Here is a 105,570-nt window from a genome sequence, read left to right as displayed (position 1 = left end):
TCTTAACAAACAAAAGAAAAAGCTCAATAAAACAGCTGATCTAATTTTCTTGTAAAATCCATGGAGACTTTAGGAAAATGTTGTGGGTCAGAATGTGTTTTCTTGCTGATGGTTGTGTGATGGAATCAGCACAGTCCACTCTGAGAGAAATACAGAGAAGTTGCTTGTAGGTGTGAGGAAGAAAACGTAGAGAGAAATTATTATTATTGCCAGGTACAGAAGGAAGGTGCACAAATGTAACTTTGCCACAGAGTGCTCTGGGGAGAGCAATTGATACAGGAAGCTCTAAACAAAAACAGAGCCCATAAAGTTAGTGGATTTTTTTTTTTATTTCAAGTTGTTCTATGAGGATAAGAATTTTTTTGGTTCACAGAATGCTTGAGCCCTTCTGTGAGGGAAGAAGTGACAATGGTAGGGAGGACTCAGATCCTTGTTTTCCTGGCAGGCTTGAAATGTTAGAAAATAAGAGTAAGCTGACTACTTCTGCCAGGAAGAAAAATATAAATATCAAAACTGAGTCAGAAAGAATTCTATATGCCACATCCAAAGCCATGTTGCAGAGTCTAAACTGGAGGAAACCCAAGAGCCAACTGCACATTTGGAACTTCACCAGGATTTGCTCACAGTGTGCTAGAACTCAGCTCTTTGCTTTCTGATGTCTGCAAGCCCATTTTCTCACTAAGAGCTGCAGACATAATTTCATAACTTGGAGGATGAGGCTTTTAGGTTCCCAAGACACGTAAAGTGAAGTCAGGCTCAGAATTAAGAGTTTTCCTCCACAGATCCCTTTGTGCTGTGCCGTGGCACTGGCTGATACAGTCACAGCTCTGTGTGTGTGTTTGTGTTTGTGTGCAATCCCACCTGCCCTCCCTGCTCATTAGAGTCAATACTCAATAGGAGACAAGTGAAAAAGCATGAAATTCCTTTTCTGTGTGTGCTGGTTTGCTCACATTGCAGAAATGGGCTGGAGTCCTCAAGGCTGAGACAGGATCACAGGTTGAGGAGAGTGTACCTCATTCCAGTGGCAGCACAGACCTGCTCACAAATGGTTTTCCTTTCTAGGAGATTTGGTTCCTTGGACTCAGCTGCATGAGGTTCATATTTCAGTTTCACTGTAGTGAAGCTGAGGTACAGAAAATTTCACAGCTGAAGGTTAAGCAGCCTGGGAAGAATAAGATTCAGGCTGCTAAACCCACAGTTGCTGCTCTTCTTTCTAAGCCAAACTGAATCTGACTCTGTCCTACATATATATAAAGATATTACAGCATTAGGTTTATCTAAAGACTTCAGCAAATGCAGCCATGAACCCTGAAAAGCTGAAAACATGGAAAGGCTGCAGCTGAAAGTCATACAGCCTTGGAGAAAAGTTGCATTTAGAATAAAGAAAAGTGTAGCATGCTTATTCAAGAATTGTGGTAGTTTAAGGACTGTTTTGTAGAGGTAGTGGGGCATTTGAGTTGGTTCTGCTGTGTGGGATCAAAACTGACCTTGTGTTCTCTCACACAAGACATGTATTTTTTGCCTCAGTCTGAAAGGTCACTCTTTTTGAAAGCATTTACTGTCTCCCAGCAAACAGTGACAGTGCTGGGCAGGTTTTGTCCAGAGAGCAGAAAAGTAGCTGAAATGTCAGTTTTCTTTAATTCATTTTGCTCCATCCAATTCATTGTGGACAAGAAGTTATATATGTAATAAAGCCATCCACATAAGAGATATCATGTCATATTCGTGATGAGCTACCCACAAGCAGATCAAAGTGTATGTGTGGGATTGTTACTGATGAAAAACTCAATGTTAATGACAATAAATGATGCTCTGTACTAAGCACTGACCCTAGAAAATAGAATCCACTGGAATGGATACATGAATATTTGTGTGAGTCGTGCTAAACCAAGGCTCTGCTTCTCAGGGATGAAGTTCATTCTTAGAAAGGAGGAAAGAAATGTCTTTCAGTTCACAAAGCTGACTCAGAAAATGACTGTGCATGCCATAAAGCATGTTCATACAACTCTAGACATGGTTTACAGGCCTCAGCTCCTTTGTTCCCACTGCCTCCAAACCACCTCCTTAGCCTAAGAGCAGTGAACTGCCAGAAAGTGCCCCTGGCAACAGGAACCACAGTGCCCTGACCCAGAGAAAGGTGCAGGCTTTGCTCAATGTGATCCCTCAAGGCAAGGAGCTGCAGGAGCAGCTCCAGCTGAGGTTTGCTGGTTCATGTCTCTGCCCCCAGTGATGAATCCCCCTCTGTCCCTGTGTGCTGTGTGTGAGCTGTGCTTGCTTCACACCTTTGCCACAGGCAGGGAGGGGATTACAGCTCTGAGCCTGCCAGCTTGGGTAGAGTGCACAGCCAGCCTTCTGTCACCTCACCTCTGCTCCCCTTCTCCCTCTGCACACTGTCTGCATGTGAGTGGCATCTGCTGATGCCTTGGGTTTTAGCTTTTATATTTTTCAGAATCTCTCTTTCTTAGTGTGTAACTCTGAAACTTCATGGTAGGTGTTGGTGAGTTCTCTTCACAGGGTAGTTTGACAAAACAATTCCTTCCTAGCTGGAGAATCAAGGACAACTGGGACCCAAAAATCATAAACAATGGAGAGGGAAAGGGGGCAAGCCAGGGGGGCTGAGACTCCATAGCCTGGGGCTGTGGGTGGACAATTGACCCCAATGTGTGGATGAACCAAAACTTATCAAAGTGTAAAAACTCATGACCAGGATCCACCTTGGATTTGATTTGGGTGTGGCCCCAGCCAGGCTCTTGCACTGCCCAAGGTGAATCCTTTCAATAAATACTGATTTTATCCCTTTTGCTCTGCCTAGTCTCTGTTCCAGGTCAGCCTTTCCAGGCAACATGCCACCTCAGTTTTACATGCAGAGACAGCTATTGAGCCATTTCTGAAAGATTAATAACTTTTCTGTTATGGAGGATACTGCAATACTTTGCATGCTAAAGACATTCCTGTTAAAAAAATCGAATCTGTACCCCTTATTCCTAGTGAAGTTTTATAAAATATACTTTGTAGTGAATTATATCTGTAATTCTACAGATAAGACTACATGAGGAGTGGAAATGTTTCAATAGACTTGTACCTTCCATTTGATCTTTCTTTTCAAACAAAGAATTCAGGGTAGTAGCTGCTCCAGCATCAAAGTCATTACTAAATGTTAATATTGGAGCATGGATTCTCACAAATCAGTGTGCACTGATTTCCTGACACATTTGAGTTCTGAAAGATGAAAGAGATTTGGTGTGTTGACTTAAGGGGATGGCTTTTATGTTTGTAAGAAGCATACAATTTTTCTTGCACCAGAACTTTGTCTGGGGCTTTGCTGGGAATGCTTTTACAATTCCACTATGTTGAGGTGATTCAGTCTTTTTAATTACTGCAGGCAAAAGTCCAGAGGTTGAACTTGATGATCTTGATCCAGCTCAGAAAATCCTGCAGTGATTCCACGATTTTCTGTAAAGGGATTGGTTTGAAAAGTGAGTAGTGGAGCAGATCCTAGAGAACAGAAATTAAATTATTCCTAATGTCAAGTCATGCAGGAGAAAAAATTCAATCCTAGAGCCATAGGGAACAAATATTCTTGAGCATTCTCTCTGTACAGCTTTATTCACCAGCAGTGTCATGCTGAGTAAGAAGAGCAGCTCCTGAGCCTGGGTTTCTGTCGGGAAACAACACTAACACTTCATCCAGTGTTTTCTAGAATCTCTCACATTGCAATCTCCAAGTTTCAGCTTTCTTCTCTTTGTTAGCCAGGGTTAGCACAGACTGGAGTCTCTGTTGCTTTTGTTCAATGCATTTGTGTGTTAAAGGTAAAGGGCACAGTAAATGCCAGCTTTGTATAATTTGCAACTCTGATCTTGTGCTGAGAACAAATAGACTCTTTATGTGTGGGAACAGTGACAGTCACATCCTGGTCTTCATCATGAGCAATTGGGTGTTCCATTTTACCTGGAACTGGAACAGCTGGTATGAACAGAAGCTTAAACTCAAGGAAAGGAAGCAAAGGAATAAAGAATGTTGTGTCTCAATAGGGCTTAGGCTAAGGTGAGCCTAGAAGGAAAGGAACCAGATGAAACCTGCAAGGAGAGGAACCAGATGAGAACCCGGGCATAATTGTCTCTACAGGGCTGGGAGGGCAAAAAAAAAAGTTTAGGATGGGTGTTAAATAACTACAAAAACTAGGGAAAACTACTCACACCCTAAGAGTCAATTTAAATTTCAGACTTACCAGCATACAGTGCTGCCCTCCAAAATCTTCCTCTGTTTCATTGTTAACCAGAATGCTCCTCTGTGTGTCACAGCTACACGTGGCAGAGGAATTAGGAAGAAAATGGTGGGACAGAGAGAGTCTCTTACTGGTGGAGGACACCTGAAGGGAATGTTCAACAGCTGGGTGACTTGCTTGTTGAAAATAGAAAAGGGTCCAGAAGAATTCACGTCATTTATAAATGATGAAAACGCCTCCTGCTCAAAGAGAATGGACAGGGTTTTCCAGTTTGTAATGCTGGATGATCACCCATTTGGAATGGGTGGGCATTATTTGACAGATGCTTTAAAATTTCCTAGAATTTTTTACCTTTTTATGAAGTATGGTGTGGCTCTAGTGCTGATTTTCCTAGAATTAAAATCCCTTCATTAAGCCATCTGGGGGACATCAGTTATCCGAAACTACCATATGGCACACTCATATCCATTCCAGCAAGGTTTTTTCCTTGCTCTTTTGAAAATGTTGACAAATTTGACTTGGAGAGAAATGTTTAGCTATTATTCATTAATTTTGAGAGTTGTAATAAAAAGCTGATGGGATTGTTTCATCTCAACGTGAGAGCCCCATCTAGGGGCAAGTACCATAAACTGTACTTAATTACTTAAGTAATTATGCTTTCTTTCAGAATTATGTTCAATATACTTTTAATAAATATTCCCAAATTAGCAAACACTCTCAAAAAATTCCAATGCTGTTTGAGATTTGCCATTAGTCAATCACCTACACCCATCCAGCCCGGAGAAAGGGTCATTTCAGCTTCTTCTATTAAGTAACTGGATTATTTAATTAAGCTTTAACTGCTTTTGCAGCTTCACCTAGCTGTGCAGAGATGCCTTAGATATACATTTTATAGCATTACAGTCTGCTTTATAAATTCAATGTATTCCCATTGATCCTGATGCAGCAATACTCAGTGGTCATGAAGGTTCCTCTAAACCAGGGGGATGAATTATTGAGCCTTTTGTTTCCATTCTCTGGGATGTCAGTATCTCCCTTTCTGCCATCACAAAATGATGTAGTAATCCTAAGGTAGGAAAGGTCTTAATATGATTATTAGAATACTTCTTATGCTTTGTACTTCAAGTGCTTCCTAAGTGTTTGCTAAGGAGGATAAGATCGAAGTGGTCACAGATTTCTTTTTCTTTTAGGTTTTATGCCTGGAAATCGTGTGACCTGCACACAGCACCTGCAGAGGACTGAAGATGTAGCTCAATGTGTGGCTCAACTGGGTTTAACTTCCTGTGCTAGGAACAAATGTCACCTGACAAAATGTGACAAAATGCTCTTGTGCTCACTCCTTGCAATTCTAGCAGAGAACACAATTACCTTGGAATGTTGAAGGAGATTTAAGCCTTTTCTGGGATGGAAGTTGAAATTTATTGGAAGGATAACTCCATGTTTGGGGGATAATTTCAGGTCTAATCAGAAGATCTCTGAAACCAAGGACTTCCAGTACCTGAGGGGAGCCTACAAGACAGATTGGAAGGGACTATTTCAAGAGCTTGTAGTGACAGAACAAGGGGGAATGGCTTCAGACTGAAGGAGAGCAAGTTTAGATTAGGTATTAGGAAGAAATTCCTTCCTGTGAGGGTGGTGAGGCCCTGGCACAAGTTGCCCAGAGAAGTTGGTGCTGTTCAAGGCCAGGCTGGATGGAGCTCTGAGCAACCTGGTCCAGTGGAAAGTGGCCCTGCCCTTGGCAGACAGGATGGAACTAGATGATCCTTAAGGTCCCTTCCAACCCAGGACATTCTATGATTTTCTAAGGATCAAGTTATATCCTGGAGCACATATGTGGCTCTCCACAGGGAAATCAGCATAAAAGTTTGTCATGGTTTAACCCCAGCCCCACACAGCTCCTTGCTCACTCCCACACCAGGAGGATCTGGGGGGAAAAAATCAGAAGGGTAAAAGCTACAGAACTCATGGGCTGAGCTAAGAGAGTTTGATGGGGAGAGCAGAAGCCGTGCACACAAGCAAAGCAAAACAAGGAATGAATTCCCTGCTTCCCAAGGGCAGGCAGGAGTTCAGGCATCTCCAGGAGAGCAGGATCCCATCCCAGGTCATGGTCACTTGGGGAGACAAACACCATCACCCCAAACATTCCCCTTTTCCTTCTTCTTCCCCCCAGTTTCTGTGACACCCCATGGTCTGGAATGTCCCTTTGGTCAGGTGGGGTCACCTGTCCTGGCTGTGTCCCCTCCCACCCTCCCAGGCAGCCCCAGCTCCTCCCCAGCGTGGCTTTACAAAAAGCAGAGAAGGCCTTGGCTCTGTGCAAGCCCTGCTCAGCAACAACAAAAACATCTCTGTGTTCTCAGCCCTGTGCTCAGCACAAATCCAAGCACAGCCCTGCAGCAGCTATTGCAAAGGAATTATCTCTGCCCCAGCCCAAACCAGCACAACGATATGCAAATAAAATTTTATTCTCATTGGGAAACAAAAAACTGTCAGAGTATTTATTTTCTGTATGCCTCGGTTTTTAGGGGATGGTTTTTATACTGGAACTAAGGAGGAGCTAAGAAGAAACTGGGAAAATTAACATAAATCAGTGGCTCTCAAGTCTTCTACATTGTATCAAATTATATAGTTCAAGTCCCAAGAAAGTGGAGGAAAAACATTTTCAAAAGCTTGTTAACTGCATGTACTAAAAGTACTAAAAGTGGTATTTTCACGAAGGCCATGTGACAGTTCTGAATTAGGAATAGTTTGGCACATTCTGTTTTCAGACTGAGCAGATCTTTGGAGATAGCTGATTTCTGAGGTTAAGACTGCCTTACTCCATCAGAATACTGATGTAAGTGCTATTGTGTAAGTAAGATACTGTGTGAATCACTACCTCTGCATCTTGCTTCTTACCTCTGATTTGTCTCAAATACAAATTTTTACATACAGGCCAAATTTCTGCTGTTTTTTTCTGTCCAGAAATCTGTCAGCCCTTGCTCTGCAGCCGATTAGAAACACTCACATGCCTGATTCATGCAGCTCAATATTTGTGGTAGCGACCTAGCTGGGAGGAGAAGTCAACAGGAAGGTGGGAAGGTAACATCCTAAAGTATTCTTTCTAAATCCGGAGGAGTTCACTGACAACCCTTCAATTGAACAAGAAATCAGCTATATCACAGTCCAGATCGAGCCTTTGTGCAACCACAGTTCATTGACTTCAGCAGGATGACTGCAGGGTGAACTTGGCCCAGTTTCTCTTCATCCTCACAGTGACTGTGGGAAGGTTCTGTCACACCTGGTTCTGTCACACCAAGAGCAGCGTGGGCAGCAGGTGAGTGAGGTGATCCTGCTCTGGTGACCCCACCTGCAGAGCTGCATCCAGCTTGGGGTCCCAGCCCTGCAGGGACACGGACCTGCTGGAGCCAGTCCAGGGACAGGCACCGAGGGCATCAGAGAGATGGATCATCTCTCCTGAGAGGATTGGGATTGCTCAGTCTGGAGAAGAGAAGGCTTTGGAGTGATCTCCTTGCTGTACTGAAGGGAGCCTGCAAGAAAGATGGAGAAAGATTATGTACAGGATACTGGGGAAAAGCTTCAAACTGGAAAAGGGCAGGTTAGATTGGATATTAGGAAGAAATTCCTTCCTGTGAGGGTGGTGAGGCCCTGGCACAGGCTGCCCAGAGAAGCTGTGGCTGCCCCAGCCCTGGAAGTGCTCAGGGCCAGGTTGGACAGGACTTGGAGCAACCTGGTCTAGTGGAAAATGTCACTGTCCTTGGCTGGGCTCTTGGATTGGAGACTCTTCAAGGTGCCCTCCAAACCAATCCATACTATGACTCTATAACTTATATTCTGTATTATTCGAATAGCAAATTGTTCCGATTTTTTTTTTTTTCTTAGGAATAGGGGGTTTGGCTATCTTCTTTCTTCTCACAAATGTGAGAGATTTGTTTCCCAATGCCATAAATAAGGAAACCAATATCACTAGTTTCAGTAGCAGAAGCAAACCCAGTCATTGTGCACCTGCTGGTCCCCCGTGTCCAGGAGAGGGCAGCAGTAGTAGAAAAATATTTTTCTAATATATTCAAGAATTGAAAAATATCCATACGAAGCTGAGAAGCAATTTCCCATCAAGATTCTTACCATTCTTTCTCATTTCCCCAGCATGTAAACCCCTATCCTTGCTGGTAGCACATGGGACTCTTGTATCTTTTATTGTGGATGTCATCAAAAGAAACAATCATAGAAAAGAAGGTCCCCAGGCCAAACATCAATTAATGCCTAAGTTCCAGAACTTATCCTTGTTAGAGTTAGAGGAAGTCTCTTGGAAACCCATGGCCTGCCTCCCTAAAATGTCACACGATTTACAGATCTTTATTAATTTAAACAGATCTTATTAAATTTAAACTTGTGTGGTTTTGAACAAAACACGAGTCCGTTGATGACGTCAATACACTCCCATCAGATATCAAGATTTAATAAAAAACTTCTTTTGCCAAGGCTGAGCTTCCCGCTGTGCATCTCTGCCTCTACAGCATTGAAAGAACTGTCTCTACTAGGGAATGCCTGCCTGGCTCTCCAAACAGAAAGCTGGGAGCTGGGGAATTGGATCTGTAGATTCTCCATTGGAGATCCCTGGCACAGAGAACATTTCCCAGCAGGAGCATTTGGCTCGTGGGAGCAGTGCTCTCAGAGGAACCTCACACAAGAGTCTGTGCTTTCGAAACTGTGCCAGTAAAAAACCCCAACACCCTGGCAGTCTGCTCTCAGGAACCACCCAGGAAAATCTGGTCTCTTGAATTTACACTGAAGGCAACCACTGCCACTGAACTCTTGGAAGTGTTGTCACAGCTGTTTTGGGTCAGCAAATTTAATTATTCAACATTTCATGCACTGTGTGCATGCACTGAGCAAAGAGAGCAGCATTATAAAGGGCTGCTTCTCCTTGTTATGTGTGTGATTTGGTCTGATAAATCCAAATGACACCTGCTCCCACATAAACTTTTGTACTTTTGCTTTGTTTTTCTGGTTCTGAGACACATATATCTGGAGAAATCAATTGGCTGTACAGATGTAATGATAAGATGAGGCAAGAAAAGTGCATATTAAGCAAAAAATGACCTTTGTGACACCTCCATCTCAGCAGATCCACCCTTGATTGCAAATATTCATGACTAATGGCATCATTTTAATTATAATGGAACACTTGTTGTTGGAATGCTGAAAGTGCATCAGATTTTCAAAACATTTTGTATTCAAATGTTTTGCCAGTGCTTGCTGAAACTCCTTGAGCTGCAATAATTTTCTATGAAACTTGCCAAAGCCAACTTACAGCCAAAGCAATGTATGGTAAAAATTCTAAATTAGGTAAAACACATTGATGGAAAAGCTATGGAAAAAACATTTATGTGAAAGTATTTATGTGAAGAACACTTGTACATTTATACTTTCACATAAATGTTTTTTCCATGTCTGGATTTCTTTTCTGATGAAAACAGAAAGTGAGGGGACAAAATCCTTGTGGGAAACTCACCTGCCGATGGATGATATCTCTTGACATGTGATTTTCTTGGGAATACAGAAATTTCTAAATCAGGTCATACTCAAGATCCATCTTCTCTATCTACCACTTTTGAGCATGTTCAAATAATTCTGAGACAATGAGTGAGGCAGGAACTTCTTTGTTTATGTTGGTTATTCTTGCAGTGGTTTCCATTTTAATTATTCAGGCAAGCAATGTACCTAAATGAATCTTAGTGTTGTAGAATACACCAGATCACCTGAAAAACCGTTTTCAAAGGCTGCCACAACCTGCTCACTGTCCCCTGGAACAGAGGCTATTTCCATACAATGCTTTGCTTAGTGTAAACAAAACTAAATACTGAAGACCCTCTACCTACCTCAGAGAACTTGTTTCTTTCCTTAGTTACTGCATCACTTGGCTTACAATTAAGTGACATTTGAAATGCCTAGTTCAGTTTCCTTTGTACAGCTAAAACTTTATTCTTTTCAATCAACCTCACTCTATATTTCTTTAAACATGTTATTTGCTTTATTTTCCCCCTTGCTTTTTATTTTTAGTTGGAAGCTGCTATGTAACTACCTCAGCCTAGAATTTTGCATATCTTTCATATGTTTTTTCCCTTTGTTTCAAGAAGGATGAGCCCAGAAACTGCAAGTCAAATATTTTCAGTGTTCCTGTACCATCACAGCTTGGGCTGGACTGGTGCAAGATGTTAACCTTGCAATAGTAATGGCTGGGCAAGGGCTGGAAAGAAAGAACACTGCTGCTTGAAGTATGGGAGATTCTGACTAAGGGGAAAAATGTTTCCCTCCTAGGTAATTAGACAGGTTGCTCAGAGAGCTTCCAGGATTTTTTTTCTTTGCAGATTTTCAAGAGCCAGCTGAATAAAGTATGCTGGGTCTGAATTAATCGTTGACCCTGCTTTGAGCAGGCATTTGTGCTACAGGACATTTGAGCATTTAAGTGTTTCTGTGAAACATGAGATAGCTGAAAGCTTCCTCTTTTAAAGATGTTACATGGACTGTGGTCTCTTCTGAACACCGATACATTTGAAATGCCCTTTGCAATTTTTCATGCTCTGTACTCAAAAAAAAAAGTGAGCTATTTCTGTGGAAATGCAAAATGTTGATGTGATATCATCACCTAGTTAGTCTAATGCTATTTACAATGCAGGCACAGAAGCTAACACCTGTGTCTCACCATCACAGGAGGACTAGGATGTAAGTAAATGCCTGTGACAAAGTATTTATCATACTTGTGCAGTGAGATAGTACAGAGAAGTGTTTTATTACATGGAGGTGGGATTGGCACTAGAAATAACAGCTGTCAGTGTGACACTCTCCAGAAATCCAAAAAATGACAATCATTCCAATCAGTGCTCATAGTTTTGCAAAGAGCTTTTACATCATGCTTCAAAAGAACAGAGTTAAAAACTAAGCAGAACATTATCTGTTCATATTTCTTCAGCAATATGGTGTGTAGTGTGCCATAGGGCTGATTACAAGCTAGGAATAAAAATCCCAGAGAGAACCTCAACAGACATGGGTAAAATAGTGAAGGCTGATGGAAAGAAAGTGTGTCTGGAGAGCACAAAACGTAGACACACATCAAGGGAAAATCTAGTAACACACAAGAAGCTTAAAAATCCAGTCTGCAAACTTTTTTTTGCAGGGGAAAACAAGATGAGGTTGCAGCCCTGGCAGAATGGGAAGTCTGTGGCAGGTGTCAGATCCCTTGTGCCAAAAGCTGGAACATGTTACATAACACAGCAGCAATAGGCTGGCAGCCCCTTCTCACACCAAACCACGTCAGCTTTTGGTCTCCACAACCATAATGCCATGGAAAGGTGTCTCCACTCACAGGAGTGATGCAGGGACCCTTGGGTGATATTTCCTATTATTGCAGGTAGATTTCACCTTTGAGATTTGTGCTCATAGCTTTTCCTGGTTTTGTTTGATGAGAATTACCACAAGCAAGAGAGCTGTTGTGGCATTAGTATAACACAGCTGTAGGGCACCCTTTCCAGAAGGATGCTGTTCTCTAAGTATGTGAGCAGGTCCAAAGGTCTGTCCGTTGCAATGCACTGCCCTCTTTACATTAATCAGGGTGCTGGGCCACAGTGGTTGCTCAGCCTGAGGAGGTAGAAACTGGCAGAAATACATTTGTAAGCATTAAGGACTCCTGGGGTATTCTCTTTGCAAGTACTTCCAACACACAGCTCCACTGTAGAAGGCCCTAAGAGTTTTAGAGAGTTAAAATTTGATCCAAGAACAGCTTTTTCACTCAGCATACTCCAGGTCCAGTGACTCCTTTAAGGACAGATTTTAGAGCTCCAGAATGAAATCTTCCTTCTAAGTATATGAGGCTTGCTAAATGCTGATGGTTTCCAGAGGAAACAACACTTCTCTGGCTTCTCATGCAACCTTAAGTTCAAGGCCAGCCTTGCAAATGTGCACCATTCTGTTTGAATATTTGCTCCTCCTCATATAACTCAACCATGTGCATCCAACTAGTGCACCAAAAATATACCTTTTTGACCCTACCCAGTTGCAATTTAGAGTCAGTGTTATAGCCTGATATCTCAGACCTGCTGCTCTTTTTACATGTTCTTTCATAAATATCTTCAGTCAAGGTCCAAATCCTCAGATGCTGAAAATTAGCATTTGCTCCTTTGAGTTGGTGTCAACCCAACAGCTGCTCCAGCAAGTGGTGAGTGTAAACCAGAGGGATGCACTAATTTTAAAGTGGTGTGCAAAGAACCCAATTTGCAGAGTGAATGAGGATGTTTAGAGAACAGAGTTATGTAATTTTTCTATTTTGAGGATTAGCCATCCCTGAAGTTCTGAAAAAGGTAACTGGGTTGGGCTATTTATAGAGTCTGCTCCTGCAGTTACAGCACAGAGGCCAGCACAGAACAGCATTCATCTCAAGCCACCTTCCCCGTGCCCCAGGTGAATTTATACATCACAAATGTCTATAGATCCCTCAGATGCAAAGAGATTCAGGGGTCCAGGATGCACTCCCACCTCAGCATCTGTTGGCATGTTAGTATGCCCCATTTCCTATCAGCTCCTGGCCATGCCTTGGGTTTTTGGGTCATTTGTCTTGCACAAAGATTCTTTGTGGGTTTCCTGATGTCGGAAAGAGGAGAAGGGGCACTAATCTCGGGAAAACTAATGCAGCAATTGCCTAAATTAATCTGCTCTGTAATTTCACAAGGCAGCTAGGGAAGATGGCTCAGGATCCTTCCTTGACACGATTCTCTGTTTCTAAGATGCATTTGTAGGATCGTTGTAAAAGTATGAAACCCCTTGTTACTGCCACAGGATGAAAATGGTGCAGAATTAATGAAACACTGCAATCTGTGCTCAGAGTTGTCAATCTTGAAGTCATACAAAATTGTACAACTTACAGGAAGAGAATTCTATAGAAGGATTGTGTAGGCTTGGACTGCTTCTTATGGATTCTGCCTTTTAGATATAAATATATGTGTGTATATAGTATAGTAGCTTTTCTTAAATGTTGAGAACCAGCCATTCGTTTAGGTAGTGGCAGTGAGTAGAGGGCAGAGGAGACAATAGGAGGAAAATAATCTGGTAATGGTGAAAAGCCTGCTCCTTAGAGAGGTTTAGCCACAAAAAAATAATTTAAGGACTAGATTCTATAGGGTTGAACATTTTAATAATGACCAGGAAGCATGGAAAATTAAATTACTGCTTGGGCAGGATTGGTTCATTCTTACCCTCATTAGTCTATCTCATTAGACAGGGAGATCACAGTGTAAAAAAAAGAAGAACAGAAAATGAGGGCAGAAATACAGGTTAGGTCCTCAATTACTCATCATTCTAGTTTCTTATTCATGTCCAGTACAAGCTAAGCAAATTTTGCTGTTTTACTTTATCCAAACTGCAGAGATTAAAGTGACAATGTGCAGTGCATGCAAGTGGAGATCTAGGCCTTTTATAAAAAGCAGAGAAAATTAAGATGAAGAGCCTGGATGTCATATGGAAGGAGACACAACTTATGAATAGATTTCAGTGGAAGATAAGCAAAGGGAAAACAGTTAAAGATGAAAAATTTTAAATTGAGATAATGTGCATAGCATTCATATAAAGTGCTATACTTCTTGGTGGACTAGTCTGTGAGATTTACTATTAGATTTTCATGTTAAAACTGATATTTCAGGAGATGTTAGGAAAAAAAACTAGTTTTGAGAAGATTTCTGATCAACACAGGAAGATTTAAAATATATATATATATATATATATATACCTAATTAAAATAATATGCATGGATTTAAAATGAAAAAAATTATTAGTTCCAGAATTCGATCTTGACAAATATTAATAGTCCAGCCAATAACTTAGTGAAAAGATTGTATTAAATAAAGCAGAGAAAATACAGAAAAAGTGTTATCCCTCTAGAAAATAACATAAATGTATGTAAAGATACATTAAGAGATTATTGTGAAGAAACTTCAGTTCAAAATATGTATCTATGGAGTTAATCTTTGATAAGTATTTACCTAGAAGTCTTCATTTAGAGGGGTTTATTTCTGGGACAAGGTTCCATAATATGTAACAAAAAGTATTTTATTAGCTGTAATTTATGGCTGAAATAATGAAAAGCTGTGTAGTAAATACAACATATTTTTTGTTCTTAGCATCACCACTATTAGAGGGTCTGCATCTCCTTGCATGTTTACATAGCACATAGCAAAGTATTTTCTTTCAAAACCCAAACGATGATTTATGCCCATTCTGTACATTTCTGAGTCTTTCAGCAGACTGTGGACTAAGATTTTTTCAGGATAGTCACTGGATTGAGGAAAGTCTGAAATGTCATTGTGCTTTTGTGAATTGCACTCATCATTCCCATGAGATTTCATCAGGCTCCAGATTGCTTGCTTGGCTGCTATCTGCTCATCTGCAGTGGCTGCAAAAAATATGGGAATATGAACCTGAGCTATGTTTTCAGGAGAAAGGATAGAAAAATACGTGGCTACCTGCATAAAACCTGCAGTCCTTCCCTGCTTTATCCTCTATCATCCCGAGTCTTCATGGTTTTTTATGCAGAGCTGGCACAATCATTCTTACAATGGTTTTGGTAGGTCAACCTGATAATTGTAGGTATTTGCTGTTCCTAATATTTAACTATTCAAACCTTTTTTAGTAGATGTCCTAAATGTTTTTAAAATGTTGGGTTTATCGAATGTGCATGTGTGTGATTGTATGTGCAGATTTTTACTGAAGAGAAGTTCCTGAATCCTGAAGTCTTGAGTGCAGTGCTTGAGGCTGGCCATGGAAGGGAGTGGATTTTAGACTCATCCCTGTTTCAATATTAGATGCATTTCCCTCTGGGATTACTTGTGCTCCAGGAACTGTCCTTGTGTGGCTTGTCAGGGATGCCATGGTGGTTTCAGGGATGACACAAAAGAACCTGAGCCCTCAGCAGAGCTCCAAGTGCCCTGCATGGCACTGGAAAGGAGCTCAGGCCTGCACTAAGCACTCAGAGCCAGCAAGGGCCTGGAAATATTCTGGCCTACATGTGACTACAGATGTGTGTGAGTATGCACATGCATAATCCAGTTTGGTATTATCCCTAAAATCCAATGATCCAACAGCAGTTTTGAGTATTGGACCAGCTCCCTGTCTACTAGAAAAGATCATAAAGTACTGTATTGTTCATTATAGCATTGAATTCAGCAGAGCATTGACAGCATGGTGTTTCAGTGTCATGAGGGCTAATATTTATTGATTACTGACTGCAAAATAACTTACCAGAATTTTAAAATCCAAATCAAAACCTAGACTTTCACTCACAATTCTATAAATATTTACATACTTAGTTACAATTCATTAACAGAACTTTAAAAATGTGCCAATGTGTACTTGTTGGAACTAACCATGGCTTTTCTTATTGTTCAGGATGCACAAGAGCATTTTTGTTAGTGACCAGTGAAATATGTAGAGACTCAGAGGTAGCTCTCCTTCATACCTTCCCTTGACAGCCATTTTAACATTCCTCCAGGCTGCTCTGGGCTGTTTCACCAAGCTTCAGATTCTTCTCATGAGAGAGAGATGAGGTAAGCAGGAGGCTCCACCACCATGTAATGCTCTGTGACATTCTAGGCAGCCACCATACAGGGTGGCATGCAGGGAGCGAGCACTCCTGCATTCCTGATCCCATCAGCAGAGCCTGCCATGCCCATGAGAGGTCAACAGGGCCAGGAATTCTCTGATAAACTGGACATGGCTGAGTTACACTGAGGGCAAAAGGAAGTGTCCATCCATTCCATTTAATTATTTAACTCCAGAAATAATCTGGATCACAATTCTCATGACAGTGTTCAGTCCATCTCCCCAGGTAAGCAAGTGAACTTAAAGCCAGGTGAGTGGGACTAGAATCTACCAGCTTCTGTTCTCTCTCTGATCTTTCTCTCAGTGATGTTTGTATTCAATCCATCTTTATCTAAATGTCCATACCCTAGAAAAAAGCATCATCAGTATATACTTCCCTCAGGAAAGAAACAGGGAGATTTGGGAATAATGTGATTCTCAAGTGAAAGATTGTATGTAACTGGAGGAAAGATATGCTGGTAAAGAATTGTGTCCAAATACACAATTGCCAGTGGCTGCTAAAACCAAACTGTATGAAGCAGACTGGACACAAACTAGAACTGTGATAGGTGACCTTTTGAGAAATCCTTGTGCTGTTTTTTATCCAATTGGATAAAAAAACATGGGGTTGAAGCTTCATCTGAACCCAAAACCCAACTGAAGATACCCAACTGCTTACATAAAATTACTTCTGTGGAATTTGAAAAGCCACAAATCTTGTCAATCAAATGAAGCTCTAAAGAGTTTACTGACTGTCACCTTGGCTCTTCATTGTGTCAAGAGAGAAACATTCCTTGGACACATTTAGAAAGTTGCCTCACCAATCATCCAGTGTGTCATCAATTACTTTGTTCCCTTGCTCAATGACCTACTAATATTCTTTAAGCCACAGCAGCAGTTAGAAAGCATTTTATCTGGAACTACCCTCTGGAAGAAGCAATGTGGGAAAAGCCTGCTGTTGGAAATAGCACTGCAGGAATCTGGCTGCAGCACTGAAGCCTTAAATCTGGAGAATGAAGAATTCTCCAGGAATATTAATACACCAGATGACATTATTAATTTTTTAAAATGTGCTTTAGTCACGAAACAGTACAATTCTAGAAAGTTTTGTGTGCTCTAACCATATTCCAGTGATGTACCTCAGGATGGGTTTAATTTCAAGATGTGGTATAATACTTTCCCTTGACAAAATGAATAGAGAATATGCAAAAAAAGTTTAAAAATAATTCAGGATTTTTGCAATATGGTCATTATTCACCTACCTGTCTCATTGTTTTCCCCTTGTTTTCAGCTCTGGAGTCTGATTACATCCAATGGCACAAACTCAACGTCAGTGGCACAGCAGCTGCAAACAAAGCAGCGCTGATTCCTTCATGCCCAATTGGTTCAGGTATCTGTACAATCTATAAGGGAAGGTCAGGGAAGGGCAGGTTGCTGGCTGATGGAGAAAAGCTCTTGTCAAGGAAAAGGCTGTGGTCAGCTCTTCCCTCCCACACTGTGGTTCCAGCACCTTTGGTTTTTCAGGCTTCCCCCTCATCCTCAGAAATGCCATGCCCTGCCTGGTGTCTGCAATGCCTCCTGGCATGGAGAAGCCTTTCCTGTATTAAACTTTGGAGAAAATATTATTATATTGCCTCATTCCCATATAGCATTCTGTGAGTTTAGGTGAAGGTAGAAGAGGACACCCTACTCAAACTTAGACTGGCCTCAGAAAGTTTGCTGCTGTGCATGAAGAAATAGTCACACAATTGAACTAAAATCTTCTAAATATTATTGTGTTTCAGCCTAAAAGGGTGCCTGTGCTCCTTTTCTCATCTTCTCCAAAGGAGAAGAAATGTCAGTATTGCAACATCTACACCAAGAGCTTGCAACCAGTTTCTGAATCAGTTGCCTTTGTCTGGCAGGTACCTGGAACATTTAATGGTTTATATTCTCCTGACTGGTCTGTTCACTGATTCCTGCACTGGATCATTCTTAACCTGCTGTGTTCAGAATATGGAAACTCAGAATCCACAGTGTTTTCATTCTTCTTATTCCAAGAGGAGCAAGAATTGTCTTCTGTAAGTCAGGTCCCCTTTGTAGGCACAAAGAATTTCGAAAAACCTGAAGATTTTTTCATCCATACTTTGCCTTTGTATTTATGTGCACAGTCTTATATCTACAAAATATCATGAGATGACTTTCAATTGAAGAGATAATATTTAATTTTTCTATCTTTATGGTAGTGTCTATAAATTTGGGTAGTCTGAAGCCTCTTACTGAACAGCAGTTCAGCAGATGTTAGCCCTGGTTTCCTGGGAACTGTTCAGTATTGCCCAAAAGAGATCTGAATTTTTAAAAGGATGCTTAAAACAGGGAAAAATTTGAATCTGAATCTGAATCATCCTCTGACTGGAACATTAAAAGAGCTCAATATCATTTTCAGCTCTTCATTAAACACTGGATGCACTGTATCCAAAAAAAAGTGTAAACAATTACAGTACGTGGTAAAAAACCTACATTCACTTAGTCCATTATCTGTCATTCCAACATTTGATGTTTAGCAAACTGGGATGACATTGGATAACTTATTAGCAGCTGTATTTTCAAATAACATAATTTCTGGATGTGAGAGAGAATAATCCAAGTCAAGTAAATTATTTTTTCTGCATATAAAGTGATACCAATTTTGAGCTGCCATGCAAAATTTCTTTAATTACCACTGCACGCTCTATTTGTTTATGGGCAGATATTGGATATTTTTATTTTTGTGTCTTCACTCTCCTGAATTAAAGTGCATCTTTTTCAAGTATCAGGTTAAGCCATCTTTGTTTGAAATTTTAGATACGACTCATCACTACTTTGAATAAAAAATGACACTAGATTTTTCTAACACTTGTTCTTTACTTCAGGCTTTGCTGTCACATGCAAGGTGACATGCAAAGGTTCTGTATGAATGTCAGGCCTTTGAAAAAAAATTACCTTGAGAGTTTCATTAGAAGTTTTGCATATGATACAGTAAAATCTCAAAAAATTGAGTTTTCTATTACCAGCTGTGTGGAGACTTTAAAATCCTCTCTTGTTATGCCATTGCACTGTACATTTTTAGTCACATTATACCTAGGAATATCCTTTAATAATAGTTTAATCATGTTATAGCCTTCAGCTTAATATCCTGGTTTTTCCAGGAGATCTGAATCTCCTAATAAAACATTCCCACAAACCCCAGTATGCTGCCTTTAGGGGGAAGGATGTTGCCAGCTGACAATATAATGCTGGAAGCTATCTTTACTCTGTTTTCCTGGCATTGTTCAAGTGAATTGCTTCATTACTTCTCACTTTACTCACTATAGACTGAGGGAACCACGAGATCTCTAGAGCTTCTAGAGGAGTTTCTGGTTCTTCCTTCCCTTTCCCCATGTAATTTTACAACTCTTTATGAAATGCAACACAAATATAACACAAGCAGAAAGGATTCATGGTAAAAGCAATAATATCTTACAAATTCTGCATTACAATGTGCAGATGCAAACTGGTTTTTTGTTTGTGGATGTTTTCTTGGGGTTTTTTGGGGGAGAAATACACTGGAAGTCAGAAGAAGCATCTAACACAGGAAACATATCTTGCAGCAAAAATAATCTTTCTTCATGCATATTGGAAAGTACTGCTGATTTACACATTTCACTTCTTAGAAAGCAGGCAGAATTCTATATTTCTTTCCCAAAATTTATAAAGTACTAATTTTTATCTCAATTGCTTCCAATGCCTTCATTCTATTGAACACATTTATGATATTTAGGGCTATTCACAGATATAGGTAGGACAGAGCAGTGAGGGTCTAACACCATTTCAGCAGATTTACAATGGCACCAGCCTGTCATTAAAAACATGATCCTCTATCATGCTTGGGGCTTCTGCTCCTTTCCAGTATATTCTTTCACAAAGAAACCTTGTATGTGACCTCAAGTGACTATTCTTATTTCCCACAAGTATTATAAGTATTATCTTGTCAGTATTCTGTAAGAATATTTGGTTGTAATCTTTCACTTGTAGATAGATCACTAACCTTAATTAGTGTCTCATCTAAGTTTTCCTGCCTGCATTTAACAACTCAAAGCTTTCTTTGCAAACCCTTCCAACAGCTTCAGAGCTCACGTTATCTTGGGCACAATTCTGAATTTAAAAATCAAACTTTCTCCCAGCTTCCCAGGACTTTGTTTCTGTTGAGACCTCTTCACCCTGTAAATGAAATGTCAAATCAACGAAAGCATCTGAGGGTGGGTACATGAGGGTCAGGAGGGTGTGTGTGACAGTGACATCAACTGAGACAATAAAAGGGCTTCCAAGTTACTTAGAAGCTCTATTTCAAAGTTACATTTAAGGGGTCCACTAAACCAATTCAGTGGTCTTTAAATACACTTGACATCAAGAGACAGTCATCTGCTGACATACCCAAGCCAGAAATCTCTGTAACATTCTATCTGGTAAGTATACTCTACTTTTTTCCAAGTTCTCTGGAATGCTTATTAGAATATTTTATCATTGATCCTTTACCCATTTTTGTGTTAGTTTCTTTTCAGATTATCTTAAAAAATAAGTGAATCTTAGTAAGATCAAACTGTTCTGTTATCTGAACTAAATTTGTGAAATGAAAAAGAGACAGTGAATGAGAAATATCTTGAAGCAAATTCAAGTTCTGAATTTATAATCCTGGGTTAGATGGACTGCCAGGACCTCACTGATACTGTCATGTCAGAGACTGAGTTCTAAATGCTTTTCTGACCTAGAGCAAAGCTGCAGAAACTATTGCAAAAAATGGCATTGTGGAGTTTTATGTACCTTAGGTTTCAGTTACCCTGTATCAAATTTCTTAAGTGGTAACAAAAAGGTGCCTTTTCTGCCTGCCAGTACTGAAAATCCAGACTAGAAACTGATATTGGAACTGTGTCATTTCTGCCTGTTGTAGCATCACCAGTGGTAAATATTTTCTAAATATATTCCAAATGGCATTTCTGATGATGATGTAAAAATCAGAGGGGAATTCATACAGGGAATGCAGGATTATCCCTGAAAAATGAGGCTCTTAATTCTGATTTCTCTTCTGTAACTCAGTAGGGACTGTGCAAAATTGTCAGGGAAAGTGTCAGCTTCTTCATTCTAAAGAATATGCAAAAGAAATAGAGAAATAAAGAAAGTTTTATTCTATAAAATTTTTCATTTGAATAGCCATATACAAGTATTTCACTGGACCTGCCTGAAGGCTACAAAGTCATAATGATGATGCTGATGACAATAATAATAATATTGGAAGAACATGGTGCTTTTTACCCAATTATGCAAGAAGTACCTAGATGACAACGATGATGATGATGATGATGATTGATGATGATGATGATGATGATTGATGATGACGATGATGCAGGGCAGATAAAGCTGACCAAAATTCATGGAGTTGCCCAGGAAGTAACAATGAGTTACTCACAAAATTAGTATTAGAAGTAAATCCTTCATTTGCATTCCTCGCTCTAACCCATTTCACAAAAGAATAATTTTTCAAAAACTCTTGTCTGATGTTTTTCAACGGTTTTTTTTCTAATTTAAATTTGTTTGGAATGAACAGAAATAACTTGAATTACAGACTTTACATGCATTCATTTCTACCTTTGTAGACAAAATGACTTCTATAAGAAACCTGTCCCGGGCTGCAATCATTTTATGTGCCATGTGCCTTCTTACAACCTCTGATGGAAGACCAATGGTGTAAGTGCAAAATCTCACACTGGGTGACTTTTACTGCTCCTGAGAACATGGTAGTTTGTCTGTGCATGTGTGAGAGTTCTGTCCCTGCTTTTGAACCCTTTGGTCAAGCTGGCCACACTCTGTCCTCTAGAAACAGCTATAGAGAGTCTGAGCTATACTCAGACACTCTGAATGTGTATATGTTTTTTGAAAGTAGGTGGCTGAGTAGAGGGATAAAAATTATGTAAGTCTTCTCTTATTATTCAAATGGGATAAGCTCCATGTCTTAGGGGTCTACACAGGTGCCCATCTTTTGTACTGTGAGAATACAGCTGTAACTCACACTTGGACTCTAACATCCAGCTGGGACACAAATCCACAGGGAATCATGCTTCCTTAGCTCTGGTGATCACAGAAAACTACCACTGAATAAATGCCATGGTTTCACTGATCACTCACCTAATATTGTATAAGCCCTAAGCTCCTCGACAATAGCTAAATTATGGGTTTACAAAACTGAACTACTTCCCACTTTTGATGCCTTCTCACTGATACATCCATTACTAATAACAAATCACCACCCACCCTCCCTGTCTTCTCCAGATGTCATTACAAATCAGCCAGGTAGCTTCTCCAGCTCAGTACTGTGATTCCCTACAGAAGTTCCCAAACCTGGGCCTTTGGGCCAAATTCTGGAATGACAGAAGGGCCCCCATGGGGCTGTTTCTTTGCTTTGCTGCAGGAAAAGGTCGGTGAGTGAGATGCAGCTGATGCACAACCTGGGCGAGCACCGGCACACGGTGGAGAGGCAGGACTGGCTGCAGATGAAGCTGCAGGACGTGCACAGTGCCCTGGAGGACGCTCGCACCCAGAGGCCCCGGAGCAAGGACGACGTGGTGCTGGGCCGCAGGCTGCTCCCGGAGCACCTGAAGAAATCCATGGATCTGGACAAGGCTTACATGGATGTCCTCTTTAAAACAAAGCCCTAGAGAAGCAGCCAGAGCGCTGTCTGTCCACGTGAGCACGTGTCTGTGTAGCATTGATCAAGTAGGGCATTTCATTCCTATTTATTCCAGCTGCAGTAAGGATTAAAGGCTCTGTTCAAGGTTGTAGCCCCACCGAGTGAGACATTTCACAACCAAATAATAAAATGTATTTCCAGTCTACCCAGGACCACTGCTGGGTTCCTTTTGGCTGATGTATCTTATAAATTGCCAGCATAACAGGAAAAAGAAACCCAAACCAGTAAGAATGCTGGAAAACCATTTAAGGCCAGTTCTACAACTCTTACACGGGCAGTATTTGTGTGTAATCACTAGGCCTGCTTGTACTGCAAACCAGACAGGAATAAATGCAAGGGAGCTGTCTCCAGAATAGGGCCTACGGTTAAATTTTGTTTAACTTTGTGCTAATGGAAATACATAAATTAAACCCACATCTATTTTCAAAAGAAGGCCTGAAATCAGATGAACATTAATTACACAGCAAAAGTTGCACAATAATAATTTAGGATTAAAGAGTGCAAACAAAAAAGAAATAGGAGAGGAAGGCAAAGCTTAAGATTAAAATACAAAGGGCTAAAATTAAAACAAATTCTGAAGAATTTTGCAAAATACAGAAATGAAGGGAGGGTTTGATTTCCTTTCCCACCTCCAAAAGATGAAACCCTACAATTAACTGCAGAAACAGTGGGAGCAGAGATGGTAGCACATATGTAAGCATGGCCCTAACTATAGAACTGGGAAATGATTCCATACCAGACAATTACAACTGAAACAAAAATCTTGTGATATATGCTTTTTGTCCCTCATTTTCTGTCTCTGAATTTCTGTATGTTGTGCTAGGCCTCATAGGTAATTTTTTTGTGAGATCAGTGGCTCTCATGAATAAAATTACTCATTTCCATATGCAATTTATGGTAGAATTGGGATCTCAGTTTTCCAGACCTCCAGAATGAGAACCATTAACATGCAGAAATCAGTCTGGGAGAGGAACCATTAGCTGGAATACATTTAAACTCCAAGCAAGACTCAGAGAGAATTGTACAGGGAAAAATCAACTATGGCAATGATTTTAAAAAGCAGCAAACACAAAATTACTTTGCATGGTCTGTGCACGTATGTGCTCAGGAGCCTCAGTCATTTCTGATGAATAAGGTGGTTTTCCAGCAGGAATACTGGTGGGTGCCTCCAAATTTGCCACTGCCAGAGCTCAAACCCAGATAAATTGCTGGTGTAAGTCCAAGTGGCTGCATGGATGTTCCCACACTGGCTCTTATTTGTTTGTTTGATGTCTGGCACACCTTATAAACCCCTCCTGACTCCCTAGAAATAAATACACAAATATTACAATTATAAATGCAACCTGCTGAGGGCTAGAGATGTGTTTGTGAGTAGAGAGCTGCAGCCCACCCTCTGGGCCATCCTTGTAGCAATGCAAAGGCCCTGATGCTGGGAGCAGATGGCACAAGGGTTCTGTGCCACCTGTCTGGTTGTAGGATCGAGGCCTTAAGGTGCACTTTCTATTTATTCTTTAATCAGACATCTGTGCTAACTTCAATAAATAAAATTGCATTTTTGTACCTATGTCTCACTTATATATTACCAAATAAAGTGGACCAAAAGCTCTTGGACATTATTTTAAAGCATAAGAACTGACTGGCCTGTGACTGTTTGGGTATAATTTAGTATTTGGAGTATGACTATTAAGCCATTTAATTTTATGACAGCAAAGTAAGCACAAAAGTAATTTTTATTTTTTCTTTCATTCTTCCTGCATAACGGTGGTTAAACAAAAGGTGTTTACCTAGAACAAACCTATTTATGTCTCCTTACAATAATGACACACACAAAAACTGTATAATCTTCAAGTGTCAAAACCCTAACCTGTTTCATTTTGATCTATCAAAAAATTCTATTCTCCAAACAACAATCTCTCCTAATCTTTAGCTATAATAGATGAATGATGGTTACACAAATATTTAAACTTCCTATATACTGAAAGTATGTCTTTTCAGGACTAAAGACAGCACAGTGGCAGATTAATTAGTGCTATCCTGTGCAGATGCATCTTGACTGTACATATCTGTTTTTATAGAATTCTCAGTGAAAATCAACCGTGTCTCTCACTGGTGACTCATTGAAACAAAAAGCACCAATATCAATATCAATCCTCAGGGGAAGCTAAACAGTAGCACATGAAAAAAAAAGACTCAATGAGGTCGTGAAAATGTAGTGAAGCCAAAATCACAAGAAGCCAAACAGAAACAGGACAGATTGTGAGACCTGTAGATAAAACTTCCTGCTGGCTGTTTGACTGATTTGGCTTTCTAAGATGCTCCTGACCTCGCCTGCTGTGAATGCTGGTGTTTGGTGTTGCTGGACATTCGGCATCTGACTCGTCGCCTTGTTTGCACATTCTGACAGGTTTGTGCCAGCTGCTCGCCCCTCATTGTTCTGCTGCTGGCTTTCTAGAACTGTGTGGTTTGTCTCTCTGGCCATTGTTAAATGATGGCAAAGAGAATTCATTGAACAGCTTCACGGTTTGCTGTCTGTTGGAGCAAAGCTGCCATCCTTTATGGGCCATTTGGATACAGCAAAGGCACAAGTCCTTGCTCTCTCTCCCCCTCTTCCTCTCGTGTCCCCAGTATGCATAAGGAGTTCTAAAATCCTTTCACATGGTGTAGAAGTCAAACCCTGCTTGCATTTAATAATGATGCATTAGATAATATTTTAGAAAAAAGAGAAATGTTTTCTTTAGATCTGAATCTGTCTGAGGCTCAGTATTGAGTTATTCTTCCTCCTCTGTCCCATGAGGAGCGGGAAGGGTTTAGTGCCACCTGTGACACTTCAGTGTCCCCTAAACTGCGGGACACAATAGTTCTGCCGGGGTATTATGGAATGACAGCCACGTCTACTAATTCTATTCCTAAACCCACTGCAGATTACACTGACTGTATTTCCTACAGGACTGTACAAACACAGAGTTGCAATTTAAAGCAGGAATAAGTTTCAGGATGAAGGTTGAGATACCAGAGACGCCAGCTCAGCTAGATACAAACTGCATTATATGGCAGCTACCATCCCCTCACTGCTGCTCTCCAGGAGAGGTGCCGGCTCCACAGAGGAGATCCCGGCTTTTCAGGGAGAGCCTGGCTCCACAGGGGGACCCCGGCTCTAAAAGGGAGATCCCAGCTCCTGAGGGGAGATCCCGGCTCCACAATGGAGATCCCGGCTCCTGAGGGGAGATGCCGGCTCCACAGAGGAGATCGCGGCTTTTTAGAGAGCTCCACGGGGCGAGCCTGGCTCTACAAGGGAGATCCCAGTTCCTCAGGGAGATGCCGACTCCTGAGGGGAGATGCCGGCTCCACAGAGGAGATCCCAGCTCCCCCGCCCCGCCGTTCCCCATGGCCGTCAGGCGGCGCTCGCTCTCCAGCACCGCTGCGGCCCCTCAGACCGGCCGCCCCACTCTCGGCGGAGGATTTATCTCGTTTCTTCGTGACTTGTAGCGGTATCGGATTTGCTAACTCATTTCATTCCCCGCGGCATTTTTCCGCTGGATTTTTATTCACGGGGCTGCAGGTTTTCCACACCCCCCCTCCACCTCAGGGAGCCCTCGGCCGCACCCTGGCAACGGCGTCCCGCGCTCGCCCCGCCCCGCGAGTCTCGCGAGATGCGGGCGCTGCCGCCGCCTCCTCCGCTGCGCGGGGGCGGCTCTCCGGCTCTCGCGAGAGGTGGCGGCGGTGCCGGGCCTGGCGGAGCGGCGGCGGGAGGCGGCCGCGCCGGAGCCGGTGAGTGCGGGCGGCCGGGGGTGGCCGGCGGGCCTTTGGCACCCTTCAGCACCCTTCAGCCCGGCGTCCTGGGGCTACCGCCGGCCCTGCTGCAGAGCCTTTGAGATCGTGAAGGGATCCCCGGAGATCCCCCCAGTCCGAGCCCCGTCACGCGGAGCAGGTGGCAGCGGAGCGTGTCCAGGTGGGTTGGGAATGTCTCCTGAGGGGGAGGCTCCGGGAGCTCCCCGTCCGCACCGGCGGCCGCGTGCTGCCGTTCCCTCACCGCCAGAGCCCCGCAGACTGAGCTGCGCCTGCCGCCGTGCCCCGGCAGCTCTGTGTCATGAGCGGGCTGGGCACGGTTTGAATTCCTGGTTTTCGTCTTGCATTGTTTGCTGGTAGCACCTGCAGGCGCTGGGAGGCCTGTACAGAGCCAGTGGTGGTGTTCGGGTCTGCCTGACAGCCGTCGTGTCATTCCTGAGCAGTCATTTACCTACTCAAACGCTTTCAGAATGAGTTCAGTATCTTTATAATATTTTTTCTACGTAACCGTATTTTATTTGCAGAAAACATCAGCTGTTTATATCATAAACATATCATAGATCTGTCATAGTACAATTGCTTGTTGCAGTTGCCTGTCATTAGTTGTTTTCTTTACGTTCACTTTCGTTTATAGCTACTGTGTCTGCATCTTTTTCCTCTTTATCTCTGGTCACACCCAGTGTGTCACTTTAGAACCGTTTTCTTTCAGAATTTGGATCGAGCTCCATCATAGACCTCTCCCAGGTTTGTTGCTGTCTCTTGTCTGGCTTCTTTGTCCAAAGGAGTGCTTAAGCCTTGTGTCTTTTTGTTCTTTATTGTTGGCTGCCTCTTATGAATTCGAATACATGCTTAAAATCTGGCTTCTCTGTAGCCTTTTGACTGTTGACACTGTTCTCCTTACTTCTGTTTGCCTGTATTCTTCACGAATCACCTTCAGTGATTCATTTAAAGAGGACTCAGCTCGGTTGTTGCTTCAGCTTTGTTGATCCTTTCCCTCCTAGATTTGCCAGAGAAACCCAGTGTCCCAGAGAAAGAATTCAAATTATCAACCTCATGCTGTTCAGAGTCCATAACCTGGTGGTGCACACTTGTTATCTTTTCTCTGAGCTAGCTAAAACACGTGTCTCTATGTCATCTGGTGTTGGATACCTGGAATTCCTATAGCTTGAACACGAGTGCAGTCAAAAGGAAATGGATGGGGGTTTTTTTCCCTTTTTTTTTTTATCCATTGCCGTGTAGTTAAGGAAGACTGTTGCACTATGTTTGGCAGGTCTGTCAGTGTGTCTTGGACTGAGTCTCTTGCAAAACATCACAGAGATTTTGCTTTCTTTTCCTATGAAGACCCAGATTGCCAAAAGCTTTTGAGTGTTGCCCCTGGATTTGTACCATTTCTGTCTCCAAACCTCATCATGCATCCTTGCCTGTGCTCGTCATTGCCCTCTGTGCAGATGGTGCTGTTTGGGGCTGCTCTGGGAAGTGTTTTCAGCACGTTTGTGTTTGTGTCTTAATGCCAGGGAACCCGGGGGGGTTAAGAAAGACAACAAGCTAAAGCAGCTTTTGTATCCCACACTAAATTCCTTCTTGAAGCCCACTTTTCCTTTTAGGCACAATTGCATTTGAAAGTGGTGAACAGCTGATGTGTGGATGACATTGTGTGTTAAATTAGTAACAGATGTCATCACTGTTGGGTTTTCTGTCACTTTGTTATAAACTGTGTGTTTTTGCAGCTTGTGTGCTTCAGGCTGGGGCTGCTTTGTCCTGTATTCATACCCAAAAATCAGAGCTTCATTCTGTGCCAGTTCCTTTCAGCACAACTTTCCTTTAGCAATGTTGCTTAAATCTTGGCCTGGTGCACTTGCTTAGTGAAAGTAAAATATGTATAAAAGCTAATTTAGACTTCATTTCAGGTGTGAAAACCTGTGTGTGTGAATTCTCTTGCTCGCTGAGATGTGTTGTCACTGCTGGGTACAGCCATGGGTTCAGACCTTGCTTGTTCCTTCAGGAGCTGTGGTTGTTGCTCTGGTTCCCTTTCTCTCATCCCTGGTGCCAAGTGGGATGGAGCCCCGTGCCTGCCTGCTCTCTTGTGTTGGAGGGCCACCATTGGTGGGGCAGTGGTAAGGAGTTGGATTCTGCTCCCTTTTCCTGCTCTCAGAGCCACGATTCTGCTTTTGGAGGGAGAGCTTGCTCCATTCACGGGCCTTTTTTGCAGGTGGAGCTGGGCAGGTTTCCCACAATGAGCCCTAATACAGAGGGGGAGCTGGGAGTCACCTGCCTCTTGCTTTTTAGGCTTCCAGTGTCAGATAGCTGTTTAATCACTGTGTTCCCTTTAGGAATTACAAAGTTAAAGTTTACAGGCTAGTTACTGGATATCTCTTGTTTATGTTGCTATAGATAGGAATACCATCAGCTTCCTGTGACTGCTTAGGTTTTTTTTTTCCTTTTTATTTTTTTCTTCCTCCTTGCTCATTAAGAGGAGCTTCAATCCTGACCTTCTATGTTAATGTTGAGCCTGTATTGCAAAGGACATCTCTGAGCTGTGCTTTAATCAGTGTCAGTTTGATAATATTTCCGTGATAATAATTTATAAAGCTGTTTTATGTGCCAGAATTGTGACTGATGTCTGCACTAGTTTGCAAGAAACTCACTTGACAGGTATGGATTTCCATGGTATGTGGTGTTTGCATTATAAGCATGTGTGCTTTGAACTGTATTTCTTAATTAGGATGTAATGTCACCGTGCTTGCATTCCCAGTGAATCTGACTTGGAAGTTCCTTTTTGTTGTTGCTGCTTTTGTGCTTTGATGACTAGAGGCAGTGAACAGCAGACTGTCACCCCTTACAGAAAGTCTAAATATTTAATCTGAGACTTGGAGTTTTTGTCACAACTGATGCCAGGTTTTGTCCTTGCTGGGGACTTGTATGTTGGAGCTTCCTGATTATCCTGCTTCACCTTTCCGGTGATGAGGGAGCAGGTTAGAGCAGAGGAACTTCTGAAACCTGTCCTGCTTTAGAAATGCTTCTGACCAAAGCTCAGAGCTGAGTAGATGCCTGAAGTATTACGTGTTAGTTATTTGAATGTTGTCCTCAGTACTGACAGCAGGAGCCATCAGATCTTTGTTCTACCTGATGAACTGGTGGCCAAAGACATCCTGGCTTTCTGCCTCAAAGTTGCAGGGTACTGTGATCATCTTTTTTAGTAAGACTCTAGATTTTTGCAGCCTACAGGTATTCTCAGCAATTACAGTGTGACTGGCTGGCTGGAAATGCATTGATGTTGGTTTTGATTAGCTTTCCCTCTTTCCTGAAAGATTTCCAGAGAGCATTTTCTACCCCCTGCTGGCCTGCAGTGCCTTGAAAAATGCAAATCCTGCATTTCACAAAAGTGCATCTCCACTCCTGTCCAGCACCTCATGTTGTCTGAGTCTTACTTGGTCTGCTCAGCAACCTTTGTGCCTTCTATTTTGCCATGGCCCGGGACTGAATATGCTTCAAGTATTATTTAAAATAATCTGCTCAACATCTATCACAAATTAGTGTATGATACATCCTTTCATGAGCTCTTTAAGTGGTGCTGTAAGCACATTAGTGACTGTATTTTGCAATGTCTGGGGTGGCTCTACCACATCGACTTTTAACTTCTCAAACCCACTGGGTCTTTACAATTCCCTTGTATTTCAGTAGCCTACAACTTTCATAAATTAGTGATGATTCTGGCTTCAAGTTGATGTTAGCAAATCTGAAGTGTTCTAGCTGTCTGTGCTGAAAGCTTTGAAAATTAAAGTCTGCTTCCTGATTTCCTTTTATTCCCGGTGATGACTCTCTGGAGTATTTGCTTTCTGCAGAAGGGTATGAAGTCATTCTTTACACCTGGAGAATTGCTAATTAGCTAATTAGAATGTCAACCACTTTGGCCAATACTCCAATATTGTGTGATCTGCTAAGGGTATTTGGATTTGATTCTTTATTTTATGTGCTCCCAGTGTCTTTTCACCTTCACCAGCATTTCAGATGTGGTTCCTTGTTTTCATGGAAGGCCTAGAATGGTATTTGGGGCCAGGTACACTTGCAAGGATGTTTTTGTTTTTTTTCTTGTACACAAGGTCAGAATGTTCCGCAGAACATGCTTTGTTTATTGCCTGCAGTGTGAATCCATGGAAAAAAAACCAAAAAAACAAGCCACAGCTGAAATGTTCTTTTCTGCTATGGGAAAAAACTGGCTTTGCAGAAGTGTTTAAAAATTAATCAGGATGACTGGTTAGTTACTTCACAGAGTTTATACAGCATTTTCTAATTGAAAAAAGAAACTATTTTCAACAGGGCAAAACAAAAGAGTTCCTTATTTATGGTCTTAAAAGTTTGTTAAAACTTAAAACAAAATTGGGAAGTACATTTGTTTATAATCTGCACAAAAGCACTATCAGCAGTGGTCAAGGAGAAAAAATTGGCTGCCTTACAGCAAATTGTTTTTTAGAGGAGTGTTAATTGTTGAGATGCTGTGGAGTGGAGGATGGAGGGAAGACTGTCCACAGTGTGACATGCTTGGAACTAAACAAGAAGTTTCACAAGGTGTAGCTTTAGACATTTGGGATTGTTTCACTTCTTTGCATAGCTTTGCCCTGGTTGTGAGTTGGGTGCCAGCCTGCCACTTCATCAGTGCCACTGCTGGGGTTTCCTGTGAGCTGGGAGAAGGGAATGCTGTTCTTCATGGGAAGCAGTTCTATTTGTTTCTGTCCTTCTGTGGCATCTACTGTTTGTAAAGATTTGACCGTGGAGCTGCAGAGCAAAGCACATGGAGGAGCTGATCCTGCTCTGAACAGGCGTTTTCCTTGAAGTGTGTGTGGACCTGCATCTTCCTGCTGAATTTTCATTATAAGAAAGATGGGGAGAAAGCAGAGTGTGTGAGACAATATAAGGAAGTGGCTTTAAATTGGCCTTTCAGCTGCAGTTCTCATAAAAACAGCTGCTTTTGCACATCTTTAGAGTAAAAAAGCTAAATCCAAATATTGGCCTCTGTGCAAAGAATCAGAACTGGGTGCTGGGTGCCTCTTTGTCCTAAGGCACTCTGAGAGGGTGAGATCTATAGAACTCTTAGATAGCTTTAAAGGGAAGAGAGGGTTTGTGGAAAGAAGCAGAAGCTTGTCAAGAATCATGTGGTGGCCGGAGGTGCTGTGGTGCTTTGGCAAAGGCCGGAGTGGGAGCTGGGTGATGTGTCAGTGGGAGGGAGCTGTGGTGTCCCTGGGACATTGCTGCTCTTGGCTCTGTGTTCCACACGCTGCTGTTGCCACGAGGAGTGAGGCTCTCACTGTGTACCTGCCTGGAGACTCTCCATCTCATAACACAGTTTGGTGCCACTCAGGACACAAAGTGTCTTTATTCTTGTAGTGCTTGTGTATTGCACCTCAGTTGGGAACCACTGCTCCTGGATTTAGAAACCAGCCTTCCTTCCCCTTGTCTCCTTAATAATACTTTTTCTGTTCTGACACAGGTTGTAGGTTTCTCCTGATAAATGTGTGTAGATCCCACAACCTTCTCTGTGTAATATCCTCACACACTGACTGTGCTTTGCTAACCTGACTTTCCAGGTAATACACAATGAAATGCTTATCAGGACTTTCAATTTTTTTTTTTTCCATGAGAAAGTTGAGTATTTCCTGTCATTTTTCCTTTTCCTGACTCTGTATGGACACCCGACGATAGGAGTCTTCCAATCAAAGTGCATTTAATTGTAGAAACTGTAGCAGGAAAAAGACCCAACCCTGTGGTGGAGTCTGCATACTTTGTATTAAACCTGTTTGCTTGGGTAAAACTGAACACGAAGGCAAAACTTGGATGCAACCAACATTTTTAAGAAGCTTGTTCTCTTCTTCCCCTGTAATAAAAACTTTTGGGTCTAAATTTAGCTAGGAGAATCTAAATTTGCCAGGAGAGCTATTCCATTTTCCATGACTTAAAGGACAGTTTATTTGAGAAGTAACTTTGTTTTAAAGATGTCTCAATTGCTTTGGGACTCACTTCCACATATTATAAGTTTCATTGAATGTAATTCCAGTCTGTTAAGGGTGAGATGAGGCAGAAACAATGTTTCTACAATATGTAGCTTAAAATTGTAAAGGAACTTCATAGACTTCCCATTACTTGGAAGGTTTATCTGTCTGTAATTCAATTTTTTTTCCAGATGTTGTGCTGTGATCAGCTGCTCACTTGTGGCTGCTTTATCGTTTTTGTAACCAGGTCATTCTGAATTATCCAACTCTGTTACCACGAGTGTCACTTTAGAGGAATGGTTGTGAGCAGCCTTTGGAGATTGGCTGTCTCTGCTGACAGTCACAGGGTGGTTTGATCTGTGAGAATTCTAAAGGGAGCTGAACATAACATCACACCCCACTTAAGGAGGGGTAGTTATTGTATCTATTTTTATTTCGTTTTTGTGACTTCTCTGCAAAAGTCAGTGGAACAGGAGCACATTGAGTGTTTCTAGGGATTGCTGTTGATTCCATTTTGGAGTGAGCACTCAGATATAAATGTTAATTCTGTTTTCTTTTTGATCAGCCATTCAAATTGTAAAACTGTTGGTCTCTGTTCTCCACGTGGGATCCTCCTTTGAATTAACTTTATACATTTGAAAGAAAATCATGATGTGTTTGTCTTGTGTTTTATAACCAGTGACTTTTCTGTTTGGACACAGTGATTTTAATTGTTGCAAAATTGAAGTTGCCTGCCAGCATTTATAGAACTATATTTCTTGTAACAAAATACTCTTTTAAGTGCAGGTATCAGCAAAATGTGTAAAATATTATTGTCTTGCAATTTCTGCTTCAGTGTATCCTAATTTTCTGTAATCTGCATTTAAAAAAATCAAAACCTAACAACACTAAATTCTGCATGTCTGACTTTTTTTTTTTCCTGTGTGGCATTACCTAAAGGTAAACACTGCTCTCTTAATGTAGGTTGTGAGTGCTGCATGTGTGCTTTTCAGAGCAGTAGTGTGAGGAAGCTGGCAGTGGAATGGCAGGACGGCCTCATCCTTATGACAGTAACTCCAGTGATCCAGAGAATTGGGATCGGAAATTGCATAATAGACCTCGTAAACTTTGTAAACATTCAAGGTAGGTGCTGTGTCCCATCTATTGCATCTCAAAAACTACACTGAAAGTCCATCCTAAAGCTACTGTATCTGGTTGTGGCAAGTCCTGTCATAAACGTTGTAATTCTTCTTACCAGGAATGCTTCTTAATTATTTTGAAAGGTGTTTTCTGACCTGATTTGTCAGCTTCCCTAATCTGTGCTTAGATTTGTTTTGCCATGGGTTGCATTTTAGTCCTTTTTCTAAAATAAAACAACAAAAAAAACCCCAAACAAACAAAAAAACCCTAAATGCCTTGTGTGCATATCAAAACACCTGTTGAGTGATTAAATATATGAATTTTTGGGGGTGCTTGCTAGGAGTTAGATCCCTAAAATACGTGCAGCTTGTCCATGGTGAGAACTAATAGTTGCTTGCATGCCAGCATCACTCTTTGTAGCACTTTCTTTGTTAAGCTGTGTGTCATATCTTGCTTTGCTTGCATCCCTCACAGTAACAATGTTTTTTTAAAATGCTTCTTGATTTGACAAAATGATGACATAAATTAGTGTTTTTCCAGCGTACAGTGTTCAAAAATGAACTAAGCAAAGCACTTAGTCACCTTGCAAATGTATAAGAAGAAACATATTGCTGGAAAGATATTTAAGTATCCAAATAAGTGTGTATCTTTCAAGTACTTTGCCCTTTTAGAAGTGCTAAATATAACTGAAATGTCTCTGTTAACAAGCTAAAATTTTTAGTTATTCAAGCTTTCCTACTGGCAAGATGATGGGAAAAGAGCTAAGGAGCACATTCAATACCAGCAACTCTTTTCACATTTTAGTTGTGTAGCTGCAGATAAACTGGATTCAAGTGTTGTCCAAAGTACTCTGTAGGCAATTAATGCTGCGGGTTATTTTCCTGCCATTAATTCTTGAACGATTGTGAGAAATCCAAGAGGGCAGGACAAAAGAATGCAGCAAGTAATTAAAAGGCTCACGGGGAGCCCCGTGTAATTAGAGGGCTGTGCTGTGAATAATGGGGTGGTTAAGGGAGACCCGAGGAGGGTGGCTGGTGCTGCTGGTCAGGGTAGGTTTTTGGGGTGTGGCTTTGTACAGCTGGGGAGTGTTACTGGGGTGCTGGGGGGTGTTACTGGGGTGCTGGGGGTGTTATTTGGGTGCTGGTGTCTGGGGGGCGGCTGCTGCTGCTCCGTTTTTAGGATTTCAGTGTGGCACAGCCCGGGCAGTGACCAGTGTGGGTAGGACGTGGCTTTATGAGGCTGGGGTGCTTTAACCCCCTGATGGTTCCCTGCTGAGCCCAGTCCAGCTCTGAACCTCCCCCCTCCTGGGGATCTGGAATGAAATCTAAAACTGTCCGGGACAGATGAGCCCTGCTGGGCTGTTAGGAGCTGAAAGGGGCTCGTTAGCACCTGCGGGCACCGCAGATACCCGGGGGCTCTCTGTGTGACCAATTGAGGTTTCACAGCACAGAGACAAGGACACGGGCCTGATTTGTCACCTGTCAGGGACATGGCACTGCCACAGCAAGGAGAGAGGGGAACACGAGTCTCCAGCAACATCATGTGGTCAAAAAGGCTCTTGGGTGGTACTGCAAGCCTGGTGTCAGCCGTTCAGAATTGTCTCTAAACTAAAACTTCCCTGAAGGTACAGAAGATACTGAGTATCTTCTGAGACAGGGAAAACCCAAAGATTAAAGAATGGCTTCTTGGTCAGTTACAGAAATTATGGTGACGAGCTGTTTGAAATAAAGTGTGGTAGCTGGGAGAAGCTGCAGCCGGGTCAGTCCAGCCCAGAGGAGGAGGACACATGTCTGACCATGTGTGGTCTGGGGTGGATTATCTATTTTGGGGAAATGTTTCAATAAAAAGCTGTGCAGCTTTCTGCAAAGATTATTTGAGGCAGATAGGAGTTATCTCAAGGACGTCTGTGGCCTGTTGTTTTCAGAAAAGCTGCTGTTGATCATTTCATGCAATCTGGACTCAAGGGTCACACATCACAAGGTAGAAACCTATGCCTCAAAGATAATTGCAGCTATTGGAAATGTTTCTGGCAAAACACCATTTGTTTCCAATGCTGAACAGCATTTTTGTGGAAACTTAACGTGTATGCTAGGGATATAGTACTCAAGCTAACATCTGATCATTTTAATGTTTTTCCCCAAATAAAGTGTTTCTGGAAATTTTTGGGAATGAGAATCTAAATAATACTTTGACGTTGTAATGGAATAAGGGATAAGTAAGGATAAATATTTTGTTACCTTATTCCTTTGAGATACTTGATTACTTCAGAGAATCTAATTATTGGAAAATGGCATACTTTATTCAGAAGCCTGAACAAAATAATTGTATTTTGTGTGGCTGAATACAGACATATTACTGTAGTTTCTGACTTCTCCAGACAAGTGAAAGTCTATGTGAAAAATACAGCATGAGGGGGGGGAAATGCATTTGGAAGCTGAAATTGTAATAATTTAACTAGAACTGTTATGTTAAAAGGTTTGAGTACTCTAGTCTTGTTTGTCATACTTAAAATACGAGTATATTATCTTGATGATACCTTGTTATCATCAGGAAGAGAATACTTCTGGTTTGGAAAACATAATGGTGAAATTTTCGTCTTCCCCAAGAGTGAAATAAGAGCTTTGTAATAAATCTCAACAAGGGAGTAATATAGGAGATAGATGCTTAGCTTGTCACTTCTTGGTGCTTTGGAGTGCTTAATCCTCCAGCCTTAACATTCTTAAAATAGCTTAGATAATTTTCTTGACTCATAGAAACCATAATCTAGGGCTGTGAGCTGCCCTGTGTGTAGGGCTTGTGTGGCAGCAAGAAAAGCCACGGGTCTGTTTGGGGCTGAGGACATGGGGCAGGACTGTCCAAAGGGGAATGGATTGAATCTTTGTATAGGTCAGCATTATACCCTGTTCATTCTAGTTTGGTGAGTGTCCAGTTTTATAAACCTGCCAAGTTATACTGTTGTTTTCTCTCCTCCTGCTTCTTACTTGTTCTGAGATGGGCAATGGAATGGAAAACTCAGAAGGGAGAGATGTGGAAAATAAGGACTAAAAATATAATGCATATGATCCTTGGTATGAATCTGCAGAGCCTGTCAGGATGAATTTATATGGTGTTGAAGATGACTAAATAATCATACAAAGAGTCTTGTTTGTCTAAGCTATTACAGAAAATTCTTCCAGATGCTTTTTATTCAAGTACCTGAATAAGATGGAAGAAAATGTTCAGGAACCATAAGTTGAATTAGCAGTGGTGAAGGTTTAAACAAATGGTCTCTGAATTCATATTTTCATTATTAGGCGTTGCTGTCCTGTACTTTTTATTCGATTTTTCATCAGTTATTAGTTTCCCACATGTAATTTCTCTGTAGTGTTGGAGTTTTTGTTGTTGGAAGATGTTAATTCTAATTCTCTTGCACTGAGTTCTTTTTCTAGAGTTGTGGTGAAAAACCTTTGGCTTAAATTTGCCTCTTCCTTAAGATTTGTCCTGGATTTAATTTTCTAAATCTGCTTCTGTTTTAGTCCCTTTTGATAGTTTCTTATTTGTTTATTCTATTTAGATATTAATACATCCAAAGTCTTGCCTGCACTACTGCATTTATGAACAAAATGTGACTGTTTTGATTCTGTTGCCATGAGTCTTGGATCTTTGAAAATCTTCAATTGCTTTTTAAATCTTGTCCATAGATGAGAAGTTATTGTTAAGCTATTATTTAGCAGATGCTAAATGCTGGGATTTTTTTCCCCCCCAATATTATTTTTGCCTGCCGTCAGGATGCATTCATGGGTTGTGAATGGAAGTGCCACGTGTCTCAGCATTTTGTAAAGTACATGAAGCATCCCCAGAAGAGCCCCTTTCTCATCTGTGGAAGGATATGAGAATGTGTAATGTGTTTTCCACTGTGAGACAGGTTTTATTTCTCTTCCTGTGATTTCTGCAGTTGAACATTTTGCAGCATGAGGCAGGCCTGCACAAGGTATGGCATGAAAATAATGAGGCCTGATTTGCCATGGGCTCGGGTCATACTGTGCATCACCTGCTTAGTTCACTGCAAACATGCCTGCTCCTAATTGCACCCTGGCACCGGCAGATCAAAATCTCCTCATCTGGGTTTTGTAGGCTCCAGGATGGAAAGCCATCAGGAAAAACAGAGGTGGAATCCAGAAAAATGGGTTGCACTCAGTGAGAGCTTTCAAAAACACCAGTCTGTTAATCTTTTCTAAGGTACTCAACATATAGTGAGTGATCTTAGAGTTATGGGGACTGGGGTTTTTATTTCCTTTTTGACATCCTTCATGTCTGCAATGGCAGCACACACTAAATCCTCCTGAACTTCTTCAGCATCCAGATTGCCTTTCCCAATGTTATCAGATGATATTTGTGGTGGACTTTGGCACCTTTAATTAGGACACAAAGCACTTCAGAGGTGATTATGCTCAGAACTAGAATTTTTTATGGACAACTTTTCTCTTCATTGTTTGTACCTTTAATCTCTGAGAATAGATGTAATGGCTACATAGAGTTTGTATTTAGTCTCAGCTCTTTTGAATTTGAACTTCTGAAGCTGTTTTTTAATAAATGGAGATCCTTTCCAGTTCTAAGGAGGATAATATTACTCTGAGTTTCTTAGTTTGATTTTTATTTAACATCCATATTGAAAATGGAGCAGAAATTGGTATATAAATAAAGGCAGCCAGTGCTCTTTTATGAAGGTCTTGTGTTTAGGTAGCTTGGTAGAAGTCATAAGGTGTGAATGTGTTTTCTCTTAAAGGTTAAGTCCTTGCTGCTTTAAGAAATCCCTTTGGCAACTGAACACTCCACTCATGAGATCCTTTCCTGAAATGGAATTGCATTACTAAGAAGTACATTACTCATGGTTGAGAGAACCCACTGAAGACTGGAATTATGTGAATATTAACGAATTTTGAGGGTGGAAAGTGTTGACAGAGCTTCTGCTTTGAGCTGAAGGAAGATCCTGTGGCAGCCCCCAAATTAAGCAGTGAGAATTCTTTCTGAGGGCTCCCTTACATGGAGTCCCAAGTCAAGTGTAGCTTCTGGTCTGTCTCTGTAAGGTTTTGATGGGTCCGTGTCCTGTCCTATGGGGTTGTTTTGTGGGATTTGGGAGCCAATCCATCCATGGCATGCTCTTTCTACCTGATGTAGGAGTGAAGAAAACTCGTCCTAATTCTGCTGTGGAGAAGAGACATACAGAGAACCAGGGTACTTTCTCTTGCTGCTGGGGAACTGCTCTATTAGAGGCAAAAAATGCCTGAAAGTAGTTTTTCCAGCATGCTTTCCATGCAGCTTATTATAGCAGCGTCTTCCTTGGCTTATATTGAAGGGAAGAAAAGACTTTCAAGTCTGATGGGTATTCTTCCCCTGGGGCATGGGGAGGGTGCTGCTGTGAACCATCACAAGACCCTAAAACCAGGAGAAAATTCACTGCTTTGGGTAATTGAAATTGTATGAGGACATATGTTCCTTCCATGTGTAAAGAGCTGACTCTTGTGCCTGGAATGCCGATGTTCTCCTGCTTTTCTAATCACAAGTCTCTTATTTTTCGTACTGATTTCCCTCCTTTATCACAGCAGTCATTTGCTGAACGATCCTCCTCGTTTCTTCGGCTTGCATCATGTTTTAATTTCCATCCTATGACATCTTGATTGTTATTTATTGTACTACTTACTTTTAAGCTATTCCTCCAGTTTATTGTGAGTCCTTAGAACAGCCTGCAGACATTCTAAAAAGAATGACTTAAAGAAAGCTGTCTCATAGTGCCTAGTTATCCTCCCACCTAAAAGCCTTCAGAAAATTTTACTGTCTTGTAAATTAATTTAATTTGCTTTGTTGCTTTTTGTGCTTGGTGGGCTCGCCTCGATGACCTCTGTGAAAATGCACAATGATTTCTGACCGGTAAATGTATAGACTAATATAATCATCTGCTACTTTATGTTTAAGTTATGACAAAGAATAGTGCGTTTTCCCCAGCTTAAACTTGCTGGAAAAGGGGTGCTTGTAGTTAAAAAATGGAGGTTGTGCTGCCTCGTTCTCAAAAGGCTCTTCCTGTACCTGCTTATGAACTCAGTGTCAGGTGAATTCATTTTAAATATTAATCCGGGCAGACTGTACGGGAACAAACGGCCGTCCCCTGGAAGTGCCGTGGCTTTGCGTGCCGGGGCTGATCGCTGCTCGGGAGAGCCGTGCGGGGGGAAACAGCTGCGGGAACATTTCCCGGTGCTGTGCGGGACCGGAATGGCTGCGGGAACATTTCCCGGTACTGTGCGGGACCGGAATGGCTGCGGGAACATTTCCCGGTGCTGTGCGGGACCGGAATGGCTGCGGGAACATTTCCCGGTACTGTGCGGGACCGGAATGGCTGCGGGAACATTTCCCGGTGCTGTGCGGGACCGGAATGGCTGCGGGAACATTTCCCGGTACTGTGCGGGACCGGAATGGCTGCGGGAACATTTCCCGGCGCTGTGCGGGACCGGAATGGCTGCGGGAACATTTCCCGGCGCTGTGCGGGACCGGAATGGCTGCGGGAACATTTCCCGGTGCTGTGCGGGACCGGAATGGCTGCGGGAACATTTCCCGGCGCTGTGCGGGACCGGAATGGCTGCGGGAACATTTCCCGGTGCTGTGCGGGACCGGAATGGCTGCGGGAACATTTCCCGGTGCTGTGCGTGTGTCAGGGGAAGAAGCTGCGGGAACATTTCCCGGCGCTGTGCGGGACCGGAATATCTGCGGCAGCCGGCGCTGGCCGTGCCGTGCCGTGCCGTGCCGTGCCCAATGGCTGCGGGCCCGCGGCAGTGCGGGGTCACACGTCATGGCTGAGGCGCAGAAGCCCCAGACGCTCCGGATCCAGCGGGCTCTGCGAGCGGCTCTCCGCGCATCCTGCCGGGGAAGGTGATGGAGGGAAAAGTGAGGCTCGCTGATGGTGCCGTGAGCTACTGAGGAAGCGATGGAAATATCAAATATGCTGAACTTAACAAGTGATGCCAAAGGATGCTGATCTGGCTTTCAAAGCTGCCTTTTTGGAAGGAACGGAATTCCTTTGTGCTCTGATTCCGAAATTGTTCCCGTGTTTCTGTGTTTCCTCCCTGATAGACACGAGAGGAAGGTGAGTATTTGTTAACTGGAATAATGTGTGGGCATTATTCAGGGGAAGAATGAGGAAAAGGCAGAGTACTGTCCTTTGTGTGCACAGGTCAATTGAAATGCCTGCTGACAAAGAACAGGCTTGAGGGGGAGGAAGAGGGGCATAAGCGCTGTCGTTGTGTAAGTCCTGGCAGGATGAGCAGAAGGGATTTCTCCTAAAGCCTCAGAGCATGGCAGCTGTAACTTAGGGCACAGATAAAGCTCTGTAGCCTGACTCTACAAGTGCTGATTATGGGAATCGCCCTAGCAAAGGGTGCGTCTCAGTTTATATGTTAAGGAGAGTTAATATAAGTTTTAGATGATGGGGGAGAAAAAAGGGCTTAAAAATCATGGTTAATTTTCCACTGCTGTGTCCTTTTCATTTATTGAATGTTTCAGGGTGGGTTTAGGAGTAATAAGTATATTGGTTAAGCACCATAATTCTGTGTAGAGAAGAATTGGTTTTATAAAACAAGTATATTTATTGGCAGTATTCAGTAGGATGCACATGGAGTTTTTATGTTGGAATACATGCTAATTGTTTTGGCAGTAGGATTAATTCGGTCTAATGACTTCTTGTAATAATTAGTAATATATTCAAAGCAATCTGTTGTTATGTATAAAGACAAACTGAAGCTCTCCTTCCACAGATGACGCCAAAGCATCATTAAATTGAAGAGCATTTACATTTTTTAAAAACAGCTCTTCCCTTAACTACAAAAATAGGAAGCATTACCAGTATGACAAGTTGCCATTTCGATGGTACTTTTTTTTCTCTCCTTCACATCATATTAAATAGATTTGCTTAAATAAAACCTTGAGCTTATTTGGTTTTCTTCATGAGGCAACTGCTTTTAAAGAAAATGCCTCATTCCTTTACAAAATCAGAGCGTCCTTGATCCCTGTCTGAGGGGGGAAAATAATTTCTGTGGCTGACTTAAAGTTCTTGAATGGGTGTAGTGCACATGTTCCAATGTTCCTTTAGAGCCAGGGAAAAATGAGTATTGAATTTGTGAGTATTGCCAAAATACATGAATATTCATGATGTTGTTTGGTTTGTTTTGGTTTGAGTTTGTTTATCTGATGGCGTTTGTTTCTTTTTTCCCTGTAGGAAAGTAATTGATAAAGCAAGATGTTCTTCCCTTTCATAAACTTTTGGGTACTAAGTGGCCTTACATATATAGGACTTTTTCCAGCTTTAGTGAATGAAGGGGTGAAGGCTTAAAATGATATTTTCTTTGTTATTTTTCCTCTTATGCTTTTATATTCAATGCACTGTGTCATTCAGCACGCAGGAGAAAGTTCTGCTTATGGGTTGGTGCTGGTGGTCATGAGCTGAGGAATCCATTGGAAGCTGACTTTGCAAACACTTCAGGGTGAGATGGCCATTGTAGCTTCGGCTCTCTCCTTGGAGGCTTGAAGCCAGCTCTGTGCTGGCTCCACGGGGTGCTGTGGCTGAGATTTTGGGTGAATGCAGCCATGGCTTCCTGGCACCTGCAGCTTGCAGTGTTTGGCTGCTGTTGGAGGAGTCGTGGTGCTGTGTCTGGTCTGTGTGGTGCTCCTGTGCACCACAGGAGTTCCTGTTTGCCTGTTCCTCGAATGGGGTGGCTCTGCTTTGGTCAGTCCTGTACCCGCTGGTGTGGGTTGGTAGGGAGCTGCACCAACACGGCTGTGGAACTCCCCTGGGAATGCCAATTTGTCTTGCCTTCCTCCCTGGGGTCAGGTTTGTACATAGTCCCTCACATTGGTGGTGTGCAGTGGAGGCTTCGTGCATTCCCTGCAGAAACAAACTGCTGGTCCCACTGGCTTTGTTAGAGGGGGAAAACAGGATGTGACCAAGTCCTTCTATCAAATAAATCGAAATTACTTGGTAGTTCTGATGTCTTCCCTTTTCTTTGAATACTTGCAACTTCTTCTAAAGCCTCTTTACAGGAAAATAAAAGTCACAGATCTTCTTTCATATGTACTGGCCACAGATGAGCTCCTTTTTCAGAGTACCAGTAGAGCAGCTCAGGGACACAACTTCCCTAGTGAGGTATCACAGGGAAAAGCCGGTGCCTCTCTTCTGACAGGCTAAGCTCCACCTCTGTATTTGCTCTTTGTTCACATTTAAAGTCATGTTAATGTTCTTGTTCATTGTAGAGCAAAGTTTATTGAAGGGATAGCATTTATCTGAGTGCTCATGCTGTTGAACACATGGAACTTCAAGTTTGTCAGGTACATATCCAGCAGCTCAAAGAACTAGTTTTTGTGAACTGTGACTCAACAGTGATGAGATTTAAGATTGACATTTTAGATGGCTGTTACTAAGATGAATGAAGATTCGTGATTCAGTCAGTGCTTTCTCAAGCCAAACTGCTTGAATTCTCAAAAATCTTGCAATTTTGGCTTGCATCTTGTGGCTCATAGATGATGCATCATCGGTCTCACAGTTAGCATTAATCTGTACTTTAAAGGAGGAAAGTGCAACATAGGAGCAAGCAAATGAGTGCTGTGGCCAGCTGCAATTTGAACAGCCCTTTGAAATTATTTACTAATCTATCTGTTTCAGAAGTTGATTTACTATTCAAGGGTGGTGGCCTCATCCAGCTGGCAGCCTCTGCCTGTCCCCGTGTGGTGTGCTGAGCTGAACTGATGGCCCAGGCTCTGCAGGGATGGCCGTGGCTGGCAGCAGGAGTAGGATAGATCATCTCTGAGCACTGCCCCTCTCCTCCAGGCTTGCTGGCTGCTGGCACCAAAGCAGAAGTAGCCCCAGTTGCCATTTGGGGAGGTAGAGCTGTGCCTGACATGCCCTTCCTTGGGGCACGGCTCAGGAGGACGCGTGGTGCCAGCTGAGTCAGTGGCTTCCTGTAGCACCTGTTCTTATCAGCTCCTGCAAAGACATCATTCACCAGGGTTTGCCCTTCTTCACTGGGAACTCTGAATCACTGCTTGGAGGCTAATGTGGCTTTAGATGCTTTGCTGGATTAAGAATCACATTTTAATTGCCTTCTCTGTTAAAGGGGAATTCGTGTTTGCTCTGCCAAAACGTGTGATAAGCCTGCATCCCATTACAGTGGTTCAGTTTCATTTTCTAGCGTGCTTCCCTTATTTAAAGCAAATAGAACTCTTTAGTGCCTGAGAAACAGTGAGTCATGCATTTTGATACTATAAAATGTGACACCTGCAAAACTCTGTTTTCTCACAGCATGGTTGGAAATGTTATCAGGTCTAGGATCAAAGCTGTGCTTCAACAGAGGCCTGATCACATGAGGCTTTATTGGGATTTACAGAGATGTTTTGTCACCAGACTGCTATGTAGGTGTTTGAGTACTCCACACATACATACCCCCTTTTGAGGCACCCTTGATTATACCACAGCATGCAAATATAAATGCACAGATGAGATACAGACCTTCTTTAAAAAAAAAAGAAATTACCATTTTTTGGAAGTTTAGCTGTAGTAGTAATGAATATTGTCATGTTTAAACTGGGGCTAGACTTTAGTCTTGAATTCGGGACTATAATCCATGTATCTAATAATTTATGGGGGTATTTTGTATCTCTTAAAATGGTTATATTATGTATGTATGTATCTATCTCAAAGGAAAGGTGCAAAATTTTTTTCCTAAATTGTTGATTTTGTTTTGTTTTCTTGGAGGTTTGTAGATCTCACTCTGGCAAGCTTTTGCACATTTCATTTTAAAAACAAAGAATTTACCTTTCTCTAATTGAGAGGTAAAACAAGTAAGGAGACATGTTAGCCATGCTGAAATGTTATAAATCTTAATACCTTCAGAACTGCATTGGAAGTCCTCAGGAAATTTCCTTTTAATGGAAGTGCTTGGATCATTATTCTTGTACTGTAAATCTGAGTGTTTTCAGCCAGAAGCAAGGCTTGCAGTTCTTCTCCCTTGTTCAATAGACCTTTGGCTGACTCCACATCCCAAAGATGCATTTCTTACTGCAGCACATTTTAAGCTTGGCAGGAAACAGGATTGCAGTAGATTCCCTCTGCACCAAACTTGTGCTTTGTGGACAGGAGATCCTGCCCTCCTTGAGGCAGGGCGGGGAGAAGCTCTGTGCTGAGAACTCATCTGTCACGGCCTTTTTGTTCTCAGTTAAGCTCCTCTTCCTATCAATCACTGAAACTTGAAACTGCAACATCTCATGCTAATGGAAAGCCTTGATTTATTTTTGGTCACTACTTCTTCTAAGCAACCTAAAAAGAGGACGCTGCTCAACCTGCTTGTCCAGTGAATGCTTTTATATTTGTTGTGCTTGTCTTAGCCAGGCCGTCGTTGTTACCTCTCTGTGTTCTCCTATAGCATCCCTGCAGTCGTGGTTTCAGGGCTCTTGGTAGCACTTACGGGATCTGCAGGCTACCAGCAAGTGGGGCATTGAGGTTCCTCTGGGAAATCATGACTCTGCTTTGTCTGTCACACCTTGTAGCTCTGCAGGTGTCTGTCTGGGTTATCCACTACCCGAGACTTTGAGAATTTCTTCAGTTAAATCCATAAATAAGGACTGATGTCTCACACTTGGAAGGTAAACAGCAAATGAACTGCTTTAGGAATTCCAGTGGGGTGCAAGAACAGAGACGTGTCTGTGCTGTCCAGACATAAATTTGTCTCTTTTAAAGGGTATAAATAGAAGATATAAGGATTTTTGGTAAATTCAACAACAGCTGTTGCAAGTTGATTTTTAATTTTTAGATAGTTTCTGAGAGCTGTGGATCTCAAAAGTTACTAGTTTTGTTGGTTGGTTTAATAATTGCAAAATGTAATTGATATCTTAAATTGAGTAAGGTAATTTAATCACAGTCTAAAACATCCTAAGCTATTACATTAAATTTGCTGGTTTGGGACAAATATCCTACTTGTTACTGAGAGTCTGGTTGGTCATGGCTTTGAGGGTATAGTTCATACTTGCTGCCTGGGTTGTGGTGGCTTACTATTGTTCTTTTTAAGAATAAGTGAAAATTCCAAACAGAATGTGCAGAGGCAAACTTTTGGCTGGCGTGTCTTGATGGATCCCCTCCTTTAAGACTGACTACCTTTGCAATGAGCAAGTTGCAGGAAAAGTGGAAAGTCAGCCTGTGGTCTGAGAAGGTTTTGCCAAAAACAGGTTAGAAAAAAATGACCCCTAACTTCTAATTCCATTCTTTGATTAGAACATTTAACAGTAAGAATCATAATAAAATGCTCATTTGTATTTGACCTACCCGTTCTGGAAGAGATTTGTGTGAGTGCATCTTCACAGTCAGGCTCAGCTGATCAGGTGCTGTCTCTGTAAATCACACAGCAGCTAACAGGTAATTCCTGCTGTCTACTTAATTTACAAACAAGTAATTATTTGTAAATAAAAACATTAGTACAACAAAGCAAATGGAGCTGGAAAATCCTAATCTTGGAAACATGTCCGTGGAGTGTGTGAATGCCTTGAAAATTTAAATGTATAATGTCTGTGAAGTTTTGAAATGCTGACCATGTCACTTATTTCTGTTTTCAGCACCTCATCCCGTGTTGCTAAAGGCATAGACTACACCAAAATGAGCCTCCATGGTGCCAGTGGTGGACACGAGAGGTCAAGGGACAGGCGCAGATCCAGTGACAGATCTCGTGACTCGTCCCACGAAAGAGCAGAATCTCAGCTCACTCCATGCATCAGGAATGTCACTTCACCAACAAGACAGTATCACTCTGGTGTGTGCAGATCTCTGCATTTCAGGATTAAAATTCTCTAAATTGGAGTACTGTTTGGTTAAAGGAATACAATAAAAAGTGTTAGTCATTGATGGCACAACATACAGATTCCTTACGTGTGCTCTGGGCTGGGAATACCCTTCCTGGATAGGCTGTAACTTCTTTTTCAGTGCAGTGTCTATTCCTACATGATGCTCTTATTTACTTCAAATCACAAGAACAATCTAATTTTTTGAAGATAATTGACTGAATACTTCCCCCTTACTGTGTAGGGTCTAGATATCTGGAAATAGAGGAAATAGGGATTTTTTAAAGTGACAAAACATGGTTTGTTTCTTTGACCTGTAGCACCAACTGTGATGCAATAGCTTCTGTTTTATGTTGAATTCCTTTCTCAGTAGTAGAGTAGTAAATTTTCTTTGTAAAGGCTTTTGGGGAAGGTGAGGTGGATTTGATGTCTAGGTGATGCAGACTTCAGAATCTCATAAATGGGCAGTTGTTTTTGAAGGCTTCTTTAACCAGAATAGATTTAACCAAAATAATTTGTACTTCTCAAATGGTTGTGTTTTGTGCCTGGAAAGACACAAACTGTATAGAACTCAGGTAAATCTCTAATTTCATGTCCTGTTTTTTCTCCTCCTGCATCGTTGCCACTGAAGATCGCGAGAAGGATCACAGCTCATCCCGGCCCAGCAGCCCCCGGCCCCAGAAGACATCCCCCAATGGTTCTGTTGTCAGCATGGGCACCAGCAGCAGGAACAGCAGCCAGTCCAGCTCAGATGGCAGCTGCAAGGCTGGTGGGGAAATGGTGTTTGTGTATGAAAATGGCAAAGAGGGGGCTCGGAACGTCAGAACTTCCGAGCGAGTAACGCTCATCGTGGACAACACCAGATTTGTTGTAGATCCCTCCATCTTCACTGCACAGCCTAACACAATGCTGGGCAGGTTTGTTTCTTTTTTCCTTAGTCCCCAACTGTTATAGAAAGCCATAAATCCATTGTGGGTACTTAAACTGTTTAAATAGCTGTTGGACTCATTGCTGCAGCTGATCTTGCTGATGTTTAATATTACCAGTTGGCAAATGTCTTTAAGTAAAAATCAAATGCAAGTTCTCTGGTTTTGGCAGGGAAGCCAAGAGATGTCTATTACCTAGAGATGACAGCTGATAAATAAATTACCATTTCATGAAGTTCCCATTTCTTTCTATCTTCCTGGGCATTGCTTCTGTGTTCAGTCTGCCTCATTCTTCCTCGTTTTTAAAGCTAGGTGCTTCATAAAACACAGTGGCATAGTGAGTGTAGACAGTTTCTTTCAAACAGCAAGGAGGAAAATCTTGAAGGAATTTATTTTGCTTCGTGGGCCTACCCTGACAATGTTCATGCTCAGCCCACTTATCTTCTGAAATGTCAAATAATCAGTATAACAGCCCTGAGCCACTCATCAGAGAGGCTGAATGCTCTAAATGATCAACACTTGAATGCAAGCCTGCAATATGTGTGTAATGTTTTCTGTAGAAACTATAATGGGCAACATATTTAACATGTTTTCTTGGCGGGAAAAGATTCAGTACTTGACTTGCTCAAATTCTGGTTGGTTTTGCCTTGTCCAAATGCAGAGGGAACCACTTAAAATCTTGCATCAAGAAAGAAAAGAAAGGCTTGTCTGTATCACTTTTGATTTGGCTTTTTTCATTAAAAAAGAGATAATTCTCAGCACACAAGGATATAATCATATTTAAAATACACCTATATAAACCTCTTTGCCACAGCACAGGTAATAAATATGATTAAACAATTTCTGCTATGTTTAAATCACTGCAGCGTGGGATAAATAGTACCTAGGATTCCTGTTTTGTGAAAAGTTGGGTGAGTCACAGAGAAGGCAAGAATTTCTTCTGTCTAAACTGTCGAAGGGAAATAAATGGAAGTAAGAATCAATAGAATTAAATAATTGATTCAAAGCACTTGTATATTACACAATGCATGCATACATGTAAATATCCAGACAAACTGGAAGCGTATCAGCTGAAAAAAAGCAATGAAATAGTTTTTTTTCCCATGCCCAGCCTCAGAGTAAGTGGTGCTGCCTAATGCAATGGATTTTTTGAGCATATGTGATGCTGAGTTATTCTCCCTTTGGGGTTGGTTCAAGGAACAAGCTTATTTTATCTTCTGCTAATTGAAAAGTCGGTTAATAGAGATACGGAAATACCGCTCTAACACGCAGGTTATTTATAAACCCACTTTCCCTCAATGTCAGTCTGCAGGACACTGAGCACAAACAGTTTGGGACGTAAAAGTAACTATAATAAGAATGTATCATTTGCCTTAAGCCTGTATCCTGTGAGACTGCATTTTTCTAAATGTTATTTCTTGAAGAGTGGTCAGAAAAGACACGTCTGATCATGAAGTGAAAAACATAATCCCAGCTGAACAGAACGCACTGCTTTTCCCCTGCAGTTTCTGTACAATTTCTTGCATTTTATTTTTCCTATTTGCAAACAAGAAAACCGTAGTAGGGAATTCTAACCCAAATTCCTTTCATTCTTGAGCAGGATGTTTGGATCAGGCAGAGAACACAACTTTACACGACCCAATGAGAAAGGAGAATATGAAGTTGCTGAAGGAATTGGCTCCACTGTATTTCGTGCTATTCTGGTGAGTTCTTAGGGGCAAATACTGTGAGGACAAGCACTGTTAGGAAGTAAAACTGCTTGGTTTAACCCAGATTGCATATCTAGATTCTGTGGGTGGCATAGATATTGCTCTTTATATTTCTTAGTAGAGGGAGGAAATGCTTGATATGAACCCCCTTTTCCTTGACATGAACATGTGATAGTCAGGGAGAGATAAAGTACACATGAAAGAAACAAAAAATTACTGCTGCCAGCAATCAGTTCACTTTTTCATGTGCATTTAGTTCACCAAATTCAGGTATATTCCACCCTTCTGGAGCTGAAATTAGATGAAGCAGAATACTGAAAGTTAATTTCTCCCAGCCAGCAGGAGTAAAGCAAGCTTCTTATTTAATATCCACAGAAGAAAGCAGAGCTGCTGGACGGCTTTGTCAGCAGCCTTGGAATGAGAAGAGCTTACTGAAACATAGATAAAAGACAGCAAAATTATCAGTGTTAGTAGTTATCACTTAAATAACAATTTTAACCAGAACTCACTGCTCTGAATGCAGCTGTGAAAACTGATAAATTTGAGGACGGGAAGATTGACAAAGTTTAACATTTGTTACATTTTGGGGGCTTTCTTTGTGGAGAAGGTATCATGAATAAAATTATGAAATGTTTCTGTTGGTGGATGTTGTGCATTGTGTTTTTTCTTGGTGCATCCTGCAGGATTACTACAAGACTGGGGTGATACGCTGTCCTGATGGGATATCTATTCCTGAGCTCAGAGAAGCATGTGACTATCTCTGTATCTCCTTTGAGTATAGTACTATAAAATGCAGAGATCTGAGTAAGTACAGAGTTTATTAAAATAACTTGAATTATACAAATTGACTTAAGTGCGTGTGTGTTAATTCTAAACCATGCCCTTTATTGAGATGAAGAAGATGGCTGGCACTACATGAATAAAATCTATCTCTTTTTATCTCTTATGTAATAAAGCCCTAAAACCAATGGCTTTATGTTCTTTGAAAAATAATGTCTGATACTTCAGCGTCTGATTCTGTGCTCTGGTCACCCTGTGGAATACTTAACTCTATGATTGCATTTGCAGTACAGATATAATAACATTCAGTGGTCCCTTTTCTTGCAGAGGACAGGGAGGATAATTCTTTCAGCTCCTTGCCTAGGAGAACAGGCTGTCTCCCTGCTGCCAGTAGCACAGCTTTACTGTTGGAGTGAGCTGCTCCAGGGTTCCCAGCCTGTGCTGTTCTCTCCAGCTCCTTCACCCCTGAGCCTTGGCCTGTGCCTCTGGCTGCTGTGCTCTCCCTGTGTGTGCAGGGCAGGGCCAGCCTGTGGCATTCCTGCTGGGAATGCTGTGCAGGACACCAGTGCCTTCCTCAGCAGGGCCACCCACCCTGCCACATGCCCCAGCTCTCTGTCCTTACAGGGATTTAGCAGCTCCTGCCATGAGGGCTTTGAGAAGCTTTGGGTTTAAGCTGCTGCTTATGAAACGTGGGTTGTGCACTCTGCTCTCCCAGCAACTGGCTTAAATGATGTTCTTTTAGGAAAACCAAGAACATCCTTCCACAATTACCAAATGTTTAGCAGTAGTAAAATGTAAAGGAGGTCTCAAAGTCACTCCTGTCTGCTCAATACCATGTTAATATCTGCAGGACAGGCTGATAAATACTCAAACAAGGTCTGAACTTATGTAAGCTCATAGACTGAATGTCTCTACGCCTGTCTGCAGTAATACTACAAGACAGACAGATCTGCTCTTTCTTATTGCTGCCTTCATCTCTTTACCAAGCTCTCAAATGTGCCTATGCTTAAAATTTTCTTCTAGGTGCTCTCATGCACGAATTGTCAAATGATGGTGCTCGCAAGCAATTTGAGTTTTACCTGGAAGAAATGATTCTGCCATTAATGGTAGCCAGTGCCCAAAGTGGGGAGAGGGAATGCCACATCGTTGTGCTGACAGATGATGACGTTGTTGACTGGGATGAAGAGTATCCCCCCCAAATGGGAGAGGAGTATTCACAAAGTAAGTTTATCCTCATTGTTCCCATCAAGCCACACCGTGGTAGAGGTAGCAGTGAATGTGCTGATTTAAAGTTGTTGTACGGAAATAATTTGGGTAGTTCTGCTTAATATTTTGTTTAATAGATGCACATGTTGCTTGTTATGTTCAAATGTAATTAAAAAGAGAAACTAATTTTTATTATTGAAGTATTGTCAGCCAGTGAGGGGGAAGAAACACTTCTTCAGAAAGAGCTTGACGAGAGAAATGGGTAGGAGTCATGATGCTGTGGGAGAACAACTAGAGGTTTTTTTTGAGGAAAAAAATAATGTTACTATTTTTGGAGTATTACAGTTGTGTGGATGATAAGTTTAAGCACCTGTAAATGGACTATACTTCCTTGCAAGATGTACACCCAACCATTCCCCAGTATCTTCAGCTGGTTTTCTCTAGAGTTCTTGAGTTTCTCCCCCTCTTCTGAAATAAAAATATTGGAGTAAAGCAAAACAGTGGAAAAGATGAGTTTTTGTGTTTTAAGGCTAGAAGGTTACTATTTGACTTTTTTCTCATTAAAATGTATTTTTAGTTATTTACAGCACGAAGTTGTATAGATTCTTCAAATACATTGAAAACAGAGATGTGGCCAAATCGGTTCTGAAGGAAAGGGGGCTCAAGAAAATCCGACTGGGCATTGAAGGTAAGGGAAGCAGTGCTTGTACTCTCCCTCTTTGGCCTTCAGGCTCTGCTGCACTTCCCTGCTTTATGGTTCTGTCTGTGGCTGGAAAAACAAGGGGTTGAGTTGTCTTTCCTGCTGAGGCTGGGTGACAGAATGGCCACAGGGGGAATGGTTGGTATCCAGCAAGCAACAGGCCCAGCTAGAAAACCTGATTGTGGGCTCTACAATGGTGTCTGAGCTGTGTCTGGCTGCTGGACTCTGTGCACACAGTTTAGGTGCTTCCTACTGCCTTCATGACTTGCATCTCATGCCCTTTGCCTTTTAGTTTCCACACAACATCTCTGTGCTTTGTTGGAAGTAACAGTGCATTTGTACAGCTTTGGATATTGTGTTCTTGGCCTAGTATCCAGTCCAGGGGTAAAATGAAAAATGTCATGTTTAGTGGCAGGCAAATATTTTCTTTCAGGAAGTACAAAACTATTCAGTGGATCAGTGAGGTGCAAGAAATACTGATCTGAAATAAACATCATCTAAGTTAGGAGGCTGCTCTGTAAAATCGCACTGAGTAATCCGATTTTTATCGTGAATGTAAGAACTGGGTGTCTTTGCATTACATTTTTCTTCTGATTGTTGACCCAGATATTTTAGAATCCAGCCTTTATAATTAGCAGGATTTCTATCATTCACTTGCCAAGTTGTCATAGTTACATTTGTAATTTGCCAAGAAAAAAGCAACTGCTTGTAACTGGTAAGCTCTAAAATAACTGATTTCAGCTGAACAAGGTGGGACCTGTTAGCTAAACAAGAACTAGTCCTGCCTGTAATGCTGGCTAGTAGCAGGTTATTTTTGATGGCACTTCTTGGTTTGACAAGGAGCAGCTGTGGCACCAAACTGTGATGGTGATGCCCTGTAGTAATATGTAAAATGGACATTATTGTTGGGGCACAGGGGAGAGGTTACTGAACACAGCAAACCATTTGCACTGGCAGAGCCAGTGGATGCTGTGCTGTGTACAGGCAGTGCTTGTGAGGCTGTGCTGTGTACAGTCACTGCTGATGGGGCTGTGCTGTGTACAATGAGTGCATTTGGGGCTGTGCTGTGTACAGTCACTGCTTGTGAGGCTGTGCTGTGCACAGTCATTGCTTGTGAGGCTGTGCTGTGTGCAGTCACTGCTTGTGAGGCTGTGCTGTGTGCAGTCACTGCTGCTGGGGCTGTGCTGTGTGCAGGCAGTGCATTTGGGGCTGTGCTGTGTACAATGAGTGAGTGCTGATGGGGCTGTGCTCCTGCCTTTGCCAGGTTACCCCACGTACAAGGAGAAGGTGAAGAAGCGGCCGGGCGGGCGGCCCGAGGTGATCTATAACTACGTGCAGAGGCCGTTCATCCGCATGTCGTGGGAGAAGGAGGAAGGGAAGAGCCGGCACGTCGACTTCCAGTGCGTGAAGAGCAAATCCATCACCAACCTGGCGGCGGCAGCAGCCGACATCCCGCAGGACCAGCTGGTGGTGATGCACCCCACGCCGCAGGTGGACGAGCTGGACATCCTGCCCATGCACCCGGCCCCCAGCAGCAGCGAGCTGGAGGCCGAGGGCCAGAACCCCCCGCTCTGATCGCGCTGCCCCACACAAGCATGCTCCCTCAGTGACTGTTCTCAGCTCATGCCACACTGCAATGCCAGTTTCTCCATTGTGTCCCGGTGTTTAGGATGTTGCAGCAGGGGCCTGGCAGGGCCCCGGGGGTGCCTGGTTGCTCTGGGAGGAGCTCAGCTCCAGCGCTGGGCTCGGTGACGTTCGTGTCTGTGTTTACCAGTAGGTGTGTGACGTTGGTGACTCGTGAGCTGGCCTGGCCCCGCTCCGCGGCCCTGGAAGCAGAGTGGGAATTGATAGTAGCACTTTACAAATGGTTGAGAAGTGGAATTTGAAGCCATTTTTTATAAATGCACAATACTAACAAAGTGCTTCTATCAAAGGTATTAACTGTACATAGTTTTGCTCTGAATAGATTGACCCTTTTAAAGTTATTGTATATGGTTGAGCACAAAACTACTTACTCTTGGGTTTTTGGATTGAGGACGTGATTCAATGACCCATGTAACATCTTGTTCAAGTTCTTTAGTGAATTTTTTCACTTGTTTGCAGCGTGAGCCATGTTCAAAAATTGTGAACAACGGACAGGGGCTTTATCCTAAATTTTGCCTTACCTTAAGCTGTTCACAAGTATTTATTTAATACATTTTTCATAAGTGTCATGGAATAGGAAAATGCAAATGGTTCATTCTTCATTTATTAATGATTGTAAACAAGTTTTTCATGCAAATAAAATTTCCATTATTTTAATGGGCTTGAATTATCTCCGAGTTATGAATTTTGCGAGTAGTTGCTTTTCTTTCCTCAGGGGAAGGATGGTTAATATGAAGTGAAAAACAGGTATTTCTTCAAGATAATCAGCCTATTTCAATGCACCTGCCTGTTGTGCTTTTCTCAGGATAAACCTGGATGTAGGAGTAAGTAACAACAGCTTCTCTGGGAATTTACTGTCATGACAAAGTCGTGTCAGCGTAGGTAAGGCACTGGCTTTCCTCCCTTTTCCCCCAAGGCTAAAGAAATGATAAATACCAAGTGCTTCTAGCATGCACCTTCAGCAGGGTTTTATCAAATTTATTTATCAAAGTAAATGCTCCATCTTAGAACAAGGGAAACATTTATTTTAAAAATATTTAACTGTCTAATACATTACACTTTAACAATATTTATAGTAAAGGATTCTTACAAGAAAGAATAAACAGCTTTATGGTACAATTAGTATAAGAAATATCCACATGGGGACTGTTTTGCAGTGTAAAAACACACCATACATCTGAAATGGTCATTTGCATATAAAAGCTACCACTGATGCCAGTGAGTTGCACAGTGATTTAAAAAAAATTTCAAACAACAGAATCCAAAATATACAAGTATCGCAAGCTATACACAGCTAACCAAATCAACACAGAACACTGTAGCAGGTTATTCCACTTTGTCTGAAGTTACACATGGTAGGATGAGTTGCGTTCTGACACAGCTTTTATGAAGTTCCCACATAAAAGCCTCTCAGTCCCACGAGTTTCACAGGCTGCAGAGCTCCACCAGTAAATGCACTTGGATCTGGGGTGCCGGGTGCTTTACAAGGGCCAGGGCAGGTCGCTGAAGTCCACGGGGCCGCCGAGCCCCGCGTCGGCCTCCAGCAGGCTCATGATCACTGCCATGGCCGCCTCGTCATTGCTGGGGCTGCTGGAGCCCTGCTCCGTGTCGATCATGTCCATGCCGATGTGGGAGTTCTCCCCTGCAGGGAACACAGCTCAGCTCAGCGGGCACAGCAGGGGCACTGGGTCACTGCTCACAGGGACTCCCCCAGTGCTACACTGCACACACAACACTGACACTGACTCAGCAAGAGAAAAGAGCTTCCAAGCACTACCCTGGCACTTTCCTTAGGTAAAGGTAAGGTTACAGACTAGGCTGCCAGGTGCCTCTCTGGGCACACAGAGCTCTTGTGCCTGCAGATGGTAAAGGCGAGTCACTGCTAAAACCAACCAGCTTGGTGCAGTGTCCATGTGTGACTTCACTTACCCAGGATAGAGGAGTTGTCGGAATATGGGTACCCAGAATTATCCTGGATTTGTCCCGACAGCAGCCCAGCTGAAGAAATGTCTGGAGTGCCACCATTCAAGATCTTAAAGACAAAACAGAAGCTCTAAAGCAGCATGAAATAGTGCATTAAGTCTTAAACTGTACTATAGTGGAATTTTTAATATAGAGTAGATGGACTTCCCAAAATAACCCTGTGGTTTATAACAAACAATCTTCTAAACAAGGAGAAACACCAAGGCAATGCTGAAAACATCCAACCCTGCACCTGCTGTATTTTCCTTTATACCCTGCCAGCAGCCCCTAATTCTGTGCTATCATATTGAATAGTGTAGGGCAGAAGAAGAAAGAATAATTATTACTAGAATTGTAACTGTGTTCCAACTTGAAGTTTTGTATCAGGAACAAAGAGAGCTGGGAATAGACAGAAATGTTTACTGTCTGTTCCAGTACAAGCAAGTCATCATTTCTGAGAAAAAAAGGTTAAGTAAGTCTGAAGCAGTGCATAAGGATCTGGATAAGTGTTCTTCTTTCTTTGGATAAAACTTCCATAAGCATTTAGAGATTGCTGGAAGCAGCCAGGACAAGAGTTCAGGTGGCTCAGTGCTGGTAATGGTACCTGAGTGCTACTCAAGCAATCTCAGAGCAAGGCAGGTGCACGGTGTTGACTTAAAAAAAACTTCCCAGTGCTCAGGCAAGCACAGAACTGTCCTGGTTTGTGCTCCAGCAGCACAGGAACACTGCCGGGATTCAGCCAGTGCTCCAGTGCCAGCATTTCCAGCCTTCACCAGCACGGGGTGGCAGAGAGTTTTTGGAGGGTGGAGACCGATGAGGAGAGCTGTTCCCCGCAGCTCTGCTGAAAAAAATACAACCTAAAGGGCGAGGGAGTGTCCAACACTGCTGGTGTTTGGGACCTGCTGCTCGCTGCCCTTCAGGCAGTGCTGAACAGGGGCTGTGACCACAGCAGGGCTTTGGCTGCTCCCTTTTCCAGCCCAGCAGCCAGGAGCTGCTCCCTGAGCACAAACCCCTGCCCTGACTGCCCCCGGCCTGGGGGAAGCTTTTCTTACCTTCTTCCCTCCTGGCGAGGATGTGTCGGGCGGGGGGGTGCTGGTGATGTTCAGGGGACTTGAGCCACAACTGGAAGGTGATGATCCCCTTATCCTGAAGCATGCATAAAACAGGGCATAGGGTTACAAGCCACTCAGACACCTGGAGTTTTAAATGCTGACTTCATAAAGGCACTAAAAGCATGAGCTTCACTTTGTCATCTCCCATTCTCAGTGTTCCTCACAGCAGCAGGAGCAGCACTGCTGTTCTTTGCAGCCAGCCCAGCCCTGTGTAAATCCAGCCTGCTGGGTCTGCAAGCTTTACCTCCTCCCTGTTTTTATCCTGGACAACCTTTACAGAGTCAGAAGGAAAAGGTCCTGGCTGCTAAGGAAAGCCTCATTTTTGAGTCTTTTACTCAATTTCCACCAGCTAAGAGTTCCAGCTGCCTCAGTCACAGTAACCCAGACTCCTCCAGTGAGCCCCTGCTGCACAAGTCCACTGGACACTGGATTGTTTTTAACTGCTCAAAGCTGCATTGTTCACTTCCATTTTCCACAGCTTGATCAAATATCATTAATAATGAATAATGTATTGACTGTAGAACCAACAAATCTCCAGACTGAAGGGAGGAGGGGTAGTTACAGAGAAAAGCAATGGAAATGGGAATCTTCTCCTTGGCAGAGCTCCCCTGGGAAAGCTGAACAGAAGGCAGCTTTGGAAAATAGTAACAGCTGCTGAAAAAGGACTGGAACTAACCCAGGGTCCGAACTGAAATGCAAACATGGGTGGTAACTGCACTACTACACTCACTTGGGCTAATTAAATGCTTTACAGCTACTAAAAGGGATGGTTAAGCTTCAAAGTATTGGCCCAGCCATGTTTTTTCTTCTTTTTCCTATTCCTACAGAGAGGAAGGAAGCCTTAGGGATAGGTCTGCTGCTGCCTGAAGTGAGGATGGAGGGAGTCTCCTGCCTGCAGCAGGAACAAAACTGGGAAACAAACTGAATGTGTCCCTGGACTGCAGCTCAGTGTGGTTAAATTGCTACCACCAAACATCTGCTGGGTCAGACCCCTTCCAAAGGAAAGAGAACACAGTTCCCAAGAGGAAACCCGTGAGGAGCAGGGATTTTTAGCCAGCAGAAATGAAGTGGTACTCACTGAAAGCAGCTGCTCACACAGGTGAGAACACAGAAGCACCTGTGGATCCCCACAGTACCTCAGTGACCCTGCCCTGACCCAGCCCCACATCCTGACTGCCATGGGAAGGCCCCAGCATTGTGTCCTTGCTCCAAGAGCTGCAGGGGAGCTGCACAAGCTCATCGTGCACATCCAACAACTCCAAAAGCATCTGAGTGAATGGACTGCATGAAAACAAACATTGCTGTTTTGGCACACGCTCAACAGCTTTGGCATTTGGAGGTTGTGCCATTCACAGCCTCAAGTCACTGAGAAAAGAACAATCTGGAATGGATTTGTTTCTAGGTAGCTGCTCTTTTTAACTCCTGTTTCTGGTAAACAGGCCATCATCATCACCACTGCAAAAAAAATTGCCAGTATCAGTCTTTTGCAACAGGAAGCTGTAACTTCATGCTTTCCCTGTGGGGGCTGACTACCTCAGAGATGCTGAACAGGAATCTGTAGCTGTCTGAGAAATACAGTTGGATCATTCCTTATTCAGCTTGAATAAACTGTTCTTTCAGAGGAAATTTAGGAAGTCTAACTCCTCCTAAAGAACAATAATAAAACAACTTAAATTCACACCACTTTCTCTCACCTGTGAATCTCCATGATTTCTTCAGCAATCATCCTCCCTATTTTACCTGCCCCAGCTCTTGTTCCACCTGGAATTCCAGGCACAGTGGGATGGGTCCTTTTGGGGCCACCTGAAATGAGCAGAAATTTTAAGGTCAGAGAAAAGCTTGCAAACCTTCTCCATGGGGAAAATGTGTTTAGGCTCTGAGCAGCTGCAGGACCTGGATTTATTGACAGTTCACCAACTGGTGAGTGCCTTCAAATGGATTAAAAGCTCTGGCTTGCACTGAGCTGTGCTGGGTGTCAAGATGTCCCCCTGTGCCAGAAGGGACAGAACAGACCCCAACTCTTTTAGAATCTGGCTGTTCTCTTCCAGAATTCAGCATCTGGTGCTACCTCTTGTCCAGAGGTGGTACAGGATGGCCTTGCTAGACCTGCCCCACTCTGTGCCCAAACAGGCTCTTCTCCAAACATGTTTGTTCTCTGCTTTTTGTGAAGAACTTGCCAGTGCATGTTCCATTCAATATGGGATAAGCCCCAGGTATCTGATGACTGCAGATAAAAGTGGAGGGAGAAGTGAGATCTGACCAGTTAGGAGCTGTTCCTGTAATGTGATTTCACACTTGCACAGCACTTGGGAGGTTGTCAGGAAGGAGCCTGATATACTCCAAGCAGAGAAAAGCCCACACTGAGAGGGCAGGAAAAGCCTCAGCATTGCTTATCCATTACCAACAGCAACCCTCAGCAGGTGTGGCTCAGACCCAAAGCTAAACCTTATTTTCCTTAGGGTAAGGAACCAATCTTGGTGCAGAAGGGCAGCAAATGTGTGCAGGCACGATGAGCTGCTCCCAGGGCAGGCAGGGAGGGACTCCCTGAGTTACCTTCTCCAGCCTGGAGCCCCAGGGCAGGCAGGGAGGGACTCCCTGAGTTACCTTCTCCAGCCTGGAGCCCCAAGGCAGGCAGGGAGGGTCTCCCTGAGTTACCTTCTCCAGCCTGGAGCCCCAGGGCAGGCAGGGAGGGACTCCCTGAGTTACCTTCTCCAGCCTGGAGCCCCAGGGCAGGCAGGGAGGGTCTCCCTGAGTTACCTTCTCCAGCCTGGAGCACGCTGTCCATGCTGTGTGGGGATGCTGCCAGCTGGGGAAAGGCCCCGTCCCCGCTCTCCAGGACCGTGGTGCTGTGGAGGACAAGGGTTCGAAAAGTCAGTGAGAGAAAACCCCAGAGAGGTAGAAAACCCTGTCAGTGATTAAAACCCACGTCATGCAGGCAGAGTTTCAGCAGTGTGAGTCAGTTGTCATCCCTGTGACTGACACCAGGGCTGGGTGAACAACAGAAATCAGCCACCCTGTTCCACCTCAAAGGGTGCAGTGCAGGACCCCAACAGCTTCTCTCAGCACAGAACTCCTCTACAGTAATTATTCTGCTGAGAAGTCACCTCCAGAGAAAGGAAAAGGGGGGAGAAATGCCTGCCAAAGCAAAGAAATGCACGTTCCTTAAGTTCCTACAAAGACTGAGCCTCAGCTTTTCCCAAAGAAAGAAAATATTTCTACTTCCTGCAAGCTTTAACAACCAGAAATTAAATTACTGCAATTGTTAAACTAAACCCTCTCTCCCCAGAGGATGTTTTCTGGAGAAGACACCTTTTGTCTTACAGAAGGTGTGCACATATTTAGGTCAAATCTCACATGAGAAAAGGGCAAAGCAATGGGCAATCCCAGGCACCTGCTGAGGGAAAAGCACTTACCAAACAACTGTGTTTGTGGAGACAATGTATTCTACTTCTTTGGTCCAAGGGTTCATGAAACTGAACCAGCGACTCCGCAACGTAATAAAAGAGCCATCTTTTATTTTAAACTTGTAGCAGTTAGTTGTAATTTTTTCTCTCGTCTGCAAAACTGAAGACAGGCAGAAAACAAGTCATTTGTGTCAAGTGTACATACCTACATACATAAATAGAGCCCTTGTCAGGGAACACCCAGTTAATTCCTCCCCACATCCCTCAAGAAAAATGCCATTCTTCCCTCATCCCCCTCAGCCATCCTGAACCTCAAATATTCTCTACAAATCCATGCAAGTCTAAGCTAATCACAGTGCTTGGCACATGCAGCACAATGCTCTTGACTAAAGCACTTGCAAACAGCAATACCCACATCTTTTCAAGTCTGTTTGGTTCCCTTAAAACACAACTGTTCCTGATATTTTCAACAAAATTCCTTTCCTGAATTATTAATATCTTACCTTGTCTGTGACATTCTGCAAGATGTGCTATATCATCTTGATGAAAATATTCATAACACGAAGTACCTAGAAGTTCCTGGGGTAAGTATGCCAGGATGGCTGTTGCCCTGGGGAAGGGAAGAAGAGGAAGAAAATAAAGAGAAAGAAAAAAAAAAAAAAAATCTTTTCAAGTTGAAGTCTTAGTCAGAGATTCCTAAAGCTCACACCGAGGCTGGGTACGGCTCAAGTAATGCGGAAAGGAATTTTCGGCTTAGAAGGTGAAATAAATTCCTTAAGAATACTATTTTTAATTCTCAGGTAATTAAAAAAGTACCTAACACCCAGAGCCCTCATGTATTACACTTGACCCACCACCACCAGAGGGGATGTAAGACTTTCTAAATAGCTTTGAAGATTTGCTGTAATTTCGGGAATTTAAGCCTGAAAAAAGCTGCCTTGTAGCAGCCACAAGATGACACAAAGCTTTCTGCATAAACAGACATCAAAGGTCAGAAGTGGGACAGAACAACACCTCACCAAACTCAACTTGGATTTTGTACATTTCTTAGAAGAAAATTACTGAGGGAGAAGTGACAGTTCCTTGAAGAAACTGAAGTAAGTGTCACAATTCCAAACTATTCCAATGCAAATAAAACATGAAGGGCAATAAGGAACAAACCTAGGTAGATCAACATCTCTTATGCAATCTCAAAGAAGCTCAAATTAAACATTATGAAATGTAGAAATTAGTACATATCAATAATTATGGATCAGACAGAAAAAAGCTGAAGCACAAAATCCATAGGATTTCCATATGGGGCATTTTCTATTTTCCCAAACACACCAAGAGAATTCAGCACCAGCTGAGGACACTTCAAGTCCTCCTTGAGAGGGAGATCAAAGCCCTCAGCCTTGGAGAAGGAAACAGGAATTCAAACTGCTTTTCACTTTTGTCTGGTGAGCCTCACTCAACCCAAGACATTTAAAACTCCAACAAAACCCATCAAAACAATTTCTTAGAGAACCACAAAGCAGCAAACCCAAGCCTGCCTATCTTTAAAATGGAAGAGTTGGGAACCAAATCCAGCTTATTCCAATATTTTTCCAAGAACTTTAGCAACCAAGGCTTTTGGCAGCACTGCTGTGGGAGGATACCCCACACAGATGGGGAACACCCAGCATGAGCAGCTACAGGGAATTTGTGAACCCTTTTGTTTTCACAGCAGGATGGACAGGAAAGGAGAATCTGCACCAAATCACAGACATCGAGAGACTGGCTACATTCAATATCTGACCATGTTCTATTATGCAACGAAGGAAATTGTTTGTGTCCTTCTGGAATTTCATCCTGTATTTACTTTTTCCCTCAGCTCACTTCCCTGACTTAACAAGGCAGCTCTGAGTCCTGAAGCTCTATCTAATGACATGTGCATAGGTAATGAACTTAATTTTACTCTCAGATTCATCCTGCACACCAATGAGAAGTCCTGAATGAATAAGAAGAGAGATGATTCTCTCTGAAACTCTGCTCGGTGTGGCTGCCATTGCAGCAGTGAATTGTTAAGCAGTTCCCTGGCTAATTGGTAGCCCAGTTAATTGGTAATCCAAAACCTGATCCACAGCTGTGCTTCTCCAGGGACCATGCAGTCCATGAGGACAGAAAAGTCACAGGGAGTTTAGGAAGTGTTTCTGCCTTGGACAAATGATAAATGGACAGTTGAAGTCTGTATGAACAAAACAACCTGACTTAGAAATAAATTGTTTTCAATTTTTACAGGTGCCTAAATATTCTCCAGGAGAAGCAAAGATCATTGGATGTCAACTTCAGGCCTACAGATGAAGCTTTATTCTAAATTAATTTCTTTTCAAAGAGCCCTTTGAAGTAGCACAGACATCCCAGGGACTGTAAACAACAGCTGGAAAGCAATTCAACAAAAGCATATGTGTTTAAATCCAATGGGTCAATATTTTCTGAGTCTCATTATTTTAGAAATGCCTCAAAACTACACATCAGGGGAATATGTCTGATCTTTTGAAAATAAAACTTGTCTATGAACAAGACAGAATGGCATTTTCTGAGCAACAGAAAGCTAGGAATGCTCCCACAGCTCCCAGAGTGAGCACCATCTCTGAGCACTCAGGAGTTGGCATTTTCAAAAGATTTATATCAAATTAAAGCCAAAAACACCCAGCCAAGCCTAACCAAAACCCACAAACCAAACCACTCCAAAACAGATAGGTAACACAAAAAAAAAAAAAATGCACTTAAAAAATACTGCACTTCCTCCCATGACCATCCTCTACTTCCTCTCAAAGGGCACTAAAGATCACTGAGTCTCCCTGCAGGCAATTCCAGCAGGCAGGCTCTGTCACTTTGGGCTTTTCTGTGTCTCAAGCAGCTGAGCCAAAGCCTCAGGGAAGCTGGAACAGCCTCACCTGGGCAGTCTCAAACCCTCTGGACAAGGGAGGGAACCCAGCAAATCCTCTCCAACCAACCCAGCACCACCTCTCCACTCACATCCTTCAAGCTCCTACTTCTCCCTCCATGATCCAGTCATGTCCAAGGAAGATTCAGGTCACATGTGCCTGCTGCTGAAAAAAATTCAATTCCATTTCTTTTGGAAAAGGCAAGAATTAGCCCTTTAGGTACTAAATTGATGTCTGAAAGCAGATACCACACGGGAACAAGTTCTCAAAGCATTTCCAAGAGATAACCCTTATGAAAAGCTTTCCTTCTTACCACCACACAGGGTCACAGAGAGAAGCATTAATCCAGCAGAATGTGTCCCAGTAAACAGTTATGTAAGTGTTCAAGCCAGCAAAGCCTAACCCAGCCTCTGCAGCTCCTAACTGCATGCTCTTTGCAAGAGGTCTCAAGTAACACAGGAACCAATTAGGGTCCAGTTTCAAAATATTTTCTTCTGAAGATTACACACATCCATAACACCCCTAATGAATTGGCAGAAATGATCCTGGAGTTGTTCTGCCACGTTTTTGGAAGTTTGGGGGATTTTTTTTAATTTAATCAGTCATACCAAATAAATGTGCAGTAACAGCTTTGAGCTCCACCTCAAAAGCCAACCCAGCTTGCAGTAAAAAAGCTAAAAAGGGCAGCAATTTCTTTTCCCAATGGTATCTACACTGCTGCAAGGAAAGCTGTCCATGAAGCAGTGCTGGACAGTGACCTGTGGTGGAATCTGTTTAAATAATTATGTTGCTATTGGCTTTTGCTAGTTTATATTGACTTTTGCAAATTATTTTGATAGAGTAAAATTTGTAATCACTTTTAACTGCTTTAGATATAATAGAACATAATTTGTCAACCTTTGTGGCCAACACTCTGGCCCTGTATAGTTTATGTATTTTAGTGTAATAAATATATTATAGTTTAGGGTCTTGCAAAATATTGAAATAAAGATTATGTGCTGTGTATTAACTGTTGCAGAAGTGGTTAATGCTTTTGTAACTAATTGACAATGGTAAGAATAACTCAGTACTGTGAAACAGATAATGGTGATTTAATGTATTGTAGAATATCCTATGTGAATAAGGTAACACTGAAAAGAACCAGGACACGAGAAAAATTTATTACTGACTCTCTGGTTATCAGGAAGTGTCAAACAAACAGAACAGAGCCTCAAGAAGAAATAAAATACATTAATTTCATCTACAGGATAGCTTGAAGAAAAGCCAAAGGTTAAAACCAAGCAGAATTCCCAGAACATGTAAACTCTCAGGAATGTTTGAATATGTGTGAATATGCACTTAACCAATGTAATGATAAAGTATAAAAGGAAATGGTTTTAAACTTTAAAAAACTGTAAAGAGTGAGTATGGGAAATAGAAAAGGTATAAAACCCTCAGAAAGCTGTGTGAAAGCAAAGCATTCTTGCATTTCTCCACCCTGAGATTAAGATGCAAGGACAAGAATCAATAGGGCTGTGAGCTGTGTAGAAACAGGCCTCAGGAAAAGATTTTAAACAAGATAGTAGAAACGTGTAAGCTTAATAATGAAGTTTTATCCATTGTTATAAGCTATTAGAAGCAAGCACCGTTCAAAGCAAGATGCACTTGCAGCTTTATTAATTGGCCTGAGCAAACACTTGTCAGCTTTTAATATTCTGCTATTGGCTAGAGAGCTGTTAAAAGACTTTGTAACAAAGAGAGCTTCGTCTGCTTTTGTTTAAACTGTTATAAAGTGTGCCTCATCAGTTGATATGGTCCTCAATAATGGTTATGGGAAAAACTGTTAGTCGATGAAGGGATTTTTGCACAGTGATCATAGTGATCAAATTTCCATTCTCTTGGGCAGCTGATCACTGTGACATCAAAGCCACAAGAAAACTGTTTCTTGTGGAGACATCTCCATAGACTGAAGAGGGAAGTCTCCTCTTCCAAGTAAATTAGTGAAAGACCACTTTAAAAACTTACTGTGGTAAACTGAGTGAGTTTTTCTGTACGTTTTCAGTGTGAAAGAAAAGAAGCATGTAGGGGAGGGAAAAGTAGTCCAAAGTTTTATTCTCTTTTTTTTTCCTTATAGTTTCCAGTAATAAAGTTTCTCTTTGTACCATTTAAAGTTAAGCCTGCTTTGCCTTTCTCCTAATTCTATCTCACAGCAAAAAAATTCAAATTGGTGAACCAAGACCACTTCACTGTGCCAGCAGCTGAAGCTGTTCCATCTCCCTTGCTCGGTTCTGTAAAACGAGACTGATGATTGTGATGTGTAAGAGCCCAAAGGAGGATGCAGGACTCCAGATGGCTCTCAAGATGCTGTTTATTGTACCCAGATGATGCAGCAGTTCACGGGTCATGGGTGAAAGAGCCCAGCCCACAGCTGTAGGCTTGTCTGAAGCCATCTCTAGTTCTGGTTACAATGCATTATACACTTTTCTTTGCTGAGCATCTTAATACATAGCAACCAATCAATACCTTTATTATTACCTATAGCCTATCATAACTACTAACATTACCATATTCATGTTACTATTCTCCAATTACAAAAAGTTAGTATGTCACAGTTTAAGCTAGAAGTTGTTTTTCAGTTTTCTTCAGTGGAAAATTCTGAGACCTTTTTTCTTCTTGCCACATTGGCAGTCTTTTGCCTGTGAAATCTTTTTGCTTGGTAAAAACATCTTCTGTTTGAGGTGGGTTTATCCTTTGCTCTGAGCTATAAAAACCCCTTCTAACTCACATACTAACATACCCTTTTCTTAATTATCCAGGAAGACTAGCTCAACAATTTTTCTATATCAAAATTGGCTTTCATTTCTATTCCTTTTTCAGATTCTACATTTAAAGATCTTTCTGTTATACACACCTATCTGTGAGACCTTCCTGTCAAACCCTTATCCATCCCAACAGTGATGGTGATGCCTTAAGTTTTTCTGTTCTGCTTAGGTGTGCTTTTCTGTTGTGCTTGGGCAGTGAAGACAAAACAGTCCTAGTCCAGTTAAGGACTCAAGGATCATTTCTTCAAACTTCAGGTCCTAAGCATAAACAATGGGAAAAGAGGAGGGCAGGCAAGCAAGCAAGGAGGATGAAATGTCATGATTTGAGGCTATTAATTGAACAGTTGACTTTTGTATGCAAATGGACTAAAACCTATAAAAATGTGAGATTTCATGACCAAGCTCTCTTTTGCTTCCATCTTAAAGCCATCCAGGCAGGGCCACGACTGAGGCATTGGCACTGCCAGGGTGTGGCCTTTGAAGGTCCCTCAATAAATATCCATTTTATTCCTCTTAACTCTGCCTAACCTCTATTCCAGCTCCTCTAGGCATCAACGGAATAAAGGCTTCGAAACAACTGCTGCAGCATTCCCCTCCCGTTATTTGTGCACACATATATGGGAATACAAAGCAGGACAAAGCATGCCAGGAACCCAAGGGGAAGCCAGCAGGTGAGCCTGGCGTTCTGACAGCAGGGGAGCTCCCACCTCTGGTCCACGAAGACGAATTTGCCGTCGATGGCGTGGCGGGACACGTACTCGGTGGGCTTGACGCGGATCTCGCCGTTGGCCGGCTGCGGCACCACGTGGGGATGGAGCCTCCCGATGGCCACCAGGCAGCTCAGGTTGCAGCCCTCGTTGTCTGGCTCGTTGTCCTCATCCAGCCCCATCTTTGTGGGAGGCCAGCTTTTTAAGTAGCCTGTGCTATGAATAGTGCAAAAGCTTTTGCGGTCTGCTGTGGAAAGGAAACAAGCGAAAAAACAAAGCAACAGAACCCAAGAAAGGAGTTAGGTCGTGGATACGGCTTTGGAGAACTAAAACTCAGTTCTGCTAATAATGCACCTCCTCTCCTATGCACAAAATTTGGGATACTCTTCACTAAGGAGACCTCATGACTCTCCAGAACTGCCTGACAGGAGGGGGGAGCCAAGAAGTTTGGGATATTCGTCACTGAGGAGACTTCATGGCTCTCCAGAACTGCCTGACATGAGGGGGGAGCCAGGAAATTTGGGATACTCTTCACTAAGGAGAGCCTGGACCAAGGAGGCTCAGGGGACACCTCATCACTGTCCAGAACTGCCTGACAGGAGGGGGGAGCCAGGGGGGATCGGCCTCTTCTCATAGGAAACAGTGACAGGATGAGAGGACACGGCCTCCAGCTGTGCCAGGGGAGGCTCAGGTTGGACACCAGGAGGAATTTCCTCACTGAAAGGATTGTTCAGCACTGGAAGGGGCTGCCCAGGGAGGTGCTGGAGTCCCCATCCCTGCAGGTGTTCAAGAAGTGACACAGCACTCAGTGCCACAGTCTGGTTGACAAGGGTCAAAGGCTAAAACTCAGTGACCTTGGAAACCTTCTCCAGCCTTAATGACTCTGTGGTTCTAAAGGATTTTTCAGCACTCCTGCTGTAATGCAGCTAATCTCAGATAATCCAATAAACAATTTATCTTGGCAAAATCACTGTTTATGCTGAAACATCACAGAGTTCAGACCAAGGTTGTTTTCAGTAATTTTGAGCAAAAATTGCATCACATTTTATTATTTCAAAGGAAGCAAATAACCAAAAGGAATGTATGAAGAAATTAGTAGATTAATAAATAAAATGCCTCTTTCATCTTAACCTGAGGCTCCTACAAAACCCATGTTTGGCAGAACATACACTAACACTATCTGGGGTGTGCTGGGGACAGCTATACACAGGGGTGATGAAGGTTTGCAATGTCAGTATCCAGAAGGAGAATTCCTATTCCTCAGCACTGAGCAGGCCTGAAAACTCCAAGGAAGAAGACTTTCATGGGGAGGTGGAGTAAAAGGCTCATGCCAGCTACACAAAGTGGCTTCCCCAGCAGTAAGCACAAAAGCAGGATCCAAGGCTGAAGCTGAGCCTGAACCTCACAGGGAGTTGGGGCAGCTGGCCCAGCCAGAGAATACACCAAAATTACCTCTGTTCTCTTGCTATTTGTATTTACACTTTAACACTAGATTTATTATTCACAGTACTCAAAGAAGAAACCTTCACATTTGGGCTAAATATATATTCCAACATGCCTAGAATAACAGCCTGCAGAGGAGAAAATATTACAACACTGCTAATGCTATGAGCAAATATTCCAGGTGTAGAAATGCCATATTTCCAGTACTCAGAATGTACCAAACACACAGATGAACTTAGAATCACACTCATTTTTTGAGGTGGATATCCATCCACATATCACTGGGCAAATATGGAGCAGAGAACAAGGAACAGCTCCCCTCTCCTGGAGACACTGGCCAGGTGGTCCAGATTGAATGTCTTGACCATGTTTTAAACTGTGATCTGACCACGCCTGAAGATGATGCAATAACCCTCAGAACTGTTGGCACAGACTGCCTGAAAAAGTTTCAATAAACCAGAGTGGAGAATTTGGCTTTAAATACTAATACAGGTGTGTAAGAGATACTGGAGGGGGGCGAGGAAGAGTTTGAAGAAGTAACGGACCTAAACATAGTTCAGAATCTTAGTAAGAAACATCAATAAACATAAAAAATGTAACCACTGCAAACGAGCAGTATAAAAAAAAGCAATAAATCCTGACAGCTTTGGTAATAAAAGCACGATGGTTACCTTTCTTCTTTGAGCAGGTTGAAGGGAAATCCTTGTCCTCCACTTTGACAGAGGGCCTGTTGCACTTCATCCTGCAGAAGAAGGAGCGGCGCGCGCCCGAGCAGAGGCGCGAGGGCCCGGGCGTGATGTCTGTCTTGACAGGGAGCCCGGCTGTGTGACAGAGAGGGAGGCTCAGGGGAATGGCACAGGGAACTGCCCCACAAACCCCACCCCACAACGCTTCACCCCCTCCTGGGTTTGAGGTTCTGATGTGTGTGGCTGTGCAGGACCCAGCTGACCACAGCAATGCTGAGGTTCTGACTCTGTGCTGTGAGAGCTCGAGAGCACAGGGAGCTGAGTGCCAAGAGCAGCAAGGGATTGGACAAATCCACACAAGTGATAAACACTGCAGTTCCTCTGAACTTATTAAAAATAGAGAGATTACTTTTCCACAAGCAGAGCAGAACTCCATACACAGTCACTCAGGAGGCTCCTGGCCCTTTTCTATCACAACACCCTCCCAGAAAACACGTGTGCACATAGAGCAGAAGAGCCTCAATGACACTCCAGGGACAGAGGCAGGAGAAAAGGTAGCAGGGACCCACACAGGAACTGCAAATCCCCAAGACCTCCAGTTATGTCTCAGAAGTCCCTCTTGCCTTGCAGAAATAGGTGCACATGGATATGTCCTAACAATAAATCCTGACCTTTCTCATATTCTCACAAGGGACTCTTTTCTGTGGGAAAACCAACCAAAACACATCCCTCTTGTACCACCGGGGCCCCAGGAAGACATGGAATGCTTCCATGGCATGCATCAGGAGCACAGCTATCAGCAAGGCCAGTGTTCCAAGGGCTGATGGAGGACTTAAATCCCACAGCAATTTTCTCACAGCCTGCCATCCACTCCAACCATGTCTGCATGATGGGGATGTGTAAAATCAAGCAGCTGTCAACATGAACGAAAACTTCTGAGGCTTTGTGGTCTTTTAACATAAGGAGGAAGACAGCAATTCCAGCATTTTAGTGGGAAGTGTGCCTCCCTTACAGTTGCACTGGAGTGAGGTGATGTCCAGGAGGCCAGGCTGTCCTGTGCCACATGCCCTCCAAGCTGCTGCACTGTGGTGTGAGTACAAGCTGTGCTGAGTTACTCATGCCAAGACAAAAATAAATACGTGCACACATCCTCATACTCTTCACCAGTATGAGCTCTTGAAACTCTACCAATCCGTCTATCATAGCAGATGGGAAGACTGTAATTCATAGTATTTATTTTCGCCCTAACTTTGTCAGAGGCATACAAAAAAAAAAAAAAAACAACCCCAAAAAAACCAGGAGGCAGCACTGGATATTCATGCTTGACAACCGATGAAACCAGGAGCCAGAAAAAACTTCAGCTGATTCTGCTGAAGCCTCCAGGCTCCCTGCCCTCAAATGATCTCTCTCAACTTCAGCTTCTGAAGTTGTGCTGGTGGCTTCTGTGAGCTGAGATCCAGGAGATTCAGGCTCCTGACAAGCATGAGAACTTAATGACCTGGAAATCTGCAGTTTTAAGAGACCACCTTCCACTTAACTCCTGTTATGAGAGGGAATTAAACACCCACTCACCCCAAGAGTAGCAGAGATACAGAACTTCTTTAAAATACCAGAGTGGAACAGAGCTAAGATACATGGCAGGAAATGATTCCAAAGTTAAAAACCTGAGAGAAGGGCCGGGTCATTGATGGCAGTGGCAGTAAACAATAAATAAGTAGACAAATAAAATGAATCCTCTATCTTGGCTGACAGCTACAGACAACCAAGATAATACTGAGTGTATTCTGACCATTTAGAATGATGGATTAGAAAAAATGCTTCCTTTGTTGTAATGGAAGAAGTTAAAGCTTTGATGCCTGGAAGAGAGAGGACCCCTCTGTGCCACAGTGCCTGCCAAACCCAACAGCTTCCAGGTACCAGTTTCACACTTCTCTTTCCTTTTTTTTGTTTTTTTCCTGTCTTTAAGCTATGGCTTCCTTGGCATGAGACAACGCAGAGAGCATGCCCCCCACATCCCCACTGCAGGCCTGAGGCAGAGCCCCAGCAGCAGTGACTCCAGAGGACATTTTTCCCAAGGTGGTAGCACTCACTTTTTGCATCTATGAGTCTTTCTCGTGGCGCAGTGTCAGAAGAAGAGAGCTGCTCCTTCACTTTGGCAATGTCTTTAGGATGGAGATAATCAAATAAACTTTGACCAATCAAATCATTCTGTAGAGATTGAACATTCAGTCAAAAAGTAAAATAATGGCTCAGTGTATTTTCTTCATTTTAGCATCCAGCATGAATAATCCTTATATATAAAAGTGTAGCCAAGGAATACCAAACATCCAGATCCAGTCTCATTGCAGGGGGTTTGCACTGGATGACCTTTAAAAGATCCCCTTCCAAATAAACTATTTTATGATTCTGGGATTTGATGGAAGGTTTTTCTCTGTGTTTGGAAGTTATGACCATGTTACACAGTAATTTCTGTCATCTTTTTTTAGTGAGAGTTTTGCAGAACTGGCACACTCAACTTCCCCCCCCCAAATATTCTGGTTTCTAACTCAGTCTTACTTCTTCTACCACACACTTGAATTTAAAAAATCCTAATTGCAAATGTTCTCTTTCATTATTTACATATGAATAGGTATTTAGTATATACCTAAAGACCAGCTGAGGAAAACCTTTGAAGCTAACACAGGTTTTAAATTTGATGAGGGTGCAGATGACAGAAAAAATGAAGATAATTTACACAATGCATGGTCCAAGTTAAGCCTTATATTGAGCATGTATTAAAAACCTTGCTTTGATATAAATGCTTTCCAGTTTCCATCAGTAAGCATGCAAGCAAAACCAGAACAGATAGAAAGAACACTAAGTTGAAAAATCCATGTGAAGCTACTGAAAGAACCCCATTTGCTTACACTCACAATTAGCTAATACTTTTGCAAGCCCGAGGGTAAATCCTTGAGCAGAATGCATCAATCAGTGGATTAAATTTAGTTCCTTTTCACCTCCTTGCTTTGAATGGAAACCAGAAAACAATTTTCTCTAATGACATGGCAGAGAAAAGCTCTCTCTTTGCAACACCTCTCAGCTTTCAAGACATACCTACCCACAGATAAAGGCACAGCCACCAAAAAGCTCTCAAATCTTTTAAGACCTAATGTACTTAAAATGGAAAAGAATACCTGACTGTAGTTGAGGATCTTGAAGACAGATTCTGAAACAAACAGTATCTTCCCTCTGTCACAGCCCACAACAAAAAGAAATCCATCTGCTGCCTAATTGAGGGGGGAGGGGAAAAGTCAAATCCCAAGTTATACATCCTCATTGCATTGTTATAACCTTTAAAAACACTTTGTGTACAGTAGAATTTTTACACTAGGAGAGCTGTCTTAACATTTAGAGGTGAGTCAACAGGAAAAATGTGAAATTACAATGAAGGGTTTTTTTTTTTTTGCATCTACAAACATTTTTGGCATCATTCTAGGCATTGTGCCCAGAATGTAAAATAACTTTTATGAGAAGAAAGAACCCATGTCTTGTCCAATAATATTATGATCATGTTTAATAATGCCTTCAAATTAAAATGTTATTTTAAAGCTCCTCATTTAGAAACCAACCATAACCTGGATATGTATTTCTGTTCCTGGAGGCAACTAATTCCTATTTGCAAAGTACTGCCTTTCAGTCACACACAGGCACGCAGCAATAGGCCCCAATTATGTATCTTCATAAATTAAATTCTGCATCTGGACACTGCAGTGCTCCAACAATTACACAGTCACCAGAAGAGCTGAACTAGTGACTAATGAGATGAGCTCTCCACACTATAAAAGCAGTGTAACAGCAGGCAGCTGAACATGCTAAGTCATGTTACATCAGTGACCCCAATAAAAAAGTGTTCATTGTATCACTGAAAATCATGGCAAGGTAAGCAAGTCTGCAAGAAACCAATTTGTGTGATTTTGGTTTGTACATGTAATAACTGAAGATTCTGATGGTTCCCACCTAAATCTCCCTCTAAAATCTTTCTATTTAAATTAAGAAGTGCTAGTCATCATTAAACTCACTGACTCTCTGAAGCAGTCTCCAGATTTCTTAATTATACTCCATAATCAAAACATTTTTAAGCTGAGATACAAGGCAGAAAAATACTGGTGGTGTGCTTTGGTAGAGCTACAGTCACAGATATTAATATCTCTTAATTAAAAGTTGGAACATACCCTGAGAATAAGATGTTTTAATTCATCATCTGATAGAAAAGCAGGCTTGTAATTTGCTTCTGTATATGGGTTTGTAGCACCTAAAGAAAACAAACAAACAATTCCCATATCACCAATATTACACACTTAAATGAGCAATTCTCCTTTGGCTCCTTCTTAGGCTGTTGTTCATTGCAGGAGTTCTTTAAAATGAACCTTTTTTTGTTTTGTTTTACTATCAACATGAGCTCTGTCAGTATTAACTTAAAAAAGGATGAAGCTTTTTTTGGTAAGACATAAGTACTGCATTAGGTAGAAATTAAAATTAAATGCCTCTGAGATATAAAAGTATTCTTTGACATATTTCTGAACCCACAGGCTGTCCTTGATTTATGGCCTGGTCTCAGAATTAGAAATTATAAAAATAAGATATTAAAGAATAAAACCATCCAAACTATTTCTTCTCCTTATAACTCAGTAAAACATGATATGATCATGTAAACAAATCATCACTTAGGAATTTACAAATTCATTCTCTCATTCCAAGCCAAAGATAAAGCCCAGCATTACAATGACATCATCTTACAATGCCAAAACCCCAAAACTGGCAACAAATGACATAGCTATTTATTAAGGAGTAATTCTTCTCATTCTATTCCCCTCAAAAAGGCAGAGGAGAGTCAAATTAGTAACCACTGAAGTGTTATGAAGTATTAACCTCACCAAATGACAGTGGCAGGAAAGTTAAGCCTTTCAAAACCAGGAGGTTAAATATAACTGAAGGCAGCAGCTCTCCTAGAAATGAGAACAATCACCAGGGTCTTTCTTTTACCATTAGCTGCATCCCTTTTTTCTCTCAGTGGTGCATTTCTTGAAGGTTTAAAGCTTTTAACATCAGCACCAATTGTAGCCAAGCACTGATTCACTCATTTGAAGCTTTAGGAACACACAGAGATTTCTCACAACCTCAACTCTTCCAAACCTCTGTGTTTCCCTTCAAGTGCTTGCAACAGAAACTGGTCAAAAAGACCAAAATTGAGTTTTCAAGGTAATCTCTACTCTTTTACACAAAGCTAAAGGTACTAACACAAAACTTTAAAAATCCTGTGAGAATATCACACCTAAAATCGAACCTCTCTATCCAACAACTTGACGCATTGCCTGTTCAAAGCAGTGCTCAGTACTGCACCAGAATTAACTGTGCACTGCCCTTTGTTCCCTCTCCCCAGGTGCCTTGGTGCTGTGGAATATGGCAGTAGTGATCAATAGGTCACATGATGGAAAATGATTCTTTTCTCATCCCCAAGTTCCCCCAGGCACATCAGGACATTTACTGGATCATGAACTAGTAAGCTGTGAATGAACACACAGCATCAAATGCTAAGAAAAGGGGAGAAGTCCTCCCAAAATGAACTAACTTACTCCTTTTTGGCAAAAAAGGGAGAGAAAAAGCATGGCTTTGGGGAAATGACACTTGGAATGCTCCTGCAGCCCCAGGTGATGCCTAAAGAGGCTTACCTGGAACAGAAGCTAGACAGACTTAAAAGAATAAAGCAGGGATTTATTAAAAGGTCTTCAAAGGATTCACCTTGGGCAGTGCAAGAGCCTGGCCAGGTCTACACCCAAGATGGACCTAAGACAGACACTGAGTCATGAGTTTTCACACTTTTATAAGTTTTGGTCCATTTCCAATTCCAGACCCAGGTTCTCTCCTCAATTCTCTGCTGTTTGCACTTTTTGGGGCTGAAGCTGCAGCGGTGTCCTTGGTTGTGGGGCTGCAAAAGGATTGTTTGGTGTGACTGAGCTGGGAGGAGAACTTGTAACACTTTTTATGGGGTTCAGAGTCACACACCAATGCAGTGCAGAATCTGGAAAAATATGAAAGCTAAAACTTAAGGCATCACAAGCAACTCACCACGAAGTGTTTTCATGTGCTGGACAGCCATCCTGAGCACAGTGAGCTTGTCCAGCTTGCGGGACATGGCATTGCACGTGGGCACCAGCGAGGCCAGCTCGTCTATGAAACTGTTCATCTTGTCCCTGCGCCTCTTCTCGATCTGACTGTGAGCCTCCCTGCACACACACACACACACAGCACACAGAGAAGGGCAATGTGTAACACATGGAACAGTGAAAGTGTTCATCTTGTCCCTGTGCCTGTTCTCAATGTGACTGTGAGCCTCCCTGCACAGACAATTAGGAATTTACAAATCGATTCTTTCATTCCAAACCAAAGATAAAACCCAGCATTACAATGACATCATCTTCTAATGCTGAAACCTCAAAAACTGACAACAAATGAGGCAGCTATTTATTAATGAGTAATCCTTCTCATTCTATTTCCTTCATAAAGGCAGAGGAGAGTCAAATTAGTGACCCACACACAGAGCAGGGCAGTGTGAAGCACGTGGAACAATGCCCAAAACCTCCTCAGGGTAAGTAAGATACCCTGGCACCCTTGTGGAAAGGACAGCAGAAACTCTTCAGACATTTGATGTTAATTATCTGGGTAAAGAACAGCTATAAGCAACAGGAAAGGTTGCAGCACAAGCTTCTGGTTTTTTGCCAGAAAACACACCAATGTTGGTAAAGTTTATATTTTCCCATACTAAGATTCACTGCTAACACTTTTACAACCCAATATGAAGTCTGAAAGAAGATGAAGAATAACATTATCAGAAACATATCTGGCTTCAATTTCAACAGCAATGAAGTGACTAAAACGAAGCTATTCACCAAATTAGTTGTTTTACTCTATGCAAACTTCATGAAAAATGTGAACAGTGCAAAGATATAGAAAAACTAAGGAAGGTCAAAGCTAGAAAAAGATCTTTTCAGAAGAAACATACACAAATAATTCAGAGATGGCAAAAAGTAAGAGAATTCTTTTAGATATATTTGTTTAGATCATTACCTTGCATTTTTTATCCTGCCTTGTTGGTCTGCATACTCCAATCTGTTGAGAAATGACATGTCAAAGTTACAGTGTTGAAAGCACTCAACCAACTCAACTCTTTTACTGCATCTCACATCCTACTGATCCTCATTAAGATCAGGTTTTTTAGAATTCGAATGTTTATTTAACCTTTCTACAGCAAAGATCAGCATCTATAACATTGTGCCTCAGACTTGGGGGTGTTTTAGTTTATCTGTTCCATGCTGATTAAACTAAGATTGTTTAGATTATTCCTTCATCCCAGCAAAGCAACACTTTGGGACCACAGTGACACTGAGAACAGGCATCCACAGTCAGGATCCTGTGTCAGAACTGTGGAACTGAGATTTCAGTGACTGTATCAACAGTACCTTCCATGTTGGTCATCTTTATCTGTATCCATACCTTCCCTGCAGAAACAGAACAAAGCAACACATCACAAATCCAGCAGGACTGGCAGAACTGTTATCCAACTACCATAAAGTCACATTCAAGTATTCCTGCTGTCTCTAAATCATCAATAGAAAAATAGGAATATAAAATCAACAACCTGGAAGGACTGAGGAAGCTGTGTGGTTTTTGTAACATTAAAACATTTTCTTAAATTAGTAATGTCTCCTTCAGAACTCACTAAATGGCACAGTTTGATGTGTTTGACAGCAAAACATGCTGCAGTTCAAAGATATCATCTGTTACAAAAATGTTTTTCAGTTAACTAGAGGAAGGGGAAAAAACCCAACTTTGTGCAGATACCTGTATGCTCCATAGCTCAGTTTGCCTTACAGTAGTTGATTTTGGGGTAGAAAATGGTAATAACCTGAATTAACACACCACTGGAGATGGCCAAATGCATGGAGAGAATAAAAGCCTGTGTGAAACTAATCAGGCACATTGGAAATTAGTACAACTTCCAGTGTAGATACATGATGTGCCTTTGTTTCACCATGAAGAAAAGAAGTAAGGAGAGAGGCATGAAGAATAGAAATAATCCCCCTTATCACATTTTATATTGTAGCCACAAGTGCACAACTAAGCAGGAGAGGAGAGTATAAGTTTGCATAGCTATACTTGGTAAAAAAACTAAATGCCCACAATTACACATCTTTTTTTAGACAAAATAATTAGGAGGAGAATGTTTTGATTTATGTAAATCTGTACAACTATGCTTACGTGGACATTCCTAGGCCTGTCCATTCTATTTTAATTTTTACCTGTGAATTTTATGTCTATGGTAGCAAAAGGCAGGGAAAAAAAAAAACACTAGGCATCTTTTCCAAGTGAAACCAATTACTAAAATATTTATACTTACTCAAAAGGAAAGCCATCGAGCCTGAAAAGAAAGAAAAATAAAGTACACCATATATAGGAAACAAGAACAATGTCTTACATCTTCTGCTGAAATTCTCAAGACAATTCATATTCTATTTGAAATGAAAAGCACAATGAAAACAGGACAATAGCAGTGAGCGTTTTCTAAAGAAACAAGTTTGTTCAAATTAATCTACTTTCTGAAAGAATAATTCTGCTTTTTAAGAAAAAGAGAGCATAGTTCATTACACTTAACGTGAACAACTAATAAAACAACTAACCTAAATTATGTTATGCAAATCATTGAGATATTGTTTCATCTTCAGAAAGGAAAGATCTGTGCTTTACGCGAGTTGTCCTTGTGGTTAGATAAATGGGATTTCAGAGGACTCTAAGGCCAGAAATAAAACATAAAAATAAAAATAAAGTATCCCAAGTTTCTCAGTTTTTGATTCTTGCCCAGCAGGACAGATGCACATTTTGCTTTAGTCCAAAGTCCCAAGCTGAACTTTATACAGACTTCAACGAGGACATTAAACAGAATTTCTACATGCATTTCTAACTGCTGGCATCACTTCAGGACTGTAAAGGGACCTGAAGTACCACTGAGCTTTACCATGATAAGAGGCTGTGTTTTTACAAGAACCTTATGAAAAAGTCTTCTCACCTCAGCCAATAACATCCCAGTTATTCCTGTTCAACACTGGACACGAGCTTTCTTACAAACAAACATGGCAGCTCTTCGTGTATTACTCACTGCACTCTTAGACTGATTATCTCTGTGATCAGTTTCAAAATAACAATTATTATAAATGCTAAATGTTTTCTTCATCTCCCAACCTGCACACCTGAGTTATTGTCTTAGCCACTGAGTCCTGATGCTCACAATTTACCAGCCCTTGTGACTTCATCTTTAGCTCTGGGAGGTTTGTGAGTAAAAACCCCTAGAAAGCAAAATCTAGAAGAGGTACAAGGTAAGTTACTAATGCATCAGGGTAGTAGTTTGCTTTTTCATCGTGTAATATTTCAATTGAAAACATTACTCCCAAGAAAAGAAATTTAAAATCTACTGTTCATAGTCCTGTGCATGGAGTCTTGGACAACAGCATTGGACCAGCCCTTGCTGAAGTGACAGCAATAAACTGGGCAGGAATTTTCCTGGAGGAGCTGCAGCAGAAAGAACTAAAAAACTGTTGTGGGGAGCTGAAAGTGCAGCTGATGACTTTGCAACATAAAATGAACTGTGGTATGACTACACAATTGGTATGAAGTGTATGACTACAAAAGAAGTACACTTATTTTACTAAGGATTCAAGGAAACAGTTTCCACACATTTTAAAAAACGCACACAAAACCTAAAGGGCAGATTTATACCTTACAAGAACAAGCTGTCTTTTGGAAAAGAAGACTTGAGTGATGCTTCCTACCCAGAGGAATAAAAATGGAGAAAACCTTTCTAGAGAAGAGGAAGTTGGTGGGATTGAGGCTGTTCACTCAATTTTGTTGTAGTCAATTGGACTAGAGGGACACGTGATTTTCAGAGAGACTAAAGGCAGTCCAGAGAGGTATTTAAAGTTTCATGCATAAGTTCTCTTAAAAAGAATCTAATTCTTAATTGTGATGCTCAGCATGGATTAAAAATTCTGCCCCTCCTGGCAAAAAGAGCTGTCAACAATCCAAACGCCCCCAGCAATAAAATCTGTGCTTAAATTACATAAAAATGGACTCTGTGGCTGGATGAATAATGGATGTGGCCACTCACAAGTTCCCCTGCAGCCACACTTTGCAAAGTTACAAAGCAGAGGAGGCTTGCACAGGCACTTGCAGTTAAGTAGGCTGCTCTGGGTGCTCCCAGTGCAGGTCTGGCAGCTTGGCAAACTCTGCTGTGCCCTTCACTGCTCTAAAGCAGAGTTGGTGGGATTTCCTTCTACAGTTGAGAATCACTACAAGGTTAAATCAGCTGGTTAAAAGAAAGACGGCTCTAATACCTCAAACCAGAGATTATTCAGATTCATATTCAAATGAGAGCCAAAATTGCTTCATCAAGCAAAGGCTGGCAGCACATTGATAGGAAGTGACTTAATAGGCAAAAAATAGGTGAAGAAAAGGGACTACTCCTAGTTTTACTTCCACTTTTCAATAAATTTATTATCTCCTCCCTCTGTTAGTCAGGCATTGTATTTCCTATGTAAACAGTATCAATATAATCAACCTTCACACTGTACCTTTCATCAGTACTAATTCTACTCCCCCACCAGTCAGAAGATTTTCTCCTCAGCCTTACCCCATGTGATAGCCCTCAATTCTAGCTGCACTGAGATGACAGCTTTATTTTTATTATTATTATTATAAAATAATGAACTTGCCTCTTAGTGCATAGCAGCTTTCTTTATTAAAACCTTTAAAGCAGGTTGTAAAGAAGAGGTTATTTTAAAACTGTTACAAATATTTCTATAGTCTTCCCCACTGTATTGTTGTGTTGCCACATCCTTTTAGCAGTGCTAAATCAAGAGAAATCCAACTTACTGATAATCAGTTGAGCTTCCCTTTCTTTTCCTATTACAGTCCATTCCTGAAGTGCTAAGGGAACTGGAGATCAAGTCAGCAGGGTCTGGTGACATAAAGTCACTAATTGTAGAAGATATGTCCATCCTTTGGTCTGCCATTGGACTGTCTAACATTAGGGAAGAAATAAAAAACAACCCCCCAACAAAAAAACACTGCATTAATATAAGCAGACACTTACATGTTTTTAACCAAAAAAGTTATCTCAAACTTAGCATTATTTTAAAACTGCAACAATCAGTTTCTATTCTTTCCTCTTGCTGTAAAAATAACAGGTAATTTCTCCTTTTTCAGTTAACATGACCACTCTCAAAACACATTATATAACACAACTGTTTTTAAAGTTGTCAGAATGATCTTGAACTAAACCAGGTTTACTCTTATGTTACCTGGCCAGTCAATTGCTTTTACCTAACAGGAATACTTCTGATAGGGAACACTTGTTTTAATGTGTCTCTGCATATGAAGACCACATTAGAGTTCACAAACTTTTAAAGTTCAATTCCCACTGAATTTATCACATTTCCATAGAAATAAACACCTCTGCAGAGCTGACTCCACAAAGATATTATAACCCAATGGTGGTCTGAAAAGTCTAGTTAAAAGTACAAATGAATCAAATTGGCTTTTTAATCCTCAGGACTGCAAATAATTCAAATATTCACTATTTAATCCTCTAGACTGCAAATAATTACACTGTTGGAATAAACCCTGTGAAAAGTTCCTTTCTGAATAGCATCAGCTGTGAAAGAGAAGAGTTTTTACCTGAAGGCCTGTCTTGGAAGCCTAAATCCACTTGGGCAAAGATGATGATGCTCAGCCCAAAGCAGCTGATAACCTCAGAACTCTTCCATGCCTCATGTTCTGTTGGTCAAATGCTTTCAAAAACCTGAATGCAAGGAAAACCAGCAAGCTTAAAAAATGCCTTAAAAACAATTGTTTTACACAAAGTTTCAAAAGCAACAGATGTTTCCAACTCAGGGATCAAATATTCATTTCCTTACGAAGAGCAGAAGCTTTATCCATCCATCCAAAGGTTTAGGTGTTGGGATGTGCATCTCCAATGGACCAAACTTTGGGCAGAAGGAATTTCTGGCACCATTTCCTTCTGGGCCCCTTTAACCATCCTGTGGTCTTTGCACAAACCCCCCCTGCTCACAATGGTCACACAATGACAATCACATTTGGTGTCAGGTGCTCCCAGAATGAGTTAAATTGCTGTCACAGAGCAAAGGACAGACTCACCCTTCACTCCTGACTGACTTGAAGGGTGGTCCTAAGTTTGGGCTTGGCTTACTGTTTTAATTTTCCACTGCAACAGCAGTTGGCATCTTGGAAGGACAGGGGTTAAACATGGTTTTATTCTGCAGGCTTCAAGATTTAGATAAAATCCATATCCCATACTACAACTCAAGCCCTCAAATGTGCCTCCTCACTACACAACAAACATGTGGATGCCCTTCCCTTCCACACTGCTGTCACAAAACAAGCTTTTCAGCAAAACTTACTATGGAAGATTTAGAAACTCTTCTACATTTTCCTCCTGCAAGGAAACTTCCAAAGTCTGTTGGACACAGTTCTCTGGCTGATGCACCTGGGAGCATCCTGACTGCCTTTCCCAACCTGTGACAGCAGTAGAACTTCCCAAGCACACAGAACAAGCAGCTCCCATGACACTCTCTGAAGGTTACAAGCCAAACATCCTGTCAACATGATCACACTGTAACCAACTCTGCTGAAGCCTGTATGTAGGCATGCTATGAGTTATAAGCCAAAAAAAAAAAAAAAAAAAAAATCCTAAAGTCGCTTGTTATCATTTCCTTCAGCTCTGCTAGAACAGCCAATTCAGAGTTTCACAAGGTTAAATTATCTACATTTCTGATCCTGGCACTGTTGCTGACGGCTCATTGTCCATCTCACCCAACAACTCCTCTGTGGTCCTTTCCCAAATAACAAATAACCCAACCAATCTCTCTTCCACTTTTGACAATGTGTGTGGAAATACTGCTAGAGGCACATCTAGCTGGAAGCAGAAGTGACCAAAGCTAAATCAGCCCAAATTTAAGTTAAAAGATGAAATGCCATTGAATGAGTAACCATATTTGTTTTGTAAGGCTTTCATTCACACCCCCAGCTCTTTGTAGGTCAGGCCCTACTGTCTCCCTGTGCCAGTCTTTTCCCAGTTGGCTGCTGGGTCTCTCTTACCCCAGCAGCCCAACAGTGACACACTCAATGCTGTTACTGTTGCTGCATCTCAATTTTCCAGCAAAACCAGTCACTGGCCATCTCTCTGTGCTTGGTTCAGACCCAAACACATTATCTTCAGTCTCAGCTGATGAGCAGAAATTACTTACAGCTAAACTCGGTGTGTTTCTGAACACCTCTCTATGTGAGGGTGCTGGCTGAACTCACATTATCCTGCATTAGGTAATTCCATGGACCACCTATGATGAGTTCAGACATATGACTGGGATGAGCTGGAATGAACAAAGAAAAAAGAGGGTGGAGGAAAAAGGATTTGCAAGTTTCCACAGTCCTCTCTCTTTAAGAATGCCTACAACAGTCAGCATTTTAGCTTCAGAACCAGAACACTGCACAAGCCACCAGGCACTAATGCAAAAAACAAATTGTTGTTCACCTCAAAAAACAAATTTCACATCGGTTTTAAAGAAAAAAATCTTGAAATCAGGTATCCATTCAGCTGTGCTGTTTTATACCTGTCTATATTTGATAGTTTCAAAGCAGCTATTTTAAGTGTCTTGACCATGTAAGCAGAAAAAGATACATAAAGAGCAAAAGTCTCAATTTATTTTTCAGTCAGCCCTTTCTCCACCATGTCCCAAATGCTCATTGAGTCCTAACAATCACAGTCCTACATTTTAGCATTACAGGAGTTAGGAACCATGCATGTCTCTTGAAATGAGTTTTAGAGTTAAGAAGATGTCAACTCAATGATCAGAGCAAAAATCAGCATGCCCTACTAAATAATGAACAGGTCAGAGAAATGTCTTTTCACAAGGCTTTCTTGAAATTCTAGGAAATTTAATATTTTCTGTCTCTTCAGCCTCCATCTGCTGGATGTTCAATGCCTAAAAAAATTCTCTCTGAGGAGGAACACAAAAGATACCCATACATACAAGCAAAGTTCAAGTCTCCCATTTATGACACCAAACCTGCTGCCAAAGTACTCTAAGGACCTACTTGAAAAAATGCCATGGAGTCTACTTCCTGACTGAATTCTCCTGCAGAGGAGAATCAAATCTTATTTTGTCACTGTATCCATGACAGTTTGTCTCCACAGCCTGTGTGGGACTACTTCCTTGGGATTCCCCTTCCTTGCATTCCATCCTCCTCTGATCCCCTGAAACAAGGCTAATGAGACAGCAAAAACAAATCTTACTGCTCATCCCTTAGGAAAAAAAAAAGTGAGACGACACGTGGCCAGCTTAATCATGCAGCAAGGCTGATCACGAGTATACAAACACCTCTGAGCAAATCAAGGCTAAAGTAGGTCAGCTCCAGGAGCCAAGCACCCACCCAGAGTCAGGACCTCTTTACACAACCCCATCAGCTCTGCTTCCCCCAGGCAAGAGGCAGCCCTGTCCAGCAGATTGATTCGGAAAGAAATGCAATTCATAACTTTATGAATCACGAGCTTCTCGTGTCTCAAAAGCACAATTTCGCAATGACAGAGGAAAACCCTGGTGTGGTTTCCTGAAGAAGTCATTGAAAAGACACTCATTGTCCCTATGGGTAATGACTGAATCAAAAACAGCTCCAGAAAGGAAACCATCTACTTCCCTTCACAGCAGTATTCCATTGCTGGACTTAAGTGTCACAGCACAAGCTGGTACAGAACACAAAATGAGGTTATGTATCTCCCCTAGCAGCAGTCTGCTGCTGCTGGAGGCTCCTGACACACTTGCCCTCAGTGATGGGGAGATTTCAGCTCAGTAGCAGGAGGGCTCCAAGTGTCCCTGGGACAATTTCAAGAGGCAGACCAGCATCCATGGGCTCAGTGCTGCAAGTAACTGCTGCCTAAAGAGGCTTACCTGGAACAGAGGCTGGACAGAGTTAAAGGAATAAAGCAGGGATTTATTAAAAGGTCTTCAAAGGATTCACCTTGGGCAGTGCACGAGCCCAGCCATAGCTACACCCAAGATAGACCCCAAGTCAGGAGTTTTCACACTTTTATAAGTTTTGATCCATTTCAATACTGGGATTAATTGTCCAATTCCAGCTCCAGGTTCTGCAGTCCCATCCTCCCAGATTCTCTCCTCAATTCTCTGCTGTTTGCACTTTTTGGGGCTGAAGCTGCAGCGGTGTCCTTGGTTGTGGGGCTGGAAAAGGATTGTTTGGTCTGACTGAGCTGGGAGGAGAACTTGTAACACTTTATATGGAGTTCAGAGTTATATACTAATGCAGTTCAGAATCTGAAAAATATAAAAGCTAAAACTTAGGACATTATAACCAGCAGCTCCTACATCAGAACTTTTATGATGGAGTACTCCATAGGAAGATCTTAGAAGTAAAGTAGGATTGTTTTCTTTGCCCTCAGCACTTAAGGAATACTAAAGTCAAACTACTTCCTATCTTCCTAATATATCAATATTGTTTGGTTTTAATGGCTCCCTAACACCCTTTGCAAGTACTCTGTACTCTCAGAAGACAAAGAACCCTGTGGCTTCCTCTCACAGGCAGATGCATCTCACCACACTCTCTGGTGCAAAGAAGGGATTTCACCCTGGTTTGCTTGTTGAGGTCACCCTTTTACCACCAAGTCCTCAGCATGTCCACCAGTCCCTGGCAGACTGTTACTCACATCTGAGTTTTGGAACTCCTCCTGACATCAACTGCTCATGTTTGGACTCTGACCACACAGTCAGAGCTGCTCCTGCAGCCCCTCACAACAGGGCAGGGGGATGCCCTGCTCTGGAGAAGGCAGAGGCACAGCCCTCAGCTGCACAAGCTGCCCATCTTCCAACAGCTTTCCTAAAAAGCAGCAGGCTGGAGGGAAGCAGCCCATGAATCTTAACCAGCCACAAAGCTACAAGACAAACAGTTTTGACATGGAAGGGAAAAGGTCTTCAATAAACAAGAAAAACTCCATGTGCAGCTTCTCAGTAGATCAATCTGTTCAGGTGCACTCCCACCAAAAGCCTCTATTCATCAGCAGGGTCTCTGAGAAAAGGCAGAACAGGTCACATCATGGCATCACCTCGTCACAGCTCTCCAGACTCTCACAGTGGTGATGGAGACACAGAACAATGCATTTTATCGTGTTCACAGAACACTGAGACTTCCAGATCACGAGGGGTCTTGGTTCCTATCTCTCCTTCTTTATGAGGGAAAGCACTGCAATCTTTACTTCCAGCTTTAACAAAGGACTTCTCTGTTGTCTTCTCTGTCTCTGCCTCAAAACCAAGAGTCAGTGCTAACTAAAATAACTTTCTCTTGCACAGGGGAGCTCAAAACTGAACTGAGAACCCAGAAGTGTCTCAGCAGCACTCAGAAAATGGGAAGGATCACTTCCCTCAGCCTGCTGGCAGCACAACTCCTGATGCAATCCAGGAGGCTCTTGAACCACCAATATCTTTTCTGCCAAGCTCTTTTCCAGCTGTTCAGTCCCTAATCTGTACTGAGACATGGGGTTTTTCCTCTCCAGGTGTAGGATCTGGCATTTCCCTTTGCTAACTTCTAAAGGTTCTTTATAAGATTTGTGGTGACCCTCTTCTCTGGTCTCTAAGAGATTCCCCTGCTTGGTAGCACACTAATATGGTGTCTCAGACATTCCCCCTGAATTTGCATTTGTCTGCAGCTCTAAGTATAAAGTTTCAGACACCATGGAAGAAAAGGAAGACAGGCTGGTTCTGGAAAGAAAACCCAATAGAATTAAACAACCTCCAAAAATCCTAGCTCATACTCTTCTCTCACTGAAGTAGATAAATGTGTTTCAAGGTGGTGCAGTCACACGGGAAGGATTTATGGGTAGAAGTATGGATCACCTTCAGAGCAGAAAAGGAAAAATGGATCAAAACCAAAGCCAACACATGTCACTCCCAGGAATCAAACCTGTTCAGGCCAGCTGTGCCATGGGTGAAGTATTTCCCTCCTTAACAGGAGAAGGGGACTGGATATACCTGTAGTGACAGAGCTCAAGGTCTAGCTTACAATTCTACAGAACAGCCCCTTGAGACACCATCAGAACCAGCATCCTGATTATCCAGCTGACCCTCAACCACAGGAGATTCCATTTCCCCTCACACCTCAGGACTGCCTGCCTCTCTACCTACCCACTGCATCCCAGCTGCAAGAGTGTTTCAACAAAGCTTGCTAGTTTGCAACCATTACTGAAAGCTTGATCTAGTATAAGCTTCTCGTCAGCCAAGATTAGACTCTTTGAGCTCTTATTCTTTGAAGTGAGCTTATGCTGCCCTGTTTGCATATTTCATTCTGGGCAGCCATCAAAAGGAAACATCACAAGGGAACTAATCAAGCCCTTGTGAAAAGGTGGTGATGCACACTCTTGGAAATCAGTACTAACACGCTGCTGTTACCAAAGGAATTTGGCCTGCTTCAATAATCAATCTGCCAGCACATGCACTCCTCAGGTTCCAAGAAACTGCTTCCACAGGGAAAACAAGAAGGAAGGCCAGGCTTGAAGGGATTTATGAAACCTCTACACATGAAACAAAATGTAGCCTCTCTATAGGCTAGTGGAACCAAGGAATACAGGTCTTCACATACTATAGACATAGCATATATAGCATATATATATATATATATATATGCTATATATACCCATATACTAGCTATAGGTCCCAGTGCTGCAGGAATTGCTAAGCTCAGCCCCAGCACACAGAATGAGACTGAGCCAGCACTTCAGGTGTCCCCAGTGAATTCTGCCCCAGAGCTCTGCAAACTCCGTGTGCTGCTGGGTGCCTCGTGACATTTTACAGACACACTGACATCACCACGGATATTCTAGGAACACACGTTCATATTTCACCTCAAATGTCAACAGGGATATGTTAAGGAGAGTTTTACCAAAAAAATGTAGCTGCCAGACAACATCTGTAAGCTAACAGCTGATATACAAAGAGTAAAAAAAGTTACACTGAGAATTACACCCAGCTCTAGCTGTCAATGAAAGATCCACTCTCAATCAGCACACTCCTTTGGACATTTCTGGATTTCAACAGGTCCTACTGTTCTAAAATATCCAGACTGATTTCACTGGAAAGGGATACAACCATTATTCCATAAAATGGAATAAAAATCAGTCATCCTGAGAAATCTAGATGCTTGTAGGAAAAGAACTGAGCCCAATGTCAGAAATGTTTTAATTATTCAAATCCAAGGCACCCAAGCCAACATACTTTAAAATAATGCTTCAGAAATGTTGCTCAGCACACTATCTCAGAATTTCTGTAATATAAGTTATGGAACAAAATAACATTAAAAATAGGGTCCGCTAATGTTAAATATTGGTAAAGTAAGTTCACAAAACCTGTGTTAGGATGTGATATTTAATACTCATTTATTCCAATCCTTCAGAAGATTTATGTATGTGTGAGAAGAAATAAGGTATTGTATTTTCAAGACTGGGGAGAATGAGTAGACTTAAAAGACAACAGAAACTTTGAGTCCTTTGGGCCAGTTATATCAATCTACTCATTTGACATCAAAATCAATTGTTCTTTTAGTAATGACAGAGTTAAAAGAAACAAACCCAGGCACAACAAAAGAAATCTACTCCCTCAATTACTACAATCTAAACTTCTGTGAGTTTCCAAGCCAGGTCCAGCCTCTGTGTGAGGGACATACTGTTCACAACCACTGAATGCAGTCCTTGCTCACCAACCCTAAGCCAGCCAAGGGATTTGGAGAGGGTGGGAGGCAGAGCAGGGTGTGTGAAAGAAGGAAAATCCATCCTACCATGAGGGTAAATCAATTACCCAACATTAATCAGCTTCAAGGAAAAACCTAATCAAAGTCGATTTCTTTAATGGCTTATGTATTTCCAGCAGGCTTTGATCAGAAACACACACCCAAACCCACAAAACAACAAAAACCTTCTCAGCTGAGGAGGCAGTGGTTCTGTGAAGTCTCCCGAGTTGTACACATTACTTCTGATCTGTCAGCAACAGAAGAGGCACTGTAGAGTTGACTTCAAAGCCAAACTTTATAGAAGATTAGAAATTTCTCTGTAAGAGGGCTGTACACAACCTGGAGTGACATTTCTGGAGCAGGAGAAGCACACAAGATAACAAGTAGGTAAGCTACTCAACTCACTCCTATGTAATACAAATTTACAGTGGGAATTTACAATCAGTGCCTCTGTAACTCACAACTGGGAATGCCTCCTTTTTGCACTTGCAGTCCAAAAGGTGCAGCTTTTGTTTCAAGAGCTCATCCACCTCCTAAATACGAGCACCAGTTTACAGCAGACAGATGTTTTAGATACAGGTCTTAAACATTTCAATTAGCCAAACAGAACAAGTGAGTTTTATACTGTTAAATGAACATCTTCTAATCTAGAGATGATAAATAAAGCCCAACTGTACACTGTATTACTATGACTGTGATATGATCTGGGCAAATTTAATTCCCTTACTGCAGCTCAGTGAAGCTCGTGGATCCTCACAACCCAGCAAATATTCTTCCTGTAGTTCATAATCTCAAAAGTTGTCTTTCAGTGTCAGGGAGGCAAAATCCTCTCGGAAGTTCAAAGAAATGTGTCTTTTAAATAAAACTGCAGCCTAGCAAAACACTTCCTCATATATGTCAAAAGCAGAATTTTATCCTGTGATCTTGGCACACCATGGAACCCCTTCCAGGGCTTCTTCCTCAAGCTCAGAACTACTGCTTGTACTTGAACACCTCCTGTAACAGGATCTCTTGCCTTTAACATTTTAAGTGAGCACAAGCTTTAACTCCAGTCACTCCTCTCACTGGCACAGCCCTATCTCAGAACTCCATTAGTTACTCCAGCTTCCAGCTACCAAGTCCTTCTGGGCTTCTGTCAGGTCCTCATTTTCTTCCCTCCTCTTACTGCAGTATTGTAGGCAACCAAACCAGACAATACATTCAAGCCCTAACATTAATAATACTACCCAAGTAATATTTTCTCACTTGACTTTTAAAGTTTATGCATTATGGGAAGTTAGCCATTTTTCAGCTGAATAGACTGAACCACTACTCACTTCTTTTAGCCTCTGAAGTGCATCTATTAAGGTGAAAATCCTAGTTTCTTTTGAGTTGAAGCACCTGGTCCAATACTTTCAGAGATATTGCACAGACCTGTTTTCCAGTCATATTATTGCTACAACAAACCCAAACACATTTGGCATGTGCAAGACCTTTCATTCAGAGATCTATTGCCAAACTGCAGCTAAATACTTCATATCTTCAGGGAACAAAGCATTGGAACAAGAGGGTAAAAATATCACCAGAAGGAGCAAAGACAGGTGGTTCTATTTATAGCTGATCCTTTCATTTCCAGTTTTTGCATATTCCCTCTGGTCCTGCTGGATTTCATCTCTGGCTGGAAGAAGCCACCCCTGCTCTCAGCACTCTGCCAGCCTGACAAAGCAAAGCCAACAGGCTGTCACTTTGCTTTCCATCCTAAAGTAAGCCCTGGGAAAAGGAAGAAACTCTCACCCTGCCTGGAACCAAGCTGGGGAATTCCTCACTCTGGCTCCTCCAGCTCACATATCCTCAACAGGCTCATTTTTCCCCACTGGTTTCTTACATGCTCTTTTTGGATGTCACACAAAATCAGCTGTCAAACACAACAGCATCACATCCATGTAAATATCTGTATTTCTTACTTTAGATTATCTTAGATGCTCAACTCAATTTTTGTTCTCCTGCACTACCAGTGCTTTTTGGAAAAGAGGGCATCACAGCTTTTTGTCAAGTGTACAAGTAGGAATCTGGTAAAAAAATAAAATTCCAGAGAACATACAATGATGGCATAGCTACCATATACATTAAAGTTTGTGTGGAAACAGAAATTTATGAGTCTAAAATTATTGACAGATTTCCAGTCTTAAGAAAACCTCTCCCCACACATGCACCTGCAAATAGCTGCAGCTACCTCCGTGTGCACCTGGAGTCCCTCTGCTGGTGGAGCAACAATAAACACTGACATAAATAAGCTCAGCAGATTCCTTTCCTCAAGTCACATTATTTGCCAGATAAATCCAAATCAAACTAATGAAATCCTGACACTGCCACAATTTCGCACTTGCTAAAGTTTTTTTATGGAAAACACCTAAAGAAACACACATCAAAAAACGGTACACATGTCATTTTCAGTCTGGGTCAATGCTTCAGAAGTAACTCCACCACCCATAGGCAAAATGCAGGTTTTTAAAGGAGGGGTTTGCTGCTAAGGCTGAGAAGGGCTGCCTTTCTGAACCATGGCAGCTCACACTGGGGCATTATCCCAGCAGATCTGCCCTTCCAAAAGAGCCACACAAAGCGGTGGAAGCACAGCCACAGAGAACACTGAGAAGTAGGGCAAGCTCCCAAGGCCCCCCGGGCCAGCACTAATATTGACACAGCACATTAGGAGCAGAATTGCTGTAGCTGGCAGCTCCCTGTCCAGCCAAAGCACTGCTAAGGACTGCTACAGAACAAGGCAAGGGATGGCAGGACAGTGAAACAATGACAGCCCAAAGTCCTTTAGCAGGACACAAAAGGGAAAGTTAGATGTCTCATTGCACCATATACTCAACACTTAAGTGAATGCTCTCTTTATGCTTCCTTCTCTCTTCCTTGGATAAACTGAAATTTCTGTGCAATATGACACATGCTCAAGGTGAGCCCCAAACACCCTACAATGTGAACCTCAAAGCCAGCATTATGAATGGTTTTGAAGCTTTGTAATTACAGCATTCAAAGTAAGACTTGGCAGAGCAAATCAAGTGATAGTTTAAGGAAAAACCATCAGAAAGTGGAGAAAGTGGTATTTGTCTAGCTCAGGATAAGCGTGAGATACTGCTGAAAATGTCACAGCAAAGTTTCACAGAACAGCTGATAGAACACCTTAGTGCCAAAGGGATGGCTTTACTTCCTTTTTTATTCTCTTGTCACTCTTCCCCCACATTTCCCTTCCTACTCCAGCAGAGACTTTTATCAAGTCCTCAGAGCCTGCCTGTACAGTGTGTTGAATTCATCAGGCTGCACAATAACTTGAGAGAAGTTATTGTCTTCTGGGGAGTTGAAAATCCCAACTGCCTTGCTGAAAGGTCAGAAGATACCCAGAAGCAGCTCAAAGCAGGGAGAGGGAGATGTGGCAGAGAAGGGGAAGGGAAGAAATGTCCCATCCAACTACAGCAAGCAGTTAAAATATCCCTGTTACAGCCCTTCTGCACTTCCAAGATATTTTCAGCACTCCCACAGGACTTGCTTTCAACACACAAATCCCTCCTTAGTCTGAGCAAGACAAGGTGTGCTGAAACCTTTCCACTGATCCACATCTGCACTGTGACATTTTCTCTGCTCTTTTGTGAATGACAACTTATGAATGTACAGACACAGCAGAGGAGTATTTCCATCCACTCTTCAGTCACTGTTGCAGTGGGAAAATAAGCTTTATTTTCTTGAGAAAGGCCTACAGCAATGGGACAGCCCTTTAGAGAAATGGCTGATAGAACACATTCCTTTTTTGTGCCTCTGTACATTCACACTGATGTTGAGAACCACCAAATTTCCAAACCTGTGACATTCAGCAGCCACAGATACAGCTGGATACAAGCCTCAGACTTGCATTTTCCAGACAGGCATTTTAATCTGTGATTTCTAATTTAAATCAACAGTCAAGTTTGAATGCATACTTTTACATTACAAATGAAACTGAAGAAGTTTTAAAATTGCTGCTGAATTTGGAACAAAGACTCATGTTCCCAAATCATGACAACCTTTATAAAGGCAGAGGAATGATCAGGGAATACCAGCAGTTCACTTAATGGGATCCTTATTGCTATGCAGACATCTCAACCATTACAAAAATTAAAAATAATGGAAATGCAAGTGGGGAAGAACAGTGTGTAATAGACACATACACAGAAAAATAACCAAGAGATTAAAAAATCCTGCCAAGACCAAACACAGGCAACTAAGGAAGAAAGCCTGTTCAGAAAAAACCCAACACAACAAACCACAGCCATCTACCCCAAAAAAAGGACTCTTCATAAAACTGAATGCTGCATGTTTGATTTTTTTAAAAATTATTTCCTGTCCTTGACTCAAAGATCTATCCACTCAACAACCTCCTTCCTCTCCTAATCAAGAAGGGATGGAACACAGAGCAAAGGGACATCTGACTAACAGTTGCAACCAGAAGTTTCTCCAACCCATTGTTTTAATTCCAAAAGAGAACATTCCACGACCCACACAGTCTGATCCCAGTGGGCCTAGGAAGGATCATTAGACAGTTCACATTCCTCCTCAAGAAAGCTCAAGTAGGTTTAGATGATTTTATTTCTGCAAGTAGCAGACTTGTGCCAAATATTAATAATGCAGTCCCTTAGTTACCAGTTACAAATGCTCATAATTATTTACAGCTCCTGAACAGAGGATGGCTTGGATATCATCCAACAAATCCACAGCAATTAAATTTATTAGAAAATGGAAAACTTTCTACTTTCACTCAGTAGAACAACAGAGGTAATGAATTCTGCTTAAGGAGCAATGAAATAAACTGGTCCTCTTCAGCTTAGAAAACTGGCAGGACCAAGATCTACAAACTCATCAAATGTCATGGGGACATCAGACCAAGCTTGGCTGGGCTGAAAGACTCACAACAACACAGCCCTTCCTATGAGGTGGAAGGCTGTGGAAACCCTCTGCCAGCTAACAGGAGGCCTAGAAGCTCATGTGGCTTGCACAGAGAGGCAGGAGCAGCTCATGGAAAGGGATTCTGCTGACAGTTACCACCACATGTGGCTTGTGAAGTCCCAGAGCTGAAAATAACTGTGGGCCCTAATCTTAGTGATCATCAGGACAAACTCACAGCCCTGCTGGAGACACGACTCTGCAGCACCTGGGTCTTCTTGGTGGCACACAAAGGGTTCTCTTGCCTTCACTTGTTATCCATAAAAGAACATTATCTCCATTTTTATATATTCGGAGAAACTTCTATTTACAAGTATGATATACATGGAATACCCATAGGGAAAGTGTGAAATAAACAATGTCCTCAAAAAACCTTTCCAGGTCAACTCTGTTTGAAGTTAACCCACCTGCAATTATCACCCTAGCAGCACCCAGCACCAGGTGGAAAATTTGAACTGAACCAGCAGACATTATGAGTTTAGCAAAGCAGTTTGTAAAAGCTTGGCTTATCAGAGAGAAACCAGTCTAATACGGGAAGCCAGGTTTATATGCTCGGTGCCTGCTTTTGTAAGTGGAATTCCAAATCCAGTTTGAACAGCTGAACTCCTCTGCAGTACCCAGAAAGAACAGCACTGAGCAAGGAACCCCATAAAAGTCAGCAGGCACAAACCACCCAGAACAAACACCAGCATGGCAGGTGAGAGCCTCACCTCGCCAAGCACTGCAGTCCCTACACACTGCCCCACTCACCTCAGATCTCTCCTACAGTACCAGAGCTTTCCTATCAGTAAGTACAGCTCTCATTCTCTTTTCAAAAGAGGCCAAAGGAGTCACTAAAACAAGCAAACTGTTACTGATCATAGAATCATTAAGGTTGAAAAGAACTCCAAGATCATCAAGCACAACCTTTAACCTTTGATTACACACGGGGAAAAACCCAGCAGAAAAGAATCACATATTTCAGAGGATCATGTACTAAACAATAGACACAAAGAGTGCTGGCTTTTTTCAGTCTTGCTTTTCAGAAATGTTCGCTTCAACCTCATGCATTATTGTGCCCCGACTTTAACAGAGAAATACATACACTTTTTGTATGTGTGTTTTCTTCAGTCGCCCATCTGGTGCTCAACTGAAATGCTTTTTTATGTTAAAGTCCCTTCAGCTCTCTTCAAAGATTCTGTCTCCTCTTCCACATGCATTGAATTTATTTCTTGTCCCTAAAGGTACAAGCTTAAATTTGTATTCTCAAAATTCTGAAGTAACTGACTAAACATAAAATATTTACCCTAAGCAACTTGACCGACAAATGTAAAGGCACTTTCATTATCTTCCTGTTAAATCACTCCATCTTTGCTTTCCTAAATATGAGTATCAGCTCCTCAGGTTTCTGTCCCACTTTTGTCTGCCTCCAGTATCAGTGAATGAAATTTTCACCTCATAGCAAATCACTGGTATTAAAAACTTTATATTCTTGTTCCAAAATAAAGAAGTGTTATATTTTGATCCATTTAATTAAGATTACAGACCAAAAGCGATGCTTGCTTTGCATTTTAGTTTTGTTGAACAAAACTTGTTTAGTATTACATTTTATGTATGCTTTAGAGCATAACGACATGAGAACCCCCTGTAGTATTTTCAGCCTTTTGACTTGTTTTGCTGTAAGAGTCTCTGTAGTCCCCTTGTCTCTGCTCCAAGTCTCTCTGGCCCTCCCTGTGTCCTTCTCAGCCTGGTAAAAGCTGGATGTCCTTGCACTTCCTTCTACTCAAACACAGAGTACAGATAAGCAGGCAAGTTTTATCTCAATACTGATACCAGATTCATTCATATCTGTCCCTTGTACAATCATGTGTTCTGCTCTCCTCTGCTGCAACAGGAGGCAACCTCATGAACTGTTTTATAAGACACACTGATATGTTGTAATTCAGGTCAAAGTTTACTTTACAAAGATATCCTGGAAGAACTGATGTGTTGTAAGAATCCCTTACCCGCCTCCCACCTTTTCTGTTCCAAAGCTTAGCTCTTCTTGTTGCTAACTTCCAACTTTTCTAGCCTGAATTTCACTGAGGCACCTATCTGCTATTAAATTTCAATTTCTCCTATCAGATAATGTTATCAGCTCACTGACTGAAGGATTAATCCAATGAATTGTTTTCTCCTTCTTTAAGTAAGTTTAGTTGCGTTCCTTTCATCTGACACTCAAATTTATGTTTGCAAAACAGTTCATTCCTTGAACTCCTTTCAGTTTTCTATTCACACTTTATCAAGGCCGGGAAAGTATTAAAGTCATGACATAATTAACATCCCACACAGATCAACCTACCTTTGAGTCCAACTTGATATCCTTGTTTACCAAGGCACAGATTGTTTTGTGCACCTTGCTAATGTTGCCCTGGGAACTGCCAGTCAATAAGGTCCTTCCACCCTCAGTCACTTCCTCTTGGAAGTGTGACATACAGAAACAGGACTTGGCTGCTAGTTAGAAAGGGCACATGTATTTCTCAAGCAAGCCAAGTGGAAATTGCCAGAATCAATGCTACTGACTAATCCTTGCTCAGCTCACACACAGTGACTATGAATCAGTTCGATAGTTTATTTAATACAGGACTAAGTGGGTTTTTACAGTGCAGAACACACTCCTCTTTGGGAGATTCAGGTGACAGAATTCACACTATTTCATTAGTTGAGAAGTTGAAAATCTAACCTTTTAACCCCTTCTAACTGCAAGAGCTTTTAACTTCCTGGCTCGAGCATTCAGTTGGGTACTCCCACACAGCACTGGTGCTTACCTAACCCCACAGTGAACTGTTCAGAGATCCAGAATATATTAAACCTAATCCAGTGAAGAGTAGTTTTTAAAAATCTCAAAGTCTGAGTAGATGACAGTAAGGTGATTCAGAAGTCAAACAGATACCAGCACAGTAGAGTGCAGGGGAGAGACGATGAGCTCACCAGTGAGTGTCCATTTAACTTCCCCTGCAAACACACACCCGAACGTGGGAGCACACAGGTCACCTCTCAAAGGGAGATTACAGCACAAGTAACCCTAAAAGCCCCCAGGGTCATAGAAGCATTCAAGAAACACTCTGAAATGTATTTATTTTGTTTGTGAGCTACTGCTTTGGATAAATTTGCTCCTTTTCCAGAAGGCTGCTTCAGTAACACTTAAGTGAACTCCATCTCCCATTCACAGCAGCACAGTCAAGAAAAACCTGGATGAATGGATGAATGTTACTCCAGCTAGGTTTAAGAAATATTGCTCAGTGTTGGGATGGCACATGGAACCACCAAATCAAACTGCACTGAGATGACTGATGCCTACAGCCTGAGCAGTGGGAATGTGCAAATTATGAAGATAAAAGCAGAGCACAACAACACAAGGAGCCAGCAGGAATTCAGTGACCAGCCCTTTGAAGGGTGGAAAACAAGGAAAAGCTCACATGTGGAAATGATTGGGATGAGTACACTTCTGGAAGGATGTGTGGAAAATACAGAACTACACCGTGAGGAATGACTGAAGAGAAACTCACTCATTGCTGCCAAACAAAGACTCAGCCAAATTGTGTCACAGGGAGGAGTTCAAGGGGATATGCTGGCTTGGATTTGGAGGTGAAAAACTAACCTGTCACTGAAACATGCAATGAAGTTTGCTAGAAAGGGCAATCAAAGTTAGCTGTACTTATCCCTAATGCTTCTCCTTTAATCTAGTGCATCAAGACTCTTCCAGGTGTTGGAAAGGCAGGGAAGTTTTTTTTTCCTGCTTCCTGAAAGTCTTTGAAATCCACTCACCAGCCACTCCTCCGGGCAAACCTGAGAACCTGCACCAATATTATTCTGTGACCCGGTTGCCAACACAGCATCGCTCCAAAACATCGTCACTGCCACGAAACACACACGCACAAAGGAGCAAACAAAGCCCTCACACAAGTGAGACTAAAGGACAGAAAAATACACACAGGCAATTCTAAGGGTGATTCTTGAGTGCCTGTGTCTGTAAGTAAAATCAGAGGCCAGCTAAGACACCAGTTACCAGGTTGCCCAAAGTCACCAAACAAAATTCAACAGAAAAATGGAAAAGTAGATTTCATTGACAAATAACACTAACCAGTACTTTTCCAGGTTTGTCAAGAGACACCATCGTCCCAGTGTGTTTGGGGCTACAGGAAACTAGCAAACCACAGAAATATCCTAAAACTAGATGACGAGTAGGACGAGCAACTAAATATTTGTTTTAAAAAATAAGAAGTATGCATGAAATGAAATGCGTGCCAAAGAAAGTAAATTACACAAGTGAATGAATCCATGGAGGCTTGAGCACTTGCCTGAGCAAATCCTGTTCTAAGAGGCATGTTCATTTTGTCTAAAAAGCAGCAAGAACTCTGCAACACTAATTTAACCACTTAAAGGAACTTACGAAAATCTTAAAATGTTGAATAATGATCACTAATATGCTACAACACTACCTGGGTCTGTAATGAGATACCAATAGGGCACTTTTTGCTCCCTTTTTTGTTACATGGAAGATTTTTTTTTTTGGTTCTGCTTCTTCCCAAGGTGTGTAACTATTTGGTCTTTATTAGTGTTCATATCCTCTAGGAAAAAAATTCCCTTTAAGTAGAAGGCATGGATTCTCCTGTTATCTGCTGAGTGAAATTTCATCCTACGTTCCATTTATATTCCAAATAAAGTTTAAAGTTCTTAATAAAACTCTTTGATCAGGGCACGTTACAGTCTTAGAAAGTTTTTTATACCACTGAACACAATTCTCCCAAACAGCTATTTGATAAGAACATCAAAAACAAACTACAGTGCCAATATTTCTTTAAGTGGAAGCCTGGGTAGATTTTAGAAAGCTTTGCTTCTTCAAAACATTATATTTAAACCAACTGGCAGCAAGATGAGTTTGAAAATCATTCTTAAACAGCATTTTTTTTTTAAGCAGACATGTCCCCTCCTCAGAGGCAGCAGAGGTGTGCACAATTAATGTGAGTTCAAACCATGTATTGTCTTGGGAAAAAAATCTTCTTCCCCCAAGTCTCTTTCCCAATATTCCATTTCCTCGAGACTTCCTGGCAAGTTTAACTGGAGACATGGCTGGGTCTCTGCCAATTTTACATAAATTATCAGTTTGACAACAACTTGGACACGTAAGTGTTCAGCTCTGGCAAAGTCAGGTGACGGTGGTGAATGAGCTCCTGAGAGATTTGGGTATCTGAAACACTTCTATATTTGTTCATCTGGAAACCCAGAGGCACACGGGCCAGCGAGGGGAAAGGGAAAAGGGGCACAGGTCTGCCCGAGTTACTCTTCCTTGCTATAAAAGAGAATTCTTTAAAAATGGCACCATCAATACTGAAAAGCTCCACTGTATAGATGAAAGTAAAAAGTTGCTTATTTTTCTGGCTTCTGATTTTCAGTGCCAGAGCCAGATTTTTTCATCAAATTTTTATGCAGATTTATGAAAGAGATGACCCAACACAGCTTAATCCAAAAATACTCTGTCACAAAGCCTCTTCTTCCACATGAAGGTTGCAGTGTAACACATTTCAAACAGCACTCTTCACACTTCCTGCCTCTCCCACCTCTCCTTCAGGAATACTCACTTTGTGAGCTGTTTCCTAACCCACAAAAGCAGAAATGTTTATGAAGCCACAAGTTGTATGGTATCAGCAATCTCAAATCATTCTTCTGAGGCAAATACTCAGCTTTGAGACCCAGGAGATTCCCCAGGCTTGGATCCCTGCCCAAACACAAATGGCAGCAGGGAGCAGAGGGACGTGGATGGAAATGCTCAGCCAGGAAGGGCTTGGAGCACTGATGGAGGCTACCCTGTCCATGGCAGCCCAGTTGAAAGAACCATCAGAACTGCTGTCCAAACTCATCCAGCTGTCCACAGACCATGCAAAAGACTCGTGTGTCATTATTAACCAAACTGCTGGGCACCAAAAACAGGATTTTTTGATCATCAGAGCCCTGATGATCCTGCCCTGAACAGTGGCAGATTTCCCACATGTTCCTCAAAAATCTGCAAAAATCCATCAGTCAGACCAGAATTCTTGGGAGGAACACACACAGAAAGGACAGTCAGAAAAGTTGCACAATGGCATCAGCTGTATCCAATTGTTAAAGTTTGCTCTAAAATGGTGAGTTGATAATCTCCACCAGGACTGGGAATATAGAAACAGTCTCTCCAATGGCTGACTGCAGCAATCTTCTCCCCTGATGGGCCTTTTTTCCCCTCATCATCTTATTCTTGATAAGACAAAAGCATTAGAATAAGACAAATGAAGAGCCACTCCAGCTAAGAAAATAAAGCAGGCATTTGCAATGGAAGAGTCTCATGGTCAAGGCAGATAAATGAGGACAGGAATGACCTCATTCAACAAATAATGCCAAGTACAGTAATTGAGATCTCATTATTGCCAGCTGGGATATCTTAAACAGACTGAACTAGATTTTAAAACGCTGTAATAGGGAAATGCCCATCTTTCTTCAGACTGTCTCCTGGCCAGACAAGCTGACCAAGTTGCACATGGTCTCAGAAGGAGAAAAATGTATTTACATAAACGTCCTAAAATTTCTAACAGAAGTGAAACAGAAAATCCCACACGAACCCAAACTAGCATAAACTCTTAGATCTTTCTATTTAAAACAGGAATAACCAATTGCTGGCCTTGTATTTCTAAAATACAAATAACCTCAAGTACTTCTAGAATTTGGACCCAAACCGCATAGAAAGCATTTAACAACATTTTGAACAGATTGTTCTTTAATTACAGCACACTTCCAGCAATTCTAATGTTTTATGTGACAAGTCCCTCTAAGAAGTCACTGAACCTGACTTGACAAGTTTCTAAAATAAACTACAATATTCAGAGGCTGGTTTGGTCATAGCAGTGAAAATACATTTTAAAATAAGAAAAGAAAGAAGAAACTCTATAAAAACAGGAAGAAAACAACACTATTTGTAACAGAAATTTCCAAGCCATAGTAAATTGGGTAGAGAGTAAAATTACAGTAAAATGTTACTCTAGGGCAGCAAATTCGCCTAATATTCTGGAGCTTTATCAGATTGATAAGGAAAAAAACTATTCCAGGTATCAGAGCTTTCTAAGATCACAAACACATGTAAATTTCTGGATTTATGAATTTGGGCCATATCCTGACTATAACACAAAAATACACTTAAGTATGTTAAGGGCACAGTGTTGATACCAACTTTTTTCCATTAGCTCATTGAATTATTTTCATCAATAACAAAACAAATTGCAAATGCAAATGGCAAGATTACATGAAATCCCTTGGCAAAAAATCACATTGGGAAAGGGAACAGAGGAATTAATGGGCCTCCTGTTTGTTAGAGAACAATTCCAGAACTTCAAACTGGAAACCCCATCGTGGTCAAGACAAGGTTAAAAAAACATAAACCTCCAAAACAAACATATGTTTGTGGGTTTTTTTGCAATCTATTCTAGAGCACTGATTCTATGCTTGAAAAATGACCAGGCCATTCAAGTCGATGGGCAAAATAAATATTGTTTTCCAAGGTTTTATGAAAACTAATAAGCCAGTAGCCAAACTGTATCAGAAGGCCCAAAACTCAAGGAGATTTAAAATACAATTATCAGGGGTCCTTGAGTGAAAGATAAAATTAATATCAGTAGAACTCAAACCAAACCAAACTTGCTGCCATTCTCAATGATAACAAGATATATGCACAACATAAAGGATGAAAGTTTTGATATTTTAATAGATCATTTTGCTTCAAATTGGAACAAAAGTCCTAAATTTCGTAACACTCCAAAAAGAATCCACAGACAAAGAAATCCATTGATAACATGTTAAGGAAAAGAAAACCCAACCAAACCAGTTCAAGGAAACTATAAAATAACAGCTTTAAAGACATAAAAAAACCCATTCTTACCATAAACAGAAAAAGGAAAGAAAAGTTTATTAGCTTTATTTTCTCCTGTTTTTTCTAGGAAGTAACTTTTCTTTCTCACTTCACCTGATAAATATTTAACATTATTATACAGCATTATTTAGCAATTTCTAGCAGTCTTTTTGATTTTGTACATTTTGCTAAGGCAAATTATAAAAGGCAAAAGCACTTTAAAAAAGTTTCCATGATAAAAAGAACTTGAGATCAAGAATAATAATAGTAATTTCTGAGTTCTCTGGTAGTCTTATTTCATTCACCCTTCAAAACCTACATCAATCCTGAATGGATAATAAAAATTTTAGTTTTCTGAGTAGTCCTGTATCAAGAATACATCCAGTCTTTAAAACATATGGATTCCATTCACTTATTTTTCAGTTGACACAGAAAGGAATTAAGGCAAAAGGCTGCAACTGAATGAGCACCTGAGAATTGCCATGAAGTGCCTTCCTAGGAAAGTGATTTCTGAGACACGGTGCCTAGGGATCACCAAGCATCCTTCCCATTGGAAGATGGATTTCCACCCCAGCCAGGTGTGGAAGAAGTGTTAAGGATTTAACCACGTGTGTGCTGCCCTTCCCACACACCACCAAACTGCCTTGTACCTGTGCAAAACAGAGCCCAGCAACACCTGCAAGGAAAACCCAGCCAAAATCACCCCAAAACCTACAACCATCAGCCTCAGCTGCTTGGGCTATGAATGGGCCCCTCGAAGTCAGCAGAGAACGTCAACACCTTGGGCCCCAAAAAAGAGGCTTGTTAGTTCTGCTCTCCAAAGTGCTGCCAAAGACATCTCCTGCTCTCCAAGTAGCCTGGTGGCCCCATTCCTGCACAAAGCCAGCCTAGTAAAGTCCAGCACAGCTCCACAAGCTGCTCTGCCACCAGCAGCTGACCCAGAAGTGCATCTGACACAGCAGACATTGAATAACAGCTTCTCAAATGGCAGCAGACTGAAAAGGTTACAAATTCTCAGTGTGCTGCCTAAGAAATATCTTTTTGCAGCTGCAAAGGAGAAAGTGTGACCTGAACAGAGAGAGAAGAAAGAAGAATCCTTGCAGGCATGAGTCCTCAAATAATCCTGTACTTTATACATGAAGAATCTACTATCAGCCAGCTCTTGACTCAAACTATAAACCAGGAACTTAAGCATGCGGTAAAATAAATTAGAAATAATTACCAAACACAACAGAAACTATCAATCTTCTTTGGGGCAAAGACTGAAATGTCAGACTATTTTTTTAGGTAATGGATATTCCTGACTAACAAAGCCTGAAGATGCTGTTTTGATCTGCGTTCTTCTGCAGAATGGATTAAAAAAGAAATTACATTTCTCAACATCTGGTGAAAGATCAGGTTTCCAAGGAGATGAAGTCTGGGCCTTGGATAAGTAGCCTTACTGCATTTTTCCAACAAATTGAGGTAAAAAAGGCAGGTGCAATATGCAGCTAATGGCAGTGAATTACCTTGATACCCCTCCCAATTTAATACATCATAGGTTATTTGACAATGTTCAGAGTCGTTAAATACAAATAAAACCAATTGGATAATCACAACTGAGACTTCCTCCTCGCACAAAAAACATCCACAGAACTTAAATAGGCTTTCTAAATAACTCAATACACCAACTCTCAGGGAGAAAAGCCTTCTGAGTTTTTACGTGTGTCATTTTTCTGCTTCAATGTCTTGAGTTCCAACTTTGTAACAACTGAGCATCAGTCTGGATTTGATTTGACTAAAGCTGGAACACATTTCCTACTGCAGTGCAAGACACCCCATCCATACAGATACATAAACACACACCCCACAGGCAGAGCACTCCTTTGCTTTGCTTTGCTTCATCCATCATCAATCTACTGACCAAAATCTATGAAAGACCCACAATGAAAGCGCTTTCACCAGGTTTGGAAATGCCATCAACCACCTCATTTGCATCTTCAAGCACCTCCAAAACACAGACTGTAACTTCTGTGAGTTGATCAAGCAGAACTTTCAATAACCACATTTCAAAAGCTGGTAACTGAGTTCCAGTCAGCTACTGCATTTATCAAAATCAATTATTTCAGGCTGAAGCTCTCAAAATATGATGACAGCCAAAAATTAAAGTTTCAAAACATGTTTAATGTATCAAAGTAAATAAAGAAAGCTTAAATATTGCATTCTGTAAACTTAGTGAGAATTAAAAAGCTATACAAGATTAAAAATATGTATTTATTTTGGGTTTCTCTTTGCAGCCATTTACATATTATATGCCTTTATACAGCTTTTATTGAAGACAACTAACTTCAGAGAACTTCCTAACACTTGACACAAGTAGCTGCCTTTTACTGCTTTTCTGCCCTTTTTTTAGAAACAGAACTACGGACAAAACTGATGGTAAAGGTTAAGAATGAAAAGTATGCAGGTTACAGAACTGAAACAGAAAGTCACTACAGGATGCACCAAATTTACTTTGTTTCACTTAACAATAATGTATTCCTTCAGGTTTTCCTGTAGCTCCTGTCAAAGTATAACAACACAGGCAATGGGCCCCATGCTGAAAACAGCTTAAAATGTTGTATTTGACCATGAAAACAGCACATCTGTACTAAATAACCTGCACGTCTCCTGGTATTTCCAGCATCCTTGATATCAATGCCCTTGGAAAACCTGCCTTCCTCACTTGCAGCTCTCACAGGTCTCAGCTCTGCCATCAGTCTTGCACAGCATCAAAGAACTGTGTGCAACTCCAAGCTCCACCAAATAAATCCAATAAATGCTCTCTGTTCTTATTCCTGGTTGCCCAAAAGAATCCTTGAGAGCAGGGAACTGAAGGAGAACAACAAATCTCCTTTAAAGTCCCCCTACAAACATAACCTTCCTAATGCAAGCCTAGCAAGGGTCCCCAAACACAGCAGGTCTCTCTGAGCACTTGGTGCCAGGGAAGTGGCAGCAGGCCCCAGTTCCAGCTCTGGCTTTGTGGAATCTCAGCTCCAACCACCTGAGCTTCCTAAAACACAAACCAAGCAGCTTTCTTCACCTTCTCTGTGGTGCCTCTCTTGTCTACTCTCCCAAGGAACTTCTTTTACAGAGCTTGATCCTTCACAGCCCCACAAAGAGACAATGGAAATTTACAGTGTGGAAGAGAATATGGGATAAAACAGTATAAAACCCCAATGAAATGCTGTGGCTGTGGATTATTTTACACACTCAGTTTCTACAAGCAGGGATAAAAAAAACCCCATGAATGGTCATGAGAAGCACAAACCCACAGAAGTCAGGAGGAGTAAAGCCTTTCTCCTTAATAAGCAGCTGTGGTTTGGAGTAACCAGACAGAGGTCTGTAGTTCCTGATGCTTCAAAGAGCTACTTACATTTGCATATTCCTGGAGGATACAAAACATACTTTCTGAAGAGGGCAGAGTTTAACCTCAGCCTTCTGCAGGACCGTTTACAGAGACAGTTAGTCAGAATTAATACTCAATTGGAACAAAAACTCTTTATTTTCTCCCTTACAGATTTAGCTGCAGCCTGTGTATTATCAGTCACTCACGTTTTAAAAGCCCTTTTGATAAAAGAAAATATTCACAGACAGGACAGGTATTTTTAATATGAGCACGTTAAAAAAAAGAAATGTAGTATTTTGAATGTTGAAGTTACACAATAAAAAAACTACTTGAAGACTGAATTCTGAAAAGAGATTAGATCACGCTCTGCAGCTGACCCTTTCTACCTCACATACTAAGGAAATACTTCAAAATTCCAGTAGGCATATTTGCTTCCAAGGCAAGAAAACACACCCACTTGTTCCTTCACCGCTGTTTTTCCAAGTAGAAAATCTTCCCAAAACTGTTATAATCGAGGCACTGGAGTAACAGAAACCTCAGCAATTAAAAATGCAAAGTGATTCCATTGCCTCCTCAAGCGCAAAATCCCGATCTGGGGAAGCCACCTTGGTGTTCCCGGTGCGCTGCTGGAGGAAAACCTTCCTTCCCTTTGCGACAGGCAAGGCAAGTCCGACAGGGCACCGGGACAGCTGCTCGGGATTAGGGGATCCCCAGGGAAACACGGCCGGCAGGTGCCCGGGATGCTCCCCCGGCCGCGGGGCTGGCACCTGCCCGCAGGTGGCAGCGGCCACCGTGCCACACAACCAGGGAATCCCCGAGCACCGCGGGCTCCTGTACGGCACACGGGGCCTCTCCGACCGCGGGGTGCCCGGCGGAGATCCCGGGGCCGCGCTGGTGGCCGGGGAAGGGGCACGGTCCCCTCCGTGAGAGCCGTCCGAGCCTCCCCGGCCCTGGGGAGATTCGCACCGGGGAGGGGGCACAGCCCGGCACGCCCCCCGACCTCCCCTGCCCTCCGCGGGACCCCGGCCCGGCTCTGCCCGCGGCTCCGGGCCCGCCTGCCAGCCCCGTCCCCCCGCTGCTGCCACACCGCGGGGCCAGCGCGCCCCGGGGCCGCTCCGTAACGGAGCCCCCCGCAGACACATCCCGGCACCGCCGCCGGGGGGTCCCGCCGCCACCGCCGCCATCTCCCGGTCCAGGTCCCCCTCTTCCGCCGCCCCCCGGCCCCTCCCGGGGCTCCCGCGGCCCCCGGGGGCGGCGGCTCCGCCGGGGCCGCGCTCCCCCCCCGGCCCCCCCCGCCCCTCAGCGCCCCCCGCCCGCCGCCCGTGGCGCTCACCGCGGCTCCGCGCGCCCCTGGCCGCGCCGCGCCCGGCCGAAGGGAGGGCGGGCGGGGGTCGCGGCCCCCCGGCAGCGCCGCACGCCCGGCGCAGGCAGCCCCCGTCCCTGACCTACTTTCCGCCTGGCTTGCCACCCGACGGCGCACCACTAACCTACTTTCCAGCCAATGGCACCCTCCCCCGGCCCCGCACCGGACGCGCCCGCCCGCCAACGGGAGAGCGGCTCCGGGCCCGCCTCGCCCAATGGGCGGCCGCCGAGCGGGCAACGCCCGCCCCCCCGAGCGCCGGCAAATCCCCGGGCGGCCCCGCGGCGCCCGCCAATCGGGAGCGCGGCTGCGGGCCCCGGTCCCGCCTCCCGCCCGGGGGCGGGGCCGAGGGGCGGCGAGGGGGCGCAGCCGGGACCCGGATGTGGCGGCGGGGTCGGCGAGGGTTCGGGGCGGGTGTTCCCGGGGCGGCGGGGAGGGCTCGGCCTCGCCCGCGCTTCTTGCGCCGGCGGCGCCGCCCGCGGTCCCTCCCGCTCCCCGCCCCGCCGCCGGGGCTCTCCCTGGCCGCTGCGTCACCGCCGCGTGACGTCAGCCGCGGCCGTGACGTCACGCGCAGAGGTGTGAAGGTCATGGCGGCGCTGCCCCAGCCTGGCCGCTGTGCCTGGGCCTCCTCTCCTTCCTTCCCTCGGCAGCGAGGCCCGGGCCCGGGCCTGGAGCCTCAGGGAGCCCGTGCCGTGGTGTGCCCGCCCATCCTCCTTTAGGGTCAGCTTCTCTGGGCCTCAGCATGTGCTCCGGTGCTGCCGAGCCCCGCGTCACCCCCGGGTGTGTGCGTGGGACGCGGTT

General features: G+C 42.4%; 3 protein-coding genes across 13 annotated transcripts; 2 read left to right on the top strand and 1 right to left on the bottom strand.

Annotated features, from left to right (window-relative positions):
- Positions 1-21,500: 21,500 nt before the first annotated feature.
- On the top strand, positions 21,501-22,554 carry PTH (parathyroid hormone). The gene is made up of 2 exons (XM_014882453.2): positions 21,501-21,586; positions 22,308-22,554. Exons 1-2 carry the CDS (start codon positions 21,501-21,503, stop codon positions 22,552-22,554), a joined length of 333 nt encoding a protein of 110 aa, XP_014737939.1.
- A 3,696-nt stretch (positions 22,555-26,250) lies between these two features.
- Positions 26,251-53,940, top strand: BTBD10 (BTB domain containing 10). Of its 5 annotated transcripts, none has more exons than XM_088175429.1 (9): positions 26,251-26,354; positions 33,320-33,478; positions 46,097-46,290; positions 46,950-47,235; positions 48,845-48,947; positions 49,637-49,757; positions 50,757-50,954; positions 51,517-51,627; positions 52,904-53,940. In XM_088175429.1, the coding sequence occupies exons 2-9, from the start codon at positions 33,378-33,380 to the stop codon at positions 53,212-53,214; spliced, it is 1,425 nt and encodes a 474-aa protein (XP_088031555.1). In that variant the 5' UTR covers positions 26,251-26,354; positions 33,320-33,377; the 3' UTR covers positions 53,215-53,940. The 5 variants fall into 5 exon arrangements, with proteins under 5 accessions (XP_088031555.1, XP_088031554.1, XP_014737981.1 ...); XM_088175428.1 differs by having other exon boundaries at positions 26,293-26,535; XM_088175430.1 differs by lacking the exon at positions 26,251-26,354 and adding an exon at positions 27,099-27,116.
- Positions 53,941-54,226: 286 nt separating this feature from the next.
- On the bottom strand, positions 54,227-104,995 carry BMAL1 (basic helix-loop-helix ARNT like 1). 7 transcript variants are annotated; one of them, XM_088175426.1, is made up of 19 exons: positions 104,897-104,995; positions 80,071-80,194; positions 79,267-79,414; positions 76,742-76,762; positions 75,804-75,842; positions 75,412-75,453; positions 74,413-74,570; positions 72,519-72,598; positions 71,481-71,573; positions 70,398-70,515; positions 68,293-68,442; positions 66,179-66,425; positions 60,265-60,371; positions 59,771-59,921; positions 59,115-59,203; positions 58,052-58,160; positions 56,298-56,391; positions 55,213-55,315; positions 54,227-54,925 (listed from the first exon to the last, which is right to left on the bottom strand). In XM_088175426.1, exons 3-19 carry the CDS (start codon positions 79,404-79,406, stop codon positions 54,765-54,767), a joined length of 1,902 nt encoding a protein of 633 aa, XP_088031552.1. In that variant the 5' UTR covers positions 79,407-79,414; positions 80,071-80,194; positions 104,897-104,995; the 3' UTR covers positions 54,227-54,764. The 7 variants fall into 7 exon arrangements, with proteins under 7 accessions (XP_088031552.1, XP_014737972.1, XP_088031553.1 ...); XM_014882486.2 differs by having other exon boundaries at positions 104,859-104,950; XM_088175427.1 differs by lacking the exon at positions 104,897-104,995 and adding an exon at positions 104,855-104,879.
- Between the last annotated feature and the right edge of the window lie 575 nt (positions 104,996-105,570).

This window comes from Sturnus vulgaris, chromosome 18 (assembly GCF_052056855.1).
Source record: "Sturnus vulgaris isolate bStuVul1 chromosome 18, bStuVul1.hap1, whole genome shotgun sequence".
NCBI lineage: Eukaryota > Metazoa > Chordata > Aves > Passeriformes > Sturnidae > Sturnus > Sturnus vulgaris.
The sequence above is the reverse complement of the archived record's forward strand: the minus strand, read 5'-3'. Positions and strand labels throughout refer to the sequence as shown.

What these genes read in the sequence shown, in the direction of transcription:
- BTBD10 (XM_014882496.2), top strand. Translation starts at nt 40,465, where the DNA reads ATGCCAAAGGATGCTGATCTGGCTTTCAAAGCTGCCTTTTTGGAAGGA. An exon ending in CCTAACACAATGCTGGGCAG is followed by an intron (nt 47,236 to 48,844) that starts GTTTGTTTCTTT and finishes ATTCTTGAGCAG; the next exon opens with GATGTTTGGATCAGGCAGAG. An exon ending in AATCCGACTGGGCATTGAAG is followed by an intron (nt 51,628 to 52,903) that starts GTAAGGGAAGCA and finishes TGCCTTTGCCAG; the next exon opens with GTTACCCCACGTACAAGGAG.
- BMAL1 (XM_088175426.1), bottom strand. Translation starts at nt 79,406, where the DNA reads ATGGCAGACCAAAGGATGGACATATCTTCTACAATTAGTGACTTTATG. An exon ending in AACCTGCTCAAAGAAGAAAG is followed by an intron (nt 66,426 to 68,292) that starts GTAACCATCGTG and finishes TCCTTTCCACAG; the next exon opens with CAGACCGCAAAAGCTTTTGC. An exon ending in TCCACAAACACAGTTGTTTG is followed by an intron (nt 59,204 to 59,770) that starts GTAAGTGCTTTT and finishes TGTCCTCCACAG; the next exon opens with CACCACGGTCCTGGAGAGCG.
- PTH (XM_014882453.2), top strand. Translation starts at nt 21,501, where the DNA reads ATGACTTCTATAAGAAACCTGTCCCGGGCTGCAATCATTTTATGTGCC. An exon ending in TCTGATGGAAGACCAATGGT is followed by an intron (nt 21,587 to 22,307) that starts GTAAGTGCAAAA and finishes GCTTTGCTGCAG; the next exon opens with GAAAAGGTCGGTGAGTGAGA.